This window comes from Schistocerca gregaria, chromosome 8 (assembly GCF_023897955.1).
Source record: "Schistocerca gregaria isolate iqSchGreg1 chromosome 8, iqSchGreg1.2, whole genome shotgun sequence".
Classification (NCBI taxonomy): Eukaryota; Metazoa; Arthropoda; class Insecta; order Orthoptera; family Acrididae; genus Schistocerca; species Schistocerca gregaria.
The window spans coordinates 448881502-449025680 of record NC_064927.1 but is presented as its reverse complement, the minus strand read 5'-3'; the positions used below and the strand labels follow the sequence as shown (position 1 = coordinate 449025680).

Below are 144179 nucleotides of genomic sequence, written 5' to 3'. Positions count from 1 at the left end.
TTGCTTTAATCTTGCCAGTATCATACGAGGTCTGCGTATAACAACGTTATCAGCCTGAAATCCACTTCTCCTTGTGGGAGACTTAGAACTACTTAAATCTAACTAACCCAAGAACATTACACACATCCATGCCCAAGGCAGGATTCGAACCTGCGACCGTAGCAGCAGCGCGGTTCTGGACTCAACCGCCTAGAAGCGCTCGGACGCAACGTCCGGCACTGTTAGGTACACTAGATGTTTCTACAGGCCCGAAGATGTTTGGTAGGGTTTGCTTTAATCTTGCCGGTATCGTACGTAGTCTGCGTATAACAACGTTATCAGCCTGAAATCCACTTCTCCTTGTGGGAGACTTAGAACTACTTAAATCTAACTAAAGCAAGAACATTACACACATCTATTCCCGAGGCAGGATTTGAAGCTGCGACAGTAGCAGCAGCGCGGTTCTGGACTCAAGCGCCTAGAAGCGCTCGGCCACAACGGCCGGCACTGTTAGGTACACTAGATGTTTCTACCGGCCCGACGATGTTTGGTAGGGTTTGCTTTAATCTTGCCGGTATCATACGAGGTCTGCGTATAACTATGTTATCAGCCTGAAATCCACTTCTCCTTGTGGGGGACTTAGAACTACTTAAATCTAACTAACCCAAGAACATTACACACATCCATGCCCAAGGCAGGATTCGAACCTGCGACCGTAGCAGCAGCGCGGTTCTGGACTCAAGCGCCTAGAAGCGCTCGGCCCCAACGTCCGGCACTGTTAGGTACACTAGATGTTTCTACTGGCCCGAAGATGTTCTGTAGGGTTTGCTTTAATCTTGCCGGTATCATACGAGGTCTGCGTATAATAATGTTATCAGCCTGAAATCCACTTCTCCTTGTGGGAGACTAAGAAATACTTAAATCTAACTAACCCAAGAACATTACACACATCCATGCCCAAGGAAGGATTCGAACCTGCGACCGTAGCAGCAACGCGGTTCTGGAATCAAGCGCCTAGAAGCGCTCGGCCACAACGGCCGGCACTGTTAGGTACACTAGATGTTTCTACCGGCCCGACGATGTTTGGTAGGGTTTGCTTTAATTTTGCCGGTATCATTAGAGGTCTGCGTATAATAATGTTATCAGCCTGAAATCCACTTCTCCTTGTGGGAGACTTAGAACTACTTATATCTAACTAACCCAAGAACATTACACACATCCATGCCCAAGGCACGATGCGAACCTGCGACCGTAGCAGCAGTGCGGTTCTGGACTCAAGCACCTAGAAGCGCTCGGCCACAACGGCCTGCACTGTTAGGTACACTAGATGTTTCTACCGGCCCGACGATGTTTGATAGGGTTTGCTTTAATCTTGCCGGTATCATACGAGGTCTGCGTATAATAATGTTATCAGCCTGAAATCCACTTCTCCTTTGGGAGACTTAGAACTACTTAAATCTAACTAACCCAAGAACATTACACACATCTATTCCAGAGGCAGGATTCGAACCTGCGACCGTAGCAGCAGCTCGGTTCTGGACTCAAGCGCCTAGAAGCGCTCGGCCACAACGGCCGGCACTGTTAGGTACACTAGATGTTTCTACCGGCCCGGCGATGTTTGGTAGGGTTTGCTTTAATCTTGCCGGTATCATACAAGGTCTGCGTATATTAATGTTATCAGCCTGAAATCCACTTCTCCTTGTGGGAGACTTAGAACTACTTAAATCTAAGTAACCCAAGAGCACTACACACATCTATTCCCGAGGCAGGATTCGAACCTGCGACCGTAGCAGCAGCGCGGTTCTGGACTCAAGCGCCTAGAAGCGCTCGGCCAAAACGGCCGGCACTGTTAGGTACACTAGATGTTTCTCCCGGCCCGACGACATTTGGTAGGGTTTGCTTTAATCTTGCCGGTATCAATAGAGGTCTGCGTATAATAATGTTATCAGCCTGAAATCCACTTCTCCTTGTGGGAGACTTAGAACTACTTATATCTAACTAACCCAAGAACATTACACACATCCATGCCCAAGTTAGGATGCGAACCTGCGACCGTAGCAGCAGCGCGGTTCTGGACTCAAGCGCCTAGAAGCGCTCGGCCACAACGGCCGGCACTGTTAGGTACACTAGATGTTTCTACCGGCCCGACGATCTTTGGTAGGGTTTGCTTTAATCTTGCCGGTATCAAACGAGGTCTGCGTATAACAACGTTATCAGCCTGAAATCCACTTCTCCTTGTGGGAGACTTAGAACTACTTAAATCTAACTAACCCAAGAACATTACACACATCCATGCCCAAGGCAGGATTCGAACCTGCGACCGTAGCAGCAGCGCGGTTCTGGACTCAAGCGCCTAGAAGCGCTCGGCCACAACGTCCGGCACTGTTAGGTACACTAGATGTTTCTACAGGCCCGAAGATGTTTGGTAGGGTTTGCTTTAATCTTGCCGGTATCGTACGCGGTCTGCGTATAACAACGTTATCAGCCTGAAATCCACTTCTCCTTGTGGGAGACTTAGAACTACTTAAATCTAACTAAAGCAAGAACATTACACACATCTATTCCCGAGGCAGGATTTGAACCTGCGACAGTAGCAGCAGCGCGGTTCTGGACTCAAGCGCCTAGAAGCGCTCGGCCACAACGGCCGGCACTGTTAGGTACACTAGATGTTTCTACCGGCCCGACGATGTTTGGTGGGGTTTGCTTTAATCTTGCTGGTATCATACGACGTCTGCATATAATAATGTTATCAGCCTGAAATCCACTTCTCCTTGTGGGAGACTTAGAACTACTTAAATCTAACTAACCCAAGAACATTGCACACATCTATTCCCGAGGCAGGATTTGAACCTGCGACCGTAGCAGCAGTGCGGTTCTGGACTCAAGCGCCTAGAAGCGCTCGGCCAAAACGGCCGGCACTTTTAGGTACACTAGATGTTTCTACCGGCCCGACGATGTTTGGTAGGGTTTGCTTTAATCTTGCCGGTATCATACGAGGTCTGCGTATAACAACGTTATCAGCCTGAAATCCACTTCTCCTTGTGGGAGACTTAGAACTACTTAAATCTAACTAACCCAAGAACATTACACACATCCATGCCCAAGGCAGGATTCGAACCTGCGACCGTAGCAGCAGCGCGGTTCTGGACTGAAGCGCCTAGAAGCGCTCGGCCCCAACGTCCGGCACTGTTAGGTACACTAGATGTTTCTACCGGCCCGAAGATGTTTGGTAGGGTTTGCTTTAATCTTGCCGGTATCGTACGTGGTCTTCGTATAACAACGTTATCAGCCTGAAATCCACTTCTCCTTGTGGGAGACTTAGAACTACTTAAATCTAACTAACCCAAGAACATTACACACATCTATTCCCGAGGCAGGTTTCGAATCTGCGACCGTAGCAGCAGTGCGGTTCTGGACTCAAGCACCTAGAAGCGCTCGGCCACAACGGCCGGCACTGTTAGGTACACTAGATGTTTCTACCGGCCCGACGATGTTTGGTAGGGTTTGCTTTAATCTTGCCGGTATCATACGAGGTCTGCGTATAACTATATTATCAGCCTGAAATCCACTTCTCCTTGTGGGAGACTTAGAACTACTTAAATCTAACTAACCCAAGAACATTACACACATCCATGCCCAAGGCAGGATTCGAAACTGCAACCGTAGCAGCAGCGCGGTTCTGGACTCAAGCGCCTAGAAGCGCTCGGCCCCAACGGCCGGCACTGTTAGGTACACTAGATGTTTCTACAGGCCCGAAGATGTTCTGTAGGGTTTGCTTTAATCTTGCCGGTATCATACGAGGTCTGCGTATAATAATGTTATCAGCCTTATATCCACTTCTCCTTGTGGGAGACTAAGAACTACTTAAATCTAACTAACCCAAGAACATTACACACATCCTTGCCCAAGGCAGGATTCGAACCGGCGACCGTAGCAGCAGCGCGGTTCTGGAATCAATCGCCTAGAAACGCTCGGCCACAACGGCCGGCACTGTTAGGTACACTAGATGTTTCTACAGGCCCGACGATGTTTGGTAGGGTTTGCTTTAATCTTGCCTGTATCATTAAAGGTCTGCGTATAATAATGTTATCAGCCTGAAATCCACTTCTCCTTGTGGGAGACTTAGAACTACTTATATCTAACTAACCCAAGAACATTACACACATCCATGCCCAAGTTAGGATGCGAACCTGCGACCGTAGCAGCAGCGCGGTTCTGGACTCAAGCGCCTAGAAGCGCTCGGCCACAACGGCCGGCACTGTTAGGTACACTAGATGTTTCTACCGGCCCGACGATCTTTGGTAGGGTTTGCTTTAATCTTGCCAGTATCATACGAGGTCTGCGTATAACAACGTTATCAGCCTGAAATCCACTTCTCCTTGTGGGAGACTTAGAACTACTTAAATCTAACTAACCCAAGAACATTACACACATCCATGCCCAAGGCAGGATTCGAACCTGCGACCGTAGCAGCAGCGCGGTTCTGGACTCAACCGCCTAGAAGCGCTCGGACGCAACGTCCGGCACTGTTAGGTACACTAGATGTTTCTACAGGCCCGAAGATGTTTGGTAGGGTTTGCTTTAATCTTGCCGGTATCGTACGTAGTCTGCGTATAACAACGTTATCAGCCTGAAATCCACTTCTCCTTGTGGGAGACTTAGAACTACTTAAATCTAACTAAAGCAAGAACATTACACACATCTATTCCCGAGGCAGGATTTGAAGCTGCGACAGTAGCAGCAGCGCGGTTCTGGACTCAAGCGCCTAGAAGCGCTCGGCCACAACGGCCGGCACTGTTAGGTACACTAGATGTTTCTACCGGCCCGACGATGTTTGGTAGGGTTTGCTTTAATCTTGCCGGTATCATACGAGGTCTGCGTATAACTATGTTATCAGCCTGAAATCCACTTCTCCTTGTGGGGGACTTAGAACTACTTAAATCTAACTAACCCAAGAACATTACACACATCCATGCCCAAGGCAGGATTCGAACCTGCGACCGTAGCAGCAGCGCGGTTCTGGACTCAAGCGCCTAGAAGCGCTCGGCCCCAACGTCCGGCACTGTTAGGTACACTAGATGTTTCTACTGGCCCGAAGATGTTCTGTAGGGTTTGCTTTAATCTTGCCGGTATCATACGAGGTCTGCGTATAATAATGTTATCAGCCTGAAATCCACTTCTCCTTGTGGGAGACTAAGAAATACTTAAATCTAACTAACCCAAGAACATTACACACATCCATGCCCAAGGAAGGATTCGAACCTGCGACCGTAGCAGCAACGCGGTTCTGGAATCAAGCGCCTAGAAGCGCTCGGCCACAACGGCCGGCACTGTTAGGTACACTAGATGTTTCTACCGGCCCGACGATGTTTGGTAGGGTTTGCTTTAATTTTGCCGGTATCATTAGAGGTCTGCGTATAATAATGTTATCAGCCTGAAATCCACTTCTCCTTGTGGGAGACTTAGAACTACTTATATCTAACTAACCCAAGAACATTACACACATCCATGCCCAAGGCACGATGCGAACCTGCGACCGTAGCAGCAGTGCGGTTCTGGACTCAAGCACCTAGAAGCGCTCGGCCACAACGGCCTGCACTGTTAGGTACACTAGATGTTTCTACCGGCCCGACGATGTTTGATAGGGTTTGCTTTAATCTTGCCGGTATCATACGAGGTCTGCGTATAATAATGTTATCAGCCTGAAATCCACTTCTCCTTTGGGAGACTTAGAACTACTTAAATCTAACTAACCCAAGAACATTACACACATCTATTCCAGAGGCAGGATTCGAACCTGCGACCGTAGCTGCAGCTCGGTTCTGGACTCAAGCGCCTAGAAGCGCTCGGCCACAACGGCCGGCACTGTTAGGTACACTAGATGTTTCTACCGGCCCGGCGATGTTTGGTAGGGTTTGCTTTAATCTTGCCGGTATCATACAAGGTCTGCGTATATTAATGTTATCAGCCTGAAATCCACTTCTCCTTGTGGGAGACTTAGAACTACTTAAATCTAAGTAACCCAAGAGCACTACACACATCTATTCCCGAGGCAGGATTCGAACCTGCGACCGTAGCAGCAGCGCGGTTCTGGACTCAAGCGCCTAGAAGCGCTCGGCCAAAACGGCCGGCACTGTTAGGTACACTAGATGTTTCTCCCGGCCCGACGACATTTGGTAGGGTTTGCTTTAATCTTGCCGGTATCAATAGAGGTCTGCGTATAATAATGTTATCAGCCTGAAATCCACTTCTCCTTGTGGGAGACTTAGAACTACTTATATCTAACTAACCCAAGAACATTACACACATCCATGCCCAAGTTAGGATGCGAACCTGCGACCGTAGCAGCAGCGCGGTTCTGGACTCAAGCGCCTAGAAGCGCTCGGCCACAACGGCCGGCACTGTTAGGTACACTAGATGTTTCTACCGGCCCGACGATCTTTGGTAGGGTTTGCTTTAATCTTGCCGGTATCAAACGAGGTCTGCGTATAACAACGTTATCAGCCTGAAATCCACTTCTCCTTGTGGGAGACTTAGAACTACTTAAATCTAACTAACCCAAGAACATTACACACATCCATGCCCAAGGCAGGATTCGAACCTGCGACCGTAGCAGCAGCGCGGTTCTGGACTCAAGCGCCTAGAAGCGCTCGGCCACAACGTCCGGCACTGTTAGGTACACTAGATGTTTCTACAGGCCCGAAGATGTTTGGTAGGGTTTGCTTTAATCTTGCCGGTATCGTACGCGGTCTGCGTATAACAACGTTATCAGCCTGAAATCCACTTCTCCTTGTGGGAGACTTAGAACTACTTAAATCTAACTAAAGCAAGAACATTACACACATCTATTCCCGAGGCAGGATTTGAACCTGCGACAGTAGCAGCAGCGCGGTTCTGGACTCAAGCGCCTAGAAGCGCTCGGCCACAACGGCCGGCACTGTTAGGTACACTAGATGTTTCTACCGGCCCGACGATGTTTGGTGGGGTTTGCTTTAATCTTGCTGGTATCATACGACGTCTGCATATAATAATGTTATCAGCCTGAAATCCACTTCTCCTTGTGGGAGACTTAGAACTACTTAAATCTAACTAACCCAAGAACATTGCACACATCTATTCCCGAGGCAGGATTTGAACCTGCGACCGTAGCAGCAGTGCGGTTCTGGACTCAAGCGCCTAGAAGCGCTCGGCCAAAACGGCCGGCACTTTTAGGTACACTAGATGTTTCTACCGGCCCGACGATGTTTGGTAGGGTTTGCTTTAATCTTGCCGGTATCATACGAGGTCTGCGTATAACAACGTTATCAGCCTGAAATCCACTTCTCCTTGTGGGAGACTTAGAACTACTTAAATCTAACTAACCCAAGAACATTACACACATCCATGCCCAAGGCAGGATTCGAACCTGCGACCGTAGCAGCAGCGCGGTTCTGGACTGAAGCGCCTAGAAGCGCTCGGCCCCAACGTCCGGCACTGTTAGGTACACTAGATGTTTCTACCGGCCCGAAGATGTTTGGTAGGGTTTGCTTTAATCTTGCCGGTATCGTACGTGGTCTTCGTATAACAACGTTATCAGCCTGAAATCCACTTCTCCTTGTGGGAGACTTAGAACTACTTAAATCTAACTAACCCAAGAACATTACACACATCTATTCCCGAGGCAGGTTTCGAATCTGCGACCGTAGCAGCAGTGCGGTTCTGGACTCAAGCACCTAGAAGCGCTCGGCCACAACGGCCGGCACTGTTAGGTACACTAGATGTTTCTACCGGCCCGACGATGTTTGGTAGGGTTTGCTTTAATCTTGCCGGTATCATACGAGGTCTGCGTATAACTATATTATCAGCCTGAAATCCACTTCTCCTTGTGGGAGACTTAGAACTACTTAAATCTAACTAACCCAAGAACATTACACACATCCATGCCCAAGGCAGGATTCGAAACTGCAACCGTAGCAGCAGCGCGGTTCTGGACTCAAGCGCCTAGAAGCGCTCGGCCCCAACGGCCGGCACTGTTAGGTACACTAGATGTTTCTACAGGCCCGAAGATGTTCTGTAGGGTTTGCTTTAATCTTGCCGGTATCATACGAGGTCTGCGTATAATAATGTTATCAGCCTTATATCCACTTCTCCTTGTGGGAGACTAAGAACTACTTAAATCTAACTAACCCAAGAACATTACACACATCCTTGCCCAAGGCAGGATTCGAACCGGCGACCGTAGCAGCAGCGCGGTTCTGGAATCAATCGCCTAGAAACGCTCGGCCACAACGGCCGGCACTGTTAGGTACACTAGATGTTTCTACAGGCCCGACGATGTTTGGTAGGGTTTGCTTTAATCTTGCCTGTATCATTAAAGGTCTGCGTATAATAATGTTATCAGCCTGAAATCCACTTCTCCTTGTGGGAGACTTAGAACTACTTATATCTAACTAACCCAAGAACATTACACACATCCATGCCCAAGTTAGGATGCGAACCTGCGACCGTAGCAGCAGCGCGGTTCTGGACTCAAGCGCCTAGAAGCGCTCGGCCACAACGGCCGGCACTGTTAGGTAAACTAGATGTTTCTACCGGCCCGACGATCTTTGGTAGGGTTTGCTTTAATCTTGCCAGTATCATACGAGGTCTGCGTATAACAACGTTATCAGCCTGAAATCCACTTCTCCTTGTGGGAGACTTAGAACTACTTAAATCTAACTAACCCAAGAACATTACACACATCCATGCCCAAGGCAGGATTCGAACCTGCGACCGTAGCAGCAGCGCGGTTCTGGACTCAACCGCCTAGAAGCGCTCGGACGCAACGTCCGGCACTGTTAGGTACACTAGATGTTTCTACAGGCCCGAAGATGTTTGGTAGGGTTTGCTTTAATCTTGCCGGTATCGTACGTGGTCTGCGTATAACAACGTTATCAGCCTGAAATCCACTTCTCCTTGTGGGAGACTTAGAACTACTTAAATCTAACTAAAGCAAGAACATTACACACATCTATTCCCGAGGCAGGATTTGAAGCTGCGACAGTAGCAGCAGTGCGGTTCTGGACTCAAGCGCCTAGAAGCGCTCGGCCACAACGGCCGGCACTGTTAGGTACACTAGATGTTTCTACCGGCCCGACGATGTTTGGTGGGGTTTGCTTTAATCTTGCCGGTATCATACGAGGTATGTGTATAATAATGTTATCAGCCTGAAATCCACTTCTCCTTGTGGGACACTTAGAACTACTTATATCTAACTAACCCAAGAACATTACACACATCCATGCCCAAGGCAGGATGCGAACCTGCGACCGTAGCAGCAGCTCGGTTCTGGACGCAAGCGCCTAGAAGCGCTCGGCCACAACGGCCGGCACTGTTAGGTACACTAGATGTTTCTACCGGCCCGACGATGTTTGGTAGGGTTTGCTTTAATCTTGCCGGTATCATACGAGGTCTGCGTATAATAATGTTATCAGCCTGAAATCCACTTCTCCTTGTGGGAGACTTAGAACTACTTAAATCTAACTAACCCAAGAACATTACACACATCTATTCCCGAGGCAGGATTTGAACCTGCGTCAGTAGCAGCAGCGCGGTTCTGGTCTCAAGCGCCTAGAAGCGCTCGGCCACAACCGCCGGCACTGTTAGGTACACTAGATGTTTCTACCGGCTCGACGATGTTTGGTAGGGTTTGCTTTAATCTTGCCGGTATCATACGAGGTCTTCGTATAATAATGTTATCAGCCTGAAATCCACTTCTCCTTGTGCGAGACGTAGAACTACTTAAATCTAACAAACCCAAGAACATTACACACATCTATTCCCGAGACAGGATTTGAACCTGCGACCGTAGCAGCAGCGCGGTTCTGGACTCAAGCGCCTAGAAGCGCTCGGCCACAACGGCCGGCACTGTTAGGTACACTAGATGTTTCTACCGGCCCGACGATGTTTGGTAGGGTTTGCTTTAATCTTGCCAGTATCATACGAGGTCTGCGTATAACAACGTTATCAGCCTGAAATCCACTTCTCCTTGTGGGAGACTTAGAGCTACTTAAATGTAACTAACCCAAGAACATTACACACATCCATGCCCCAGGCAGGATTCGAACCTGCGACTGTAGCAGCAGTGCGGTTCTCGACTCAAGCGCCTAGAAGCGCTCGGCCACAACCGCCGGCACTGTTAGGTACACTAGCGTTTCTACCGGCCCGATGATGTTTGGTAGGGTTTGCTTTAATCTTGCTGGTATCATACGAGGTCTTCGTATAATAATGTTATCAGCCTGAAATCCACTTCTCCTTGTGGGAGACTTAGAACTACTTAAATCTAACTAACCCAAGAACATTACACACATCTATTCCCGAGACAGGATTTGAACCTGCGACCGTAGCAGCAGCTCGGTTCTGGAATCAATCGCCTAGAAACGCTCGGCCACAACGGCCGGCACTGTTAGATACACTAGATGTTACTACCGGCCCGACGATGTTTGGTTGGGTTTGCTTTCATCTTGCCGGTATCATACGAGGTCTGCATATAATAATGTTATCAGCCTGAAATCCACTTCTTCTTGTGGGAGACTAAGAACTACTTAAATCTAACTAACCCTAGAACATTACCCACATCCTTGCCCAAGGCAGGATTTGAACCTGCGACCATAGCAGCAGCGCGGTTCTGGAATCAATCGCCTAGAAGCGCTCGGCCACAACGGCCGGCACTGTTAGGTACACTAGATGTTTCTACCGGCCCGACGACGTTTGGTAGGGTTTGGTTTAATCTTGCCGGTATCATTAGAGGTCTGCGTATAATACACTCCTGGAAATTGAAATAAGAACACCGTGAATTCATTGTCCCAGGAAGGGGAAACTTTATTGACACATTCCTGGGGTCAGATGCATCACATGATCACACTGACAGAACCACAGGCACATAGACGCAGGCAACAGAGCATGCACAGTGTCGGCACTAGTACAGTGTATATACACCTTTCGCAGCAATGCAGGCTGCTATTCTCCCATGGAGACGATCGTAGAGATGCTGGATGTAGTCCTGTGGAACGGCTTGCCATGCCATTTCCACCTGGCGCCTCAGTTGGACCAGCGTTCGTGCTGGACGTGCAGACCGCGTGAGACGACGCTTCATCCAGTCCCAAACATGCTCAATGGGGGACAGATCCGGAGATCTTGCTGGCTAGGGTAGTTGACTTACACCTTCTAGAGCACGTTGGGTGGCACGGGATACATGCGGACGAGCGTTGTCCTGTTGGGACAGCAAGTTCCCCTGCCGGTGTAGGAATGGTAGAACGATGGGTTCGATGACGGTTTGGATGTACCGAGCACTATTCAGTGTCCCCTCGACGATCACCAGAGGTGTACGGCCGGTGTAGGGGATCGCTCCCCACACCATGATGCCGGGTGTTGGCCCTGTGTGCCTCGGTCGTATGCAGTCCTGATTGTGGTGCTAACCTGCAACGCGCCAAACCCGCATACGACCATCTTTGGCACCAAGGCAGAAGCGACTCTCATCGCTGAAGACGACACGTCTCCATTCGTCCCTCCATTCACGCCTGTCGCGACACCACTGGAGGCGGGCTGCTCGATTTTGGGGCGTGAGCTTAAGACGGCCTAACGCTGTGCGGGACCGTAGCCCAGCTTCATGGAGACGGTTGCGAATGGTCCTCGCCGATACCCCAGGAGCAACAGTGTCCCTAATTTGCTGGGAAGTGGCGGTGCGGTCCCCTACGGCACTGCGTAGGATCCTACGGTCTTGGCGGGCATCCGTGCGTCGCTGCGGTCCGGTCCAAGGTCGACGGGCAAGTGCACCTTCCGCCGACCACTGGCGACAACATCGATGTACTGTGGAGACCTCACGCCCCACGTGTTGAGCAATTCGGCGGTACGTCCACCCAGCCTCCCGCATGCCCACTATACGCCCTCGCTCAAAGTCTGTCAGCTGCACATACGGTTGACGTCCACGCTGTCGCGGCATGCTACCAGTGTTAAAGACTGCGATGGAGCTCCGTATTCCACGGCATACTGGCTGACACTGACGGCGGCGGTGCACAAATGCTGCGCAGCTAGCGCCATTCGACGGCCAACACCGCGGTTCCTGGTGTGTCCGCTGTGCCGTGCGTGTGATCATTGCTTGTACAGGCATCTCGCAGTGTCCGGAGCAAGTATGGTGGGTCTGACACACCGGTGTCAATGTGTTCTTTTTTACATTTTCAGGAGTGTAATGTTATCAGCCTGAAATCCACTTCTCCTTGTGGGAGACTTAGAACTACTTAAATCTAACTAACCCAAGAACATTACACACATCCATGCCCCAGACAGGATTCGAACCTGCGACCGTAGCAGCAGCGCGGTTCTGGACACAAGCGCTTAGAAGCGCTCAACCACAACCGCCGGCACTGTTAGGTACACTAGATGTTTCTACCGGCCCTACGATGTTTGGTAGGGTTTGCTTTAATCTTGGCGGTATCATACGAGGTCTTCGTATAATAATGATATCAGCCTGAAATACACTTCTCCTTGTGGGAGACTTAGAACTACTTAAATCTAACTAACCCAAGCACATTACACACATCTATTCCCGAGGCAGGATTTGAACCTGCGACCGTAGCAGCAGCGCGGTTCTGGAATCAATCGCCTAGAAACGCTCGGCCACAACGGCCGGCACTGTTAGGTACACTAGATGTTTCTACCGGCCCGACGATGTTTGATAGGGTTTGCTTTAATCTTGCCGGTATCATACGAGGTCTGCGTATCATAATGTTATCAGCCTGAAATCCACTTCTCCTTGTGGGAGACTTAGAACTACTTTAATCTAACTAACCCGAGAACATTACACACATCTATTTCCGAGGAAGGATTTGAACCTGCGACCGTAGCAGCAGCGCGGTTCTGGAATCAATCGCCTAGAAGCGCTCGGCCACAACGGGCGGCACTTTTAGGTACACTAGATGTTTCTACCGGCCCGACGATGTTTGGTAATGTTTTCTTTAATCTTGGCGGTATCATACGAGGTCTGCGTATAATAATAATATCAGCCTGAAATCCACTTCTCCTTGTGGGAGACTTAGAACTACTTAAATCTAACTAACCCAAGAACATTACACACATCTATTCCCGAGGCAGGATTTGAACCTGCGACAGTAGCAGCAGCGTGGTTCCGGACTCAAGCGCCTAGAAGCGCTCGGCCACAACGGCCGGCACTTTTAGGTACACTAGATGTTTCTACCGGCGCGACGATGTTTGGTAGGTTTTGCTTTAATCTTGCCGGTATCATACGAGGTCTGCGTATAATAACGTTATCAGCCTGAAATCCACTTCTCCTTGTGGGAGACTTAGAACTAGTTAAATCTAACTAACCCAAGAACATTACACACTTCCATGCCCCAGACAGGATTCGAACCTGCGACCGTAGCAGCAGCGCGGTTCTGGACTCAAGCGCCTAGAAGCGCTCGGCCACAACCGCCGGCACTGTTAGGTACACTAGATGTTTCTACCGGCCCGACGATGTTTGGTAGGGTTTGCTTTAATCTTGCCGGTATCATACGAGGTCTGCGTATAATAATGTTATCAGCCTGAAATCCACTTCTTCTTGTGGGAGACTAAGAACTACTTAAATCTAACTAACCCAAGAACATTACACACATCCTTGCCCAAGACAGGACTCGAACCAGCGACCATAGCAGCAGGGCGGTACTGGAATCAACCGCCTAGAAGCGTTCGGCCACAACGGCCGGCACTGTTAGGTACACTAGATGTTTCTACCGGCCCGACGACATTTGGTAGGGTTTGCTTTAATCTTGCCGGTATCATACGAGGTCTGCGTATAATAATGTTATCAGCCTGAAATCCACTTCTCCTTGTGGGAGACATAGAACTACTTAAATCTAACTAACCCAAGAACATTACACACATCTATTCCCGAGGCAGGATTTGAACCTGCGACAGTAGCAGCAGCGCGGTTCTGGACTCAAGCGCCTAGAACCGCTCGGCCACAACGTCCGGCACTGTTAGGTACACTAGATGTTTCTACCGGCCCGACGACATTTGGTAGGGTTTGCTTTAATCTTGCCGGTATCATACGAGGTCTGCGTATAACAACGTTATCAGCCTGAAATCCACTTCTCCTTGTGGGAGACTTAGAACTACTTAAATCTAACTAACCCAAGAACATTACACACATCCATGCCCCAGACAGGATTCGAACCTGCGACCGTAGCAGCAGCGCGGTTCTGGACTCAAGCGCCTAGAAGCGCTCGGCCACAACCGCTGGCACTGTTAGGTACACTAGATGTTTCTACCGGCCCGACGATGTTTGGTAGGGTTTGCTTTAATCTTGGCGGTATCATACGAGGTCTCTGTATAATAATGATATCAGCCTGAAATCCACTTCTCCTTGTGGGAGTCTTAGAACTACTTAAATCTAACTAACCCAAGAACATTACACACATCTATTCCCGAGCCAGGATTTGAACCTGCGACCGTAGCAGCAGCGCGGTTCTGGAAACAATCGTTTAGAAACGCTCGGCCACAACGGCCGGCACTGTTAGGTACACTAGATGTTTCTACCGGCCCGACGACATTTGGTAGGGTTTGCTTTAATCTGGCCGGTATCATACGAGGTCTGCGTATAATAATGTTATCAGCCTGAAATCCACTTCTACTTGTGGGAGACTTAGAACTACTTAAATCTAACTAACCCAAGAACATTACACACATCTATTCCCGAGGCAGGATTTGAACCTGCGACCGTAGCAGCAGCTCGGTTCTGGACTCAAGCGCCTAGAAGCGCTCGGCCAAAACAGCCGGCACTTTTAGGTACACTAGATGTTACTACCGGCCCGACGATGTTTGGTAGGGTTTGCTTTAATCCTGCCGGTATCATACGAGGTCTGCGTATAATAATGTTATCAGCCTGAAATCCACTTCTCCTTGTGGGAGACTTAGAACTACTTATATCTAACTAACCCAAGAACATTACACACATCCATGCCCAAGGCATGATGCGAACCTGCGACCGTAGCAGCAGCGCGGTTCTGGAATCAATCGCCAAAAGCGCTCGGCCACAACGGGCGGCACTTTTATGTACACTAGATGTTACTACCGGCCCGACGATGTTTGGTAGGGTTTGCTTTAATCTTGCCGGTACCATACGAGGTCTGCGTATAATAATGTTATCAGCCTGAAATCCACTTCTTCTTGTGGGAGACTAAGAACTACTTAAATCTAACTAACCCAAGAACATTACACACATCCTTGCCCAAGACAGGACTCGAACCAGCGACCATAGCAGCAGGGCGGTACTGGAATCAACCGCCTAGAAGCGTTCGGCCACAACGGCCGGCACTGTTAGGTACACTAGATGTTTCTACCGGCCCGACGACATTTGGTAGGGTTTGCTTTAATCTTGCCGGTATCATACGAGGTCTGCGTATAATAATTTTATCAGCCTGAAATCCACTTCTCCTTGTGGGAGACATAGAACTACTTAAATCTAACTAACCCAAGAACATTACACACATCTATTCCCGAGGCAGGATTTGAACCTGCGACAGTAGCAGCAGCGCGGTTCTGGACTCAAGCGCCTAGAACCGCTCGGCCACAACGTCCGACACTGTTAGGTACACTAGATGTTTCTACCAGCCCGACGACATTTGGTAGGGTTTGCTTTAATCTCCGGTATCATACGAGGTCTGCGTATAACAACGTTATCAGCCTGAAATCCACTTCTCCTTGTGGGAGACTTAGAACTACTTAAATCTAACTAACCCAAGAACATTACACACATCTATTCCCGAGGCAGGATTTGAACCTGCGACCGTAGCAGCAGCGCGGTTCTGGACTCAAGCGCCTAGAAGCACACGGCCAAAATGGCCGGCACTTTTAGTTACACTAGATGTTAGTACCGGCCCGACGATGTGTGGTAGGGTTTGCTTTAATCCTGCCGGTATCATACGAGGTCTGCGTATAATAATGTTATCAGCCTGAAATCCACTTCTCCTTGTGGGAGACTTAGAAATACTTATATCTAACTAACCCAAGAACATTACACACATCCATGCCCAAGGCAGGATGCGAACCTGCGACCGTAGCAGCAGCGCGGTTCTGGAATCAATCGCCAAAAGCGCTCGGCCACAACGGGCGGCACTTTTAGGTACACTAGATGTTTCTACCGGCCCGACGATTTATGGTAGGGTTTGCTTTAATCTTGCCGGTATCATACGAGGTCTGCGTATAGTAATGTTATCAGACTGAAATCCACTTCTCCTTGTGGGAGACTTAGAATTACTTAAATTTAACTAACCCAAGGACATTACACACATCTATTCCCGAGGCAGGATTTGAACCTGCGACAGTAGCAGCAGCGCGGTTCTGGACTCAAGCGCCTAGAAGCGCTCGGCCACAACGGCCGGCACTGTTAGGTACACTAGATGTTTCTAGCGGCCCGACGACGTTTGGTAAGGTTTGCTTTAATCTTGCCGGTATCATTAGAGGTCTGCGTATAATAATGTTATCAGCCTGAAATCCACTTCTCCTTGTGGGAGACTTAGAACTACTTATATCTAACTAACCCAAGATCATTACACACATCCATGAACAAGGCAGGATTCGAACCTGCGACCGTAGCAGCAGCGCGGTTCTGGACTCAAGCGCCTAGAAGCGCTCGGCCACAACGGTCGGCACTGTTAGGTACACTAGATGTTTCTACCGGCCCGACGATGTTTGGTAGGGTTTTCTCTAATCTTGACGGTATCATACGAGGTCTGCGTATAATAATGTTATCAGCCTGAAATCCACTTCTCCTTGTGGGAGACTTAGAACTACTTAAATCTAACTAACCCAAGAACATTACACACATCTACTTCCGAGGCAGGATTTGAACCGGCGACCGTAGCAGCAGCGCGGTTCTGGAATAAATCGCCTAGAAGCGCTCGGCCACAACGGGCGGCACTTTTAGGTACACTAGATGTTTCTACCGGCCCGACGATGTTTGGTAGGGTTTGCTTTAATCTTGCCGGTATCATACGAGGTCTGCATATAATAATGTTATCAGCCTGAAATCCACTTCTCCTTGTGGGAGACTTAGAATAACATAAATCTAATTAACCCAAAAACATTACACACATCTATTCCCGAGGCAGGAATTGAACCTGCGACAGTGGCAGCAGCGCGGTTCTGGACTCAAGCGCCTAGAAGCGCTCGGCCACAACGGCCGGCACTGTTAGGTACACTATATGATTCTACCGGCCCGTCGCGTTTGGTAGGGTTTGCTTTAATCCTGCCGGTATCATACGATGTCTGCATATAATAATGTTATCAGCCTGAAATCCACTTCTCCTTGTGAGAGACTTAGAACTACTTAAATCTAACTAACCCAAGAACATTACACACATCTATTCCCGAAGAAGGATTCGAACCTGCGACCGTAGCAGCAGCGCGGTTCTGGACTCAAGCGCCTAGAAGCGCTCGGTCACAACGGCCAGCACTGTTGGGTAGTTTAGATGTTTCTACCGGCCCGACGATGTTTGGTAGGGTTTGCTTTAATCTTGCCGGTATCATACGAGGTCTGCATATAATAATGTTATCAGCCTGAAATCCACTTCTCCTTGTGGGAGACTTAGAACTACTTAAATCTAAGTAACCCAAGGACATTACACACATCTATTCCCGAGGTAGGATTCGAACCTGCGACCGTAGCAGCAGCGCAGTTCTGGACTCAAGCGCCTAGAAGCGCTCGGCCACAACGGCCGGCACTGTTAGGTACACTAGATGTTTCTACCGGCCCGACGACGTTTAGTAGGGTTTGCTTTAATCTTGCCGGTATCATACGAGGTATGCATATAATAATGTTACCACCCTAAAATCCACTTCTCCTTGTGGGAGACTTAGAACTACTTAAATTTAACTAACCCAAGATTATTACACACATCCATGCCCAAGGCAGGATTCGAACCTGCGACCGTAGCAGCAGCGCGGTTCTGGACTCAAGCGCCCAGAAGCGCTCGGCCACAACGGGCGGCACTGTTAGGTACACTAGATGTTTCTACCGGCCCGACGATGTTTGGTAGGGTTTGCTTTAATCTTGCCGGTATCATATGAAGTCTGCGAATAACAACGTTATCAACCTTAAATCCACTTCTCCTTGTGGGAGACTTTGAACTACTTTAATCTAACTAACCCAAGAACATTACACACATCTATTCCCGAGGCAGGATTTGAACCTGGAATCGTAGAAGCTGCGCGGTTCTGGACTCAAGCGCCTAGAAGCGCTCGGCCACAACGGCCGGCACTGTTAGGTACACTAGATGTTTCTACCGGCCCGACGACGTTTGGTAGGGTTTGCTTTAATCCTGCCGGTATCGTACGAGGTCTGCGTATAACAACGTTATCAGCCTGAAATCCACTTCTCCTTGTTTGAGACTTAGAACTACTTAAATCTAACTAACCCAGGAACATTACACACATCTATTCCCGAGGCAGGATTTGAACCTGCGACCGTAGCAGCAGTGCGGTTCTGGACTCAAGCGCATGAAGCGCTCGGCCACAACGGTCGGCACTCTTAGGTACACTAGATGTTTCTACCGGCCCGACGATGTTTGGTAGGGTTTGCTTTAATCTTGCCGGTATCATACGAGGTCTGCATATAATAATGTTATCAGCCTGAAATCCACTTCTCCTTGTGGGAGACTTAGAACTACTTAAATCCAACAAACCCAAGAACATTACACACATCCATCCCCAAGGCAGGATTCGAACCTGCGACCGTAGCAGCAGCACGGTTCTGGACTCAAGCGCCTAGACGAGCTCGGCCACAACGGCCGGCACTGTTAGGTACACTAGATGTTTCTACCGGCCCGACGATGTTTGGTAGGGTTTGCTTTAATCTTGCCGGTATCATACGAGGTCTGCATATAATAATGTTATCAGACTGAAATCCACTTTCCCTTGTGGGAGACTTAGAACTACTTAAATCTAACTAACCCAAGAACATTACACACAACCATGCCCAAGGCAGGATTTGAAACTGCGACCGTAGCAGCAGCGCGGTTCTGGACTCAAGCGCCTAGAAGCGCTCGGCAACAACGGTCGGCACTGTTAGGTACACTAGATGTTTCTACCGGCCCGACGATGTTTGGTAGGGTTTGCTTTAATCTTGCCGGTATCATACGAGGTCTGCATATAATAATGTTATCAGCCTGAAATCCACTTCACCTTGTGCGAGGCTTAGAACTACTTAAATCTAACTAACCCAAGAACATTACACACATCTATTCCCGAGGCAGGATTCGAAACTGCGACCGTAGCAGCAGCGCGGTTCTGGACTCAAGCGCCCAGAAGCGCTCGGCCACAACGGCCGGCACTGTTAGGTACACTAGATGTTTCTACCAGCCCGACGATGTTTGGTAGGGTTTGCTTTAATCTTGCCGGTATCATATGAGGTCTGCGTATAACAACGTTATCAACCTTAAATCCACTTCTCCTTGTGGGAGACTTTGAACTACTTTAATCTAACTAACCCAAGAACATTACACACATCTATTCCCGAGGCAGGATTTGAACCTGGAACCGTAGCAGCACCGCGGTTCTGGACTCAAGCGCCTAGAAGCGCTCGGCCACAACGGCTGGCACTGTTAGGTACACTAGATGTTTCTACCGGCCCGACGATGTTTGGTAGGGTTTGCTTTAATCCTGCCGGTATCATACGAAATCTGCGTATAATAATGTTATCAGCCTGAAATCCACTTCTTCTTGTGGGAGACTAAGAACTACTTAAATCTAACTAACCCAAGAACATTACACACATCCTTGCCACAGGCAGGATTCGAACCGGCGACCATAGCAGCTTCGCGGTTCTGGAATCAATCGCCTAGAAGCGCTCGGCCACAACGCCCGGCACTGTTAGGTACACTAGATGTTTCTATCGGCCCGACGACGTTTGGTAGGGTTTGCTTTAATCCTGCCGGTATCATACGAGGACTACGTATAATAATGTTATCAGCCTGAAATCCACTTCTCCTTGTGGGAGACTTAGAACTACTTAAATCTATCTAACCCAAGAACATTACACACATCCATGCCCAAGGCAGGATGCGAACCTGCGACCGTAGCAGCAGCGCTGTTCTGGACTCAAGCGCCTAGAAGCGCTCGGCCACAACGGCTGGCACTGTTAGGTACACTAGGTGCTTCTACCGGCCCAACGACGTTTGGTAGGGTTTGCTTTAATCTTGCCGGTATCATACGAGGTCTGCATATAATAATGTTACCAGCCTGAAATCCACTTCTCCTTGTGGGAGACTTAGAACTACTTAAATCTAACTAACCAAGAACATTACACACATCCATGCACAAGGCAGGATTCGAAACTGTGACCGTAGCAGCAGCGCGGTTCTGAACTCAAGCGCCTAGAAGCGCTCGGCCACAACGGCCGGCACTGTTAGGTACACTAGATGTTTCTACCGGCCCGACGATGTTTGGTAGGGTTTGCTTTAATCTTGCCGGTGTCATACGAGGTGTGCATATAATAATGTTATCAGCCTGAAATCCATTTCTTCTTGTGGGAGACTTAGAACTACTTAAATCTAACTAACCCAAGAACGTTACACACATCTATTCCCGAGGCAGGATTTGAACCTGCGACCGTAGCAGCAGCGCGGTTCTGGACTCAAGAGCCTAGAAGCGCTCGGACACAACGGCCGGCACTGTTAGCTACACTAGATGTTTCTACCGGCCCGACGACGTTTGGTAGGGTTTGCTTTAATCCTGCCGGTATCGTACGAGGTCTGCGTATAACAACGTTATCAGCCTGAAATCCACTTCTCCTTGTTTGAGACTTAGAACTACTTAAATCTAACTAACCCAGGAACATTACACACATCTATTCCCGAGGCAGGATTTGAACCTGCGACCGTAGCAGCAGTGCGGTTCTGGACTCAAGCGCATGAAGCGCTCGGCCACAACGGTCGGCACTCTTAGGTACACTAGATGTTTCTACCGGCCCGACGATGTTTGGTAGGGTTTGCTTTAATCTTGCCGGTATCATACGAGGTCTGCATATAATAATGTTATCAGCCTGAAATCCACTTCTCCTTGTGGGAGACTTAGAACTACTTAAATCCAACAAACCCAAGAACATTACACACATCCATCCCCAAGGCAGGATTCGAACCTGCGACCGTAGCAGCAGCACGGTTCTGGACTCAAGCGCCTAGACGAGCTCGGCCACAACGGCCGGCACTGTTAGGTACACTAGATGTTTCTACCGGCCCGACGATGTTTGGTAGGGTTTGCTTTAATCTTGCCGGTATCATACGAGGTCTGCATATAATAATGTTATCAGACTGAAATCCACTTTCCCTTGTGGGAGACTTAGAACTACTTAAATCTAACTAACCCAAGAACATTACACACAACCATGCCCAAGGCAGGATTTGAAACTGCGACCGTAGCAGCAGCGCGGTTCTGGACTCAAGCGCCTAGAAGCGCTCGGCAACAACGGTCGGCACTGTTAGGTACACTAGATGTTTCTACCGGCCCGACGATGTTTGGTAGGGTTTGCTTTAATCTTGCCGGTATCATACGAGGTCTGCATATAATAATGTTATCAGCCTGAAATCCACTTCACCTTGTGCGAGGCTTAGAACTACTTAAATCTAACTAACCCAAGAACATTACACACATCTATTCCCGAGGCAGGATTCGAAACTGCGACCGTAGCAGCAGCGCGGTTCTGGACTCAAGCGCCCAGAAGCGCTCGGCCACAACGGCCGGCACTGTTAGGTACACTAGATGTTTCTACCGGCCCGACGATGTTTGGTAGGGTTTGCTTTAATCTTGCCGGTATCATATGAGGTCTGCGTATAACAACGTTATCAACCTTAAATCCACTTCTCCTTGTGGGAGACTTTGAACTACTTTAATCTAACTAACCCAAGAACATTACACACATCTATTCCCGAGGCAGGATTTGAACCTGGAACCGTAGCAGCACCGCGGTTCTGGACTCAAGCGCCTAGAAGCGCTCGGCCACAACGGCTGGCACTGTTAGGTACACTAGATGTTTCTACCGGCCCGACGATGTTTGGTAGGGTTTGCTTTAATCCTGCCGGTATCATACGAAATCTGCGTATAATAATGTTATCAGCCTGAAATCCACTTCTTCTTGTGGGAGACTAAGAACTACTTAAATCTAACTAACCCAAGAACATTACACACATCCTTGCCACAGGCAGGATTCGAACCGGCGACCATAGCAGCTTCGCGGTTCTGGAATCAATCGCCTAGAAGCGCTCGGCCACAACGCCCGGCACTGTTAGGTACACTAGATGTTTCTATCGGCCCGACGACGTTTGGTAGGGTTTGCTTTAATCCTGCCGGTATCATACGAGGACTACGTATAATAATGTTATCAGCCTGAAATCCACTTCTCCTTGTGGGAGACTTAGAACTACTTAAATCTATCTAACCCAAGAACATTACACACATCCATGCCCAAGGCAGGATGCGAACCTGCGACCGTAGCAGCAGCGCTGTTCTGGACTCAAGCGCCTAGAAGCGCTCGGCCACAACGGCTGGCACTGTTAGGTACACTAGGTGCTTCTACCGGCCCAACGACGTTTGGTAGGGTTTGCTTTAATCTTGCCGGTATCATACGAGGTCTGCATATAATAATGTTACCAGCCTGAAATCCACTTCTCCTTGTGGGAGACTTAGAACTACTTAAATCTAACTAACCAAGAACATTACACACATCCATGCACAAGGCAGGATTCGAAACTGTGACCGTAGCAGCAGCGCGGTTCTGAACTCAAGCGCCTAGAAGCGCTCGGCCACAACGGCCGGCACTGTTAGGTACACTAGATGTTTCTACCGGCCCGACGATGTTTGGTAGGGTTTGCTTTAATCTTGCCGGTGTCATACGAGGTGTGCATATAATAATGTTATCAGCCTGAAATCCATTTCTTCTTGTGGGAGACTTAGAACTACTTAAATCTAACTAACCCAAGAACGTTACACACATCTATTCCCGAGGCAGGATTTGAACCTGCGACCGTAGCAGCAGCGCGGTTCTGGACTCAAGAGCCTAGAAGCGCTCGGACACAACGGCCGGCACTGTTAGCTACACTAGATGTTTCTACCGGCCCGACGACGTTTGGTAGGGTTTGCTTTAATCCTGCTGGTATCATACGAGGTCTGCGTATAATAATGTTATCAGCCTGAAATCCACTTCTCCTTGTGGGAGACTTAGAACTACTTAAATCTAACTAACACAAGAACTTTACACACATCTATTCCCGAGGCAGGATTTGAACCTGCGACCCTAGCAGCAGCGCGGTTCTGGACTCAAGCGCCTAGAAGCGCTCGGCCACAACGGCCGGCACTGTTAGGTACACTAGATGTTTCTACCGGGCCGACGATGTTTGGTAGGGTTTGCTTTAATCTTGCCGGTATCATACGAGGTCTACATATAATAATGTTATCAGCCTGAAATCCACTTCTCTTTGTGGGAGACTTAGAACTACTTAAATCTAACTAACCCAAGAACATTACACACATCCATGCCCAAGGCAGGATTCGAACCTGCGACCGTAGCAGCAGCGCGGTTCTGGACTCAAGCGCCTAGAAGCGCTCGGCCACAACGGCCAGCACTGTTGGGTACATTAGATGTTTCTACCAGCCCGACGATGTTTGGTAGGGTTTGCTTTAATCTTGCCGGTATCATACGAGGTCTGCATATAATAATGTTATCAGCCTGAAATCCACTTCTCCTTGTGGGAGACTTAGAACTACTTAAATCTAAGTAACCCAAGGACATTACACACATCTATTCCCGAGGTAGGATTCGAACCTGCTACCGTAGCAGCAGCGCTGTTCTGGACTAAAGCGCCTAGAAGCGCTCGGCCACAACGGCCGGCACTGTTAGGTACACTAGATGTTTCTACCGGCCCGACGACGTTTGGTAGGGTTTGCTTTAATCCTGCCGGTATCATACGAGGTCTGCGTATAATAATATTATCTGCCTGAAATCCACTTCTCCTTGTGGGAGACTTAGAACTACTTAAATCTAAGTAACCCAAGGACATTACACACATCTATTCCCGAGGTAGGATTCGAACCTGCTACCGTAGCAGCAGCGCTGTTCTGGACTCAAGCGCCTAGAAGCGCTCGGCCACAACGGCCGGACTGTTAGGTACACTAGATGTTTCTACCGGCCCGACGACGTTTGGTAGGGTTTGCTTTAATCCTGCCGGTATCATACGAGGTCTGCGTATAATAATGTTATCTGCCTGAAATCCACTTCTCCTTATGGGAGACTTAGAAATACTTAAATCTATCTAACCCAAGAACATTACACACATCCATGCCCAAGACAGGATTCGAACCTGCGACCGTAGAAGCAGCGCGGTTCTGGACTCAAGCGCCTAGAAGCGCTCGGCCACAACGGCCGGCACTGTTCGGTACACTAGGTGTTTCTACTGGCCCGATGACGTTTGGTAGGGTTTGCTTTAATCTTGCCGGTATCATACGTGGTCTGCGTATAATAATGTTATCAGCCTGAAATCCACTTCTCCTTGTGGGAGACTTAGAACTACTTAAATTTAACTAACCCAAGATTATTACACACATCCATGCCCAAGGCAGGATTCGAACCTGCGACCGTAGCAGCAGCGCGGTTCTGGACTCAAGCGCCCAGAAGCGCTCGGCCACAACGGGCGGCACTGTTAGGTACACTAGATGTTTCTACCGGCCCGACGATGTTTGGTAGGGTTTGCTTTAATCTTGCCGGTATCATATGAGGTCTGCGTATAACAACGTTATCAACCTTAAATCCACTTCTCCTTGTGGGAGACTTTGAACTACTTTAATCTAACTAACCCAAGAACATTACACACATCTATTCCCGAGGCAGGATTTGAACCTGGAACCGTAGCAGCAGCGCGGTTCTGGACTCAAGCGCCTAGAAGTGCTCGGCCACAACGGCTGGCACTGTTAGGTACACTAGATGTTTCTACCGGCCCGTCGAAGTTTGGTAGGGTTTGCTTTAATCTTGCCGGTGTCATACGAGGTGTGCATATAATAATGTTATCAGCCTGAAATCCATTTCTCCTTGTGGGAGACTTAGAACTACTTAAATCTTACTAACCCAAGAACATTACACACATCTATTCCCGAGGCAGGATTTGAACCTGCGACTGTAGCAGCAGCGCGGTTCTGGACTCAAGAGCCTAGAAGCGCTCGGACACATTGGCCGGCACTGTTAGGTACACTAGATGTTTCTACCGGCCCGACGACGTTTGGTAGGGTTTGCTTTAATCCTGCTGGTATCATACGAGGTCTGCGTATAATAATGTTATCAGCCTGAAATCCACTTCTCCTTGTGGGAGACTTAGAACTACTTAAATCTAACTAACACAAGAACATTACACACATCTATTCCCGAGGCAGGATTTGAACCTGCGACCGTAGCAGCAGCGCGGTTCTGGACTCAAGCGCCTAGAAGCGCTCGGCCACAACGGCCGGCACTGTTAGGTACACTAGATGTTTCTACCGGGCCGACGATGTTTGGTAGGGTTTGCTTTAATCTTGCCGGTATCATACGAGGTCTACATATAATAATGTTATCAGCCTGAAATCCACTTCTCTTTGTGGGAGACTTAGAACTACTTAAATCTAACTAACCCAAGAACATTACACACATCCATGCCCAAGGCAGGATTCGAACCTGCGACCGTAGCAGCAGCGCGGTTCTGGACTCAAACGCCTAGAAGCGCTCGGCCACAACGGCCAGCAATGTTGGGTACATTAGATGTTTCTACCAGCCCGACGATGTTTGGTAGGGTTTGCTTTAATCTTGCCGGTATCATACGAGGTCTGCATATAATAATGTTATCAGCCTGAAATCCACTTCTCCTTGTGGGAGACTTAGAACTACTTAAATCTAAGTAACCCAAGGACATTACACACATCTATTCCCGAGGTAGGATTCGAACCTGCGACCGTAGCAGCAGCGCTGTTCTAGACTCAAGCGCCTAGAAGCGCTCGGCCACAACGGCCGGCACTGTTAGGTACACTAGATGTTTCTACCGGCCCGACGACGTTTGGTAGGGTTTGCTTTAATCCTGCCGGTATCATACGAGGTCTGCGTATAATAATGTTATCTGCCTGAAATCCACTTCTCCTTGTGGGAGACTTAGAACTACTTAAATCTATCTAACCCTAGAACATTACACACATCCATGCCCAAGGCAGGATTCGAACCTGCGACCGTAGAAGCAGCGCGGTTCTGGACTCAAGCGCCTAGAAGCGCTCGGCCACAACGGCCGGCACTGTTCGGTACACTAGGTGTTTCTACTGGCCCGATGACGTTTGGTAGGGTTTGCTTTAATCTTGCCGGTATCATACGAGGTCTGCATATAATAACGTTACCAGCCTGAAATCCACTTCTCCTTGTGGGAGACTTAGAACTACTTAAATTTAACTAACCCAAGATTATTACACACATCCATGCCCAAGGCAGGATTCGAACCTGCGACCGTAGCAGCAGCGCGGTTCTGGACTCAAGCGCCCAGAAGCGCTCGGCCACAACGGCCGGCACTGTTAGGTACACTAGATGTTTCTACCGGCCCGACGATGTTTGGTAGGGTTTGCTTTAATCTTGACGGTATCATATGAGGTCTGCGTATAACAACGTTATCAACCTTAAATCCACTTCTCCTTGTGGGAGACTTTGAACTACTTTAATCTAACTAACCCAAGAACATTACACACATCTATTCACGAGGCAGGATTTGAACCTGGAACCGTAGCAGCAGCGCGGTTCTGGACTCAAGCGCCTAGAAGCGCTCGGCCACAACGGCCGGCACTGTTAGGTACACTAGATGTTTCTACCGGCCCGACGATGTTTGGTAGGGTTTGCTTTAATCCTGCCGGTATCATACGAGGTCTGCGTATAATAATGTTATCAGCCTGAAATCCACTTCTTCTTGTGGGAGACTAAGAACTACTTAAATCTAACTAACCCAAGAACATTACACACATCCTTGCCACAGGCAGGATTCGAACCGGCGACCATAGCAGCTGCGCGGTTCTGGAATCAATAGCCTAGAAGCGCTCGGCCACAACGGCCGGCACTGTTAGGTACACTAGATGTTTCTATCGGCCTGACGACGTTTGGTAGGGTTTGCTTTAATCCTGCCGGTATCATACGAGGACTACGTATAATAATGTTATCAGCCTGAAATCCACTTCTCCTTGTGGGAGACTTAGAACTACTTAAATCTATCTAACCCAAGAACATTACACACATCCATGCCCAAGGCAGGATGCGAACCTGCGACCGTAGCAGCAGCGCTGTTCTGGACTCAAGCGCCTAGAAGCGCTAGGCCACAACGGCTGGCACTGTTAGGTACACTAGGTGCTTCTACCGGCCCGACGACGTTTGGTAGGGTTTGCTTTAATCTTGCCGGTATCATACGAGGTCTGCATATAATAATGTTACCAGCCTGAAATCCACTTCTCCTTGTGGGAGACTTAGAACTACTTAAATTTAACTAACCCAAGGACATTACACACATCTATTCCCGAGGCAGGATTTGAACCTGCCACCGTAGCAGCAGCGCGGTTCTGGACTCAAGCGCCTAGAAGCGCTCGGCCACAACAGCCGGCACTGTTAGGTACACTACATGTTTCTACCGGCCCGACGACGTTTGGTAGGGTTTGCTTTAATCCTGCCGGTATCATACGAGGTCTGCGTATAATAATGTTATCAGCCTGAAATCCACTTCTTCTTGTGGGAGACTTAGAACTACTTAAATCTAACTAACCCAAGAACATTACACACATCTATTCCCGAGGCAGGATTTGAACCTGCGACCGTAGCAGCAGCGCGGTTCTGGACTCAAGAGCCTAGAAGCGCTCGGACACAACGGCCGGCACTGTTAGGTACACTAGATGTTTCTACCGGCCCGACGACGTTTGGTAGGGTTTGCTTTAATCTTGCCGGTATCATACGAGGTCTGCATATAATAATGTTATCAGCCTGAAATCCAATTCTCTTTGTGGGAGACTTAGAACTACTTAAATCTAACTAACCCAAGAACATTACACACATCCATGCCCAAGGCAGGATTCGAACCTGCGACCGTAGCAGCAGCGCGGATCTGGACTCAAGCGCCTAGAAGCGCTTGGCCACAACGGCCGGCACTGTTAGGTACACTAGATGTTTCTACCGGCCCGACGACGTTTGGTAGGGTTTGCTTTAATCCTGCCGGTATCATACGAGGACTACGTATAATAATGTTATCAGCCTGAAATCCACTTCTCCTTGTGTGAGACTTAGAACTACTTAAATCTATCTAACCCAAGAACATTACACACATCCATGCCCAAGGCAGGATGCGAACCTGCGACCGTAGCAGCGGCGCGGTTCTGGACTCAAGCGCCTAGAAGCGCTCGGCCACAACGGCTGGCACTGTTAGGTACACTAGATGTTTCTACCGGCCCGACGATGTTTGGTAGGGTTTGCTTTAATCTTGCCGGTATCATACGAGGTCTGAATATAATAATGTTATCAGCCTGAAATCCACTTCTCTTTGTGGGAGACTTAGAACTACTTAAATCTAACTAACCCAAGAACATTACACACATCCATGCCCAAGGCAGGATTCGAACCTGCGACCGTAGCAGCAGCGCGGTTCTGGACTCAAACGCCTAGAAGCGCTCGGCCACAACGGCCAGCACTGTTGGGTACATTAGATGTTTCTACCAGCCCGACGATGTTTGGTAGGGTTTGCTTTAATCTTGCCGGTATCATACGAGGTCTGCATATAATAATGTTATCAGCCTGAAATCCACTTCTCCTTGTGGGAGACTTAGAACTACTTAAATCTAAGTAACCCAAGGACATTACACACATCTATTCCCGAGGTAGGATTCGAACCTGCGACCGTAGCAGCAGCGCTGTTCTAGACTCAAGCGCCTAGAAGCGCTCGGCCACAACGGCCGGCACTGTTAGGTACACTAGATGTTTCTACCGGCCCGACGACGTTTGGTAGGGTTTGCTTTAATCCTGCCGGTATCATACGAGGTCTGCGTATAATAATGTTATCTGCCTGAAATCCACTTCTCCTTGTGGGAGACTTAGAACTACTTAAATCTATCTAACCCTAGAACATTACACACATCCATGCCCAAGGCAGGATTCGAACCTGCGACCGTAGAAGCAGCGCGGTTCTGGACTCAAGCGCCTAGAAGCGCTCGGCCACAACGGCCGGCACTGTTCGGTACACTAGGTGTTTCTACTGGCCCGATGACGTTTGGTAGGGTTTGCTTTAATCTTGCCGGTATCATACGAGGTCTGCATATAATAACGTTACCAGCCTGAAATCCACTTCTCCTTGTGGGAGACTTAGAACTACTTAAATTTAACTAACCCAAGATTATTACACACATCCATGCCCAAGGCAGGATTCGAACCTGCGACCGTAGCAGCAGCGCGGTTCTGGACTCAAGCGCCCAGAAGCGCTCGGCCACAACGGCCGGCACTGTTAGGTACACTAGATGTTTCTACCGGCCCGACGATGTTTGGTAGGGTTTGCTTTAATCTTGACGGTATCATATGAGGTCTGCGTATAACAACGTTATCAACCTTAAATCCACTTCTCCTTGTGGGAGACTTTGAACTACTTTAATCTAACTAACCCAAGAACATTACACACATCTATTCACGAGGCAGGATTTGAACCTGGAACCGTAGCAGCAGCGCGGTTCTGGACTCAAGCGCCTAGAAGCGCTCGGCCACAACGGCCGGCACTGTTAGGTACACTAGATGTTTCTACCGGCCCGACGATGTTTGGTAGGGTTTGCTTTAATCCTGCCGGTATCATACGAGGTCTGCGTATAATAATGTTATCAGCCTGAAATCCACTTCTTCTTGTGGGAGACTAAGAACTACTTAAATCTAACTAACCCAAGAACATTACACACATCCTTGCCACAGGCAGGATTCGAACCGGCGACCATAGCAGCTGCGCGGTTCTGGAATCAATAGCCTAGAAGCGCTCGGCCACAACGGCCGGCACTGTTAGGTACACTAGATGTTTCTATCGGCCCGACGACGTTTGGTAGGGTTTGCTTTAATCCTGCCGGTATCATACGAGGACTACGTATAATAATGTTATCAGCCTGAAATCCACTTCTCCTTGTGGGAGACTTAGAACTACTTAAATCTATCTAACCCAAGAACATTACACACATCCATGCCCAAGGCAGGATGCGAACCTGCGACCGTAGCAGCAGCGCTGTTCTGGACTCAAGCGCCTAGAAGCGCTAGGCCACAACGGCTGGCACTGTTAGGTACACTAGGTGCTTCTACCGGCCCGACGACGTTTGGTAGGGTTTGCTTTAATCTTGCCGGTATCATACGAGGTCTGCATATAATAATGTTACCAGCCTGAAATCCACTTCTCCTTGTGGGAGACTTAGAACTACTTAAATTTAACTAACCCAAGGACATTACACACATCTATTCCCGAGGCAGGATTTGAACCTGCCACCGTAGCAGCAGCGCGGTTCTGGACTCAAGCGCCTAGAAGCGCTCGGCCACAACAGCCGGCACTGTTAGGTACACTACATGTTTCTACCGGCCCGACGACGTTTGGTAGGGTTTGCTTTAATCCTGCCGGTATCATACGAGGTCTGCGTATAATAATGTTATCAGCCTGAAATCCACTTCTTCTTGTGGGAGACTTAGAACTACTTAAATCTAACTAACCCAAGAACATTACACACATCTATTCCCGAGGCAGGATTTGAACCTGCGACCGTAGCAGCAGCGCGGTTCTGGACTCAAGAGCCTAGAAGCGCTCGGACACAACGGCCGGCACTGTTAGGTACACTAGATGTTTCTACCGGCCCGACGACGTTTGGTAGGGTTTGCTTTAATCCTGCTGGTATCATACGAGGTCTGCGTATAATAATGTTATCAGCCTGAAATCCACTTCTCCTTGTGGGAGACTTAGAACTACTTAAATCTAACTAACCCAAGAACATTACACACATCTATTCCCGAGGCAGGATTTGAACCTGCGACCCTAGCAGCAGCGCGGTTCTGGACTCAAGCGCCTAGAAGCGCTCGGCCACAACGGCCGGCACTGTTAGGTACACTAGATGTTTCTACCGGGCCGACGATGTTTGGTAGGGTTTGCTTTAATCTTGCCGGTATCATACGAGGTCTGCATATAATAATGTTATCAGCCTGAAATCCAATTCTCTTTGTGGGAGACTTAGAACTACTTAAATCTAACTAACCCAAGAACATTACACACATCCATGCCCAAGGCAGGATTCGAACCTGCGACCGTAGCAGCAGCGCGGATCTGGACTCAAGCGCCTAGAAGCGCTTGGCCACAACGGCCGGCACTGTTAGGTACACTAGATGTTTCTACCGGCCATACGACGTTTGGTAGGGTTTGCTTTAATCCTGCCGGTATCATACGAGGACTACGTATAATAATGTTATCAGCCTGAAATCCACTTCTCCTTGTGTGAGACTTAGAACTACTTAAATCTATCTAACCCAAGAACATTACACACATCCATGCCCAAGGCAGGATGCGAACCTGCGACCGTAGCAGCGGCGCGGTTCTGGACTCAAGCGCCTAGAAGCGCTCGGCCACAACGGCTGGCACTGTTAGGTACACTAGATGTTTCTACCGGCCCGACGATGTTTGGTAGGGTTTGCTTTAATCTTGCCGGTATCATACGAGGTCTGAATATAATAATGTTATCAGCCTGAAATCCACTTCTCCTTGTGGGGGACTTAGAACTACTTAAATCTAACTCACCCAAGAACATTACACACATCTATTCCCGAGGTAGGATTCGAACCTGCGACCGTAGCAGCAGCGCTGTTCTAGACTCAAGCGCCTAGAAGCGCTCGGCCACAACGGCCGGCACTGTTAGGTACACTAGATGTTTCTACCGGCCCGACGACGTTTGGTAGGGTTTGCTTTAATCCTGCCGGTATCATACGAGGTCTGCGTATAATAATGTTATCTGCCTGAAATCCACTTCTCCTTGTGGGAGACTTAGAACTACTTAAATCTATCTAACCCTAGAACATTACACACATCCATGCCCAAGGCAGGATTCGAACCTGCGACCGTAGAAGCAGCGCGGTTCTGGACTCAAGCGCCTAGAAGCGCTCGGCCACAACGGCCGGCACTGTTCGGTACACTAGGTGTTTCTACTGGCCCGATGACGTTTGGTAGGGTTTGCTTTAATCTTGCCGGTATCATACGAGGTCTGCATATAATAACGTTACCAGCCTGAAATCCACTTCTCCTTGTGGGAGACTTAGAACTACTTAAATTTAACTAACCCAAGATTATTACACACATCCATGCCCAAGGCAGGATTCGAACCTGCGACCGTAGCAGCAGCGCGGTTCTGGACTCAAGCGCCCAGAAGCGCTCGGCCACAACGGCCGGCACTGTTAGGTACACTAGATGTTTCTACCGGCCCGACGATGTTTGGTAGGGTTTGCTTTAATCTTGACGGTATCATATGAGGTCTGCGTATAACAACGTTATCAACCTTAAATCCACTTCTCCTTGTGGGAGACTTTGAACTACTTTAATCTAACTAACCCAAGAACATTACACACATCTATTCACGAGGCAGGATTTGAACCTGGAACCGTAGCAGCAGCGCGGTTCTGGACTCAAGCGCCTAGAAGCGCTCGGCCACAACGGCCGGCACTGTTAGGTACACTAGATGTTTCTACCGGCCCGACGATGTTTGGTAGGGTTTGCTTTAATCCTGCCGGTATCATACGAGGTCTGCGTATAATAATGTTATCAGCCTGAAATCCACTTCTTCTTGTGGGAGACTAAGAACTACTTAAATCTAACTAACCCAAGAACATTACACACATCCTTGCCACAGGCAGGATTCGAACCGGCGACCATAGCAGCTGCGCGGTTCTGGAATCAATAGCCTAGAAGCGCTCGGCCACAACGGCCGGCACTGTTAGGTACACTAGATGTTTCTATCGGCCCGACGACGTTTGGTAGGGTTTGCTTTAATCCTGCCGGTATCATACGAGGACTACGTATAATAATGTTATCAGCCTGAAATCCACTTCTCCTTGTGGGAGACTTAGAACTACTTAAATCTATCTAACCCAAGAACATTACACACATCCATGCCCAAGGCAGGATGCGAACCTGCGACCGTAGCAGCAGCGCTGTTCTGGACTCAAGCGCCTAGAAGCGCTAGGCCACAACGGCTGGCACTGTTAGGTACACTAGGTGCTTCTACCGGCCCGACGACGTTTGGTAGGGTTTGCTTTAATCTTGCCGGTATCATACGAGGTCTGCATATAATAATGTTACCAGCCTGAAATCCACTTCTCCTTGTGGGAGACTTAGAACTACTTAAATTTAACTAACCCAAGGACATTACACACATCTATTCCCGAGGCAGGATTTGAACCTGCCACCGTAGCAGCAGCGCGGTTCTGGACTCAAGCGCCTAGAAGCGCTCGGCCACAACAGCCGGCACTGTTAGGTACACTACATGTTTCTACCGGCCCGACGACGTTTGGTAGGGTTTGCTTTAATCCTGCCGGTATCATACGAGGTCTGCGTATAATAATGTTATCAGCCTGAAATCCACTTCTTCTTGTGGGAGACTTAGAACTACTTAAATCTAACTAACCCAAGAACATTACACACATCTATTCCCGAGGCAGGATTTGAACCTGCGACCGTAGCAGCAGCGCGGTTCTGGACTCAAGAGCCTAGAAGCGCTCGGACACAACGGCCGGCACTGTTAGGTACACTAGATGTTTCTACCGGCCCGACGACGTTTGGTAGGGTTTGCTTTAATCCTGCTGGTATCATACGAGGTCTGCGTATAATAATGTTATCAGCCTGAAATCCACTTCTCCTTGTGGGAGACTTAGAACTACTTAAATCTAACTAACCCAAGAACATTACACACATCTATTCCCGAGGCAGGATTTGAACCTGCGACCCTAGCAGCAGCGCGGTTCTGGACTCAAGCGCCTAGAAGCGCTCGGCCACAACGGCCGGCACTGTTAGGTACACTAGATGTTTCTACCGGGCCGACGATGTTTGGTAGGGTTTGCTTTAATCTTGCCGGTATCATACGAGGTCTGCATATAATAATGTTATCAGCCTGAAATCCAATTCTCTTTGTGGGAGACTTAGAACTACTTAAATCTAACTAACCCAAGAACATTACACACATCCATGCCCAAGGCAGGATTCGAACCTGCGACCGTAGCAGCAGCGCGGATCTGGACTCAAGCGCCTAGAAGCGCTTGGCCACAACGGCCGGCACTGTTAGGTACACTAGATGTTTCTACCGGCCATACGACGTTTGGTAGGGTTTGCTTTAATCCTGCCGGTATCATACGAGGACTACGTATAATAATGTTATCAGCCTGAAATCCACTTCTCCTTGTGTGAGACTTAGAACTACTTAAATCTATCTAACCCAAGAACATTACACACATCCATGCCCAAGGCAGGATGCGAACCTGCGACCGTAGCAGCGGCGCGGTTCTGGACTCAAGCGCCTAGAAGCGCTCGGCCACAACGGCTGGCACTGTTAGGTACACTAGATGTTTCTACCGGCCCGACGATGTTTGGTAGGGTTTGCTTTAATCTTGCCGGTATCATACGAGGTCTGAATATAATAATGTTATCAGCCTGAAATCCACTTCTCTTTGTGGGAGACTTAGAACTACTTAAATCTAACTAACCCAAGAACATTACACACATCCATGCCCAAGGCAGGATTCGAACCTGCGACCGTAGCAGCAGCGCGGTTCTGGACTCAAACGCCTAGAAGCGCTCGGCCACAACGGCCAGCACTGTTGGGTACATTAGATGTTTCTACCAGCCCGACGATGTTTGGTAGGGTTTGCTTTAATCTTGCCGGTATCATACGAGGTCTGCATATAATAATGTTATCAGCCTGAAATCCACTTCTCCTTGTGGGAGACTTAGAACTACTTAAATCTAAGTAACCCAAGGACATTACACACATCTATTCCCGAGGTAGGATTCGAACCTGCGACCGTAGCAGCAGCGCTGTTCTAGACTCAAGCGCCTAGAAGCGCTCGGCCACAACGGCCGGCACTGTTAGGTACACTAGATGTTTCTACCGGCCCGACGACGTTTGGTAGGGTTTGCTTTAATCCTGCCGGTATCATACGAGGTCTGCGTATAATAATGTTATCTGCCTGAAATCCACTTCTCCTTGTGGGAGACTTAGAACTACTTAAATCTATCTAACCCTAGAACATTACACACATCCATGCCCAAGGCAGGATTCGAACCTGCGACCGTAGAAGCAGCGCGGTTCTGGACTCAAGCGCCTAGAAGCGCTCGGCCACAACGGCCGGCACTGTTCGGTACACTAGGTGTTTCTACTGGCCCGATGACGTTTGGTAGGGTTTGCTTTAATCTTGCCGGTATCATACGAGGTCTGCATATAATAACGTTACCAGCCTGAAATCCACTTCTCCTTGTGGGAGACTTAGAACTACTTAAATTTAACTAACCCAAGATTATTACACACATCCATGCCCAAGGCAGGATTCGAACCTGCGACCGTAGCAGCAGCGCGGTTCTGGACTCAAGCGCCCAGAAGCGCTCGGCCACAACGGCCGGCACTGTTAGGTACACTAGATGTTTCTACCGGCCCGACGATGTTTGGTAGGGTTTGCTTTAATCTTGACGGTATCATATGAGGTCTGCGTATAACAACGTTATCAACCTTAAATCCACTTCTCCTTGTGGGAGACTTTGAACTACTTTAATCTAACTAACCCAAGAACATTACACACATCTATTCACGAGGCAGGATTTGAACCTGGAACCGTAGCAGCAGCGCGGTTCTGGACTCAAGCGCCTAGAAGCGCTCGGCCACAACGGCCGGCACTGTTAGGTACACTAGATGTTTCTACCGGCCCGACGATGTTTGGTAGGGTTTGCTTTAATCCTGCCGGTATCATACGAGGTCTGCGTATAATAATGTTATCAGCCTGAAATCCACTTCTTCTTGTGGGAGACTAAGAACTACTTAAATCTAACTAACCCAAGAACATTACACACATCCTTGCCACAGGCAGGATTCGAACCGGCGACCATAGCAGCTGCGCGGTTCTGGAATCAATAGCCTAGAAGCGCTCGGCCACAACGGCCGGCACTGTTAGGTACACTAGATGTTTCTATCGGCCCGACGACGTTTGGTAGGGTTTGCTTTAATCCTGCCGGTATCATACGAGGACTACGTATAATAATGTTATCAGCCTGAAATCCACTTCTCCTTGTGGGAGACTTAGAACTACTTAAATCTATCTAACCCAAGAACATTACACACATCCATGCCCAAGGCAGGATGCGAACCTGCGACCGTAGCAGCAGCGCTGTTCTGGACTCAAGCGCCTAGAAGCGCTAGGCCACAACGGCTGGCACTGTTAGGTACACTAGGTGCTTCTACCGGCCCGACGACGTTTGGTAGGGTTTGCTTTAATCTTGCCGGTATCATACGAGGTCTGCATATAATAATGTTACCAGCCTGAAATCCACTTCTCCTTGTGGGAGACTTAGAACTACTTAAATTTAACTAACCCAAGGACATTACACACATCTATTCCCGAGGCAGGATTTGAACCTGCCACCGTAGCAGCAGCGCGGTTCTGGACTCAAGCGCCTAGAAGCGCTCGGCCACAACAGCCGGCACTGTTAGGTACACTACATGTTTCTACCGGCCCGACGACGTTTGGTAGGGTTTGCTTTAATCCTGCCGGTATCATACGAGGTCTGCGTATAATAATGTTATCAGCCTGAAATCCACTTCTTCTTGTGGGAGACTTAGAACTACTTAAATCTAACTAACCCAAGAACATTACACACATCTATTCCCGAGGCAGGATTTGAACCTGCGACCGTAGCAGCAGCGCGGTTCTGGACTCAAGAGCCTAGAAGCGCTCGGACACAACGGCCGGCACTGTTAGGTACACTAGATGTTTCTACCGGCCCGACGACGTTTGGTAGGGTTTGCTTTAATCCTGCTGGTATCATACGAGGTCTGCGTATAATAATGTTATCAGCCTGAAATCCACTTCTCCTTGTGGGAGACTTAGAACTACTTAAATCTAACTAACCCAAGAACATTACACACATCTATTCCCGAGGCAGGATTTGAACCTGCGACCCTAGCAGCAGCGCGGTTCTGGACTCAAGCGCCTAGAAGCGCTCGGCCACAACGGCCGGCACTGTTAGGTACACTAGATGTTTCTACCGGGCCGACGATGTTTGGTAGGGTTTGCTTTAATCTTGCCGGTATCATACGAGGTCTGCATATAATAATGTTATCAGCCTGAAATCCAATTCTCTTTGTGGGAGACTTAGAACTACTTAAATCTAACTAACCCAAGAACATTACACACATCCATGCCCAAGGCAGGATTCGAACCTGCGACCGTAGCAGCAGCGCGGATCTGGACTCAAGCGCCTAGAAGCGCTTGGCCACAACGGCCGGCACTGTTAGGTACACTAGATGTTTCTACCGGCCATACGACGTTTGGTAGGGTTTGCTTTAATCCTGCCGGTATCATACGAGGACTACGTATAATAATGTTATCAGCCTGAAATCCACTTCTCCTTGTGTGAGACTTAGAACTACTTAAATCTATCTAACCCAAGAACATTACACACATCCATGCCCAAGGCAGGATGCGAACCTGCGACCGTAGCAGCGGCGCGGTTCTGGACTCAAGCGCCTAGAAGCGCTCGGCCACAACGGCTGGCACTGTTAGGTACACTAGATGTTTCTACCGGCCCGACGATGTTTGGTAGGGTTTGCTTTAATCTTGCCGGTATCATACGAGGTCTGAATATAATAATGTTATCAGCCTGAAATCCACTTCTCCTTGTGGGGGACTTAGAACTACTTAAATCTAACTCACCCAAGAACATTACACACATCTATTCCCGAGGCAGGATTTGAACCTGCGACCGTAGCAGGAGCGCGGTTCTGGACTCAAGCGCCTAGAAGCGCTCGGCCACAACGGCCGGCACTGTTAGGTACACTAGATGTTTCTACCGGCCCGACGATGTTTGGTAGGGTTTGCTTTAATCTTGCCGGTATCATACGAGGTCTACATATAATAATGTTATCAGCCTGAAATCCACTTCTCTTTGTGGGAGACTTAGAACTACTTAAATCTAACTAACCCAAGAACATTACACACATCAATGCCCAAGGCAGGATACGAACCTGCGACCGCAGCAACAGCGCGGATCTGGACTCAAGCGCCTAGAAGCGCTCGGCCACAACCGCCGGCACTGTTCGGTACACTAGATGTTTCTACCGGCCCGACTATGTTTGGTAGGGTTTGCTTTAATCTAGTTGGTGTCATACGAGGTCTGCATATAATAATGTTATCAGCCTGAAATCCACTTCTCCTTGTATGAGACTTAGAACTACTTAAATCTAACTAACCCAAGGACATTACACACATCTATTCCCGAGGCAGGATTTGAACCTGCCACCGTAGCAGCAGCGCGGTTCTGGACTCAAGCGCCTAGAAGCGCTCGGCCACAACGGCCGGCACTGTTAGGTACACTAGATGTTTCTACCGGCCATACGACGTTTGGTAGGGTTTGCTTTAATCTTGCCGGTATCATACGAGGTCTGCATATAATAATGTTATCAGCCTGAAATCCACTTCTCTTTGTGGGAGACTTAGAACTACTTAAATCTAACTAACCCAAGAACATTACACACATCCATGCCCAAGGCAGGATTCGAACCTGCGACCGTAGCAGCAGCGCGGATCTGGACTCAAGCGCCTAGAAGCGCTCGGCCACAACGGCCGGCACTGTTAGGTACACTAGATGTTTCTACCGGCCCGACGACGTTTGGTAGGGTTTGCTTTAATCCTGCCGGTATCATACGAGGACTACGTATAATAATGTTATCAGCCTGAAATCCACTTCTCCTTGTGGGAGACTTAGAACTACTTAAATCTAACTAACCCAAGAACATTACACACATCTATTCCCGAGGCATGATTTGAACCTGCGACCGTAGCAGCAGCGCGGTTCTGGACTCAAGCGCCTAGAAGCGCTCGGCCACAACGGCCGGCACTGTTAGGTACACTAGATGTTTCTACCGGGCCGACGATGTTTGGTGGGGTTTGGTTTAATCTTGCCGGTATCATACGAGGTCTGCATATAATAATGTTATCAGCCTGAAATCCACTTCTCCTTGTGGGAGACTTAGAACTACTTAAATCTAACTAACCCAAGAACATTGCACACATCCTTGCCCAAGGCAGGATTTGAACCTGCGACCGTAGCAGCAGCGCGGTTCTGGACTCAAGCGCCTAGAAGCGCTCGGCCACAACGGCCGGCACTGTTAGGTACACTAGATGTTTCTACCGGCCCGACGACGTTTGGTAGGGTTTGCTTTAATCCTGCCGGTATCATACGAGGTCTGCGTATAATAATGTTATCAGCCTGAAATCCACTTCTCCTTGTGGGAGACTTAGAACTACTTAAATCTAACTAACCCAAGAACATTACACAAATCCATGCCCAAGGCAGGCTTCGAACCTGCGACCGTAGCAGCAGCGCGGTTCTGTACTCAAGCGCCTAGAAGCGCTCGGCCACAACGTTCGGCACTGTTAGGTACACTAGATGTTTCTACCGGCCCGACGATGTTTGGTAGGGTTTGCTTTAATCTTGCCGGTATCATACGAGGTCTGCATATAATTATGTTATCAGCCTGAAATCCACTTCTCCTTGTGGGAGACTTAGAACTACTTAAATCTAACTAACCCCAGAACATTACACACATCTATTCCCGAGGCAGGATTCGAACCTGCGACCGTAGCAGCAGCGCGGATCTGGACTCAAGCTCCTAGAAGCTTTCGGCCTCAACGGCCGGCACTTTTAGGTACACTAGATGTTTCTACCGGCCCGACGACGTTTGGTAGGGTTTGCTTTAATCCTGCCGGTATCATACGAGGTCTGCATATAACAACGTTATCAGCTTGAAATCCACTTCCCCTTGTGTTATCGGTTTCTTGGGATCGAGTACGATAAGTCAGTTATTTTTTTGTTTTTTGTTTTTTGCCGAAATGTAGGTGCCCGTATCACTGTTTCTGTCTGGCTATTCCCATAAACTCTTTCTTAACAAATGATCAGAAGCTCTTATAAAGTTTATGGTGGATACCATCTCCCTCCGGACTCCTGCATTTTGGCAAAATTTATTACATCTTCAGTTTCTTCCACAAATACTGATTCGGACAACATAGCTATAGTTTCGTTTGTTAGATGTGCCGTACAATTTTGTAGCAGCTGTTATGTTTTCAGAGCATCAGATCGTTTTGCTCTATACAATCTTTGGAAATATTCTTTGACTCCTTCTCTATAATATGCTGGTTCACATCTGCAGATAATATGCTACTTTTATATATCTCTGTTTGCACCCTTTTTGCTCACATGCCACGGATAAATACCCATTCTTATCTGGGACATGCCAGTAATACTCGCAGGTAATAATTTTCCCTTCTAGTTCGGAGTTTTAAATATTTCTTTTTGAATTTTTTTAAAATTACTTCTCGACCTCCCCCATTGTCTTCTTTTACTTGCTGTTTACGGGTGACAAGATGTGAAGTTCAGAGGAACGTGAAATCCCGAAGATTGGTTAAAATTTACAGACGTGCGAAATTTGGCACGGACTTCAATGCGAGATGCCTTTAATAGGATCGACAACGAAACATTGTCTCGAAATTTGGTAGAAAATCCGAAGAAATTCTGGTCGTATGTAAAGTACACAAGCGGCAAGACGCAGTCAATACCTTCGCTGCGCAGTGCCGATGGTACTGTTAACCGACGACTGTGCCACTAAAGCGGAGTTATTGAACGCAGTTTTCCGAAATTCCTTCACCAAGGACGACGAATGGAATATTCCAGAATTTGAAACACCAACTGCTGGTAGCATGGGTTTCTTAGAAGTAGATACCTTCGGGGTTGCGAAGGAGCTGAAATCGCTTGATACGGGCAAGTCTTCAGGTGCAGATTGTATACCGATTAGGTTCCTTTCAGATTACACTGATACAATAGCTCCCTACTTAGCAATCATATACAACCGCTCGCTCACCGATTGATCTGTTCCTACAGATTGGAAAATTGCGCAGGTCGCACCAGTGTTTAAGAAGGGTAGTAAGAGTAACCCATCTAACTACAGACCCATATCATTGACGTCGGATTGCAGTAGGGTTTTGGAGCATATACTGTATTCAGACATTATGAATCACCTCGAAGGAAACGATCTATTGATACGTAATCAGCATGGTTTCAGAAAACATCGCTCTTGTGCAACGCAGCTAGCTCTTTATTCGCACGAAGTAATGGCCACTATCGACAGGGATCTCAAGTTGATTCCGTATTTCTAGATTTCCGGAAAGCTTTTGGCACCGTTCCTCACAAGCGACTTCTAATCAAGCTGCGGGCCTATGGGGTATTGTCTCAGCTGTGCGACTGGATTCGTGATTTCCTGTCGGGAAGGTCGCAGTTCTTAGTAATAGACGGAAAATCATCGAGTAAAACTGAAGTGATATCAGATGTTCCCCAGGGAAGCGTCCTGGGACCTCTGCTGTCCCTGATCTATAAAAATGACCTGGGTGACAATCTGAGCAGTTCTCTTAGGTTGTTCGCAGATGATGCTGTAATTTACCATCTAGTAAGGTCATCCGAAGACCAGTATCAGTTGCAAAGCGCCTTCTGCTTCACGTCTGCTGTGCAGCAAGCTACCTTAATTTAAGTATTAACTGTATTTTTCTTACTTGTCACTTCTTCTTCGATGTGTTTTTGCTTTTATGAAGCTTTAATTTTCGAGTGCTAGTAATAGTGTTCCATAGATTTCGTGTTTGTTTTGAATACAGTCAGAGAGAGTCCCTTTAGTCAACCATAGTGCCAGTAGTGCTAGTGTTTGTTTTCAATACAGTCCAGAGACAGGTAGCGCTATTTCCATTGTTTTCTAGAAGAAGTGGATAGCAATCACAGTTTAGTCAATAATCAGCCGCCTTTAGTGAATTAGCAGTCTAGTTAAAAGTTAAGTCTCTTCAGTAAATTGATTCCTTAGGATGGATAGGATGTGTGACTGCTGTGTACGGACGCAGGAGGAGCTGGCCACTAATCGCGAACAGCTGAGCGTGTTGATGGCCGCAGTCAGCCGTCTTCAGGCTGCTGCCTCGGAGTGTAGCGGCAGTGGGAAGTCTGGTGCGTCGCAAGGTACACCCCAGGTGTTACATGCTTCACCCACTGTCCCTGCTGTCGAGACATCTTCGCGGGTACCGGGCGCGGTTGGGCCACCCTCTCCCCAAGGTGAGTGGCGGGTTCAGCGGCGTTCGCGGCGCACGAGGCGGAGGGTCAATGTGGAGGCTGGTGGTCACAAGCTGGTGTTCATTGCTGTGACTTGTTGATTTCTTTTTATAGTGAAGCTCGACAGTTGGCAGCACTTGTACATCAGATTTCCCCTGGGAAAAAATATTTCTGTTGCAACTAATGCACACAATTGTAATCAGTGAATCTGAAGGGATTAATGAAAATCTATAATATTCGCAAAAACTTCTTCAAATTGAAATATATTTCTAAATGGCCATGAGGGAAGCTTAATGCATAGGAAATACACATTTCTGCTGAATTACAGCTCTCTTCCGCCATTCGCCGCTGGCCATAAATACATCGAAAAAATACCAGTCTCTCCAAAAGCATATGTTTAATTTTGAGGAGTGTTTGCATAAGACGCTTTCTGAGTATACTTTAAGCATTGCTGACACTGAAGAGTGGCAAACAATTCTGCATGCTGTTTTGTAATTCAGAGACTGACAACGGGTCAAATTGGAATGAGGACGTTTATTGATGGTATGTAATCATATCTTTTCTTTATTAACTTTGTGACGGGCTCAGTAGTTTGTGAATGTTTCTGGTGCGCATGCTAATGTGCAACTTTTTGGATTTGAGCAGGAAATGCTGTGGCCAAACAGAACTAGCCGGGGGCAAACACAGGCGACCTGAGCGGTGGATTCTTAGACACTGAGACGGGATGGCCACCTCGGTGGAGGAGTGTGGAGGGGGGGGGGGGGGGGGCAGGGGGGCAGCAAGCTTTTATCCACCTCTACGAATGCACAGCCTAAAGTCCGTCTGGAGGACGGTGGGGCGCTGAGTGCACACTTTTCAGTGTTTTGCAGACCTCCTTTGAAGATAACCATCTCATCCACCGCTTGTACACTGAAGACCCAAAGAGATTGGTACACCTGCCCACTATCGTGTAGGGCTCCCAGGAGCACGCAGAAGTGTCGCAACACGACGTGACATGGACTCGACTAATGTATGAAGTAGTGCTGGAGGGAAATGACACCATGAATCCAGCAAGGCTGTCCATAGATACGTAAGAGTACGAGGGAGTTGAGATGTCTTCTGAACAGCACGTTGCAAGGCATCCCAGATATGCTCAATAATGGTCATGTCTGGGGAGTATGGTGCCCAGCGGAAGTGTTTAAATTCAGAAGAGTGTTCCTGAAGCCACTCTGTAGCAATTCTGGACGTGTGGAGTGTTGCATTGTCCTGCTAAAATTTACCAAGTCCGTCGGAATGCACAATGGACATGGATGGATGCAGGTGATCATACAGAATGCTTACGTATGTGTCACTTGCCAGAGCCTTATCTAAACGTATTAGGGGCCCCATATCACTCTAACTGTACACGCCCCACACCATTACAGAGCCTCCACCAGCTTGAACAGTCCCCTGCTGACATGCAGCGTTCATGTATTCATGAGGTTGTCTCCTTACCCGTACACATCCATCCGCTAGATACAATGTGAAATAAGACTCGTCCGGCCCGGCAACATGCTTCAAATCATCAACTTCGGTGATGACGGGCCCAGGCGAGGCCTAAAGGTTTTTGTCGTGCAGTCATCAACAGTACACGAGAGGGCCTTCCACTCTGAAAGCCCATATCGGTGATGTTTCATTCAATGGTTCGCACGCTGTGACTTGTTGTGAAACGTCCCCTTAGAAAAATTATACACGACTGTGCTTAAACTGACACACAATATTTTTAGCGCAACGCAATCTGACTTTCAATAATCCCTACAAAAGAATGCCACTGACTAACATTAACCTATACCTTTCACAAATCACTTACCTCACAAAAAATCTTCGTTACTCGAACTACTGCAATACAGCGAGCACCACTACTGCCAGCTAAATACACTCCTGGAAATGGAAAAAAGAACACATTGACACCGGTGTGTCAGACCCACCATACTTGCTCCGGACACTGCGAGAGGGCTGTACAAGCAATGATCACACGCACGGCACAGCGGACACACCAGGAACCGCGGTGTTGGCCGTCGAATGGCGCTAGCTGCGCAGCATTTGTGCACCGCCGCCGTCAGTGTCAGCCAGTTTGCCGTGGTATACGGAGCTCCATCGCAGTCTTTAACACTGGTAGCATGCCGCGACAGCGTGGACGTGAACCGTATGTGCAGTTGACGGACTTTGAGCGAGGGCGTATAGTGGGCATGCGGGAGGCCGGGTGGACGTACCGCCGAATTGCTCAACACGTGGGGCGTGAGGTCTCCACAGTACATCGATGTTGTCGCCAGTGGTCGGCGGAAGGTGCACGTGCCCGTCGACCTGGGACCGGACCGCAGCGACGCACGGATGCACGCCAAGACCGTAGGATCCTACGCAGTGCCGTAGGGGACCGCACCGCCACTTCCCAGCAAATTAGGGACACTGTTGCTCCTGGGGTATCGGCGAGGACCATTCGCAACCGTCTCCATGAAGCTGGGCTACGGTCCCGCACACCGTTAGGCCGTCTTCCGCTCACGCCCCAACATCGTGCAGCCCGCCTCCAGTGGTGTCGCGACAGGCGTGAATGGAGGGACGAATGGAGACGTGACGTCTTCAGCGATGAGAGTCGCTTCTGCCTTAGTGCAAATGATGGTCGTATGCGTGTTTGGCGCCGTGCAGGTGAGCGCCACAATCAGGACTGCATACGACCGAGGCACACAGGGCCAACACCCGGCATCGTGGTATCGGGAGCGATCTCCTACACTGGCCGTACACCTCTGGTGATCGTCGAGGGGACACTGAATAGTGCACGGTACATCCAAACCTTCATCGAACCCATCGTTCTACCATTCCTAGACCGGCAAGGGAACTTGCTGTTCCAACAGGACAATGCACGTCCGCATGTATCCCTTGCCACCCAACGTGCTCTAGAAGGTGTAAGTCAACTACCCTGGCCAGCAAGATCTCCGGATCTGTCCCCCATTGAGCATGTTTGGGACTGGATGAAGCGTCGTCTCACGCGGTCTGCACGTCCAGCACGAACGCTGGTCCAACTGAGGCGCCAGGTGGAAATGGCATGGCAAGCCGTTCCACAGGACTACATCCAGCATCTCTACGATCGTCTCCATGGGAGAATAGCAGCCTGCATTGCTGCGAAAGGTGGATATACACTGTACTCGTGCCGACATTGTGCATGCTCTGTTGCCTGTGTCTATGTGCCTGTGGTTCTGTCAGTGTGATCATGTGATGTATCTGACCCCAGGAATGTGTCAATAAAGTTTCCCCTTCCTGGGACAATGAATTCACGGTGTTCTTATTTCAATTTCCAGGAGTGTAAAAGATTCAAACTACGGAAGGCACTAACTACTGATAAGTATAGTTAGCAAATGAAAGATTTTAATAGAGAACAAACAGTGTATTTACCTTAATAGTCAAAATATATATATAAGTTCATGACACCAATTCTTACAAATTTCAAAACTCCGCCATCTCTCTCCCCACGTCCACAACTGCTGGCGGCTCACATCAGATTGCGCCACGCTACTCGCCGCTAACAGCCAGCTGCCGCTGCCCAACACTACAATGGCAGACAACAATGCAAATCAGCCACAGACTGCACACAGCACAGCCAGCGATTTTCATACAGAGCGCTACGTGGCGTTACCAATAAGAAAACCTAAACAGCCTACTTACAGTTGATGGCCCAGCATTGAAATCTGCAACAGTTTGCGGAAGGGCTGCGCTTCTGTGAAGTTGAACGATTCTCTTCCATCGTCGTTGGTCCCGTTCTTGCCGGATCTTTTTCTGGCCGCAGCGATGTCAGCGATTCGATGTTTTACCGGATCCCTGATATTCGCGGTACACTCGTGACATGATCGGAAGGAACTTGAGCGCTACCTCGGAGATGCTGTGTCCCATCTGTAGTGCACCGATTGTAACACCACGTTCAAACGCACTTAAATCTTGATAACATGCCGTTGTAGCAGCGCTAACTGATCTAACAACTGCGCCAGATACTTTTTGTCCTATATAGGTGTTGCCGACCGCACCGTCGTATTCTGCCTGTTTACTTTCATTCACTGGTGCCATGTCCCGCATTGACACAGGGTCGACATTGTTAGGGATGTATTTGGCAAGGTTAGTGGAAAGGGGTAGCTGGATGCCCTTCCTGCCGCTACCCCATACCCCCCAGGACGGAATTAATGTACCCCTGCTGTCTGCGTCGAGTATAAATAATGGAATAGAGCGAGCGTGTTCAGATGTCTGCGAGTCGTGTAACTGAGGTGGAACGTGGGGACCAGCCCGGTATTCACCTAGCGGGATGTGTAAAACCGCCTAAAAACCACATCCAGGCTGGCCGGCACACCGACCGACGACGGTAATCCGCAGGGCGGATTCGATCCGGGACCGGTGCGCCTACCCGAGTCCAGGAAGCAGCGGATTAGCGCTCTCGGCTAACATGGCGGGTGGTGTCATGCCTGTTTACATATCTCTTTATTTGAATAGGCACGCCTGTACCAGTTTCTTTGGCGCTTCGTGAAGAAAGTGTGGTTATAGGAAAGAAAGTCTAGCATCGTATCGGCTCTATGTTTCTGAAGATCTCAAAAAATGGCTCTGAGCACTATGGGACTTAACTATTGAGGTCATCATACCCTTAGAACTTAGAACTGCTTAAACCTAACTGACCTAAGGACATCACACACATCCATGCCCGAGGCAGGGCTCGAACCTGCGACCGTACCGGTCGCGCGGTTCCAGACTGTAGCGCCTAGAATCGCTCGGCCACCCTGGCAGGCTCTGAAGCTCTCAGTTGTAACACTAACAGCGTAGATGGGAGAACGTGCCATTGGCCTAGCGGTGTGTGACGTAAAGAGCATAGCACTGAAGTCAGAGTCTGTGGTAATGGGGGAGATTTTCATGTTGTGATTGGCGTCTCAAGATGGCACGCTACTTTTGAGGGATTCATTTGTTGGAGGCAAACATCTGAATTTTGCTATTGGCAACTGGTACTTTTTGGCAGGACTGAATTAGCAGGTCGTAAGTAGCGCCCCAAGAGAGGCATTTAGGGTTTGGTCACGAAGGTGCCTGCATCGAATTTTGGTTAGGACGCGGAGGTGTCCACATCGACTTTGGGTTTGGACCCGGATGAGTCCACATCGACTTGCCATTTTGTCACGGAGAGATCCATATTGAATCCTGGCACGGTGGCGACACAGGACGGTTCAACTTGACGTTGCGTAGCGGTTAAACCGACAACATCTTCGACTTGTGGCAGGCTGCTGACGACTACGTCTCCACAAAGGGCCCAGCACATCTGCAGCGTACATCTTGGTGCACCACAGACATATTTACAGTGAGCATAATTCGCAGCACCAGCAGAGAAGCTCAATTCAGTTTCACACTTGTAGAACCCAGGACCATCGCCTGTCTCAGAATCCTCTTTTACGTTTGGCCATTGTCTAAAACGTAAATCAAATCAACTTTTTACTAACAAATACCCTAAATACACTTTACACACTTTATTGTGTTCCGTCACTGTATCTGTTTGACTACTTACACTCCGCTGTTTGTTTTTATTCACTCACTCCACTACTTTTCCTGTTCCACCCTTCGTTACAGATAAGAACCCACGTCGGGTCTTGCTTTATATACCCCTACTAATGGGAAGCCCCCCCCCCCCCCCCACAATGCCGAATTTCTGAACATACCAAAAAGGCTTCGAATGGTCTACAATGTTCCAGAACGTTTCAAAATATTCAAGGTTGTTTTGGAATTTTCCATACTGAACTAGGATGTCCTGGGATGTTCCCGAACATTCTGGAAACTTCCCGAATTTTTCAGACTATTTTCGAACATTCCAGAACATTCCGGATCATTGTGGAACATTCTGGAACATCGTGGAATGCTCTCGAATACTCTCGATGTTCTGGAATGTTCTCGAATACTCTCGAATGTTCTGTAATATTCTACAAATTACTAGAGGGCGTAACTTTCCAGTTCTTAAAATTTCAAAAGCACGCCCTTCAGGTAGAAACAGGAACCTTCATCATGGATGGGGGATAGAGGGCTACCACACGATATAACTCACCTGATAGTACCGAGACTCGTTTCTGAGTTTTAGAGGCATGCACATTGTACACTTACTTTCATAAACTTGAGAATTTAACTAATCAGTATTCTGTTTGGTACCTTCAGTTACATTAAGTTGTATGCAGTCAGCCAGTGTGCAGGTCGATTCTTTGAACCACATTAATTCAAATGCAAATAATATTTGTTCAAGTCGGGTACCGTCAATCAGATTAATCTTTTATGCAAATTCTTCACCTTAAGACCTACGCCAAGGGCCATAATTTCGCATTATCCACACTATTTTGTGCGCAATTAAAATCTAGAGGGTAGAAAAAAAACATACTCTGCCCGCAATTAGTTTTGATGGATCGGGAATTTAACCACGAGGGGATTTCACAACATTGCGTTCACTGCACAGACTTTCTTTAGCGGCTCTAAAGTGATAGTGCAACGGGCTGTAGCGTCACTGGGACAATGGACAGAGCAGTTGGCAGTGTATCTGGCAGAGGGCCTAAATCTCTTTCCCATAATTTTCTCTTTAATGAAATATGGCTCAATTTGAGTTAAGATTATCTGATAACAAAGTTTCCTTTTACGAGCAGCATGCACTACCTGCCAAGAAACTGGAGCACCTAGAAGAGGTGAAGTAAATGAAATGAAACTCCACAGGTTGAGAGGGTAGGTGACGTTATTTTAGTGGTCTCAAATAGAGTCATATTTACAAAGAACTTGGTAGTATGAGCCTACTTATCAGTATGATATTGCACCCCTCCCCCCCCCCCCATCCTCTGTCTTGGATGCATGCTCTGATTCAGTTAGGAAGTTTGTCATAAAGCCGTTGCATCGTCTCCGGAGCCAAGCTGCCCCAATTGTTGTAACTCGTTCTTGATATCCTGGACACTGACAGTGGAATGGAGTTGACATGCTACCAGTCCCACTCATGTTTTGCTGGGGGCACATATGGGAGAGCTTCAAGTCGAAAAAATGTGCTAGCAGAGCGCCATCTGTGTCTACCCTTTAATAGGAAATGCTCACGGCTAGAAGGCTCAGTGTCGTGCAAACGTGTGAAGCAAGCAGGCAACTGTGCCACGTGTAAGCTCCCGTCTCCTTGGAGATTATATGGGTTAATTAATCATTATTATTTTACATTCCTATTGTTATAGTTGACCGTGTATATCGAGGCTTCGTTCATTGTTAAATGCAATGGTGTGGTACTAACTGATGGAGACGCATTAAGAACTTGTAAAGTTTAATAAATAGCCAAGTGAACAGAGTGATGAAGACCTACAAACGACGGGACAAGGAAGAGGAAGAGGCCTTCAGGTCGACTGTTTATCTTCCATTTATTTGGAATATTTCTTCACAGATAGACAGAATATTGAGAAAGTATCAAGTGAGAGTCATCTTTCGCCCTCCTCCCAAAATTTCATCACTGGTGGGATCCGTTAAAGACGACCTGGGCCTGCGTAAACCAGGTGTTTGCAAAATTCCGTGTGAATGCGGCAAATCATATATAGGGCAAACAACACGAACTGTGCAGGAATGCATTGTGGAACACCAACGGCATACTCGCCTTCTCCAACCCACCAAGTCCGTAATCGCCGAACATTGTATTTCCACAGACCATTCCATGAATTGCAACGACACAAAAATTTTGGCACATACATCAAACTTTTGGAGCTCGATTATCAATGAATCTCTGGAAATAAGATTGTCTGACAACGGGACTCTCATCAATCGAGATAGCAGTTATCAGCTAAACTCTGCTTGGAATCCTGTTATAGAGAAACTTCGTAGTCGACGTAGTTATCTGCATAAAGATGGAAATCGACCTGACACCGATACGGCAGGCTTTCACAGTGGAGGGCGCGAGGCGCAGCGCACGGAGCCGTTATGAAGGCGCACGCTGAGCAGCGCATGCGCAATGCCACGTCAGTACGGCTTTAAGGCGGGCCGCAAGATGAGACGCACACCCTGCGCGGGGGTCAGCGCCCCGTGGGTACCCAGCGCTCAGCACCGTCAGTCGAGCAGCCCCAGGTGGACTCTCCAAGCGAGTCAGCCACGCCTCCCCCTTCCAGCGACAGGGCCGTGCCGGCTGCCTCCATCGCTGACCTGGCCAACCTCGTCGCGCAGCTCACTGCCTTGGTGACCAGTGCTACGAAATTGATTGAAGCCCTGTCGCAGCAACTCACCACTGCAGTGCCGCTGGCCTCTCCGGCCCCGACCGCTGTCAACACTCACCAGCTGCACCATGGGCAGCGTTAGAAGGCTCACGGTCGTCGCGTGGAATGCCAACGGCGTCCGCACTCAAGCTGGTGAACTTCGCCAATTTCTTCGAGATGAAGCCGTCGACGTCTGCCTTATTAACGAAACCCACCTGAAGCCTGGGGTCGACGTCAGGGCGGCCAACTACTCCAGCTATCGCACCGATCGACTGACGGCGGGTGGCGGGACAGCCGTTTACGTCCGCAATGGCATTCGTCATCACGTGATATAACTTCCACCACTGGCAACCCTGGAGGCCACTGGTGTCGTCGTTCACACCTCGGCGGGCGCCATCACGTTCGTCGCTGCCTATTGGCCGCCGTCTCGTCCACTGGACCCTGCTGACATCGATGCTCTGCTCTCTTTGAGGGGGCAGGTCTTCGTCGCCGGGGACTTCAATAGTAAACATGTCTCCTGGAACTCCAGGATCACCAATGCCGCTAGCCACTGCCTGCTCCGGGTAGTAGAACGCCACCATGCACTTGTGGTGGGGCCATACGATCCGACAATCTTCCCTGCCCGTGGCCTCCCGGATATCATCGACATCGCAGTCGTCAAGGGCATCCCTCATCAGATCACCGCCACGACGAGGACGGCTCTGTCTTCTGATCATGTCCCAGTGGTTTTCGATATCGACTTAGACGCCCTGCAACAGCCCAGGCGAGGCATCTCACTTGCTGGCATCGACTGGGGCAGGTTTCAAACAGCCGTGACGGACTCACTCGCCGCCGCGCCGCCCCCTGCAGCAGCTGGTGCGGACGCAACACTTCTGCACTTCGCGGCAACCACGATCGACGCTGCCAACATAGCAACGCCGTCCCGACCTCGAACTCCGCCTGACTACTCCCGCCAGCTGCCGCCGGACATCCTTGCGGCCGTCACTGAGAAGAACCGGGTCTACCGGGAGTGGCAGCGGACAAGAAATGCCGACACCAAGCGCCTCCTCAACAGGATGCGGCGGGATATCCGGGTCGCCATTGACAACCATCGCAATCGCGACTGGAATAACAAGGTCGCCACCCTCTGTCTTGACGACGGCACGGCCTGGCAGACGACGAAGCGTTTCCTACGCCACACGCAACATATCCCTCCACTGCTGGTCAATGGTCAGGCTGTCTGCGAACCAGCTGCGAAGGCTGATGCCCTCGCAGACGTCTTTGAGGCTGCGTTTACGCCGATCGAAGACCCGACCGACGCTGTCCACGACGACCTGGTTGCTGACCGGCTCCCACGCTACTTGGAGGCACGCGACGACGATGACGTCATTGAAGAGACGACGGCGGAGGGGGTGTCGTCCATCCTGCGTGCCCTGAACCCCAGGAAAGCTGCGGGCCCAGACGAGGTTTCCAACGCCCTACTCCAGAAGTTGCCGCCGGTGGCTGTCACTCATCTCGCCGCCGTCTTTAATGTAATCCTCCGGTCCTGCAGTTTTCCACAGTCCTGGAAGCATGCAGAGATCGTGGCGATTCCGAAGATGGGGAAGGATCTGCGTCAGCCCGCGAACTACAGACCTATTAGTTTACTGCCGGCCGTCTCCAAGGTCTTTGAAAGGGTGTACATCAGGCGGCTGCAGTGCCACGTTGACGAGGAAGGCCTCCTGCCCGAAGAGCAGTTCGGCTTTCGCAGGGGCCACTCGGCAGTTCACCAACTCCTACGGCTAGTGGAAGATGCGTTCATCGCCCTCGAGCAGCGCGAGTTCTTCGGCGCGGTGTTTCTGGACGTGTCGCATGCTTTCGACAGTGTGTGGCACCGCGGCCTCTTGTTCAAACTTTTTGAACTTGGGGTCCCCACGTCGCACGTCCGTCTCATCCATTCCTATCTTGCCGATAGGACCTTCCATGTGCGGGCCGCGCATGGCTTGTCCTCCGTCCGCCGCATCAACGCCGGTGTGCCACAGGGCTCGGTCTTGGGACCACTCCTGTATTCGCTGTACACTTCTGATGCGCCGAAGATCGACCGTGTGCGGCTCGCCCTGTACGCGGATGACACGGCTCTATATACGAGGAGCCTCAATGCCGCCGTCATGCGCCGTCGTCTGCAGCTCGCCGTTGACACCCTGGCAGCCTGGGCCGTCAAGTGGCGTCTAAAATTCAATGGGGCCAAGACACAATTCCTGATTGTCACCAGGCGACTCGTTCCTTTGGGTCTGCAACCGCTCACCGTCGGTGGCAGCCCTGTCCCGTGGCGTCCCACGGCGCATTACCTCGGCGTCACCATCGACCGCCGGCTCACGTGGGTTCCGCAAATCCGCGAAGTGAAGGCCAAAGTGCGGAACCGGCTTCGCGTCCTGTACCCGGTGCTGAACCCCGGCTCCCGACTACCACCGCGTCTGGGCATCACTCTCTACAAGGCACTGCTCCGCCCTGTAATCCAATACGCCGCCGTCGTCTGGGGGAACGCCGCCGACACGAACCTGAAGAAGCTGGAGACACTGCAGAATCGCATCCTTCGGCTGGCCTTGCACCTGCCTTACGATTTCCCCACCGCTCATCTTCACGACATCGCGGAAGTACCTCTGCTCCGTGACCTCTTCCAGGCGGCCGCCCGCACCTTTTATGAACGTGCTGGCCGGTCACAGAACACCCAAATCCGGACGCTGGGCCGCAAACTGCCGCGCAGCGTCAACACCCGCTGGCCACACCTGCTCGCTGCATAGCTGTGCTGCAGAACTGTGCTGAGGAGACACCCAAGAAGACATTCTACATGTGACGACGCATTACATCGGCATGCATGGGAGGCAAAGCACTAACTGCTGCGAACTCCATCACACATCGGAGGAAAAGTTATCTCCGTGCAGATCCACGCGAGACCGAGACGCAGGCCCGAGAGGTGACGCAGGGGGGCTCACGCCAAATTCCTCACGGCATCGTGAGTCACGGCGACAATCATCACAAGTTGAATCGCAGTTTCAATACGCAGTTTGCTGAGGAACCATGGCTCCAGCAGAGCCAAATTCCTCACGGCAGCGTGAGTCACGGCGACAATCATCACAAGTTGAATCGCAGTTTCAATACGCAGTTTGCTGAGGAACTTTGGCTCTGGCAGAGATGGCGACTACTTCCGCTATGTTAATAGATATAAGTTCAGAACCGCATTCCGATTCTGAGTTTGAGTTTGAGTTCGAAAGGGTGTGTTACATCGCTTTGGTGAAACAAAAAGCAGAAAAAAGTGTGTACATGAGAAGAATCTAAGTCATGGGACATTCGCTTTAACTAAGGAATTTGATGAGGAAAAATTCACGAACTATTTTAGATTAAACCGTGATCAATTCCAAGAAGTGCATGGTCTCATCAAGAATGAAATTGACAGACAGAGATGCAATGCTACAAGGCCGATTGGAACCAAGGAGAAACTAGCTGTGTTTTTAAGGCAAGCTATTATGATTAACATATATCTCTATACATAAAAATATTCTGTTGGTTTGTGTATAGCCATTAACCTCCGAAAGCTCTTGACCGACTGCTTTGAAATTTTGACACAACGTTGCATTCCAATACAGGATGGTTTTTAGGTACCTATTTCATTAAGATATTATATATAACCTATATACATGTAATTTTTCACGATTTTTCGTAACAATGTTTCCCCGTTATGAAATTTGTATAAATTCATATATTACAGTTACATGGGCATAGTCCAGTGCAATGTTGTGTCCAAATTTCAAAGCATTGGAACTAGGGTTACCATATATCCAAATGAAGTAACCAAAGGTATTGCAGTCTTTATGTGAACTCAATGGCTTAATTTTTTTAAATATATGAATATAAAAGCATATTTCTCGCTTCCTCGAACTTTCTTAAGTAACTATTCCTTGGATTAATTGTTTTCATAGATTTGAGAACATGTGAGGTCTTTATATGGTATAAAAGGCACTGTCCTGATTGACTGAGTGAGCGACTCATAACGCCCAGTAGAACCATTGACGATAGTGTAGGATGTACACTCATTTCCCATCCATATTTAGCAACTGCGGAGGTATAGCCGGGTCCGCTAGTTGCCTACACTTCTGTATGAAATATAATATTGCCGTCACCACGCACGGCTTCAACTAGCTTTTCCTCCATTTCGAACTACCAATAGCCAGAAGCACCGTGAGCCTCTCAGTAAACTGCGTACAGGAGACGGCGGTCTGCAGGGTCACCGAGCGCAGGAACTGCGTCACGCCACGCTGCGCTCTAACGTGCGCAGGACCGTTCAGTTGTGTGGTTCGCAAAAACTCACCGTGAGTCACCCTGCGTCACCTCGCGGACCTGCGTCTCATATTGCGGCCAGCCTAAATAGCGCAGCTCTGCGCGTACTCGCCAATACTACTACAGTCGCAGTCACCTGAAGATGGCCTGAAGACTGCGCCGAAATATCGTGGCAGGACGTTACTGATATCCGGCAGTACTCCCGTGTTTTTATGAAACAAATTTAATTTATTTCTCTTATCGCACTGCACAAACATAAACACACTATTATTCAAACTGTGCGCCACTACTATTAAACACAGAGATAAATCCTTCACTAAGCAACCGCCTTTGGCTCACGCAGCCTACACCTTCCACAGCCTCTCAACAACTGCCTCTACTTGCGACTCTCAGCGCCACTGGGCATTGTCGCCCTCCAAAGAACAACCACCTACAGATACTACACACCAGTACCCTCACACACGGACACTCACTCGTGCTTCCTACAGCCAAAGGAGCGACTGTGAAACGGGTCAAATTGTCGCCTTCCAAGTGGCGGTATGGTCCTTTCACAGAATTGCCACTCAAGTTTGATGAGATCGTCAGTTGTGCAACGATGCTGGTGTGAGTTGTCACATGAACGTACTCACAATCTCTTGATGTCCACGCAGCACAGACCCCCCCTGCCCCCCCCCCCTCCCCCAGGATCGTCCTATTGTAAGGGCAGCAGTGGCAGATTCTAAAGTTACCACAGCACAAATAAAAGGGCTTGTGTGCTCAAAAGTGTCAACACGAACTGCCGCGAACCGGTTATTAGCATCTCTAGCCCTTCTTCCATCCAAGCCATAGCGTCGACATGCACAGCTCGAGTGATGCCATCAGACAATCCCTTGGAGAATGGAATGGCACGCTGTGATCTTCAGCGATGAAATCAGATTCTGCCTGCACGCAAGTGATGGTCATTTGCGCATACGATGTAGACCTGGTGGGCGCTGTCTTGTAGAGCGGATTCATCCACGACACATTCGCCGCACCCCTGGCCTCATGGTCTGTGGTGCGATGAGTTACAACTCTTGTTCACATTTGGTGTTTCTGGAGGGAATAGAACCAGCTCTTGGTACGTGCAGAATATTGTTAGACTCGTTCGTTTGCTGTTCTTGCAGCGGGAAGGTGATGTGTTGTTCCAACACGATAATGCTCGCCCGCACATTACCCGTGAAACTTAACGTGTCCTGCAGAACGTGCAGCAGATTCCCTGGGGAGCAGGACCTCTGAACTTGTCTCCAATTGAACACGTGTGGGATATGATGGGACTCATCAACCAACGACTCTTATAGAACTACGTGAACAGGTCGAGCAGACGTGGCATAACGTACTTCAGGGCAATATTCATCGTCTCTACGATCGACTGGATGGAAGAGTCAGCGCCTGCATAGCCGCCTATGGAGGCTCCACCACATACTAATATGGGTGTTTCACCTTGGGTCGATACCTGGTACCTCAGGACGGCTTTTGCTATTCATCTGGAAAAGTAATCTTTTCATGCACTCTATATGCATTGTTGCAACATTAAGTCTCGATTGAAATGGAAATCTCTGAAAGGGTGCAAAACTTCCATTAGAATTACTGGCGGCCTCGGGAGAGCCAGTCCTGACAAAACTCTACCACCTGGTGAGCAAGAGGTATGAGACAGGCAAAGTGCCCTCCGACTTCAAGAAGAATATAATAATTCCAATTCCAAAGAAAGCAGGTGTTGACAGATGTAAGAATTACCGAACTATCAGTTTAATAAGTCACAGCTGCAAAATACTAACGCGAATTCTTTACAGACCAATGGAAAAACTAGTGGAAGCCGACCTTGGGGAAGATCAGTTTGGATTCCGTAGAAATATTGGAACACGTGAGGCAATACTGACCCTACGGCTTATCTTAGAAGCTATATTAAGGAAAGGCAAACCTACGATTCTAGCATATGTAGACTTAGAAGAAGCTTTTGACAATGGTGACTGGAATACTCTCTTTCAAATTCTGATGTTGGCAGGGGTAAAATATAGGGATCGAAAGGCTATTTACAATTTGCATAGAAACCAAATGGCAGTTATAAGAGTTGAGGGGCATGAAAGGGACGCAGTGGTTGGGAAGGGAGTGAGACAGGGTTGTAGCCTCTCCCCTATGTTATTCAATCTGTATATTGAGCAAGCAGTGAAGGAAACAAAAGAAAAATTCGGAGTAGGTATTAAAATCCATGGAGATGAAACAAAAACTTTGAGGTTCACCGATGACATTGTAATTCTGTCAGAGACAGCAAAGGACCTGGAAGAGCAGCTGAACGCAATGGTCTTGAAAGGAGGATATAAGATGAACATCAACAAAAGCAAAACGAGGATAATGGAATGTAGTCGAATTAAGTCGGGTGATGCTGAGGGAATTACATTAGGAAATGAAACACTTAAAGTAGGGAAGGAGTTTTGCTATTTGGGGAGCAAAAAACTGATGATGGTCGAAGTAGAGAGGATATAAAATTTAGACTGGCAATGGGAAGGAAAGCGTTTCTGAAGAAGAGAAATTTGTTAACATCGAGTATAGATTTAAGTGTCAGGAAGTCGTTTCTGGAAGTATGTGTATGGAGTGAAGCCATGTATGGAAGTGAAACATGGACGATAAATAGTTTAGACAAGAAGAGAATAGAAGCTTTCGAAATGTGGTGCTACAGAAGAATGCTAAACATTAGATGGGTAGAAAACATAACTAATGAGGAGGTGTTGAATAGGATTGGGGAGAAGAGATGTTTGTGGCACAACTTCACTAGAAGAAGGGATCCGTTGGTAGGACATGTTCTGAGGCATCAAGGGATCACCAGTTTACTATTGAAGGGCAGCGTGGAGAGTAAAATCGTAGAGGGAGACCAAGAGATGAATACACTAAGCAGATTCAGAAGGATGTAGGTTGCAGTAGGTACTGGGAGATGAAGAAGCTTGCACAGGATAGAGTAGCAAGGAGAGCTGCATCAAACCAGTCTCAGGACTGAAGACCACAACAACAACAACAAAGCAAATGAAACCTACATACTGCCTATTAAACCCTGTATAGGTGCCTTGTAGTGTGGTTAAGAAAAATAATTGCGTTATCCGTTGCGTTCAAATTTTTACCGATTGGGTAAAACCTTCCGCTAGAAATTATTAATACCCGGGAATAGCTCGCAGGGACCAGTAATTTCGTGGAGCGCACAAATTTAAGAAACCATTTACTACAGACGGTAGCTTGCACGAGCGTAAGGACACGACAAGGTGAGAGTAATCTTCCTATTTAGGTAGAGTTTTACCAACACCAGTAATGGATGGCTACGTTGCAATACAGCCTCCTCGTGTCTCAGCCAGGGCCAGCTACCTGAGCACCGCGGATCGACGGTAGCGCTAGAGGCCGCGATCAACAAGCGGACTATTTTCCTAATGTGTCTGCCACTTCAGCTAACTACAGCTGGTGACGTGTGCGCCTCCCCCCTTCCAGTTGGCCTAACGCACGACGCAGCGGTACTGCTGATGGATGTGGGCTGGAGCGTGCGTCTATGCACGGTGTTCAAAAATGGCTCTGAGCACTATGGGACTTAACATCTGAGGTCATCAGTCCCCTAGAACTTAGAACTACTTAAACCTAACTAACCTAAGGACATCACACACATCCATGCCCGAGGCAGGATTCGAGCCTGCGGCCGCAGCGGTCGCGAGGTTCCAGACTGAAGCGCCTAGAACCGCTCAGCCACACTGGCCGGCTATACGTTATACAACGTGTACATTATGCAACAAATTTAATAATTTTTAACGTGGCTTATGTTCACTGATGTAAAAAAATGTTCCATTCCCTTCTTCACACTCTTACGGGTAAATGTGATTTTTTTATTATTTTTTATTTCTAAAGCAGACTGTGTTCACCCTTACGGTTCACGCTGTCTTCATACCAAATTTCATCGAAATCGGTTCAACAGATTAGTCATATAAACGTAACAGACGGGGCTACCTTCAGATGGACAATGACTGAATTTTATCCTTCAAAAGGAAAGCCAACTGAGAATATTCAGACGGGCTGACCGGTATGTTTGTCGTCGACATACATTGCCAACCAGGTCACGTGGCTTTGGGGTGCTAACCTATTGCAGTAACTGTTTCTCCTTTGAAATGTTTCCATTTGCATCCGTAGCAGCGACAGCTATTCACCATTGTTATTGCTAATAAATAAACTTGTAGTAATTGGGAAATGTAAGTTTCTGCCTTAGCGCAAAATGTAAATAAAGAACGTTAAATGATTTTATGTGACAATTCCTAGTAGTTATTGTAGTAACAGTAGTATTTTTATTCAGTCGCAGATCACTTTTACAAGGATACTGGACATGTCATGGTAGCGCAATTAAAGAAACATAAAGTAAAATGCTCCTTACGTACAAGCATTTGCTATATATACAGGTCTAGTTTGACAAGGGTGGGATAGGGTTTAATGTCGCTCACATGTGCGCTCTGTGATGTTCGTTAAGGTTGAGGGACAGTCTGCTCAGAGATCTAAAGCAGATGCGAGCAAGACAATCATAGTTAAACGAGTATTCTTCAAACAATGGAACAGCGGTAATCTGATTCCATTAGTAGTGGGATTTTGAATTATGAATAAGTCAACAGCGGTTAAGAGCCCATGTGCCCCGTCATTAATGCCAAGCTGCTGTGCCGTTCTCGTTACAGAAAGAGAAATTACAATTTAAGTTAAAGATAAAGAATCTTTTTCCGTAAAATACTTCTAGTTTGGAACTGCATGAATGTTTGCAGCTGGTGAATTTTACGGAAATGTCAGAAATGAAACTAAATTATTCTTCATTGTTCTATATGCGTCAAAACCGCATGATATATGTTCAGAGTTCATTTCCTCATTTTCCATCTTTTCGTGAAGTGGCGCAGAAGACCGATGAAGGCTTTGGATATTCATTTTTTGTCCGTGAACGAAATCTTGCGTAAATATTAGTGAGTCTTCCTCACTCATTATCGTGTTGTTAGTGTCCACTGAATATGGTGACCGTTTGGAAAATACACAAATAGCCGAAGCGCTGTGCCGTTTGTGAATCATATTTGCAACAAGCAGATGAATTCGAAAAAGCTTGTACAAAAGAAAAGGATTTCCCATTATTTACACAAGAAGTAAAGTAAAATCGTCGTCAACTGAAACAATGGCGCCTACTGAACGAAATACGAGTGCACGGAATATCAAACTAGCTGTGTGATTCGACCACAGAGTTTCTATCAAACAGAACACAGCATGTTATTCTTAATGTAGAGAAATCTTTACACGTAAAATTAACTATGGGCGTACTCCAGAGGAGTGCACGCTTCACAACATGACTTGTCCTATGGTATAACTTCGGACGCTCCATAAGGCTTTTCTCGGATGATGCTGTTGTGTACAGTGAAGTCTCAACGCTAGAAAACTCTGACGAAATGCATGATGACCTGCAGACGTTCGACACTTGGCGCAAAGGATTGCAGGCTGACTCTCAGCATAACAATGATGTATCGTATTGCTTTTAAATAGGCAGAAACGATTACAGAACTATTAACGAAAGCAGTGTTATCCACACAATATCTGGGAATGTATGTACGAAGAGATTTAAATTGAAGCGACTACATAAAACTAATCGCAGGTAAAGTAGATGCCAGACTGAGATTCATTGGCAGAATGTTCAGGAAATGTGGTCCACCCAAAAAGGAGGCACCTTACAAAACCATTGTTCGGTCAACACGTGAATGCTGCTCATCAGCATCTGACTCGTACCATTGGGGTTGGCAGAAGAAAAGCAGAAGCTCCAAAGAAGAACAGTGAGACGCTCTGCTAAACCCACAGGACAGAACAGGTAGTTTAAGCTTTGGAAAGGGGCCAAAAAAAGCGGCTATCAGTTGGACTCGAACATACAACCTTTTATTTTATCAAACATTACAAGAGCCAAGAACAAAATAAAAAAAAAAAGAAACACAGCTTTAGTTTTGGAACTTAATTAGCGGCTGAGTGCGCCGTACAGTCTCATGCCTTAAGGGGAAGAGTACTTTAATTTAAAAACGGCTGAAGGCCAGTACTTAACGCTTAACGAAAATCAGAAGTTCAAAAGGCAAAGCCTTATCTTAAAACAGTTCCTTAATTAAGCTGAAGGCCCAAAGAATCTGACACTTTAACAGCAAACAACTTAAATTCAAAAACGGCTGAAGGCCCAACACTTAAGACTCAATAACATTGATATTAAAAATGCCAAAGGATTTACGTAAAACAGTTCTTAAATTACGCTGAAGGCCCAAACCATCTAACAGCTTAAGAGCAGAACAACTTCAATTCAAAATCGGCTGAAGACCCAAAGAAACTGACACTTTAAGAGCAAAACAATTTAAATTCAAAATCGTCTGAAGGCAACACTTGAGACTCAATAAAATTAATTTTAAAAATTCCAACGGCTTTACGTAAATCAGTTCTTAAATTAGGCTGAAGACCCACAGAATCTGACGCCTTAAGGGCAAAACAACCTTAATGAAAAAATCGGCCAGACACCATACAAGTAAAAACAACAAGAACAAACAAGAAAAGGCAGTACACCCAAGGGCGCTCAGAAGTTCCGAGGGTCGGCCTGGAATTGAAACACTAACGCTCGATTGGGTGAGACAGGCAGTCAGCCCAACCATTGTCCATCCGACGACAACCCAACCGACAGACAGTCAACGGACCCACCGACAAGATAACCTCTGCTTCACCTGACCAGCACACTACACGGAGTTCAATGGAACAACATAAGAAGGTGTCGACGCTCACAACCAATTACACGTTGAGCTGTCAAACTCCACACAGTGCTGGACAGTGACAACACGATGAGGAAAATACCCTGCCTGAATCTACGCCAACGGCCGCGGCGAGTAACTGTAACGTTAACGGCCGCAAGGCAGAAGATTCCGCTGGTGCACTTCAGTTCAAATAACCATGTACAGTTAAACTCCACCGAAGAGTAGCTAAAATTTGCCAACTTGAAAACACAGGTCGTTGTTCGCGGGAATATCCCAACAGCCGACAAAACAACAAAATGTGAACAGTCGTGACTTGCTGGTAGATTAAGTCAAAACTCAACTTTCATGTCCAGGATCAGTGCGCCACGAACCTCGTAGCAATGGGAACAGCACCACACGCTCCGAAATCGCATAGAGACCGCCAGCGGGCTGGCCAAACTACGCGCCGTGGAGATTTCCTCGCTGCTCCACGCCAACCGAGCAACTGCCCAGGCCTAGAAATGGTGAAAGGACCAAGTATATGTCGGCCGATGAGACGACCAACCAACCAACGGTCGCCTCGCCCGACGCCGCCGCCGCCGCCGCCGCCACCGCAGTAGCCCTTGGGCGGCTTGAGGGTGGCATGTCATCGACATTCCTGCCTCTCTGTATCTCCTCTATGTCAGAATAACATCGCTTGGTTCACTCCGAGATGCCTGGACACTTGCCTTGTTGAGAGCCCTTCCTGTCACAAAGTAACAATGCGGGAGCGATCGAACCACGGTATTGACCGTCTAGGCATGGTTGAGCTACGACAACACGAGCCGTGTACCTCCTTCCTGGTGGAATAACTGGAAGTGATCGGCTAACGGCTGTCGCTCATGCATGATTGTTTACATCTTTGGGAGGGTTTAGTGACATCTCTAAACAGTCAAAGCCGGCCGGTGTGGCCGAGCGGTTCTAGGCGCTACAGTCTGGAACCGCGCGACCGCTACGGTCGCAGGTTCTAATCCTGCCTCGGGCATAGATGTGTGTGATGTCCTTATATTAGTTAGGTTTAAGTAGTTCTAAGTTCTAGGGGATTGATAACCTCCGAAGTTGAGTCCCACTGCGCTCAGAGCCATCTGAATAGTCATCGGAACTGTGTCTGTGATACAGTACCCACAGTCAACGTCTATCTTCAGGAGTTCTGCGAACCGGCGTGTGTATGGCTGAAAGGTGTTTGATTTGACATCCTCCAATTACCAATCAGTTCAGAAGACACCTGAAATGTGCACAAGCATTTGCAGCTGTGTCAAAATTTGGGAAACGTGCACTCTCTCAAACAACAGTTAGAACAAGTGTTTTCAATTTAATAAAGATAAAGTTTTTCCACAATTGTGAGCTAAACGCCGAACAACTTGCATGACAAGGCAGTAAACAAGAAACGGGATGCTTCCGCCCGTGTCGTCGTATTAAGAACACGTGGATCGTGCGATAGCTTAAGCCACAGAGCCAAGAAAGGATGACGGCTCCCATCAACACGCGCAGAAAGGGAGCAGAATTTATTTACCCTGTTTCACAGGTTACCAGGATTAAATAGTCCATATAGCCGAAACACAAGCGGTGAGCGCATTAGAGGATTCTGTTATAAACCACAAAAATTAAAAGGGAACAGTTCTTTAAAAAAACATAATTATTACATTAACAAGAAATATACTTCAACGGAGGCTGAACTGCACCATATGCAAATTTGGCGCCGGCCGCGGTGGTCTAGTGGTTCTAGGCGCTCAGTCCGGAACCGCGCGTCTGCTACGGTCGCAGGTTCGAATCCTGCCTCGGGCATGGATGTATCTGATGTCCTTAGGTTAGTTACGTTTAAGTAGTTCTAAAAGTCCCATAGTGCTCAGAGCCATTTGAACCATTTTTTGCAAATTTGGCACTCTAAAACATACTTGTCCGATCCCGTAAAACCAAAATTATACCAGAATAAATAACATTTCGGTTCAAACCACGGAAAGAGTATATATGTAGATGATTTGAACACAAAAGAGCTTTATTAAACACAGTCCTACTCAATGCCGTACGCCAATGGTTGAAAGAATTGGTCGCGCAGGAAACTCTGTTGCCCCAATGCCACAACATGCCACACAACAAACTTAACCGCAAGTGAAGTTCCAATATGTGCACACCCGTAACAAGTGTCTGACAAGTTGCTAGAGAACACAGGTTGACGCCTTCCCCCTGTGGTGGAAGCCGTTCGCTGCTAGCTGCTGCCCACAAGAACACTGTCAATGTGATGAACACCAGGCAGCTTGCTCCACTCAGCTGGTCCCACTTCCGTCTGTCCAAGTTGCCACGGCCACCATGTCGTGCGTGCTACAGGAAAGACTTTGGCGACGAACCACGGACCCAAACTGGCTCGAGTCAGAATAAAATTGTCACCCACTCCTGGCTGTGCTCCTTAGTGAACCTCGCTTTTCTAAGGCCGAACTTCAAGAGAGCGAGCCCCCTTACCGCTCATATCAGTTCACCAGCCACACTCTCTGACCAAAGATAATGCCCTTGAGACCCTAGTGCAACCTATCGCTTAGTGGCACGGCTCACGCTCCTTGCGGAGCATAGATGTGGATGGTTTGAACACCATAATGCTTCACCAAATACAGTAGTACTGGATGTGGAAAGCCAGTGATTGAAAGAATTGGTTACATAGTAATATTTTTTGCCCCAAGCCCGCGACGTGCACACAACAAACTCAACCACAGGGAAATTTCCACAACGTACTCACATTTAATAAGTGTCTGACAAATTGCTAAAGAACACAGGTTGACGTGGTTATAGGAGTCACCTTCCTATAACGGCAGATTTCATTCACTGCCAGCTGCTGCCCTGAAGAACACTGTTAAGCTGATGAACACCAGGCGGATTGCTCCACTAAGCAGACCCCGTTCTCGTAAGTTCAAGTCGCCAAGACCACCACGCCCTGTATGCAGCAGGGAAGACTTTGGCGATGCACCACGGACCCAGGCTACGAGGCCACTTGAGGCAACATGGAGCAAAGCTGTGACTCACTCCTAGCTCTGCTCCTTACCAAACCTCACTGCCCGGCAGCCGAAATTCAAGATAGCGAGCCCCATTACATCGTGGCATATCAGTTCACCAGGCATGAACTCTGGCCGAAAATGGATGCACTTGAGAACCTGGTGCGACCCTGGTGCCTTTCACGGCACAGCTCACCCTAATTTCGCAGTATAAATGCAGATGATTTGAACACAATAGTGGTTTACCAGACACGGTGCTACTGGACATAGTCTGCCCTCGATCTTTGAACTGAGCTATCCAGACAGTCATAGGGGGCGTAAAGTGTGACGTGGACTCGGAACCAAAGGCTGCCTTGTATTGACAGTACAATTAGAATCGCTACACATCCATTAACCAGACTGCCCAGACTGCCTGTCCGTCCTCTACTAGAGTGTTGTTGTGCAGTAGGGCATCTGCATCAGATAGGACAGACGGTGGGCATCGATATACACTCTTGCTCATAAATTAAGGATAATTGCAGAATTTGGTGCCACATAACGTGACACTACACAAAACTGGCGCTAACAAAGTAAGCACAAAGGGAACACACTCTACACAATCTGTAAGTCCACGGTATTGGTGATAAGTTGAGAAAACCGTCCCGAAACACATGTACTACAAAAGGCCACTGTTTCCTGCGCATGTACCCCGACATCAATGTGGGATATGATCACCATGAACACGTTCACAGGCCGCACAACAGGTTGGCAAACTCTGGATCAGGTGATCGAGCAGCTGCTGGGGTATAGCTTCCCACATTTGCACCAGAGCCTGTAGGAGCTCCTGACGTGTCCTAGTGATTTGAAGACGTGCAGCAATACGTCGACCGACAGCATTTCAGACGTGTTCGATGGGGTTTAGGTCTCTAGAACAGGCAGGCCACTCCATTCGCCTCATATCTTCTGTTTCAAGGTACTCCTCCACGATGGCAGCTCGGTGAGGCCGTGTGTTATCATCGATCATAATGAAGGTGAGACCCACTGACCCCTGAAAAGGCAGTCATACTGGTGCAAAATGACGTTCCGATACATCTGACCTGTTAACAGTTCCTCTGTCAAAGACATGCAGGGGTGTACGTGCACCAAACATAATCCTACCCCATACCATCAAGACACGACCTCCATACAGTTCCCTTTCAAGGACATTAAGGGGTTGGTATCTGGTTCCTGGTTCACGCTAGATGAAAATCTGGCGAGAATCACAGCTCAGACTATACCTGGACTCGTCCGTGAACATAGCCTGGAACCACTGTTCCAATGAGTATGTACTGTGTTCTTGACACCAGGCTTTACGGGCTCTCCTGTGACCAGGGGTCAGTGGAATGCACCTTGCAGGTCTCCGGGCGAGTAAACCACGTCTGTTCAGTCGTCTGTAGACTGTGTGTCTGGAGACAACTGTTCCAGTGGCTGCGGTACGGTCCCGAGCAAGGCTACCTGCAGTACTCCGTGGCAGTCTGCGGGCACTGATGGTGAGATGTCGGTCTTCTTGTGGTGTTTTACACTGTGAACGTCCCGTTCTGTAGCGCCTGGACACGGTTCCTGTCTGCTGGAATCGTTACCATAATCTTGAGATCACACTTTGTGGCACACGGAAGGCCTGTTCTACGACGTGCTGTGTTTGACCAGCCTCCAGTGGCTCTAGTATTCTGCCCCTCACGAGGTCATCAATATGTGCTCTTTGAGCCATTTACAACACACAGTCACCATTAGCAGTTCTGAAAACGTCTGCACACTTACTCACTGCACCGTACTCTGACATGCACAAACACACCTCTGCGTATGTGGACTGCTGCCAGCACCACCGTGTGACGACCGCAGGTCAAATGCACAGCATGGTCATACCCCGAAGTGATTTAAACCCGCAAACATCCCACCAGAGAGTTGTTTCACCATGTATCAGTATTATCCTTAATTTATGACCATGAGTGTAGTTCAAAGCAAAGCACCTTGTTTTGTATTATCGCAAAATCGGGGGAGAGAGTGTCACAGATAGGACATGCGAGTTGGGGTTGCAATCACTAAAACAAAGGCGTTATTTACTGCGGTGAGATCTTTTCACGAAATTTCAATCACCAACTTTCTCTTCCGAATGCAAAATATTTCTTGCCCCCCACCTACATAAGGAGAATTGTCATCGTAATTGACTTTGAAAGTAAATGTTCCTTTTTCCCATGCGCTGTTCGAGAGTGGAATGCTAGAAACATAGAATGAAAGTGGTTCGATGAACGTCTGCCGGGAAATTTAGTGTGAACTGCAGAGTAGTCATGCAGTTGTACATGCTGCAACTCAGAAGGGCCAAGTGATAGATAAAAATCCTAGGAGCCGCTTGGGGTTGAACCTGTGACTTTGGATTTGTAGTCCGCCACGTTACCACTGAATTCAATTACATCAATCTTTTGATGCTTTAGGAATGCACGCAAGCAGAAAACGAGTGAGCGACTGGCTGCCAAAATGTTTCGCATTTCTATTCATGTCTCGCTTTTGGAAATGAAGATCCACTAGTGTGAAGAACAGTTAGATTCCGTCTCCCTGAATGCCCGAAAAGCGTTCGACGCTGTTCAGACAATGGTTCAAATGGCTCTGAGCACTATGGGACTTAACATCTGTGGTCATCAGTCCCCTAGAACTTAAACCTAACTAACCTAAGGACATCACACACATCCATGCCCAAGGCAGGATTCGAACCTGCGACTGTAGCGGTCACGCGGTTCCAGGCTGAAGCGCCTAGAACCGCACGGCCACACCGGCCGGCTTCGACACTCTGTCACATCGTCGGCTCGTAATGGAGACAACAGCGTGTGGCTTACGGAGAGAGAATAGGGGTGGGAAAAACTGCCTGGTTAAAACAGACACCGGTAGTTAAGTTCTGAATAACCGGTATTTTTCGGTTTTTGTTTGGTCTCGTTTATAACAGGTGTTTGTTTCAATTTTTTACTAGTAACAGAGGAAAATACTCGGAATATCAATTCGCCATAGCAGTAGCACTAAAATTTTTCGTTTCTAAATAAACCTCTTTTTTTTAGAAAAAGGAGTAATTTTTATTCGTAAAGTTTGCATTGATTTTAAATACTGCATTATTATAGAAAATGGGGAAAAGGATCAGTGCTATTTTAATAACAGTCCTGGAAACGAGCAATAAACACATGGTATTAGAACTGGTGCAGTACTGCTGAGACAATAATGTCCCTGTTGCTGTTTGTCGTGGCTTAGGGTACATCTGCATGTGCAGTGTGCAATACTTGCCGCCACCTTTTCTATATGAGAGTTTCCCACTGTCGTTGCCGGACATCCAGTGTACTGTAGAGTGGTACGAGCACTAATCTGGAAATATTTTTACGAAATGATGCACCGTTGAGCTTCAATGTTTCATTTGCTTTGAAAGATTAAAGATTTGTCCGCTATTTCAATGAAATAGTAATGAGGAAGAAACTATAGTCACAGTAATAAATTAAAAACTTATCAGTTCGTTCACGGTATAGAACAAAAATAGAAAAGTGGCTGTTCTGCTGCCTGTGTCTACATAACACTCCTTTATCCGCTTGCAACACTTGAAAACGGCACGAGAAACAGAGTTCTTGAACCTTAGTTTTCATCCTTCAGCACTGACTACCCGTAATTCCCAAATAGTGGAATGATCCTCGATTACAACATGATTTTTGAGCAGAGTTTCAGTTAATTAGGATCGACAAGAGAATACTCGGAATTTTTTTGGTAGTATTCGACCACAGGCAAGTTTTCTTTATTTGCCTATTTAGTTTAATATTTTGCTTCTATGTATCTTGAAACTGAGAGAGTTTAAATGTTTCAATCTTTGTTCGATTTCAACGTTTATCAAGGAAATAACAGGAATAAAAAACAAAAAAATCGTTCATTATAGAAACCCGTTATTTTGAGTGGCCTTAACACCCAGGTTAAACAGACGTCATAACAATATAAACGAAAACCGGTTGTTTCCAGAATAACCGGCCCAGAACGTGGAGGGATTCGTAGCACATTGTGCCAGGATTCCCTCGACTGCGCGCCGTCCGCCTGTGACGTCACTGGCAGGTAGATAAGCACACGCCTGTGGACGTCAGTGGAGGGTTGAGTCAGCGCGTACCTTGAACTACTACAGAAGTGCGTAAGCACGAATTCCATGTGAGTGGTGTGCAGGCGTGGACTGGCTAGCCACTTGACGGCGGCCGCAGCCGGTAGACATTTTGTCGCACAACTGTTACGTCTGCCCCATAGTCTGTACAATGATTCGTACAGTAGCTCATGGAGCGACAGGACGACGACGAAACCTTTCAGTGGCTCTGCTGACCGACAGGTGCTGTCTGCGCTTGTCTCCACTCCCACAGTTCAGTACTACCCGTCCACATGGAATACAGTTTATTTGCAGAATCAGACCATATTTATATTTTAGCAGGTGATAGCAGGTCCCAGAAGTGTGTCTAACTCGTTAAATTGTATTATACTCTCCCAGAAGTGTGTGTAACTAGTCAAATTATATTACACTCGTGCAGAAATAACAGAAGAGTCTCACCGTGCCTCGGCAGCATGCCGCACCGGGCGTCGTTCGTTACATCTGCATCTATATCTGCATCTACACTCCAAAGCCACCTGACGGTGTGTGGCTGAGGGTACCTTGAGTACCTATATCGGTTCTCCCTTCTATTCCAGTCTCGTATTGTTTGTGGAAAGCAAGATTGTCGGTATGCCTCTGTGTGGGCTCTAATCCCTATGATTTTATTCTCTTCGAGAGATATACGTAGGAGGGAACAATATACTGCTTGACTCCTCGGTGAAGGTATGTTCTCGAAACTGCAACAAAAGCCCGTACCGAGCTACTGAGGGCCTCTCTTGCTGAGTCTTTCACTGGAGATTATCTATCATCTCCATAACGCTTTCCCGATTACTAAATGATCCTGTAACGAAACGCGCTGCTCTCAGTTGGATCTTCTCTATCTCTTCTATCAAACCTATCTGGTACGGATCCCACACCGGTGAGCAGCATTCAAGCAGTGGACGAACAAGTGTACTGTAACCTACTTCCTTTGTTTTCGGACTGCATTTCCGTAGGATTCTTCCAATGAATCTCAGTCTGGCATCTGCTTTACCGACGATTAATTTTATATGGTCATTCCATTTTAGATCACTCCTAATGCCTACACCCAGATAATTTATAGAATTAACTGCTTCCAGTTGCTGACCTGCTATATTGTAGCTAAATGATAAAGAATCTTTCTTTCTAGGTATTCGTAGCACATTACACTTGTCTACATTGAGATTCAGTTGCCATTACTTGCACCATGCGTCAATTCGTTGCAGACCCTCCTGCATTTCAGTACAATTTTCCATTGTTACAACCTCTCGATATACTACAGCATCGTCCGCAGAAAGCCTCAGTGAACTTCCGATGTTATCCACAAGGTCATTTATACACTCCTGGAAATGGAAAAAAGAACACATTGACACCGGTGTGTCAGACCCACCATACTTGCTCCGGATACTGCGAGAGGGCTGTACAAGCAATGATCACACGTATGGCACAGCGGACACACCAGGAACTGCGGTGTTGGCCGTCGAATGGCGCTAGCTGCGCAGCATTTGTGCACCGCCGCCGTCAGTGTCAGCCAGTTTGCCGCGGCATACGGAGCTCCATCGCAGTCTTTAACACTGGTAGCATGCCGCGACAGCGTGGACGTGAACCATATGTGCAGTTGACGGACTTTGAGCGAAGGCGTATAGTGGGCATGCGGGAGGCCGGGTGGACGTACCGCCGAATTGCTCAACACGTGGGGCGTGAAGTCTCCACAGTACATCCATGTTGTCGCCAGTGGTCGGCGGGAGGGGCACGTGCCCGTCGACCTGGGACCGGACCGCAGCGACGCACGGATGCACGCCAAGACCGTAGGACCCTACGCAGTGCCGTAGGGGACCGCACCGCCACTTCCCAGCAAATTAGGGACACTGTTGCTCCTGGGGTATCGGCGAGGACCATTCGCAATCGTTTCCATGAAGCTGGGCTACGGTCCCGCACACCGTTAGGCCGTCTTCCGCTCACGCCCCAACATCGTGCAGCCCGCCTCCAGTGGTGTCGCAACAGGCGTGAAGGGAGGGACGAATGGAGACGTGTCGTCTTCGGCGATGAGAGTCGCTTATGCCTTGGTGCCAATGATGGTCGTATGCGTGTTTGGCGCCGTGCAGGTGAGCGCCACAATCAGGACTGCATACGACCGAGGCACACAGGGCCAACACCCGGCATCATGCTGTGGGGAGCGATCTCCTACACTGGCCGTACACCTCTGGTGATCGTCGAGGGGACACTGCATAGTGCACGGTACATCCAAACCGTCATCGAACCCATCGTTCTACCATTCCTAGAGCGGCAAGGGAACTTGCTGTTCCAACAGGACAATGCACGTCCGCATGTATCCCGTGCCACCCAACGTGCTCTAGAAGGTGTAAGTCAACTACCCTGGCCAACAAGATCTCCGGATCTGTCCCCCATTGAGCATGTTTGGGACTGGATGAAGCGTCGTCTCACGCGGTCTGCACGTCCAGCACGAACGCTGGTCCAACTGAGGTGCCAGGTGGAAATGGCATTACAAGCCGTTCCACAGGACTACATCCAGAATCTCTATGATCGTCTCCATGGGAGAATAGCAGCCTGCATTGCTGCGAAAGGTCGATATACACTGTACTAGTGCCGGCATTGTGCATGCTCTGTTGGCTGTGTCTATGTGCCTGTGGTTCTGTCAGTGTGATCATGTGATGTATCTGACCCCAGGAATGTGTCAATAAAGTTTCCCCTTCCTGGGACAATGAATTAACGGTGTTCTTATTTCAATTTCCAGGAGTGTATATATTGTGAATAGCAACGGTCTTAAGACACTCCCCTGCGGCACACCTGAAATCACTCTTACTTCGGAAGACTTCTCTCCATTTAGATGACATGCTGCGTTCTTTTATTTAGGAACTCGTCAATCCAATCAGACAATTGGCTTGATAGTCCATGTGCTCTTACTTAGTTCATTAAACGACTGTGGAGAACTATATCGAACGCCTTGCGGAAGTCAAGAAACACGGCATCTACCCGGAAACCAGTGTCTATGGCTAAGTCTCATAGACGAATAGCGCGAGCTGGGGTTCACACGATCGTCTTTTTCGAAAGCCATGCTGATTCCTACAGAGTAAATTTCTAGTCTCCAGAAAAGTCACTATACTCGAACTTCGTTACTGGTTTTCTTTTCAGTTAGAGGAAAGTCATCTCCTGACTGTGTATAATTTAATAAATTAATTATGAATTTTTTGACGGGCCAAACCATTTGCGGTTGTTTAGCCGCCTAGTGTAACTCTTTTTATTTGACGCCACTTTGTCGACTTCCGCGTTGATGATGATGAAATGATGATGACAACACAATACCCAGTCGCCGAGCCGATAAAATCTACGACCCGGCCGGGATTGGAACCCGGGCCTGCCTGCCCTCTGCTCGGGCCACTCACCTAAAGAGCCGGACACGAGAAAGCATAGGATCTCCCACATTCTTATGTTTCATTCACCCTTACGGACAGATTTATTCCATCGCCCTGACGCTTAATAACGTCGTAGTTTAAATTAAAACTTCTTCTTCCGATGTGGCGTGCAATTCTCTTTCGAGGGTACCGTGCCTCAATCGGTAAAAACGGTACCCTTATAGGATCACTTCGTTGTCCATCTGCCTGTCTGTTTGTCTGCCCGAGGGTGTCAGGAAGCCTTTTTTCTCAGCAACGGACGCATCAAGTTGAAATTTATGTTACCTAGTGATGGCTGCTATCCCTTGGTGGTGTAAAAAATTTAAGCTTGCAAGTCAATGGAGCCAGAAGATGCGGCAATTTATGTAATATATTTTGATACTCGCTACCTCACTGATCAAAGCCATTAGTGTACTCACCGTTGACATAGTATCTTGAAATTCAGCAATAAGCAAGATTTTGCAGTATAAGTAAATGAAAAAATCCGAAAATTTTTAATTTGTGATTGTATGGCATGAAAAAAGTATTTGTTTGTCTTTGGTTATCCATCTGCCTGTCCGTCTGTTAAACCCCTTTTTCTCACGAATTACAACAGCAAAAGCGAAATTACACAAAAAAAGTACTTAAAAATTAAAACTGAAACATTCTCGAAAGTCGTTGAATACCAGGGGCCGATATCTTGTCATTATCGATTTTGATAAAAGATAAGAATAAAAAATTCGATTATCGGGATGGATGAACTATTTATATACATAACCCTCAGAAGGCGACTTCTATTCGCATTTGGCCAATGTTGTTCCCTTATTTCTTTTTTTTTAAAAAAAAAGATGTGGGTACTGTCTAGTTCGTAGGCATTTGAATTTCTGACTTCTACCAAGATTGTATCCAGTGGAAGGTGAGCAGATTTTTGCTCGTAATTTCTTCCTTCCGCTCTTGCTGGAAACGTCAATGACCCACATCACTCTTACGAACCAAGTGTGTCGACTAAAAGGAAGCGTAACAGGGTCCAACCGTGAACTCCTTCACTTTCTTCCCAGCTGGCTAAAATCCATTTTTCCCTGTGTTTTCATGTGCCGTTTACCGGCTGATTTTTACATACAAGCGGAGTTGCAAATGGTACCAACGAAACCAAAGTTACAGTTACAAGAGTCACCATACCGGTGACCGAATTTTCGATCCATTGGTACAACTTGCGACACATCTCAAGCTGTGAATGAATCTTTACTGCCGGCCGGGGTGGCCGAGCGGTTCTAGGCGCTTTAGTCTGGAACCGCTCTACCGCTACGGTCGCAGGTTCGAATCCTGCCTCGGGCACGGATGTGTGTGATGTCCTTAGGTTAGTTAGGTTTAAGTAGTTCTAAGTTCCAGGGCACTGATGAGCTCAGATGTTTAGTCCCACAGTGCTCAGAGCCAATTGAAACCATTTTTTTAATCATTACCTACCGTTTCAGTTAGAGGTGGGGCTCCGTCACCTCCGAAGGTCCGAGGCATTTTGCTCTGATTGTTGCCAGCATCATATTTAAAGTATCAGGGGAGCAGGTTGCTAGCCTTACTTCAATGAGGAAATCAAAGAAAAACTGGGAATGAACTCTATAGATGTAGCAGTCAGGGCGAACAGGCTTAGATGGTGGGGTCATGTTACACGCATGGGAGGAGCAAGGTTACCCAAGAGACTCATGGATTCAGCAGTAGAGGGTAGGAGGAGTCGGGGCAGACCAAGGAGAAGGTACCTGGATTCGGTTAAGAAAGATTTTGTAGTAATAGGTTTGACATCAGAAGAGGCACCAATGTTAGCACTGAATAGGGGATTATGGAGGAATTTTTTAAGGGGGCTATGCTCCAGACTGAAGGGTGAAAGGCATAATCAGTCTTAAATGATGATGATGATGATGACCTACCGTTTCAGTTACTTCTCTCCATGAAGCAAAGTCACTGACGTTTTTTGATACTCTACTTCGTGCTACACTAGTTAGACATCGGAAATATGCTGGAAACCCTGAATAATGTGTACTTTCCTCGAAGAAGAGAAGTTGCAGAAGAGAGCAGTTGACAGCAACCTTTATGTCACGATATGCGTCGATGTGTCCTTCATGCCACCGAAGGGCTGACACCTAATTGAATACTGTGTTACACAGGTTCCCATGTTTTCTTTATTGTCTTCGCCACAATTTCTTCTGCCTTGGAAGGATGCACTCTTTCAACATACCTCCCAAACCTCTTGTGGAGTTTATATCAGTGTTGACATACCGCACGCGCACCGAGTCAATTAAGATACCACAGTGCGTCACAAGTAAATGAGAGCGACAACGTTCGCGCATGCGCACTACATGAGTGGCGCAAGGTATATACGCTATCTCCAGCTGTTGTATAACACGGTGGTCAGACACCCGTTGAGCAGCGCGCGGGTTGTCAACAGTTGGCGGCGGTGCGGATACGCCTGTGTCATTCCTCGCTGTGCGCTGCCCGACATGATGGTCCACGAGCAGGTAACAGAGGCTGTCTGACTCACTGCTGCTTCACACTGACGGCCATCTGTCTTTCGCGAATAAAACAACAAAACACTGAAGAAACACAATTCGCCTCATTTCCAAGCTTACATCTGCCTCTACATACATAAGGAGCATAGTAGACTGAACCTTATATTGTTGTTGTTGTCGTCTTCAGTCCAGAGACTGGTTTGATGCAGCTCCCCATGCTACCCTATCCTGTGCAAGCTTCTTCATCTCCCAGTACCTACTGCAATCTACATCCTTCTGAATCTGTTTAGTGTATTCATCTCTTGGTCTCCCTCTACGATTTTTACCCTGCGCGCTGCCCAACAATACTAAATTGATGATCCCTCGATGCCTCAGAACATGTCCTACCAACCGATCCTTTCTTCTAGTGAAGTTGTGCCACTAGCTCCTCTCCAATTCTATTCAATACCTCCTCATTAGTTATGTGATGTACCCATCTAATCTTCAGCATTCTTCTGTAGCACCACATTTCGAAAGCTTCTATTGTCTTCTTGTCCAAACTATTTATCGTCCATGTTTCACTTATATACATGGCTACACTCCATACACATACTTTCAGAAACGACTTCCTGACACTTAAATCTCTACTCGATGTTAACAAATTTCTCTTCTTCGGAAACGTTTTCCTTCCCATTGCCAGTCTACATTTTATATCCTCTCTACTTCGACCATCATCAGTTATTTTGCTCCCTCATTTACTACTTTAAGCGTCTCATTTCCTAATTTAATTCCCTCAGCATCACCCGACTTAATTAGACTACATTCCATTATCCTCGTTTTGCTTTTGTTCATGTTCATCTTATATCCTCCTTTCAAGACCATTCGGTTCAGCTGCTCTCCCAGGTGCTTTCCTGTCTCTGACAGAATTACAATGTCATCGGCGAACCTCAAAGTTTTTATTTCTTCTCCATGGATTTTAATATCTACTCCGAATTTTTCTTTTGTTTCCTTCACTGCTTGCTCAGTATACAGATTGAATAACATCGGGGAGAGGCTACAACCCTGTCTCACTCCCTTCCCAACCACTGCTTCCCTTTCATGCCCCTCGACTCTTATATTTGCCATCTGGTTTCTGTACAAATTGTAAATAGCCTTTCGCTCAACTGTATTTTACCGCCTCCCACCTTCAGAATTTGAAAGAGAATATTCGAATCAACATTGTCAAAAGCTTTCTCTAAGTTCGCAAGCCGTGCGGTTCTAGGCGCTACAGTTTGGAACCGAGCGACCGCTGCAGTCGCAGGTTCGAATCCTGCCCCGGGCATGTATGTGTATGATGTCCTTAGGTTAGTTAGGTTTAATTAGTTCTAAGTTATAGGCGACTGATGACCTCAGACGTTAAGTCGCATAGTTCTCAGAGCCATTTGAACCATTTTTAAGTCTGCAAATGTTAGAAATGTAGGTTTGCCTTTCATTAATCAATTATCTAAGATGAGTCGTAGGGTCAGTATTGCCCCACGTGTTCCAACAGCTCTACGGAATCCAAACTGGTCTTCCCCTTATACCACTCTTAATCATGTTATTCATTCCCTTTCCTATTCTGCTCGCAGGTGGAGCTAGGGAAAACAACAGTCTATACGCTTCTATAGGAGCCCTGCTTCATCTAGTCTTCACGGTCTTTACGCGAGATGTACGTTGGTGGCAGCAGCACCAATCGGCGGTCTGTCGCAATTGCCGGTTCTCTAAACTTTCTCAGAAGTGTTTCGCTAAAGGAACGCCTTCTTCTTTCCACAGTTTTCCATTTGAGTCTACAGAACATTTACGTAACATTTAAGGAAAGATGTGACCGCCATCTGACTGTAGGATATGCTTTATTACAAGATTCATATTTCCGCTTTAGGGAATTTTCAAGTGTTACAACTGGAATAAGTGAATATGCATTAAAAGTACAAACAGCAGAAAAGTAGAATAAAAATCTAATTTATGAATAGATTACATGGTTTGTTTGCTTACTTACATGTCAAAAATCATCTGACACATCAGATGATCACACTGACAGAACCACAGGTTCATAGACACAGGCAATAGAGCATGCACAATGTCGGCACTAGTACAGTGTATATCCACCTTTCGCAGCAATGCAGGCTGCTATTCTCCCATGGAGACTATCGTAGAGATGCTGGATGTAGTCCTGTGGAACGGCTTGCCATGCCATTTCCATCTGGCGCCTCAGTTGGACCAGCGTTCGTGCTGGACGTGCAGACCGCGTGAGACGACGCTTCATCCAGTCCCAAACATGCTCAATGGGGCACAGATCCGGAGATCTTGTTGGCCAGGGTAGTTGACTTACACCTTCTAGAGCACGTTGGGTGGCACAGGATACATGCGGACGTGCATTGTCCTGTTGGAACAGCAAGTTCCCTTGCCGGTCTAGGAATGGTAGAACGATGGGTTCGATGACGGTTTGGATGTACCGTGCACTTTTCAGTGTCCCCTCGACGATCACCAGAGGTGTACGGCCAGTGTAGGAGATCGCTCCCCACACCATGATGCCGGGTGTTGGCCCTGTGTGCCTCGGTCGTATGCAGTCCTGATTGTGGCGCTCACCTGCACTGCGCCAAACACGCATACGACCATCATTGGCACCAAGGCAGAAGCGACTCTCATCGCTGAAGACGACACGTCTCCATTCGTCCCTCCATTCACGCCTGTCGCGACACCACTGGAGGCGGACTGCACGATGTTGGGGCGTGAGCGGAAGACGGCCTAACGGTGTGTGGGACCGTAGCCCAGCTTCATGGAGACGGTTGTGAATGGTCCTCGCCGATACCCCAGGAGCAACAGTGTCCCTAATTTGCTGGGAAGTGGCGGTGCGGTGCCCTACGGCACTGCGTAGGATCCTACGGTCTTGGCGTGCATCCGTGCGTCGCTGCGGTCCGGTCCCAGGACGACGGGTACGTGCACCTTCCGCCAACCACTGGCGACAACATCGATGTACTGTGGAGACCTCACGCCCCACGTGTTGAGCAATTCGGCGGTACGTCCACCCGGCCTCCCGCATGCCCACTATACGCCCTCGCTCAAAGTCCGTCAACTGCACATACGGTTCACGTCCACGCTGTCGCGGCATGCTACCAGTGTTAAAGACTGCGATGGATCTCCGTATGCCACGGCAAACTGGCTGACACTGACGGCGGCGGTGCACAAATGCTGCGCAGCTAGCGCCATTCGATGGCCAACACCGCGGTTCCTGGTGTGTCCGCTGTGCCGTGCGTGTGATCATTGCTTGTACAGCCCTCTCGCAGTGTCCGGAGCAAGTATGGTGGGTCTGACACACCGGTGTCAATGTGTTCTTTTTTCCATTTCCAGGAGTGTATATAAATGACCTGGGTGACAATCTGAGCAGTTCTCTAAGGTTGTTCGCAGATGATGCTGTAATTTACCGTCTAGTAAGGTCATCCGAAGACCAGTATCAGTTGCAAAGCGATTTAGAAAAGATTGCTGTATGGTGTGGCAGGTGGCAGTGGACGCTAAATAACGAAACGTGTGAGGTGGTGCACATGAGTTCCAAAAGAAATCCGTTGGAATTCGATTACTCGATAAATAGTACACTTCTCAAGGCTGTGAATTCAACTAAGTACCTGGGTGTTAAAATTACAAACAACTTCAGTTGGAAAGGCCACATAGATAATATTGTGGGGAAGGCGTGCCAAAGGTTGCGTTTCATTGATAGGACACTTAGAAGATGCAACAAGTCCACTAAAGAGACAGCTTACACTTCACTCGTTCGTCCTCTGCTAGAATATTACTGCGCAGTGTGGGATCCTTACCACGTGGGATTGACGGAGGGCATCGAAAGAGTGCAAAAAGGGGCAGCTCGTTTTGTATTATCACGCAATAGGAAAGAGAGTGTGGCAGATATGATACGCGAGTTGGGATGGAAGTCATTAAAGCAAAGACGTTTTTCGTCGCGGCGAGATCTATTTACGAAATTTCAGTCATTAACTTACTCTTCCGAATACGAAAATATTTTGTTGAGCCCAACCTACATAGGTAGGAATGATCATCAAAATAAAATAAGAGAAATCAGAGCTCGAACAGAAAGACCGAGCGAGGTGGCGCAGTGGTTAGCACACTGGACTCGCATTCGGGAGGACGACGGTTCAATCCTGTCTCCGGCCATCCTCATTTAGGTTTTCCGTGATTTCCCTAAATCGCTTCAGGCAAATGCCGGGATGGTTCCTTGGAAAGGGCACGGCCGATTTCCTTCCCCATCGTTCCCCCACCCGAGCTCGCGCTCCGTCTCTAATGACCTCGTCGTCGACGGGACGTCAAACACTAATCTCCTCCTCCTCCTCCACAGAAAGGTTTAGGTGTTCGTTTTTCCGCGCGGTGTTCGGGAGTGGAATGGTAGAGAGATAGTATGATTGTAGTTCGATGAACCCTCTGCCAAGCACTTAAATGTGAACTGCAGAGTAACCATGTAGATGTAGATGTAGCGTCAAATTGGATGTGTTTTGCATCCCTACTCTCCTCTTCCTCTCTGGCCCCCATAGTCACCTGGTTTTCCGCCATGTGATTTCTTCGTGTGGCCTTATGTCAAAGACTGTGTTACTGCATCCGCTGCCACTTCATCTGGAAGAGCAGCCAGCAGGTATCGTTAACGCAGTCGCCACTTCGCAAACTGGATCCATACACAGCTCCTGTAATGTGAGTTTAAAACTCTGGAGCAAGCTCTATCCACTGATACATGTCTGCTTCCTGTGCATCTGGTAGTCTTTCTGTGGAGAGTCGCCGAAGCCCTGAAGAAACTTGTGAATAAGCCCCTACTGCACTCCCACTGCTTTGTAAGCGAGCCATAGACAACGAGTGACGACCTGCGACGGAGGCCTCAGTGAGGATGTGACGGTGTTGCAGGTGGCGGCGCTGGTGTCGGTGGTGGTGTGGTGCTGCCTGCACGCAGTCCGCGGCGCCAACATCCTGGCCGTGTTGCCCTGGGAGGGCCGCAGCCACTGGATCATGCACCGGGAGCTCCTGGCTGAGCTCGCCCGCAGGGGCCACAACCTGACCGTGGTGACGCCATTCCACCAGCCGGGCGATCCCTGGGAAGTCATCCGGACCCACGCCCCATTCGTAGAGGGTGGCAGTGAGTTCCATCTTCCTTCACATGCCGTTCGGGGCTGCCCGAAATTCATTCTGCTGCCTCGCTAACGTCCTTGACTCCACAAGAAAGCTTGGTCGTTTAGTTCGAGCTTTTACGCACATCAAAAAAAGGTTTTGCATCACCCAGGTTCCCAGAACTCCTGAAGATAGACGTTGACTGTGGGTACTGTATCACAGACGCAATTCCTTCGACTGTTCACAGATGTCATCAAACCCGCCTAAAAATCTAAACAACCATGCGTAGGCGGCGTTTATTAGACAGAGGGGATCCGACAGCCGAACATTTCTGTCGGGAAGGAGGTACACAGATCGTCTGTGGTTCAACCATGCCTAGACGGTTAATACTGCGGTTCGATCGCGTCCATATTGTTACTTTGTACCAGGAAGGGCTCTCAACAACGGATGTGTCCAGGCATCCCGGAGTGAACCAAACCGATGTTGTACGGACGTGGAGAAGATACAGAGGGAGAGGAACTGTCGATGACATGCCTCGCTCAGGCCGCCCAAGGGCTGTTACTGCAGCAGATGGCTTCAACAGCCGGCCGGAGTGGCCGTGCAGTTCTAGGCGCTACAGACTGCAACCGCGCGACCGCTACGGTCGCAGGTTCGAAACCAGTCTCAGGCATGGATGTGTGTGTTATCCTTAGGCTAGTTAAGTTTAAGTACTTCTAAGTTCTAGGGGACTGATGGCCTCAGAAGTTGAGTCCCATAGTGCTCAGAGCCATTTAAACCATTTTTTGACCGCTATCTACACTCCTGGAAATGGAAAAAAGAACACATTGACACCGGTGTGTCAGACCCACCATACTTGCTCCGGACACTGCGAGAGGGCTGTACAAGCAATGATCACACGCACGGCACAGCGGACACACCAGGAACCGCAGTGTTGGGCGTCGAATGGCGCTAGCTGCGCAGCATTTGTGCACCGCCGCCGTCAGTGTCAGCCAGTTTGCCGTGGCATACGGAGCTCCATCGCAGTCTTTAACACTGGTAGCATGCCGCGACAGCGTGGACGTGAACCGTATGTGCAGTTGACGGACTTTGAGCGAGGGCGTATAGTGGGCCTGCAGGAGGCCAGGTGGACGTACCGCCGAATTGCTCAACACGTGGGGCGTGAGGTCTCCACAGTACATCGATGTTGTCGCCAGTGGTCGGCGGAAGGTGGACGTGCCCGTCGACCTGGGACCGGACCGCAGCGACGCACGGATGCATGCCAAGACCGTAGGATCCTACGCAGTGCCGTAGGGGACCGCACCGCCACTTCCCAGCAAATTAGGGACACTGTTGCTCCTGGGGTATCGGCGAGGACCATTCGCAACCGTCTCCATGAAGCTGGGCTACGGTCCCGCACACCGTTAGGCCGTCTTCCGCTCACGCCCCAACATCGTGCAGCCCGCCTCCAGTGGCGTCGCGACAGGCGTGAATGGAGGTACGAATGGAGACGTGTCGTCTTCAGCGATGAGAGTCGCTTCGGCCTTGGTGCCAATGATGGTCGCATGCGTGTTTGGCGCCGTGCAGGTGAGCGCCACAATCAGGACTGCATACGACCGAGGCACACAGGGCCAACACCCGGCATCATGGTGTGGGGAGCGATCTTCTACACTGGCCGTACACCTCTGGTGATCGTCGAGGGGACACTGAATAGTGCACGGTACATCCAAACCGTTATCGAACCCATCGTTCTACCATTCCTAGAGCGGCAAGGGAACTTGCTGTTCCAACAGGACAATGCACGTCCGCATGTATCCCGTGCCACCCAACGTGCTCTAGAAGGTGTAAGTCAACTACCCTGGCCAGCAAGATCTCCGCATCTGTCCCCCATTGAGCATGTTTGGGAGTGGATGAAGCGTCTTCTCACGCGGTCTGCACGTCCAGCACGAAAGCTGGTCCAACTGAGGCGCCAGGTGAAAATGGCATGGCAAGCCATTCCACAGGACTACATCCAGCATCTCTACGATAGTCTCCATGGGAGAATAGCAGCCTGCATTGCTGCGAAAGGTGGATATACACTGTACTAGTGCCGACATTGCGCATGCTCTGTTGCATGTGTCTATGTGCCTGTGGTTCTGTCAGTGTGATCATGTGATGTATCTGACCCCAGGAATGTATCAATAAAGTTTCCCCTTCCTGGGACAATGAATTCACGGTGTTCTTATTTTAATTTCCAGGAGTGTATGTACTATGGCTCCGAGGAACCCTAGCAGCAACGCTATGTGGAATAATGCTTTTGCTGCAGCCACAGCACGTCGTGTTATGACTCAAACTGTGCCCAAGAGGCTGCATGATGCGCAACTTCACTCCCGACGTCAATGGCGAGGTCCATCTTTGCAACCAAGACACCATCCACCGCGGTACAGATGGGCCCAACATCCGGAATGGACAGCTCAGATTAGCATCACGTTCTCTTCACCGATGAGTGTCGCATATGTCTTCAACCAGATAATTGTCGGAGACGTGTTTGGAGGCAACCCGGTCAGGCTGAACGCTTTAGACACACTATCCAGCGAGTGCAACAAGGTGGAGTTTCCCTGCTGTTTTGGGATGACATTACGTGGGACCGACGTACGACGCTGGTGGTCATGGAAGGCGCCGCAACGGCTGTGCTATGAGAGAGTGTCATCCTCCAACCGATAGTGCAACGATATCGGCAGCATATTGGCGAGGCATTCGTCTTCATGGACGACAATTCGCGGCCCCATCGTGCACATCTTGTGAATTACTTCCATCAGGATAACGACATCGCCGGACTACAGTGTCCAGCATGTTCTCCAGACATGAACCCTATCGAGAATGCCTGGTATAGATTGAAAAGAGATATGACCCACCAACCACTCTGAGGGATCTACGCCGAATCGCCGTTGAGGAGTGGGACAATCTGGACCAACAGTGCCTTAATGAACTTGTGGATAGTATGCCACGACGAGTACAGTTATGCACCAGTGCAAGAGGACGTGCTACTGGGTATTAGAGATACCGGTGTGTACAGCTATCTGGACCATCAACTCTGAGGGCCTCTCTGTATGGTGTTACAAATGCAATGCGTAGTTTTCGTGGGCAATAAAAAGGGCGGAAATGATTTTTATATCGGTCTCTATTCCAATTTTCTATACAGGTTCCGGAACTCTCGCAACCGAGTTGACGCAAAACTTTTTTTTGATGTGTGTAGATATGTCTGCAGCCGTTACAGTTTGCTCACAGTACTGTGTCCCTTCGGATTGGTAACATTTAAAATGGAATTTTTAGCGAACAGTTAAAAGAGTTCTGCAAGTTCTCAAACCCATTTTTCTCGTATTAAATGGATCAACAAAACTTCTCATTGCCATCAGAGCGTCGTTTGCTGTACAAGATTCTGTGACGCTTTTGTTTTGAAGCTTGATATTTTTTCGGTGTATGATAGAGTAAACATCTGTGAAATAACAGCTTGCGTATGCAAATTAGAGTTGAAAAAATCTTCGGAAAATTGCCAGCAACATCTGATTACTATGGAGCCCGAGACTTTCAGAACAGAGATTCCAGTCATTGAAAAAAATGTAAGATCCTAATTGAAGAAGGCTCCAAGATCAATCAAAGAGGTTCTCCTTCAAAGGAGAGTGCTTAAAAAACACTCATGTGTCTTATCTTCGAATATTTCTTAAGCAAAGGGAGCCATATCAAATTGGGGTAATAGGAGACACAAACCAACCTTAGAAGTGGCTTACCCAGTTTAACGTAGACTCCCCGCGCCAGTGCAACATTCCACTTTCCACGGTAAAAAATCGTTGCCAGAAAATACAGCACTCAAATGGAATTGAACCCCTGACCTCCAGAATAGCAGTCAAGTGTCTACCGACTGAGTTGCCGAACCCACTGTGCAATACTAGTTATACCCAGACATATAGCATTTTACTGGTGTATGCGCAACAGAATTCAAGGATCAGTTTTTGAAAGCCTCTAATTGTCTTCCATTGTGCAGTAAAAGCTTGAAATGTGGATCAAACGTGTCTACAAAGTTCCTCTATAATTTTTTTGTATGTCCATCCTTTTGACTGGATGTCTGGTGAGACTATGTCCATTCACTACTGTGAGAAAATGAAATGTGATGAAGATGATTCCATTGCGATGCAGAAGTTTGAAATTTCGCTCAAAGATCTATACAACCCTTCTCTGTACCTTCTGACTGGAAGTCTGTATTGTAAGAAAACGAAACACCTACAGCCGTCCTTATGACCTTCTTTATTGTGTAGCAACCAGATTCGGCGCTTGAGTGCACCACCTTCAGGCCTTAGTTGATGCTGAAGCGGTTATCACGATCCACATATACGATGCATCAGTGGCCAACATAACTGGATTACGCGAACTATCGGTAACTATCTGATGTGTCCCCAACCATCAACCCAAGTTATAGAGACGACATCACAGTTACAGTTGCGTAAAACAGTTATATTGGCCACTGATGCATCGTGATAACCCCCTCAGCATCAACTACGGCCTGAAGGTGGTGTATTGAAGCGGCGAAACTGGATGGTACACAATAAATGACATCGCAAGAACGGCTGTAGATGTTTCATTTTCTTACAATTCCTCTGTAACGGTGCAAAAAACGAGGCGCCTTGAGACGTCACCCTCGAGAACTCGACGACACTTCAAACAGCAAGGTGTCAATATACGCGATTTTTTTTTAAGTCATCAGTTTTCAGACTGGCTTGATGTGGCCTGCCAGGAATTCCTCTCATGTACTGCCAACCTCTCATCTCAGAGTTGCATTTGCACCCTACGTCCTCGATTATTTAATGAATGTATATAGATCTACAGTATATGCCTTCTACAACGCCCTCTAGTACCACAGAAGCTATTTCCTGGTTTCTTATGAGATGTACTGTCATCTTGTTCCTTCTTCTTGTCAGTGTTTTCCAGATATTCCTTTCCTCGCCGATTCTGCGGAGAATCTCCTCATTCCTTACCTTATCAATCCACCTAATTTTCAACAACCTTCTGTAGCACCTCATCTCGAGCACCTCGATTCTCTTCTTTTCCGGTTTTCTCAGACTCCGTGTTTAACTTACATGCGATGCTTTGCTCCAGAGATGCATTCTCTGAACTTTCCTCTTCAAATTAAGACCTATGTTTGATAATGTATGTTACCCATCTTTCACTATAGCTTACACTTAAATTCCTATGAATTTCGAACGTCTTGCATCATTTTACAATGCCGAACGCTTGTTCCAGGTCGACAGATTCTATCAATCAGTCTCGATTTTTCTAAGGTCTTGCTTCTATTACCAAGTGTAATGTCAAAATTGCCTCTTGGTCACTTTATCTTTCCTAAAGAGAACTAATCGTCGTCTAACACATCCTCAGTTTTCATTCCCGGATAGTAAGTCATATGCGCACTAAATTTGGTTCAAATTGCCTGAGTGCTCTCGTATGTGCTCTTCGCGCCACTTCTTCTTACATCCCCACCCTTGGTAGTTAAATGACCTCCAATTATCACCCTCTTCGCAGTCCCATTCCACCCTCAAAAAAGATAGTTCTTGTTTACCCACAGTGCATTTTTCCCTGCATAATAAACCGTGAACGTACCAGGTGTGGTTTAGACTGGTCCAGGCGTTAAACAGTTACACGACTTTCTCTCATCATCACAAATAAGGGCGCTAGCAATGAGAGGAAGTTGTCGTGGACCACTTCAAACCAGTCAGAAGACCGATTAAAAAAGAGATCTTCCCTATCCCCACAGTAACTGTCCCCTGGTATTAAGTCACGGTTATGACTAACTAGGTTAAAATTTGCTCAGGCACTCCATTGCTAGTTGGAACATACACATTAGCGTGTCTCTTCTTTGGAATTATTTTTTTATTATTTCTCTTGCACTAGTCCCCAGCCCCTTTTGCTTCCACTCGATGTAGAAATGAGCTGTGTAAATACTGGGCTCATAGAAAGGGACGTCAAGCTCATGGGAGATTATATTAAATTAATTACATACAACGAGACACAGAGGCGATATCTACTTCAGGCTGTATCCGGGTACAGATTGGGTTTTCAAGATACGGATAAGGGATTTTCTCAAAAGACAATAATTGTAACAGAACATCTGATTTCTCTTGCACTACTCCCCCTGCCCCTCCCCCCCCCCCCCTTCCCTCCATTTTGGTTCCACTCGATGCAGAAATAAGCTGTGTGAATATTGGGCTCACAGAAAGAGACGTAAATCACTTGGAGATTATAAGAAATTAATTACATACGAGACACAGAGAAGATATCTACTTCACGCTGTATCCGGGTAAAGATTGCGTTTTCAAGATACTGATATGAGACTTTACCAAAGAACAAGAATTTGTAACAGAAAATCTGATTTTCTTATCACGTTTACCTTACGAACACTAAGTAGTGCTGTTATAAAGGGTGCAAAAAAAAAGATCTGGAAAACTTTCGGGAAACATTCCTAACACCTAGAGGAATAAAATATGTTGTATGGACAACGATCTGGAAACGCTTTATTTCCATGTTAGGTCTCGGTTCTACAGCTGTTCAACACATTATTCACGGGGAACACCACCGAGCGAGTGAATAACACACCGGACTTGCATTCGGGAGGACGACGGTTCAAACCCGATTCCGGCCATTCTGATTAAGGTTTCTAGTGATTTCTCTAAATCGCTTCAGCCAAATGCCGGGGATCGTTCCTTTGAAAGGGCACGGCCGACTTCCTTCCTCGTTCTCCCAAAGCCCGATAGATGACCTCGCTGTTTTCTCCCCTCCCCAAAACCATCCAACAAACGGGAAACATACAGAAAAAGATCGTATCAACACAGTATGAAACAATTTTCCTAAATGAAATGTTCAAACTGCCCTCCGTTAGTAAGGATACATGCATAAACCCGCTGTCGAATTGAGTCCTTGATGCGCTGATGTATACCTGAAGAACTGCATTTGTTTTCACGGCCTTCCACACTATGGGCACGAAGGCTCTGCTAATCTTCTACCGCGGTTCTGTACAGCAGCGCTTTCGAATGCACTCGCCGATAAAAGTGTAGTGGGTTTATGTCCGCAGAGCGCGGAGAACAAGCAATTGGTCAACCTCTGTCCATCCACAGATCAATTAGTCTACTATTTAGCTGAGATGAAGAGAAGCTCCATCGTGTATGAAGTACATGTTTTGTCGCACATGCTCCAGTAGAAAAGGTACAGTATTCTCTAAGAAAGCATTGTAAGTTTCTCCCGTATAGCTTTGGTGGAAAAACAAGAGGCACTAAAAAATAGTCACCAACAATGCTGGCCCGAACGTTAGCAGAAAATCTTTGTTAATGGCGTTGTTGCACAATTTCGTGAACGTCCTAGATGGCCCATTGGTGCTGACTGTAAATTTACAGACTGATCACGTGAAAATGAAGCGTCATCTGTGACAGCATATTTACACTAAAGTGAGGATTGACACATTGTTGAATAAACCATTCGTAGAAGTGTACCACTGAAGAAAATTTTAGCCGCCGGAAGTAGCTGCACGCACTGCACATGGTACCTATAGCAACGTCTCGCACTGACACTGGGACTGTCGCCAACTTCACGAAGAAGTTCCTCCTCCAGATGAGGTGTCGCCGTCCTAGGTCTGCAAGAATGATGAGTAGTAGGCTGGAACGCCCCACGCTCCCTATGAGGAGAATCAGTTGCTTCAAACGCCATGTCGCTACACAGTCGTTCCGTAAACCACTCCCGACAGAACCGTTGAGCACCACGGCCATTACCATCTGCTAATTAGCACTTAAAAGGGCATCTGCAACTCTGCATTTGAGTACACTTCCATTGCAGTGTACTGAAAAGCAAGTCCGTGGGGAATACTATACAGCTGGTGCTACGTGCTTGATGCTAGTAGAGCAATGACGTCAGTCGGATGTAAGCAGTCCAGTGGTGCAATGAACACTCGCGTTGGACCTAACAATTACGACTTACTGTACATTCTAACCAAACGTAACTAGAGGGACTCTACAACATTTAATGTAAGGAAACGTTTCGTGTAATGCTGGTACGCTCTGTTTCTGTGTTTCTCTTGATTAATGTGATTACGAAAAGAGGTAAAAAATGAGCTCTAGTATGGAAATAAAGCGTTTCCGAATTCATGTGCATACAACACGTTTTATTCCTCCTAGTATCGAACGCGGCAATCTCTCACAATTGCTAAATATGTATGGGAATTGGATATACAGCCTAAATTCCTCCCCCCCCCCTCCCTCTTTCTCTGCCCATTTCGCCCTCCCCCTCTCATTGTCCATCTCTTCCTCCTGTGATCTCTCTCTCTGTGCATCATCTGCTACCATGTCCTTCTCCTCCCCCCGCTCTCTCTGTCTTCTTACCCCTCTCTCTGACCTTGAGCCTTGTTTATTGTCATTGCAAAGAAATCTTCATTGGTAATTTCAGTCACATAAAATGAATGGGTAAACCGCACAGCAGTTGCACAAAGTCAACCCTTCCATAATACTTTCAGCCGGCGATACTCTCGAAGTGCAGCTGCAGCAATACTGTTGTTTTGGGAATAGAGGTTCACCAAACTACATCTACGTGATTACTCTGCTATTCACAATAAAGTGCCTGGCAGAGGGTTCAATGAACCACCTTCAAACTGTCTCTCTGCCGTTCCACTATCGAACGCCTCGCGGGGAAATCGAGCACTTAAATTTTTCTGTGCGAGCCCTGATTTCTCTTATTTTATAGTGATGATCATTTCTCCCTATATAGGTTGTTGCCAATACAATGTTTTCGCAAACGGAGGAGAAAACTGGTGATTGAAATTTTATGAGAAGATCCCGTCGAAACGAAAAACGCCTTTGTGTTCATGATTGCCACTCCAACTGACGTACCATGTCTGTGGCACTATATCCCCTATTATGCGATAATACAAAGCGAGCTTCCCTTCTTTGAACTTTTTCGATGTCATCCGTCAGTCCCACCTGATGCGGATCCCACACCGCACGGCAGTACTCGAGGATAGGGAGTTAAGATTTTTGAAATTTTTTAAAATATAGAACTTACACGGGCGTCGAGGGTCGACGGAACTCATCTAGCAGTGTCCGTCCACCGCTCTGGAGTCTCAAGACGACTCTTTCATAGAGTGGAAACCGGTCACTCACTCAAATACATGAAGTGTTTTAACAACATTGCGATCAAGACTGCTTTAAATTTTAATTTTAAATAGGGCGTTAAACCGTGGTCTAAGCAGTCCCTTAACTAGAGCGTCAAAGCGTGGTCGAAGCAGTCCATTTACTAGGCCTATTGCACCTTCTAAGTCTTCTGCCAATGAATCGCAGACTTTGGTTTGCTCTTCCCACAACATTATCTATGTGTTCGTTGCAGTTTAGGTTTTTTGTAACTGTAATTCCTAAGCATTTAGTTGAATTTACAGCCTTCAGATTTGTGTGACTTATCGTGTAATCGAAATTTAGCGGATTTGTTTTAGTACTCATGTGAATAACTTCACACTTTTCTTTATTCAAGGCCAAATGCCACATTTCGCACCATACAGATGTCTTATCTAAATCATTCTGCAATTCGTTTTGGTTATCTAATGACTTTACAAGACGATAAATTACAGCATCATCTGCAAACAACCTAAGACGGCTACTCTGTTTGCTTCCTACGTCGTTAATATAGATCAAGAACAAGAGAGTGCCTATTAGACTTCCCTGGGAAACGCCGGATATTACTTCTGTTTTATTCGGTTGCTTTCCGTCTATTACTGCGAACTGTGACCTTCCTGACAGCAAATCACGAATCCAGTCGCACAGCTGAGGCGATACTCCATAGGCACCCAGTTGGTTAGGAGACGATTGTGAGGAAAGGTGTCGAAAGCATTCTGGAAATCTAAAAATATGTAATCAATTTGACATCTCCCGGCGATATCACTCATTACTTCATGAGTATAAAGAGCTAGTTGTGTTTCACAAGAACGATAGTTTCTGAATCCGTGCTGACTGTGTCAATAAATCGTTTCCTTCGAGATACTTCATAATGTTCGAACACAGTATATGTTCCAAAACACTACTGCAAATCGACGTTAGTGATATGGGCCTTTAATTCAGCAGATTATTCCTATTTCCCTTTTTGGGTATTGGTGTGACTTGAACAATTTTCCAGTCTTTAGGTACGGATATTGCTATGAGCAAGCGCTTGTATATAATTGCTAAATACGGAGCTATTGTATCAGCATACTCTGAAAGGAACCTGACTGCTATACAATCTAGACCGGAGGCCATGCCTTTATTAAGTGATTTAAGCTGCTTTGCTACACCAAGGATGTCTACTTCTAAGTTTCTCATCTTGGCAGTTGTTCTTGATTGGAATTTAGGAATATTACTTCGTCTTCTTTGGTGACGGAGTTTCGAAAAACATGTTTAATAATTCTGCTTTAGTGGCACTACCAGTGACAGTTGTTATCGCGCAGTGAAGGTATTGATTGCGTCTTGCCACTGGTGTGCGTTATGTATGACCAGAATCTCTTTGGGTTTTCTGCAAGATCCCGAGACAGAGTTTCGTAACGCCCTGCTCCTTTTGGCCAAACTCATATCGACACGTCAATAAGTTCACTGCGACTGGTCAGGTGTGTGAGACTGAGTACAGAATATGGTGGCCATAGTTGGAACTGGACGTTGGTGCTGCGATACATGGAAATCATGCACCCCATAGTCTGGACATTAATGCTACCAAGTTTGGTCCTCATATAGTTATTGGTTTCCATGGTACACTACAGGCCATTAAAACTGCTACATCAAGAAGAAATGCAGATGATAAACGGGTTTTCATTGGACAAATATATTATACTAGAACTGACTAGTGATTACATTTTCACGCAATTTGGGTTCGTAGATCCTGAGAAATCAGTATCCGGAACAACCACCTCTAGCCGTAATAATGGCCTCGATACGCCTGGACATTGAGTCAAACAGTGCTTGGATGGCATGTACAGGTACAGCTGCCCATGCAGCTTCGACACGATACCACAGTTCATCAAGAGTATCGACTGACGTATTGTGACGAGCCAGTTACTCAGCCAGCATTGACCAGACGTTTTCAATTGGTGAGAGATCTGAAGAACGTGCTGGCCAGGGCAACAGTGGAACATTTTCTGTATCCAGAAAGGCATGTACAGTACCTGCAACATGCGGTCGTGCATTAACCTGCTGAAATGTAGGGTTTCGCAGGTATCGAATGAAGGGTAGAGCCACGTGTCGTAAGACATCTGAAATGTAACGTCCACTGTTGAAAGTGCCGTCAATGCGAATAAGAGGTGAGCGAGACGTGTAACCAATGGCACCCCATACCATCACGCCAGGTGATACGCCAGTATGGCGATGACGAATACACGCTTCCAATCTGCGTTCACCGCGATGTCGCCAAACACGGATGCGACCATCATGATGCTGTAAACAGAATCTGGAATCATCCGAAAAAATGACGTTTGGCCATTCGTGCACCCAGGTTCGTCGTTGAGTACACCATCGCACGCGCTCCTGTCTGTGATGCAGCGGCAAAGGCAACCGCAGCCACGGTCTCCAAGCTGATAGTCCATGCTGGTGCAAACGTCGTCGAACTGTCCGTGCAGACGGTTGTTGTCTTGGAAACGTCCCCATCTGTTGACTCAGGGATCGAGACGTGGCTGCACGATCCGTTACAGCCATGCGAATAACATGCCTGTCATCTCGAGTAGTACTGATACGAGGCCGTTGGGATCCAGCACGGAGTTCCGTATTGCCCTCCTGAACCCACCGATTCCATATTCTGCTAACAGTCATTGGATCTCGACCAACGCGAGCAGCAATGTCGCGATACGATAAACTGCTATCACGATAGGCAACATTCCGACCCTTATCAAAGTTGGAAACGTGATGGTACTCATACCTCCTCCTTACACGGGGCATCACAACAACGTTTCACCAGGTAACGCCGGCCAACTACTGTTTGTGTATGAGAAATCGGTTGGAAACTTTCCTCATGTCAGTACGTTGTAGGTGTCGCCACCGGCGCCAACCTTGTGCGAATGCTATGAAAAGCTAATCATTTGCATATCACAGCATCTTCTTCATGTCGGTTAAATTTCGCGTCTGTAGCACGGCATCTTCGTCGTGTAGCAATTTTAATGGCCGGTAGTTCATGAAAAATGGAGCTGAAAGTCAATATATGCTGAGGTTACATGGGATAGCGACATGCACACACACGGGTGGCGGTAGTATCGCAAACAGAAAAGGGCAGCGCATTGTACGAAATGCCTTTTGTACTCAGGTGATTCTTGTGGAAAGGTCTCCGACGTGATATATGGGCGCAAAACTGGAATTAAGAGGCGATGAATGAGGAATGATAGTAGGAGCTAGATGCACGCTACATTCCATTTCGTGCTGTAGCAATTCTAATGGCCAGTACTGTATAACGTTTAAATAGGGAAGGTTTAATTGTAACCACGCCGGTGCAGCGACGGTGTTTTTCTCTTGCTGGCAGAGTTTGACTTCCTGGAGTACGGCACGCTTTCGCCATTCACGCAGCAGACGGTGGTGTCAGGTCTCGGCACGGACCTGTGCCGGCGCCTGATGGACGACCCGGGAGTCCGCGACCTCATAGCCTCCCGGCAGCGGGTGTACGACCTGCTCATCATGGAGGGCTTCTTTCACGACTGCTTCCTCGCCTTCTCGCACAAGTACCGGGCGCCGACCGTGCTCACGTGCACCTTCGGCGGCGGCGGCAGCTGGAACAACCATCCGATGGGCAACCCGTACCCGCTAGCGTACTTGCCCGAGGCCGGCTTGGCCTACAGCAGCAGCATGAGCCTCTTCCAGAAGACCTACAACGTCCTGCTCTCGCTCGCGATCAACCTGCACCGAGTCCTCGTCTACTTCCCAGCCATGGACAAGATGGTGCGCGAGCACTTCGGGGATCCCAGTATGCCCCCCCTGGCGGAACTGGAGCGCAACGCGTCCCTGCTGCTGGTCAACAGCCACTTCAGCTTCGACTACCCGAGGCCACTGCTGCCGAACACCGTGCAGATTGCTGGGATGCACATCAGGCCCCCGAAGGCACTCCCGAAGGTAAGGACTGCGAGTACCGAGCAGTGTTGCCAGGTATTTCTTACCCTGCAAGGCACTGAACCATCAGTTAGGGTGGTTCGCAAATAATTCAACTACACACTTTATTCCAAAACGCTATCGTGGAAGTAGGGGCCAGGAGGTGCTGGTCAAATAACACACACTGCTAAAGGTACCTGCTGGCCGGAGTGGCCGAGCGGTTCTAGGCGCCACAGTCTGGAACCGCGCGACCGCTACGTCGCAGGTTCGAATCCTACCTCGGGCATGGATGTGTGTGTTGTCCTTAGGTTAGTTAGATTAAAGTAGTTCTAAATTAAGTCCCATAGTGCTCAGAGCCATTTGAACCATTTTTGTAAAGATACCTTTTTATTTTAAAGACTTTCTCAATAATAAATTTTTAAGTCTGGCATTAAAAAAAAAATTCCAATAGCTGACAAATTTCCTTTATGAAAAGGAGATTGCAAGATATGACGTTAACAACTTCCCAATAATAAGATTTTAAACTTGACTTATATAAGACAACAATTTTTTTAAAAACTCTTAAATAACTGGCAAATTTTCTCTATGTAAAGATTTTGCAAGGTATTGCGTTAACAAATTCCCAATAATAAGATTTTAAACTTTAACTTACCAAACGAAAGCGTTGGTATGTTGATACAGACAATGAAAACAATAAAAAACACACAAACACACACACACACACACACACACACAAAATGGTTCAAATGGCTCTGAGCACTATGGGACTCGACTGCTGGGGTCATTAGTCCCCTAGAACGTAGAACTACTTAAACCTAACTAACCTAAGGACATCACACACATCCATGCCCGAGGCAGGATTCGAACCTGCGACCGTAGCAGTCGCACGGTTCCGGACTGCACGCCTAGAACCGCGAGACCACCGCGGCCGGCTACACACACACAAATTTCAAGCTATCACAACCCAAGGTTGCTTCATCGGGAAAGAGGGAAGGAGATGGAAAGACGAAAGGATGTGGGTTTTAAGGGAGAGGGTAAGGAGTCATTCCAATCCCGGGAGCGAAAAGACTCCTTACCTTCTCCCTTAAAAGCCACATCCTTTCGACTTTCCCTCTCCTTCCCTCTTTCCTGATGAAACAACCTTGGGTTGCGAAAGCTTGAAATTTGTGTGTGTGTTTTTTATTGTTTTCATTGTCTCTATCAACATACCAACCCTTTCGTTTGCTAAGTTACAGCTTCTTTGTATTTAGATATATTTTTCCCACGTGGAATGTTGAACAATTCCTTTAAAAAAACCTTTAAGTAGCTAGTTTGTACCAAATTTAAAATAGTTGTCTCTTTTGCCAATTAAATAGGTTATATGACGCCTGTCAGTTGTTACTAGATAAATGTGAATAAGTCAGCACACAAACCTTCACATTAAAGGCAGTTAGCAAAAAAAAAAAAATAAATAAATAATCCTTACCTCGGTGAGGGAGTGACACGTCTAAAGGGGCCCAGATCACAATAGTCGGAATAGTTATTGGTGGTCTACAGGGCCACAGCAGATCAGCCCCAAAACTTGCATTACAAGCCACCACCTCCTCGAGTTACCCAAAACCAGAAGATGTAGCAAGGGCGGTGCCTGCACAGACTCTGAACCACAGAGATACACGACACCGACCCTAAATCACCCAATCAAGGTGTGAATGACACGGCCCGACCAAGAAGCAATTACCACATTCCCGCGGACAGGCAAACGAAGACTATGGTGGTAAGACCCCAACAAAACCACTGATTAAGAAAGTCATACACTCCACTAGAACTTGAAAAACTCTGTTACACAAAAGCAGTACTCAACTCCCCACACCCCACCACAGCGCCGGGAACACGTTGCACTTCCTCATGCTCGTCAGAGCCAACCGCTGCCAGTGGTTTCAACGGTCGATAAGAAGACATACTGTCCCAGTCGCTGATCTCCTGCACCACGGCTTCTAACCTTCATAAGCCACGTACATGCGGGTAAGGCAGACTTAGCCCCTAACAGCCAAGAGGTCGGGCAAAGCACGTGGCGATCAGTTGACGACCCCCAACAACAGGGCCACGCTCGCGCCACCACCTCTCTCGGTCACCACCCAGTACCTACTCCTCGATCGTCACGCGACCGTACACTTGCTCCACCTCCCGCCAGAGGGCGGTAGCGATCCAAACAGCGCGCCAAACCGAAAGCGCCGCCGCAAACACTAGACGCGAAGCGAAAGCACTCCGCCTGGCGCGCTTTTGGAAGAGCCGGACACAACTACGGCTCAGGGACAAATGTGTACCTGGACAAAAAAACGGGATTTCATTTTTTTTTTTACTCGAGGCTAATGAAAAACAAAATTATTTTTTTTGTGAAAAGCGTAGTTGCTACCCACCATATAGCGGAGATGCTGAGTCCCAGAAAGACACAACAAAAAGACTGTCACACAATTAGCTTTCAGCATACGAGGCCTTTATCAAAATTAGACAATATACACACACGCAAACGCAACTCGCACACACGTGACCCCAGTCTCTGGCAATTGGAGTGTATGTGCGTGTGTGTATGTTGTCCAATTTTGACAAAGGCCCTGTTGGCCGAAAGCTAATTGTGTGACTTGTCTTTTGTTGTGCCTTTCTGCGACTCAGCGTCACCGTCATATTGTGAGTAGGGACTATCCTTTCCGTTATATTGTTACATTCCATCCTGAATTTTCCATTGTTTTTTATTTTTTTAATTTATTGTTGTTGGTTGTATTTTAACGGAGAATGTGTAAGTTTATCATGCTATTGTTTGATTTTGCATCTTAAAAAAAAATCAGTTATAATCATAGTTGCTGATCTGCTATTTTGTAGCTAAATGATAAGGGATCTATCTTTCTATATATTCATAGCACATTACACTTGTCTACATTGAGATTCAATTGACATTCGCTGCACCATGCGTCAGTTCGCTGCAGATCCTCCTGCATTTCAGTACAATTTTCCATTGTTACAACCTCTTGATATACCACAGCATCATCCCCAAAATTATTATTTTTTGTGATTTGTTGTTGTTGGTTGTATTTTAACGGAGAATGTGTAAGTTTATCATGCTGTTATTTGATTTTGCATGTTTAAAAAAATGCAGTTATAATCATAGTTTAAAATTGTCTTTAATTAACTTTTCATCAAATTCTGGGTACATGTATTTCGTATATCAGTCCATTTTAATGCCATCTGCGAAAAACCCCTTTCTACGAAGCAGACGGAACTTATGCGATACTAAAGGTGAACGATAAGGCGTTAAAAATATTAAGGATTTGCTTCTTCGAAAAGCGTTCCACGACTTTCTTCCATTGCTCAGTCGCATACTTATTTTTGTCGTCAAGAGTATTCCATGTGCAGGCTTCTTTTAATTATTTGAAACTGTTCGTATAAGGCGTCCATGATCAGGAGATAGATCTTGATAAGTTCCGCAGTTTTTTGAAAATGGTCGTACTTTACTGGTGATTTGAAGTTCAAAAACAGCATCTTGGAAAGGATACTGTTTTCTGAGAAATTATATCGTCGTAACAAATATCTTACAAAATTGATGTAGAACTGTAGACAATCGCTCAGAACAAATCATTCAACATTAGTGCTTAATTCACCCATTATTTCTCTTCTACATCTACATCTACATCCATACTCCGCAAGCCACCTGACGGTGCGTGGCGGAGGGTACTTTGAGTACTTCTATCGGTTGTCCCTTCTATTATAGTCTCGTATTGTTCGTGGAAAGAAAGATTGTCGGTATGCCTCTGTGTAGGCTCTAATATATCTGATTTTATCCTCTTCGCGAGATATACGTAGGAGGGAGCAATATATTGCTTGACTCCTCGGTGAAGGCGTGTTCTCGAAACTTTAACAAAAGCCTGCACCGAGCTACTGAGCATCTTTCTTGCAGAGTCTTCCACTGGAGTTTATCTATCATCTTCGTAACGCTTTCACGACTACTAAATGATCCTGTAACGAAGCGCGCTGCTGTCTGTTGGATCTTCTCTATCTCTTCTGTCAACCCTATCTGGAGCGGATCCCACACTGCTGAGCAGTATTCAAGCAGTGGGCGAACAAGCGTACTGTAACCTACTTCCTTTGTTTTCGGATTGCATTTCCTTAAAATTCTTCCAATGAATCTCAGCCTGGCATCTGCTTTACCGACGATCAACTTTATATGATCATTACATTTTAAATCACTCCTAATGCTTACTCCCAGATAATTTTTGAAATTAACTGCTTCCAGTTACCGACCTGCTATACTGTAGGTAATGATCAAGGAGCTTTCTTTCTGTTTATTCGTAGCACATCAGACTTTTCTACATTGTGATTCAATTGTCATTCCTTGCACCATGCGTCAACTCGTTGCAGACCCCCCTGCATTTCAGTACACTTTTCCATTGTTACAAACTCTAGATATAATACAGCATCATTTGAAAAAAGCCTCAGTGAACTTCCGATGTTATCCACAAGGTCATTTATATTTATTGTGAACAGCAACGGTCCTACGACACTCCCCTGCGGCACAGCTGAAATCACACTTACTTCGGAAGACTTCTCTCCATTGAGATGACATGCTGGGTATTGAGATGACATGCTGGGTTCTGTTATCTAGGAACTCTTCAATCCATCACACAATTAATCTGACAGTCCACATGCTCTTACTTTGTTCATTAAACGACTGTGGGGAACTATATCGAACGCCTTGCGGAACTCAAGAAACCCGGCATCTACCTGGGAACCCGTGTCCATGGCCCTCTGAGTCTCATGGACGAATAGCGCAAGCTGGGTTTCACACAATCGTCTTTTACGAAACCCATGCCGAATCCCACAGTGTCTTACTTCCGAAAATGTTGTCTTATATTTTTTTGCTCCATCTTTTCGCGAATCATGTGCCGTTCAGCATGCATCTCAACAACTGACAGAGAATTTGATTCAATCTTCTTCATTGTTGTTTCTGCTGAAAACATTACTCTATGCAGAAATACGAAAACGCCGAAGTTTTTTTTTGTCTTCTTCTTCACATATGATTATCTTTTCTAGGAGACAAGGACATTCACTGCGGAGTTCCAGAAAATGAGCTTTTAGTGCAGGGCATTTTTAATACTCCTTCGACAGCAGGACCAAGAGAGAAAAATCTCGTGGCCACATGTTTTATTTTTCTTCCCATTACACCTCATTCGATTCCAATTGGAGTTGAAAGTCCGCTCTTCGTTTCCCAGAGCTACTCTAGTGACTGTATATTTGCAGTATCAAACTTTCTACATACACTTCCAGTTTATCAGTACTGTATTTTGCAGCATTGTAGAGAATGTGGACGGGGAAACCAACTCTGACAATTATATCATATTCAGCTTAAAGAAGCGTATAAATGGAATGGTTTCTGCCGACGTTTACATTAGCGTGCAAGAGGCGAATGCCGAAGCGCTATTTAAAGACAATTCATTCTTCTCCCATGTGTTTGTTAAAAACTTCGAAACTTGATATACACGTTCATCGTTACATTTTACAAATACCAGTTGACCATATACAATCCCAGAGCCATAATCAAAGACGCGTAAACAAACGGGAAACATTTTTCAATTCTTTTATTACTTGTATCTGCCGCTGTAGAAAAGATTTTTTTTAATGGTCCATAAATTATTTTGAATAAATTCTTTGGCCAATACTTCGCATGCAACAGCTTCAACTTTTGTTCTTTCACTGCTAAAACTTTGGCCGATTTTTGAATGACTCCAGATGTATGGTAATAATTTGTGTGAACAATCTACACCCTTGTAGCTAAGAGAATGCTTTACAGTGTGATAAACGGACGCGTGTTTTCCAGCAGTAATCTTGTCCCTCTCCGAGGCGGATGGTTTAGGCTTCTAGAAATATTAGGATAAGGTGCTTGATGTTCTGTTACTAACGAACAGTCTTATGAGTCTTAGTAGATGCCTATTATTGCACATCAGCAACGCTTTCATGAGCACACGAGGAATCTTTATTGCACTGGCGACAGTACGCCTTGTGTGAGGTTTCTTTTCTATTTTCCTTGTTCGGATTAAACTTACCAGGAAAGTACTTGGGCTCGAACAAACACAAATACACCAAAATCGTGAGAGAAATAATGTAAAGGTCTCTTATTGCACTTGCTAAAGCGGAGTTATTGAACTCAGTTTTCCGAAATTCCTTCACCAGGGAAGACCAATGGAATATTCCAGAATTCGAAACACGAACAGCTGCTAGCATGAGTTTCTTAGTAGTAGACACCTTAGGGGTTGCGAAGCAACTGAAATCGCTTGATACGGGCAAGTCTTCAGGTCCAGATTGTATACCGATTAGGTTCCTTCCAGATTACGCTCCCTACTTAGCAAACATATGCAACCGCTCGCTCACCGATAGATCTGTACCTACAGATTGGGAAATTGCGCAGGTCGCACCAGTGTTTAAGAAGAGTAGTAGGAGTAATCCATCGAACTACAGACCTATATCATTGACGTCGGTTGCATCTCATTGACAGGACACTTAGAATATGCAACAGGTCCACTAAAGAGACAGCTTACACTACACTCGTTCGTCCTCTGTTAGAATATTGCTGGGTGGTGTGGGATCCTTACCAGGTGGGATTGACGGAGGACATCGAAAGGGTGTAAAAAAGGGCAGCTCGTTTTGCATTATCACGTAATAGGGAAGAGAGTGTGGCAGATATGATACGCGAGTTGGGATGCACGTCATTAAAGCAAAGACGTTTTTCGTCGCGGCGAGATCTATTTACGAAATTTCAGTCACCAACTTCCTCTTCTGAATGCGAAAATATTTTGTTGAGCCCAGCCTATATAGGTAGGAATGATCATCAAAATAAAGTAAGAGAAATCAGAGCTCGAACAGAAAGGTTTAGGTGTTCGTTTTTCCCGCGCGCTGTTCGGGAATGGAATGGTAGGGAGATAGTATGATTGTGGTTCGATGAACCCTCTGCCAAGCACTTAAATGTGAATTGCAGAGGAATGATGTAGATGTAGTGATACTCCTACATCTGCAAACCTCTGCAGACGTCCGTTAGAGGCCTCTGCGTATGCCATGCCGCATTGCACACTGACGTGCCGGTACGCCAGTCGGGACCAGTAGGGACGGTGCAGTGTACCTCTGAATTTGCGTTTTGTGACTTTATTTGTGTATTAAAGCGTCAAATGGCTCGACGATTGGTAATCAATCCTGCTAATGTATTGCGAATGGTTGAGATGAAGTTATGAAGAACCCTTCTTCGTGAAAATGGTATTGGTGGAGAAGACGAATCATTCGCATGTTTTCTGGTATCTGTTATAGTGCAGAAATATGAGCATAAGTTAGAAACAGATACTGTTGTAACACTAATACATAAAGATGATGATTGGGATGATAATGACGAACAACTCATTGCAAACGGTAGTGCTACGGTAAGTGCGGGAAGAGACGATGGAAGCAGTGACAGTGAATACCAATTGTCTCCCAAGAAGAAGGTTAAAGTTGCAAGTATCATCACGGCGTTTGATGACAACACACTGGAGAACATGTACGATGATTATTACGTAAGAGGTTTCGACACATACGACAAGCCTCTGAAAAGATACCCTAAACTGAAGTCTAAAAGCAATATTAAAAACATACTGGATTACGTGGCAAAGGAAAGAGAAGGAAATACAGTTTTCAAAGGAAATCGTACACTGCTGTTCAAGACCATCAAGGAGCGTGTAATGGCGAAATTCGATGAAGCGCGAGAATGCGGTTCCGCCGTTCGTTATTGGCATTTACAACCTTGGGCATTGGACGTGGCCAGAAATCTCGGGTGTACAAACTTTACAGCTTCACTAGGATTTATTACTAATTTGAAAAAGGAGTTTAGGATAACATAACGCCGTATCACTATGCTCCAAGCACCAAAAGATAAGGATGACGAAGAAGAGCTGATTGAAAGAGCTCAAACGTTTGTTGCTGACGTCAATGAGCATATCACGAGAGAGAACATCGATATTAGTTATGTATGGAACTGTGATCAGAGTCAGTTCAACTACGAACTTTCTTGTGACAGAACACAATCCATCAAAGGGGAGCCCGCATCTCGTGGTCGTGCGGTAGCGTTCTCGCTGCCCACGCCCGGGTTCCCGGGTTCGATTCCCGGCGGGGTCATGGATTTTTTCTGCCTCGTGATGGCTGGGTGTTGTGTGATGTCCTTAGGTTAGTTACGTTTAAGTAGTTCTAAGTTCTAGGGGACTGATGACCATAGATGTTAAGTCCCATAGTGCACAGAGCCATCTGAACCATTTGAAAGGAGAGAGAAACACTGTCGCGATGTTGCAATCAGTTAACTGTGCAACGCATAGTTACACGATCGATGTTGCTATATCAATGGCCGGACGATTGGCAGACAAACTCTATATTTGCTTTCAAGAATCCAGTGGAAAGTTTGGACCCCGCGTGTCAACGGAAATAGAAACGCGTTGCCCTGCAAATGTCGTCGTCGATGCAAGTGTGAGTGGGAAGATGACGAAACAACATCTGAAGACGTTTTTTCTGTCAGTTTTGAATGCACATTTGTCCAGAAAGTCATTAGTACTTTGTGACTCCTGCTCAGACATAAGGATGAACGAGTACTACTGGAAGCATCTGGCGGAAAACCTGTAGATTTAAAAATCATTCTTCCTAAAACTACAAAATATGCACTTCTGGATGTGTATTTCTTCAGGCAATATAAAATATATGCCAAGAGAATAACAGACTTCATTAAACTACGTTCCAGTAATATGCAGCCGAAATTGCACGACAGGTTCTTTATCATGAATATGCATCCTGTCATTTACAATCAGTTATCTGCGGGAGTATACAGACCATTGCTTCGGTTCGCGTGGCAGAAGGCTGGCTACAATATTGGTGAACCAGTGAACAACTTCAAAAGTTTTATCGACGTGGCGTTCAACACTGATATTATAGAATGTGCAAATACGCCATGCGATCAACTTGCATTTCTTCACTGGGCGTTTTGCAGTCATTCGTATAGCTTGGAGCATTTTATTGGCATTCCGCATTTACATTTATAGTTAAGATTGCTGCATTACGTATGGCGTCTACAATTACATCTACAGTGATATCTAGAGCATGACTGCAGAGTTTTGCAGAAAAGCGACACCCACCAGCACATTCAGAGGTACATAATGGTCCTGTAACCAACGTTCCTACAGATCTGTTTGTTCGAGCCCAAGTACTTTCCTTGTTAGTAAGCCTTTTGGCTTTCGTAGTAGGTATTCCACCACTTCTAGACGAATTATCTAAGCCACTGTCACTTAAATCACTCATTTTGTCTACAGCTTTAGAAATACACTCCTGGAAATGGAAAAAGGAACACATTGACACCGGTGTGTCAGACCCACCATACTTGCTCCGGACACTGCGAGAGGGCTGTACAAGCAATAATCACACGCACGGCACAGCGGACACACCAGGAACCGCAGTGTTGGCCGTCGAATGGCGCTAGCTGCGCAGCATTTGTGCACCGCCGCCGTCAGTGTCAGCCAGTTTGCCGTGACATACGGAACTCCATCGCAGTCTTTAACACTGGTAGCATGCCGCGACAGCGTGGACGTGAACCGTATGTGCAGTTAACGGACTTTGAGCGAGGGCGTATAGTGGGCATGCGGGAGGCCGGGTGGACGTACCGCCGAATTACTCAACACGTGGGGCGTGAGGTCTCCACAGTACATCGATGTTGTCGCCAGTGGTCGGCGGAAGGTGCACGTGCCCGTCGACCTGGGACCGGACCGCAGCGACGCACGGATGCACGCCAAGACCGTAGGATCCTACGCAGTGCCGTAGGGGACCGCACCGCCACTTCCCAGCAAATTAGGGACACTGTTGCTCCTGGGGTATCGGCGAGGACCATTCGCAACCGTCTCCATGAAGCTGGGCTACGGTCCCGCACACCGTTACGCCGTCTTCCGCTCACGCCCCAACATCGTGCAGCCCGCCTCCAGTGGTGTCGCGACAGGCGTGAATGGAGGGACGAATGGAGACGTGTCGTCTTCAGCGATGAGAGTCGCTTCTGCCTTGGTGCCAATGATGGTCGTATGCGTGTTTGGGGCCGTGCAGGTGAGCGCCACAATCAGGACTGCATACGACCGAGGCACACAGGGCCAACACCCGGCATCATGGTGCGGGGAGCGATCTCCTACACTGGCCGTACACCTCTGGTGATTGTCGAGGGGACACTGAATAGTGCACGGTACATCCAAACCGTCATCGAACCCATCGTTCTACCATTCCTAGACCGGCAAGGGAACTTGCTGTTCCAACAGGACAATGGACGTCCGCATGTATCCCGTGCCACCCAACGTGCTCTAGAAGGTGTAAGTCAACTACCCTGGCCAGCAAGATCTCCGGATCTGTCCCCCATTGAGCATGTTTGGGACTGGATGAAGCGTCGTCTCACGCGGTCTGCACGTCCAGCACGAACGCTGGTCCAACTGAGGCGCCAGGTGGAAATGGCATGGCAAGCCGTTCCACAGGACTACATCCAGCATCTCTACGATCGTCCCCATGGGAGAATAGCAGCCTGCATTGCTGCGAAAGGTGGATATACACTGTACTAGTGCCGACATTGTGCATGCTCTGTTGCCTGTGTCTATGTGCCTGTGGTTCTGTCAGTGTGATCATGTGATGTATCTGACCCCATGAATGTGTCAATAAAGTTTCCCCTTCCTGGGACAATGAATTCACGGTGTTCTTATTTCAATTTCCAGGAGTGTAATTCACAAGCGTAACACGTTCAACGCTCGGCAGTTCTCGAAAAACAATGAACGATGGAAATTTAGCGCGGACATCAAAGCGAGAGGCGTATAGTAGTTTCCACAACGAAACTTTGTCACGAAACCTAGAAGAAAATCTAAAGAGATTCTGTCCGTATGTGAAGTAGGCTAGTTGCAAGACACGAGTTCTACCTTCTCTGCGAGATAGCAATGGAAATACTATCGACGACGGTGCTGCCAAAGCAGAGTTACTATACACAACCTTTCGAATTTTTTCACAAATAAGACGAAGGAAATATTCCATAATTCGAATCTAGAAGAGCTGCCAACATGAGTAACTTAGAAGCTGATATCCTCGGAGTAGTAAAGCAACTTAAATCACTTAATAAAAGCAAGTATTCTGTTCCAGACTGTATTCCAATTAGGTTCCTTTCAGAGCACGCTGATGCAATAGCTCCATACTCAACCATCATATACGATCGCTCTCCCGACGAAACATCATACCCAAGGACTGGAAAGTTACACAGGTCACACCAATATTCGAGAAAGGTAATGGGAGTAATTATAGGCCCATATCATTAACGTCGATATGCAGCAGGATTTTGGAACATATATTGTGTCCGAACATTACGAGTTACCTCGAGAATTCTTGAGGAACACAACTAGCTCTTTCCACACTCTAAGTGTTGAGAGCTGTTGACAAGGGAGTTCAAACTGACTCCGTATTTGTAGATTTCCAAAAGGTTTGTGATACTGTACCACACAAGCGGCTTGTAATCAAACTGTGTGCTTATGGAATATCAGTTATGTGACTGGACCCGTGATTTCTTCTGAGAGAGGTCATAATTCATAATAATTGATGGAAAGTCATCGACTAAAACAGAAGTGATTTCTAGATCCCGAAAGTAGTGTAAATGGGCCTCTGTTCTTCCTTATCTGCATAAACGATTTAGGAGACAATCTGAGTAGACGTCTTAGTTCGTTTGCAGATGATGCTGTCATTTATCGTCCTGTAAACGCACGAGAAAATCAAAATAAATTCCATAAGATTTAGAAAAGATATCTGAATGATGCGAAATTTGGTAACTGACCCTAAATAATAAAAAGTATGAGGTCATCCACATGAAGGCTAAAAGGAATCCATTGAACTTCGGTTACACGATAAATCAGTCAAATCTAAAGGGCGTAAATTCAACTAAATACCTAGGAATTACAATTACGAGCAGTTTAAATTGGAAAGAACACATTAAAAAATGTTGTGGAGAAAGAAAACATAAGACTGCGTTTTATTGGCAGAAAACTTAGAAAATGTCAGAGATCTACTAAAACTAAAGAGACTGCCTACACTACGCTTGTCCGTCCTCTTTCGGAATACTGCTGCGCCGTCTGGGATCCTTACCAGTTAGGATTAACGAAGTACATCAAGAAAGTTCAACAAAGAGCAGCACGTTTTGCATTATCGCGAAGTATGGGAGTGAGTGTAACTGACATGATACCGGATTTGTGATGGGCACCATTAAAACAAAGACGTTTTTCCATTGCGTCAGACTATTATCACGAAATTTCAACCATCAACTTTCTCCTCTGAATGCGAAAATATTTTGTTGGTCCCGACCTACATAGAGAGAAACGATTATCATAACAAAATAAGGGAAATAAGAGCTCACACGGAAAGATATACGTGTTCGTTTTTTTCGCGCCAACTTAGTCGTATCTTCGTGTGGTACGCGTGTAGATAATAGGTACTTGTCAGCTGTACAGCGAAAGATTTGAAATAAATAGCAAACAAGGTTGAAATACGGGACGCAGCTTTTCCTGGCGGGACGTTTAAAATCATGCCGGAAATACGGGACGTCCCGCGAAATAAAGCAATGCCAGTACCGATGCACGGTGTTAAGAAAACTGAAGTACTTTACAATACAATCTGTATTGCCAATGTGTGGCTGCTATTTATAAACAAAATCTTACTCTCCCTAGAACACACATCGACAAAAGTGCTGCATCACTCTGATGTGTCGTGCAGGTGCGTTGCTATTTTGATTGTCCCTGTACCGATCGGAAGTTACTGAACGCACAGTTTTACTGGGACCCTCAGCGAAGGATACTGGGAGCGGAAGCTTGTAATCGGCTCTTAGCGCATTGGCTGCTGAGATAAGGCCAGCCTCCTGCTCCCAGAGCAGGCTGTTTATAGTGTATAAAGAAAACGAACGTGTAATGGATTAATGCGTCGCAGAGGTGACACGAAAGTTGATGGCGAGTTTATTTGTTAATTTACACGTCAAGTTCCTTAGGACCAAGTTCAGGAGCAAATCTCCAAGGTCATGGAACGTGTCGATACATGTAATTACAACATAAAAGTAATAATAGATAAAAATAAAATGTTTATGAGCCCGAAAAAAGTAAACGCAATCAACAATAAAACAAGAATCAGCTTGATTTTTCAAGCAAATCCTTGACCGAATAAGAGGAGTGACCCATGAGGAAACTCTTCAATTTCGATTTGGAAGCGTGTGGATTACTGCTAAGATTTTTGAATTCGAGTGGTGGATTATTGAAAATGGATACATAAGTGTACTGCACACCTTTCTGCACAAGACTTAAGGTAGTCCGATCCAAAGGCAGGTTTGATTTCCGCCGAGTATTAACTGAGTCAAAGCTGCTTATTCTTGGGAATAAGCTAATATTGTTAACATGAAATGACATTAAGGAATATATATATATATACTTATTGCCCGAACCGCCCGTTTCTGAGCCAAAAATATCTTTTTAGAAAGGGAAGAGTTACCCCAAAATATAATACTATACGACACAGCGAATGAAGATAAGCAAAATAGACTAATTTTCGTGTCGAACGATCACTCACTTCAGATACCATTCGAATAGCAAAAATGGCAGCATTAATTCTTGAACAAGATCCTGAATGTGGGCTTTCCACGACGACTTTATTATCTATCTGAAAACCTAGATATTTGGACTGTTCAATGTCATTAATCACATGCCCATTCTGTGAAATTAAAACGTCAGTTTTTGTTGAATTATGTGTTAGAAACTGTAAAAACTTAATCTTACTGTGATTTAGAGTTAGTTTATTTTCTACGAACCATGAGCTCAGTTCATGAACTGCACTATTTGAAATCCTGCCGATGTTGTACACAACATCCTTTATTACCTAGCTAGTGTCATCACCAAACAGAAATATTTTAGAGTTACCCATAATATTAGAGGGAATATTATTTATATAAATAAGGAACATGAGTAGCCCCATCACTGATCCCTGGGGCATCCCCCACTTGACCATACCCCACTCAGACTCCACATCACAGCCATTCTCAACATCATGTATAATGATGTGTTGCTGTCTGTTGCTAAAGTGACAGGTGAACCCATTGTGAGCTATTCACCGTATTCCATAATGGTCCAACTTCTGGGACAATATTTTGTGATCAACACAATGCAATGCCTTCGTTAAATCAATAAATATGCCCACCATTCGAAACCTTTTGTTTAACCCATACAGTACCTCATAGAGAAAAGAGAATATAGCATCTTCAGTTGTTAAACGAGTTTTAAAGCCGAACTGTTCATGTGATAGCAAACCGTTTGATATAAAATGATCAATTATCCCTACAGACACAGCATTTTCAATAACTTTAGCAAACACTGATGGCACAGAAATAGGTCCAGAATTATCTACATTATCCCTTTCTCCCTTTGTATAGAGCGGCTTTACTACTGAGTACTTAAATCGTTCAGGAAACAGGCCATTCCTAAAGGAAAAATTACAATTATGACTAAATACATGGCTAACATGTCCAGCACAGTACTTTAATATTCTGCTAGGCACTCCATCATAAACATGAGAGTCCTTATTCAGTGATTTAATTATTAAATCAATCTCCCCCTTGTCACTATCACAGAGGGCTATTTCAGACATCAATCTCGAAATGGCATTTGCCCAGAGAGTTATATGATTCCCTGTGGAAACTAAATTTTTATTTAATTCGCCAGCAATCCTAAGAAAATTATTGTTAGAAACTGTACACATATCTGATTTATCAGTAACAGAAATATTTTTACTACAAATTGAACTTTATATCTTGGACCTTGTGCTGCTGACCAGACACTTCCTTCACAACTGACCATATGGTTTTAATTTTATACTTTGAATTAGCTGTTCTATTTGCATACCACATACTCTTTGCCTTCCTAATAACATTTTAAGCACCTTACAATACTGTTTGTGATGGGCTACTCTAGCTTGATTGTGACTACTTCTATCATTTTGATATAATTCCCACTTTGTTCTGCATGATATCCTCATCGCACTATTCAGCCACCTGGACTGCCTATTACTGCTAGTACCCCATTTAGAACATTCTAATGGACAGCAACTCTTAAAGAGCGTCAGAAATGTGTTAAGGGAAGCATTAAATTTATCATCTATGTTATCAGCACTATGAGCATCCTGCCACTCTTGTTCCGTGACAAGGTTTAAAAACTCTCTGTTGCTGTTGGATGAAGTTTCCTACATAGTTTGTAATTATATGTGACATTTGTATGAGAACAACAGCCGTTTAGGGCTAAAATTTGTGCATCATGGTCTGAAAGGCCATTCACCCTTTTACTAACAGAACTCCCATCTAGTAATGGAGAATGAATAAAAATATTGTCTATGGCTGTGCTACTGTTCCCTGCACTCTAGTTGGAAGAAACAGTCTGCATCAGATCATATGTATTTAGGAGATCTACCAACATCCTTTTTCTTGCACCATCATATACAAAATTTCTACTGAAGTCACCACATATGACTGATTTCTGGTACTTCCTACAAAGTGTTTCAAGAACCTTCTCTAGCTTGAGTAGAAATGCTCTGAAGTCAGAGTTAGGGGACGTATAAACGACAACAATTAGAAGTTTAGTTTCACTAAATTCAACTGCCCCTGCGCGACATTCAAATATCTGTTCAGTGCAGTGCCATCATATGTCTATGGACTCAAATGGAATACTGTTTTTTACATACATAGCCACTCCCCCACACCACAAGGAACTCCTTGAAAAACAGCCAGCTAATCTGTATCCTGGTAAAGGGAGCCTCCGAATTGCCAAATTATTTAAATTGTGCCCCAACATATCAATAATTTCAGAGTCAACATCATAAGCAGTTCACTAACTTTATTTGTAATACCTCTTATATTTTGAAGAAATATGCTAATTCCTCCTCTACTTGGAAACATTGTCTGAATGTGAGCCCTTAGTTAGAGGGACTTCCTTTAAGCAGGTATTCCTATCAGCTGACTTCAATCTTAAAAATGTGTAGCTCTAACACTAACTACTACAGGAATTTTTTCCATCAATGATCGCACCACCACCCACTACACTGTCACCTATAAGCTTCGCCAGCCTCCCCTTCCCATACCTATTGAGGTGCAGGCCATACCTAGTGAAACCCGATCAACTGGTGGACCCAACCGGCACCACTGAAATGTGAGCCACACCCTCTGCCATCAACGCCTGCCCCAGCCCCATGTTAATGCGCCTAACAGCCACATTAAGATGAGGCCGACCAAGGTGCTCAAACAGTTGCTAAAAGTGCACATTAGTGCCACCAGTTTGAGTAGCTATCTTTACAGTCTCACCACCTACATCATATTCCCCATCCCTGTCAATACTGATCCCTGCTCCACCCACTTTCACTACGTGATCCTCCTTCGTAAAATTCCTACATAACTCCCGTATGCTGTCAGTCACCTGGCCCAATCCTGCACTTGGCTTCACAGTGTGGGTGCCCTTGTACTCGCTAAGCGAATCAGAGACAGCCTCTTAACCAGTGATGGCTCATAAGTAAACATTCTGGATGTTCACAAACTTTTGAACTCAGATAAATATGACAGTGTGAAATTAATAGCATCTGCTGTATAATGGTTATGGTTATCAATATTTTCATACAACTTCAGCCACTGTCAATAATAATAATAATAGGTATAATAATGATAATAATAATAATAATAATAATAATAATAATAATAATAATAATAATATGAATAACTTGTCTGAAAAAAGAAACAATTGCTTTTGTGCAGTTTTGCTGTTTTGTACATAATTAACTATAGTTTATGGCAAGAGCGAAATAATGTTTATGCTTTCACTACTCTCCATTCAGTGTTTTGTGCAAGTGGGAGTTTTCATGCTTTTTTAACTCTTTTGGACAAATGCACAAGATTCCTAATACGAGGGTCGTTCGCGCGTATAGTCCCGTAGTTCGCGCGGACGCCGCAAGAAGCCACCGCGCCACTTGCCGGCATCCTTCCCGTTCACACTGATGCAAGTTGCAGCTCTGTAGCTGACGTGTACGCATCGCTGTGCTACTTTATAATGTTTACGATTACTGAATCGCCCGCCGCTTGTGAGATACGGTCAGTGATACGTTTTTTTGACCGCGAGAAGCCTATCAGCTGCAGAAATTCACGTCAGTTAACAGAAGTTCATGGCTTGAATGCAATGAGTGAAGGTAAAGTGCGTCAATGGGTTAGAGAGTTTAAAAATGGCGGTCAAAACGTCCATGACGAAGAACGCTCAGGCCGGCCTTCTGTGATCACTGATGATTTGGTGGCTGCAGTCGAAACAAAGATTCGTGAGGACAGAAGATTCACAATTTCCACTCCTTCTTTGGAATTTCCACAAGTTTCAAGATCGGTTTTGTACAAAATTGTGTGTCTGAGAACCTAAACTTTAAGAAACTGTGTTCTCGATGGGTACCCAGACTCCTCACAGAGGACCACAAAGGGAAGACATTTGCCACTTCATTGGACTTTTTGAATCGTTATGAGGAAGAAGGGGATGACATGTTGAATCAAATTGTCACTGGAGATGAAACATGGGTATCCCATATCACTCTCGAAAGCGAGCGACAATCGATGGAATGGTGACACACAACCTCACCCGTCATGGTCATAGCCAAACAGACGCTGTCAAAGTGCAAGACTACGACAACTGTGTTCTGGGACCGGCGCGGTGTTTTGCTAGTGGACTTTATGCCACGAGGAACGACAATCAACTCAGATGCCTACTGTGCAGCTCTAAAGAAGCTCCGCAGAGCAATTCAAAACAAAAGGCGCGGCATGCTGACAAAAGGAGTTTTGCTCCTGCTAGATAACGCTAGGCCTCACACCTCTCAAAAGACTCGGGATTTGATTGATTCTTTTGGCTGGGAAGTTTTGGACCATGCACCATACAGCCCCGACCTTGCTTCTAGCGATTTTCACCTTTTCCGGTACCTGAAACACCATCTTGGCGGGCAGCGCATCAATGACGATGATGAAGTGAAAGCAGCCGTGAACTCTTGGCTGTCGGAGCAGGCGGCCGAATTCTTTGAAGAGGGAATTAAAAACTTAGTTGTACGGTATGACAAGTGCTTAAAGAAACAAGGCAACTATGTAGAAAAATAGGTAAAAGTGTGTAGAATCAGAAAATAAAAGTTTTTTTACAAAAGTATTTGTATCTTTTCTTATAAATAAAAAAGGCCCTTACTTAAAAAACAACCCTCGTACATCTAATTAAGGGAGGATAAGTTACTCTCTCACCTATGTTTCGTATATGGAAAATTGTTAAAGATTTTGTTACAACCTGATGCAACTTGTGCGAGACTAGAAAGTTAACGGCCTGAGCAGATGTTGATGGAGCCTGGTAGGGCGCTTAAAGCATGAGGTATTCTTATGGGTCTTAGCTCATAGAAACGGCATGTTTTGAGTTGAAAGCAATTGGTGGCGAGCTCATCCCTCAGTAAATCTTGATGGACAGGTCCACAGCTGTACAGGGCAGAAGAACAGCCCCTCGTTGAGACAAGTCTCCAGCAGTGATACCTGCATTGGTGCCAGCCGAAGGCTGGGCTGGGGGCGACAACCTAAAGGGACGTATCTATACAGTGGAGGCTGAGCCCTGCGTGGCTCATGTTCCCATCATCATATATCTTACACCCTGTTTTTAATGTACTTCCACCTCACTACGTTAATTTAAATTACTGGTGTCACTGAGTTGCTGTTTTGCCTGACCATTTCCACCACGCATCATTTGAGCCAGGCCACGCAATTGGAGGATCGTCGGTCGGTCGTCGCGTTTTGGCTAACCGATCTTTCATGAGTTGGCTGTGTGTGTGTGTGTGTGTGTGTGTGTGTGTGTGTGTGTGTGTGTGTATGCGCGCGCGCGCACGCATCGGCTCCCGATTTGTCTTCTTGCATGCTTAGTTAATGTTGGGTATCATTCAGGTCTTCATGCACTTGTTTGTCAGGTTGTGTATGTAGTTGGCGTTATTTCCACTGACGACTATTTTAGATGTTGTGGACATTCTGAGGACAGTCGGATGGTTCGTGCGGACCAGGGAGGATATTTTCATGTGGTGCAGTTGGCTGGATCCACTGGCGGTCCCTGCACAGTGTTGGAGTGTGTGTGGAGCTGCCTGATCGCTACGAGCTTCGTGGCTCACTGACCCAGGACGTCAAAGTTGAGTGGTGTGTTAAGTACCCAAGCCACGTCCGTTCATGTTGTGTCGTTCGTTTCTGTGGTTCGCTGTTGGGGAGCTTTTCCTGTGAGCAACACCAAGTGTTTGTAGTGGTGAAATCGCGTCGCCATGCGGTGGAATTAACTTTATTGGTTCACTACAATTCAGGTGCACCAGCGGAATTTTCTGCCTTGTGGCCGTTAGTGTTCTGGCTACCTGCCCTGGCCACTGACGTAAATTTAGGCAGTGTTCCTTTTTGGTGAAGTTAACTATATTACCTTATTTCAAATTCAAGTGTGCCAGCGGAATTTTCTGCCTTGTGGCCGTTAGTGTTCTGGTTACCTGCCCTGGCCACTAACGTAATTTCAGGAAGCGTCCTTTCCTCACCTGTTGTAGCTGTCCAACATGTGTAGTTTTGACAGCTTAATACATATTTCATTGTGGATAATCACGTCCGTAACAGTTTGGTCTTCGAGTTTTTATGTGCCAATTCGTGGCTAGCAAGTCGTTTGGTTGTTCGGTCCGTGACTGTCTCTTGGTTGGGTTACTGATGGATCAAGTGTAATTGGGCCACCACCTGTCTCACCTAAGTTGAGGTGTCTGAGTGCCGTTGTCTATACTGTCCTTTTCATGAATGTTTAATGGTCTGTTGGTAATCTATTATAGCCAATGCTTTAAAGGAAAAAAAATTTCATGGTGTTTTATGAAAATCAATTAAAGTAAATCAATTGTGGTCCTTCAGCCGCTTAAAAACTTATTCTTAAATTTAGTTATTGCCGTTGCGTTGCTTTTTCATTTAGTGTGTGTTCGGCCTTTGAAAACTTAAAGGTTAAGGTATTTTTGAATTTTTGGAAAATCTACTGTGAGCCTTCAGCCGCTTAAAGCCTGATTCTCAAAATTTCCACTAAAGCGAAAATATTGTGGTCTGCTGCCTTAAAAGATTATGGTGATATGTTTTAAAATTTTGAAATTTAATTGTGGTCTTCAGCCATTTGTATTGCCACTTTTGCCCTGAGGCCTTACACCTAGCTGTGATATATTTTAACTTCATGTCTCCAGTGACTTGAAATTAATCTTGTTGCGTTTTAAGATTTCTTGTTTGGAAGCCTTCAGCCATGAAAGAATTGAATTTTGAAACTCGTAGTTGTAAAGGTTTGGCTATGAGCCATTTTGGTTTAAGGGTGTTATTAAATTACAAGAAATTACAATTTTGGAGTGAAACTGACCGACACCTTATTTGGCCCTTTCCACAATCCTAATCATCTCAGAGTCGTAAACCAGGCATTGTGTGCAGAGCCATGCGTAATAAAAATTCACAAGTTTTCGTGTTCGCCGATACTGCAAATAGGGCTGTGACCCACTTCCAGTTGTATAAGAAACTCTGGCGTTACAGAAAAGTTAAGAGATAGAATCCTTATTACACCTCACAGCTAGGACTAACAAGCTCCAAGGCACAGGTGATTTAGATAAAGATCTTTAAGATTGTATCTGTTCGCTTGTTGGTGTGGGAAGTGACATGACGTCGGAGAAAAGCATCTTCCCCCTCTGCAAAAACTTAAAAAAAACCATTAACTGGCGGTTTCTTTTTCTCCAGAGATGCCGGTTTAACTCTTGTCCTGGTTCGACAGAGCTTTTGCTGCCATGTGGTAGGCGACATTTAGCACCTCCAGAGCCCTATGATTGGCTCAAGACAGCGTGAAGGCGGTGTCGTTCGTGCACTTCGTGGGAAAACGGATTTTTTTTCTGACGATATGCAAGGTACGCGGATGCTGGAGTTTGGTCTGGGAGAGGACTTCTGGTCGATGCGCTGGAATGTGTGGTTTGTGCTTGGGTCCTGTCCTGAGACTGACATCACTTGCGAGTGGCAAGACTGGAGAGCTTGTGGTGAAGTTCTCACTGTACCGACAGCGTGACTTCAAATGTCTCGGACTACTCATTTGGCGAGGGCACACTTATTCGTTTTTGGTTTACCAGTCTTGACGTTTGGTATCCTGGTGCTCTCCATTGTATATGCGAGCCAAATTGGTCTTGGTACGAACAGTGAACGGCTGTGTCATTCACTGAAATCTACTGTTATTTCAGGGCTCTGGTGGAGAGTAAACTGTGATCCGTCTGCCTGATCGCTAGACCGTCAGATTTTGCATTTCTGTTTAGCATAATGTATGTCTGTCTATGTTTCGACAAAATAAATGTTGTTAGTAAACTAAATTTTGAATACATTCTCAATCATTTTATATAGTCCCCATGGAGTCAACTTTCATATTAGTTAACAAATTAACTTTTGGGCTGAAAATCAGAGATTCTTACGTTGCACTCACATGACAACTTACGCTTATTTACACACTTCTATGTTAAATGTTCGCTTGTAGTCACACTTATTTCATTTTGCCACTTCCTCAGACACCGTATCTGCTCTGGGATGCCCCAGTTACTTTGCAGCTAACTTTTCCTTGTCATTTTCTTTTATGTTAGCACTTAATCGTACCCGGGTTCGATTCCCGGCGGGGTCAGGGATTTTCTCTGCCTCGTGATGGCTGGGTGTTGTGTGATGTCCTTAGGTTAGTTAGATTTAAGTAGTTCTAAGTTCTAGGGGACTGATGACCTAAGATGTTAAGTCCCACAGTGCTCAGAGCCATTTGAACTTAATCGTACTCAGCAGAGTTCATACTGACATTGCGCAGGATTTCCGATTCCTGTACAAAAAACAACCAACTTCAAACACAAACTGAAATCTGCGGAAACGATTAAATTCAAGTAGTACTCTGTACCAACATGGTCACTTGACTAGAATTCAAATGAGGCCCTGGGACCCATTAATGCCCAAAAGTACACCTTCTTTCATGACACACTCAAGTGAATCTTAGAGACACCAGTGAGATAGTTTTTCATGAATGTTCATATATATGTACAATGTGGGCGTACAGTAAAGACAAACCTGACCAACCGTAAGATCAACAATTGTTAGAAGCATGAATAAATGCTCCAGTCTCGCAATCGACAGTGATGTACTTTATGGTTCTCAGCGCCTCTTTGATAAAGTCCAAAACTTAATACAGTGTAGCTCATTCAAAATCCCAAAAAATAGGTTTTTCTAACAGTATATATATAACATAAAATGATGTCCAATCTAATTTTACCATACAATAAGTGAATTTGCATATCTAAGGAGTATGCTACTGTGTAGCAGGAATTATGTCAAGCAAATGGTGATAAAAGTCTGCTGCAGTGTGCTTCCACCTGGTGGCACTAATGTAAACTTGGAGCTGAGTGGTCAGAGCTAGCTGAGCATCCCATGAACCGCGCACATTATGCATCAAATCCTATGTATTTGGCCCATAAGTGAGGCCCACGAAAAAGAAAGGCCATGCCACATACGTCACAAAGGTAGGCCGAACCCGCTCAACTCAGCAGACAAACTGTGTTTCTACACCTGTTTACTCGTAACTAGGTGTGTTTGTACAAACAAGACTTGCATCTTTTACTAGAAGCCACTATTATGGAGCGTTATTGTTATTAGTCCTACAATCATAGGAAGTTCACAAGCCTACCAGTATTTTATTACAGTTATACTGGGGTATAAAAATTTAGAATCATTCCCAAATGATTATCTGTTTCATAAGGCCACAAATCTTGTATGACATGTGGACTGTTAACCAGAAGAGACTAAATGCTACAAGCAAGCTGTTATACCATTTGTGTCAAGAACTGATCTTAAACTTTGTTGTATGACTAGTAATCAGTAAGACCTCATAATAGAAAATTCCAGTAGAAGATGCAATTCTCGTTAGTACATACACACCCAGTTGCGAATTGAAAGGTTCAGAAATGCATTTTGCCTACTGAGTGTGTAAGGTGTAAGGTGGCAGAATAAATGATCAGATTCGCACCTTACATGAGACCTTTATACATCATAACCAGAAGGTGAAGATACCTGACGTAATTCGGTGGTTCTGAGAGCATTTGACTATCAGTATGGAATGCCAATAGGCAACGGCCTTGCCACTGTGGATGCACCAGTTCCCATCAGATCACCGAAGTTAAGCGCTGTCGGGCGTGGCCGGCACTTGGATGGGTGACCATCTGGGCCGCCATGTGCTGTTGCCATTTTTCGGGGTGCACTCAGCCTCGTGATGCCAATTGAGGAGCTACTCGACCGAATAGTAGCCGCTCCGGACAAAGAAAACCATCTTAACGACAGGGAGAGCGGTGCGCTGACCACACGCCCCTCCTATCCGCATCCTCATCTGAGGATGACACGGTGGTCGGATGGTCCCGATGGGCCACTTGTGGCCTGAAGACGGAGTGCGCATGGAATGCTAAAAGGGATGACAGCCAATTGACAGTAATTAATACACCATTCCTATATGATGTATGTGTCTGAGTGGAAGGTGGAACACGCAACGCAAGTCGCTTTTAGTATTGAAAAGCTAGCCATACAACGGCGTAGAAAAGGCGTGTTACGAAGGAAACCACTTAAAGGAGTGGCAGGAGGAAGGTCAGCGACCCCAGGCCAGGTGATTCAGGCCGGAGGAATACATGTAGCGGCTCATCTGCACAAGGGACAGAGAAAAAGCTTTAGAAAGCTGCGTTTCAGAATTCCAACGGGATACGAACAACAGTCAGTGACGCATTTCGTCCAGCGAATGCGACACACAGAAAGGTCAATGTACTTTAGCCGTCTAGAACGGGAACAAAACGTCCGATTGGCGGAAACGCACTAGGAAGGAGATAAATACTGAAGTTTCGACACAGTTTAATAGAAGGGACATTGCGATTGGGAGAGAGAGCTTCTACAAAGTAAGAGGAATGCTCCTATTGGTCAAAACAAGGCTGTCACGTGAAGAAGGAACCCAAGTGGAGGGAGGCAGTTCTGCCATGAGTAGGACAAGGGAGAAATTTTTTGGGTGACTCTTCTCTGATGTGGCATCAAGTGCAGAACGTAGCACTTGACGATCCGTACGACACAGAGAAGAAATTTGTGTGGAGACTGCGTTCACAGCGACTGCACTCCAGCTAGAAATTAGCTGTAGCAATTTTTAGCTCCAGCAGTGGAGAAACATACCAGCCAAATTAGTTAATTGTTGTTCTGAGAACTGAGAGGGCACTATAATATGCATGCTGCTCCAACCATGCGCATGTACCTACAAAGACTGGGGATGAGCCGGCTGAGTGGCCGTGCGGTTCTAGGCGCTGCAGTCTGGAACCGCGAGACCACTGCGGGCATGGATGTGTGTGACGTCCTTAGGTTAGTTAGATGTAACTAGTTCTAAGTTCTAGGGGACTAATGACTTCAGAAATTGAGTCCCATAGTACTCAGAGCCATTTGAACCATTTTGAACTAGGGACGATTACATGTGTTCTCGCATAACGAGAAACTTAGGGAAAGTTTCTGCTGGAAGGTTCAGCAAAGGGTTTTATAGGAATTTCAGCGGAAGAAGGGGCAGAGAGCGGCCTTGCAGACAGCAGTACTTCACAGCTTAAGGTAAATACCGCATACAGAGGCGTAAACTCTGTTGGTTCACCAGCTTGCATCCACTGTAAACTCGAGCGACTTTGGGTAATCTTGGCCTCAAATTGGTATATAACTAACCATTCACTGTAGGCTTGATTGTCATCCTAAATAGTACCGGACTTTGACCTGGAATCGGGCGATTTTCGTAGTACTGACCAACGTCATAACGTACGTGTAGGAACAATTTTCTAAAGAAAATTCCAATTAAACTTTCATAATATTGTGTTTAGGATTAATGTTCTTTGAGAGAGTTAATATTTCACATTGTTGTGTATAAAATTATTTCATTTTTTGACGTTGGCAAGATGCATTATCCATTGCGCTGTTTTTATATTGTCAAGTTGAAAACTGTGTAAAATCGTGTAATTTTGTGAGAAAAATTGCGTCATTAAACTTGTCATTTCACCTTACACAGTTGTTCTCAATTCTGGAATAAGCAAAACCACACCTTACAAGTGGAGCGAGCGAGCAAGCGAGCGAGCTTCATGACGAACGCGCCGCGGCCTATCTTTCTTGTGGGCCTCGACCATAAGGTATATATGTCACGACAGTTGCACATGCAAAAAGCTCCTTAAAATGTGCGCAACTTATGGTGTAGGTTGGTAGGTTTCTGGCAGTATGTGGATGCCGTCACACAGATCACACAATTCAAGTAAATTAGAGGTTAGCGATTCGAGGGCGCGGACAGCATCAGCCAGCATTCCACATGTATCCCACTGGGTTCAGACCAGAGAGGTTTGGCCAGACGTCAACGTGTATTCATTATCATGCCCCTCCAAACCACTGTAGCATGATTCTGGTCTTATGAGACAGACAGTTACTGCTGGGTCAACATGGCAGCACGCGGGGAACATTTTGACTTTTTCTGTGGAGCCCACGTTCAACTGTGCATTCTGTGCGATGTACTCTGAGACACAGCACTCTACTCTGTCGCCATATCTGTCACAGATGTCTACCCATGATCCTTTACAGAGCGGACAAGCCTCCATATTCCATGTTGTGTGACGAAGCGTGAACACCAAACACATCGTCACCTACTGGTAGTACCACCGTCCTTCAAACCACGTTATGTAGATGCTCGTGACAGTAGCACGTGAACAGCTGACCGACGTCGCCGTTTCCGACATACTCGTTCCCAGGCGCTGGGCCGTAAAAATCGGCCCTTTGTCACAGTCTCTCATGTCAGCATATTTCCCCATTTGCGGCCAGTGTAGCCGCTGAAGGATATGCCATTCCTCTCAGCTCCGCTTATAACTTTCCTTACCACATCACACAGCTGCGACACCAGTAGGCGGTCTTAAACCTCGTGGTGAGCAGTGGTCGTAATATTCTGGCTCATCAGTGTACAGCGAGGTGATAAAAGTCATGGGATACCTCCTAATATCAGGCCGGACCTCCTTTTACCCGGCGTAGTTCAATAGCTCGACGTGGCAAGGACTCAACAAGTCGTTGGAAGTCCCCTGCAGAAATATTGAGCCATGCTGTCTCTATAGCCATCCAGCATTGCGAAATTGTTGGCAGTGGAAGATTTTGTGCACGAACGGACCTCTCGATTATGTTCCATAAATGTTCGATGGGATTCATGTCGGGTGATCTGTGCGGCCAAACTATTCGCTCGAATTGTGCAGAATGTTCTTCAGGCATGTCGCCAACAGTTGCTGCACGCTGATGAGGCATAATTATCCATAAAAAATTCCACCGTTGTTTGAGAACATGAAGACCACGAAAGGCCGCAAATGGCCAAGTAAAAGAACACAGGCAGGATCGAGTCCATTCAGTGTAAACACAGCCCACACCATTATGGAGCCACCAGCAGCTTGCACAGTCCCTTGTTGACAGGTTCGGTCCATGGTTTCTTGGGGTCTGCGCCACACTCAAACACTACCATCAGCTCTTACCAACTCAGAACGGAACTCATCTCACCAGGCCGCGGTTTCCCAGTCGTCTAGCATCCAACCGAAATAGTCACGGGCCCAGGAGAGGTGCTGCAGGCAATGCCGTGCTGTTCGCAAAGACACTCGCTTCGGTTGTCTGCTGCGATGGCCCATTAACGCCAAATTTCGCCGCACTCTCCTAACGAAGACGTTCGTTCTACGTTCCACATTGATTTTTACGGTTAACTCACGAAGTGTCGATTGTCTGTTAGCATTAACAATACTATGCACATGGCGCAGCTCTCGGTCGTTAAGTGAAGGCCTCCAGCAACTGTTTCGTCCGAGGTGAGATGTAGTGCTTTAAATATGGTATATTCGGCACACTATTGATACTGTGGATCTCGGAATATTGAATTCCGTAAAGATTTCCGCTGCCCTTTTGTGTTTGCGATACTATCGCCACCCGTGTGTGTGCATGTCGCTATCCCATGTAACCTCAGCACATATTGACTTTCAGCTCCATTTTTCATGCACTACTGGCCATTAAAATTGCTACACCACGAAGATGCCGTACTACAGACGCGAAATTTAACCGACAGGAAGAAGATGCTGTGATATGCAAATGATTAGCTTTTCAGAGCTTCCACACAAGGGTGGCGCCGGTGGCGACACCTACAACGTGTTGACAAGAGGAAAGTTTCCAACCGATTTCTCATACATAAACAGCAGTTGACTGGCGTTGCCTGGTGAAACGTTGTTGTGATGCCTCGTGTAATGAGGAGAAATGCCTAATATCACGTCTCCGACTTTGATAAAAGTCAACAGATGGGGACGTTTGCAAGACAACAACCTTCTGCACGAACAGTTCGACGACGTTTGCAGCAGCATGGACTATCAGCTGGGAGACCACGGTTGCGGTTACCCTTGACGCTGCATCACACACAGGAGCGCCTGCGATGGTGTACTCAATGACGAACCTGGTTCACGAATGGCAAAACGTAAATTTTTCGGATGAATCCAGGTTCTGTTTACAGCATCATCATGGTCGCATCCGTGTTTGGTGACATCGCGGTGAACTCCCATTGGAAGCGTGTATTCGTCATCGTCATACTGGCGTATCACCCAGCGTGATGGTATGGGGTGCCACTGTTTACACGTCTCGGTCACCTCTTGTTCACAATGACGGACCTTTGAGCAGATGATGTTACATTTCAGATGTGTTACGACCTGTGGCTCTACCCTTCATACGATACCTGCGAAACCCTACATTTCAGCAGGATAATGCACGACCGCATGTTACAGGTCCAGTGCGGGACTTTCTGGATAGAGCAAATGTTCGACTGCTGCCCTGACCAGCACATTCTCCAGATCTCATACCAACTGAAAACGTCTGGTCAATGGTGGCCGAGCAACTGGCTCGTCACAATACGCCAGTCACTACTCTTGATGAACTGTGGTATCGTGTTGGAGCTGCATGGGCACCTGTACCTGTACACGCCATCCAAGCACTGTTTGACTCAATGTCCAGGCGTATCAAGGCCGTTATTACGGCCAGAGGTGGTTGTTCTGAGTACTGATTTCTCACGATCTATGCACCCAAATTGCGTGAAAATGTAATCACACGTCAGTTCTAGTATAATATATTTGTCCAATGACTAACTGTTTATCATCTGCATTTCTTCTTGGTGTAACAATTTTAATGGCCAGTAGTGTATATGTGTATCAAACCCCAAGAAAAATAGTCATAGTTCGAACTAGAAAAGACTCAATGGTGAGCTGGGTTTCTCGTGCGCAGGACCTGCAGGAGTTCATGGACGCTGCCACTGAGGGCGTGATCTACTTCAGCATGGGCAGCAACGTGAAGAGCACGGACCTGTCGCAGGAGCTGCGCGCCGTCTTCCTGAAGACGTTCTCACGGCTGAGGCAGAAGGTGCTCTGGAAGCTGGAGGGCGGCTCGCTGCCGAACCAGCCGGCCAACCTCAGGGTCAGCAGTTGGTTTCCTCAGAGCGATCTGCTCGGTAAGTTGGTTGGTTAAAAAAGGCAAATAAATTGTTTTTCATAATTCAGAACATAATTGCCATCGAGCACAATATTTTCTGACGGCAGCTTCCCTCAGAAAATAACTTCTTTTTTTTTATTATCGCGAATCTCACCCCCAACGGACAGTCCCAAACGATTGCAAAAAAGCGCAGGTGACTCCTGTGTATGAGAAGGGTAAAAGAACGGACCTGCAAAATTACAGACCAGTATCCTTAACATCAGTTTGCTACAGAATTTTAGAATATACTCTGACTTCGAATACAAAAAATTTCCTTTAGACAGAAAAGCTTCTGTCCACGCATCAGCACGGTTCTAGAGCGCATCGCTCGTCCGAAACTTAGTTTGCACTTTTCTCACTTGACATACTCCGAACTATAGATGGATGGCAACAGGTGGGTTCCATATTCCTACAGTGTCCCATTGCAGATTGTTAACGAAGGTACGAGCACATGGAATAGGTTCCTAGATATGTGAGTGCCTCTAAGACCTCTGTCATTGTTTTGAATACCTATCACGATGCCCAGAAATGAGGAACGTCCTACCCACAATCCGGTGTTCCACTGCCTACCCAATTTACCCAATATCTTGGTCCATCCAGCTCCTGACCCTCTGTAGAGTGGCTGATACCCTGTGGAAGTCCGAGGTGCAAAACCTGTGCAATGCTCCACCTACTTTCACATCCTGCTCTAGCCTGCCACAGGCTTACCTTACCCTAAAACCCACATGACACGGAGTATGATTCCCCGTGAGCTGGTTTTCGCTATGGAGCGGCATAGTCGACTGTTTGATTGCTTCCCTGCAGGGAGCTTCACACGTTTTCACGTGATAGCGCCAGAGCTATTTCCCTTGTAGGGTTCAGTGCATCACACCTACGCTGACCAGTCAGGAGTGCCAATGTCAAAAAAATTCACCAACAGCCCTGTTCTTTTAGATATTGTTTTATTTTATTGTGAAGGCTATCAGTTTCAGCACTTCATTATGCCGTCTTCTGATCTCATACGCATCTATCCACATAAACGAACTCGTCGTATAGCTCCATCAATCACTGGAAATCGTGATCCAGTGATTGGTGGCACTAAACGACAAGCTCGTTTATTTCAATACAAGCGAATGGGTCCTGAAGATGACATAATAAAATGCTGAAACTGGTAGCCTTCACAATAAAATAAAATACACTCCTGGAAATGGAAAAAAGAACACATTGACACCGGTGTGTCAGACCCACCATACTTGCTCCGGACACTGCGAGAGGGCTGTACAAGCAATGATCACACGCACGGCACACCAGGAACCGTGGTGTTGGCCGTCGAATGGCGCTAGCTGCGCAGCATTTGTGCACCGCCGCCGTCAGTGTCAGCCAGTTTGCCGTGGCATACGGAGCTCCATCGCAGTCTTTAACACTGGTAGCATGCCACGACAGCGTGGACGTGAACCGTATGTGCAGTTGACAGACTTTGAGCGAGGGCGTATAGTGGGCCTGCAGGAGGCCAGGTGGACGTACCGCCGAATTGCTCAACACGTGGGGCGTGAGGTCTCCACAGTACATCGATGTTGTCGCCAGTGGTCGGCGGAAGGTGCACGTGCCCGTCGACCTGGGACCGGACCGCAGCGACGCACGGATGCACGCCAAGACCGTAGGATCCTACGCAGTGCCGTAGGGGACCGCACCGCCACTTCCCAGCAAATTAGGGACACTGTTGCTCCTGGGGTATCGGCGAGGACCATTCGCAACCGTCTCCATGAAGCTGGGCTACGGTCCCGCACACCGTTAGGCCGTCTTCCGATCACGCCCCAACATCGTGCAGCCCGCCTCCAGTGGTGTCGTGACAGGCGTGAATGGAGGGACGAATGGAGACGTGTCTTCTTCAGCGATGAGAGTCGCTTCTGCCTTGGTGCCAATGATGGTCGTATGCGTGTTTGGCGCCGTGCAGGTGAGCGCCACAATCAGGACTGCATACGACCGAGGCACACAGGGCCAACACCCGGCATCATGGTGTGGGGAGCGATCTCCTAAACTGGCCGTACACCTCTGGTGATCGTCGAGGGGACACTGAATAGTGCGCGGTACATCCAAACCGTCATCGAACCCATCGTTCTACCATTCCTAGACCGGCAAGGGAACTTGCTGTTCCAACAGAACAATGCACGTACGCATGTATCCCGTGCCACCCAACGTGCTCTAGAAGGTGTAAGTCAACTACCCTGGCCAGCAAGATCTCCGGATCTGTCCCCCATTGAGCATGTTTGGGACTGGATGAAGCGTCGTCTCACGCGGTCAGCACGTCCAGCACGAACGCTGGTCCAACTGAGGCGCCAGGTGGAAATGGCATGGCAAGCCATTCCACAGGACTACATCCAGCATCTCTACGATCGTCTCCATAGGAGAATAGCAGCCTGCATTGCTGCGAAAGGTGGATATACACTGTACTAGTGCCGACATTGTGCATGCTCTGTTGCCTGTACTATGTGCCTGTGGTTCTGTCAGTGTGATCATGTGATGTATCTGACCCCAGGAATGTGTCAATAAAGTTTCCCCTTCCTGGGACAATGAATTCACGGTGTTCTTATTTCAATTTCCAGGAGTGTATTATCTTAAAGTACACCGATATTGGTGAATTTTATTGACATTGACATTAACCAGCCGACGCCCCCTGGCCATGATGGACCAACAGAGAAGTCAGGAATGCTGTCAGCATTTGTCATCACAACCTGGAAGCCGGGGTCTCGGCGCAACCGTCGCCATAATATGGACGCACTCGGCTGCAACATGATGGATCAACGACTCACTGTATCAGACAAGTATCCTAGTATCCGAATAACCATTAACTGACCTGCCAGATCACCTGACCTAACTCCTTTAGATTTCTGTTTATGGGGCTGGTTAAAGGGGGATGAGTACGCTACGAAGGTGGATACACGTGAAAAACTTGTAGCTCGCATCACTGACACTGTAGCCGGCATTAAAGCACGCCATGATGATGTTCGATGGGCAACACAACAAATCCATATGTCGCCAAGGAAAACCGAATAAAGCGTTATTGCATTCAGTTATTCATATAGGAAAGAGTTGTTGTTAAATGCTGAAACGCTGAGAGGAAACTCCCAGTTATTGTAACAAACATCCGTACTAGAAGCGGACATTTTACCACAGTGCTTCGCAGAGAACGATCTCTTGACGTGTAGTCAACACGCTTTTAGAAAACGTCGTTTTTTTCTGAAACACGATTGGCTCTTACTCACATGAAGTGCTGAGTGCTATCGGCAAGGGCCTTCAAATTGATTTCTTGATTTCCAGAAGGTTTTTGACACCGTATCTCACAAGTGGATATCGTCTCAGTTATGCGAATGGATTCGTTATTTGACGGCCGCTGTGGAGGAGCGGTTCTAGGCGATTCAGTCTGGAACCGCGCTGCTGCTATGGTCACAGGTTCGAATCCTGATTCGGGCATTGATGTTTGTGCTGTCCTTAGGGTAGTTAGGTTTAAGTAGTTCTAAGTCTAGGGGACTGATGACTTCAGGTGTTGTCCCATAGTGTTTAGAGCCATTTGAACCATTTGATTCGTTATTCCCTGTCAGAAAGGCCACAGTTCGCAGTAATTGACGGAAAGTAATCGAGTTAGACAGAAGTGATTTCTGGCATTCTCCAAGATAGTGTTATAGAGACAATTTGAGCAGTCGTCTTAGGTTGTTTGCAAATGATTCTGTCGTTTATCGTCTAGTAAAGTCATCAGAAGATCAAAACCAATTAATAAACCATTTATATGGTGCAAAAAATGGCAATTGATCTGAATAATGAAAAGTGTGAGGTCATCCACGCTCCTTTTAAGGAATCCGTTAAATTTCCGTTACACCATACATCAATAAAATCTGAAGGCCGTAAGGTCCACTAAATACCTGAGTTACAATAGCGAACAACTGAAACTAAAAGGGACACATAGAAAATGTTGTGGAGAAGGCAAACCAAAGACTGCGAACCGTTCTTGAAAATGTACCTCCACGATGCTCTTTGGAGCATCGATGTGAACAATGAGTGTTATTGACACCGTCAAGAGTTGAAGTCGTTTCATCAGTAAACAGTAACAAAATTCCAATCGCCTACCTTCACCTCTCATCCTCCATACTTCATCTCGCCGTGTTTTCGTTACGACATAGTATTTGTGGTTGGTATGAATTGTTATTCACTGTCTTTAGCCGAGCGGTCTGGGGCGCCTTGTCATGGTCCGCGCGGCTCCCCCCCCCCCCCCCCCCCCCTTCGGAGGTTCGAGTCCTCCTTCGCGCATGGTTGTGTGCGTTGTCCTTAGTGCAAGCTAGTTTTACATTAAGTAGTGAGTAAGCTTAGGGACCGATGACCTAAGCAGCTTGGTCCCTTAAGACCTTACCACAAGTTTCCAATGTTTCTATTGCTTTGCTACTTGCCCTTTGTTATCTTTTGTAATTTGTTGTAGATTGAAAACTGTTGAGGACAGCTACGCAAGTTGAGATCACGTGACTTGACTTGACGTGAAGAGACGAGCGGGACTGTGTGATACAGTCTGATGGGATGACGTCATGACCTGACAGTGTTAACTGGCCTTAAACGTTCTTGAATGTGACGTTCTGCTGCTAGGAATTTGTCACTGCATTCTCTAATCGTAGCAACAGCGGTGCTACTACTACAAAACCCGTACACAAACACCATATCGACATACTCAGCATCTATACTCATGCTCATAAATTAAGGATAATTGCAGAAAGTGGTACGACAAAACGTAAGACTACACAAAACTGCATAGGTACATAGGGAACACAAGCGACACAGACCAGTAAGTCCACGGTATTGGTGATAAGTTGAGGAAACCGTCCCGAAACACATGTGCTACAAAACGCCACTGTTTCCTGCGCATGTACCCTGACATCAGTATGGGATTATGTAACACCCCACCCGTTGCTTGTCCGATTTTTCGTGTGACAAACAACTTACAGAGAAATTGTGAGTGGAACTGTACGCAAAAATGGATAACGCTAGATTTAAATTTGACCCTGTCACCCCTAATTAATCTGAGGTGGTAGTGTTGACGATAAATCACACATTTTTTTCCTTCTATACATGAACGATCACGAATACTTAGGGTGTTCAATGACATCGAACACATACACAAAAATAAAAAGTAACCTTAAGGTTAAATTCAGGGTCAACAACTGAAAGTAAACACTCTGGTGACTCACAATAATTTTATTATAACCTTCAGATCAACGTTGAAAAAAACACACTAAACAATTTACAAATTACCTTCCCTCACTGGCTGTGAACTGTGGCAAAATCGGTACCAGACGCGATCTCTTACAAATTTGGTGACCCACTAACATCGACACAAACGTAAAATACGAAGAACCACTAAACCCCAAAGTATCATGAAACCTCTATGGACACAGCAATTGCAATTGATCCAACTATTTAACGTTGCTTCTAACACAGGCCGAAGCGTGAGCGATCTCACCGTAATATTCCTGTTGTAGCGGCGGTCTCGGACGGCGACGGCGCGGCCGTGCGGTTGGCGTGTGGCGTCTCGGAAAGTACAATCATACAGTATTCGGACAACAGACTTCTGTCCGTAAACTTCTGTAATTGCGACAATGTTTCCGTCGGCAATGAGCTGGCGCTGCTAACGCCCTCTCAGAACTAAAGACCGAGAGGGGAGACGACTTGGCTAACGTCCTCTCACTACGGGAGCCCAGAACGGAAGACCTCTACCGAGAGTCGAGCAAGATCGCTCTTCACCTCTGTTTTCCCACCTCCACTTTTACCGAGCGAATCATAACACTAGAAGCTCTCAAAATACCCAGTTTGCCAGTGCCGACCAACGTACGGCCTGGGAATAGAACTCTTTTCTACAATTCTTCCCTTTCTACAAAATTTCACTAGTTCAAAAATGGTTCAAATGGCTTTGAGCACTATGCGACTTAACTTCTGAGGTCATCAGTCGCCTACAACTTAGAACTAATTAAACCTAACTAACCTAAGGATATCACACACATCCATGCCCGAGGCAGGATTCGAACCTGCGGCCGTAGCGGTCACGGGGTTCCAGACTGAAGCGCCTAGAACCGCACGGCCACACCGGCCGGCAAAATTTCGCTAGTAAACCCCGCCCACGCCGGCTGGGAAGAACCACAGCTGTGGGCAATAACATGTTTACTGGAATTTTTCTCCTAAGGGACCACTCGAGAATTTCCTGGCAAGATTTCCCGTCGCAGAGAACACAGACCCTTGCATTGGAAGTTTTTGTTATTCGGAACTCCTGGCCTGCCCCACTTGAGTTACTCGAAGGCGTAAAATTAGTAGGACATAGGCGAGAGCACGCACAGGACAGCCCGTCCAGCTATCCACTGCTCTGTTTTGGTAAACACTTGAACACCTGCAGCCACGCGTCCCTCAGAGGTTGGCGGCCGCTGTGGCCTCTCTAAACGGATTACAGAATTTCCCCAGTACCCCAGCCTTCAGTGGCTAGCCCGGGGAGGTGGCCGAGCTCTGTCTCGCTTGAAAAATCTTATAATTACAAAATCGCGGAATTCTCGCTCTATTACCTAACCAGAGTACCGATGCGTTTCCACATAGATTTCCTACACTGTAATTTAATTACTCCATGAAAACCTAAAGTGTCACGTTAAATGGACTCATGTAAGGTGCAAGGCCGTTGTCACCTTACAATATGATCAGCATGAACACATACACAGGCCGCACAACGGGTTGGCAAGCCCTGGATCAAGTGGTCGAACAGCTGCTGGGGTATAGCCTCCCATTCTTGCACCAGTACCTGTCGGAGCTCCTGAAGTGTCGTAGGAGTTTGAAGACGTGCATCGATAAGTCGACCGAGAGCATCCCAGAAGTGCTCGATGGGGTTTAGGTCTGGAGAACAAGCAGGCCACTCGATTCGCCTGATATCTTCTGTTAAAACGTACTCCTCCATGATGACAGCTCGCTGGGGCCGTGCGTTACCATCCATCAGGAGGAAGGTGGAACCCACTGCACCCCTGAAAAAGCGGACATACTGGTGCAAGATGACTTCCCGATACAGCTGACCTGTTACAGTTTCTCTGTCAAAGAAATGTAGTGGTGCAAGTGCACCAATCATAATCCCACCCCACACCATCAAGCCACGACCTCCATACAGGTCCCTTTCAAGGACATTAAGGGGTTTGTATCTGGTTCCTAGTTCACGCCAGATGAAAACCCGGCGAGAATCACTGTTCAGACTACACTTGGACTCGTCTGTGAACACAACCTGCGACCACTGTTCCAATTACCATATACTGTGTTCTTGACATTAGGCTTTACGGGCTCTCCAGTGACCAGGGGTCAGTGGAATGCACCTTGCAGGTCTCCAGGCGAATAAACCATGTCTATTCAGTCTTCTGTAGACTGTGTGTCTGGAGAAAACTGTTCCAGTGGCTGCAGTAAGATACTGAGCAAGGCTACCTACAGTACCCCGTGGCCGTCTGTGGGCACTGATGATGAGATATCGGTCTCCTTGTGGTGTTGTACACTGTGGACATCCCGTACTGTAGCGCCTGGACACGTTTCCTGTCTCCTGAAATCGTTGCCATAATCTTGAGGTCACACTTTGTGGCACATGGGGGGCCCGTGCTACGACCTGCTGTGTTTGACCAGCCTCCAGTCGCTCTAGTATTCTACGCCTCATAACGTAATCAATATGTGTTCTTTGGGCCAATTTCAACATACAGTCACCATTAGCACGTCTCAAAACTTCTGCACATTTACTCGCTGCACCGCACTCTGACATGCACCAACACACCTCTGCATATGTGGACTGCTGCCAGCGCCTCTGTGCGACGATCGCAGGTCAATTGCACCGCATGGTATACCCCGAGGTGATTTAAACCCGCAAACCCCCCATCAGAGCGTTGTTTCACCATGTGCCAGCATTATCCTTAATTTATGAGCATGAGTGTATAAATATAAGCAGCATGTATAAACGATGCAGTACCATTTGTCAACAAATCACAATCGCAGTGACATTTGAAAAATTCAGATATGCGAGGTGTGACATTAAAGTAATGAGACTGATGTGAAAAAATGTTGCTTACCATTTTAGTCAAGTTTAGTGTTGTCTCCTTCAATGTAGTTCCCTTCTGATTGCGCATACTTTTTCCAGCGCTTCTGCCATTGATGGTAACATTTCTGGAACTCGTCTTCTGTAATACCCTTCAAGACTCTCGTCACAGCTTTTTGGACATCTTGTGTTGTTTGAAAATGGTGTCCCTTGAACGCCGTTTTGCTCTTGGAAATAGAAAAAAGTCGCACGAAGCGATATTTGGTAAATAAGGTGGCTGTGGTAGTACTAAAATTTGTTTTGAGGTTAAAAAATGCTGTACTGACAGAGCAATATAGGATGGCGCATTATCATTATGCAGAATCCAATTATCAGCAATGTTGGCATGGACACGAAGAACTCTTTTACGAAGCCTTTCTAAAATTTCTTTGTAGTAATATTGGTTAACTGTTTGTCCAGGAGGCACCCACTCTTTATGAACAGTTCCCTTGGAGTCAAAGAAGCACACAAGCATCCATTTCACTTTTGACTTTGACATGCGAGCTTTTTTTGGTCTGGGTGATCCCTTTGAGCACCATTGCGAACTTTGGCGTTTTGTCTCTGGATTGTACTGAAAAAAAAACTTTCATCACCAGTGATAACACGGCTTATCAATTCTGGACTGATTTCCGTTTCCTCTAACAGATCGGCTCCCACATTTTTCCGTGTTTCTCCTGTTGTGGTGTGAGATATTTGGGGACCGTTTTTGCACAACTCTTTCTCATACCAAGATCTTCAGTTATTATTAGACGAACCATTTCTAGATTGATGTTCAGTTCTTCTGCAATCATTTTCACAGATAATCTTCGATCAGATCGTCCGAGTTCTCGCACCCTGGCCAAGTTGACATCCGTCTGTGAGGTTGATGGTCGTCCACTGCGGTCCTCACCTTCAACATTGGTTCTGCCTTTAGCAAACATTTTATGTCAACGAAAAACTTGAGCTCTTGACATAACCTCCTCTCCAAAAACATTCTGAAGCTTACCGTAAGTTGTCGTCACCTTTTCAGTCAATTTAACACAAGAAGAAATGGCATACCGTTGCGCAATATTGTGCAGTTCCATTTCCGTGACGAGAGACACACGTGTCAACTTATTACAGCACAACTCACGACTCAGCAGTTGCATCGATGTGCCGCTTGGACTAGAAGCAGCTTATAGACCAAGCTCAAATATATTGTGCCTACGCAAGCTTGCAGGGCTGCCACATCTTGCAAAGAAAATCGGTCTCATTACTTTATTGTCGCACCTCATGTAACTTCAAGCACAACTTCACTACTTGACTTTCAAAACAAAAATGATAATCGATAACTGAACCAATGGTAATTTGTGTACCAACATGCGAAATGAAACTTTACTCTGTGAAGGGCTGTATCTGTGTAAGCAATAAAACTTTGACATATGTTATATCGAATATATTTATTCGAATCAGTGTGTACTACCACCTCCTAAAATATTTATTATTTCCGACATCCATGGATAGCGGTGTAAGAGTAGCCAAAACCTGTTCTAAATAGGATCCACTGCACAACTGGCATGTATGATGTCATTCAGAACAAACTGCTGTGGATGTCTGGAGATTATGGCCAAATAATATGGTTGAACTGCCTGGGAATACTCCATGTTTTAAGCCTGTGAGCAGATTGGTAATTCTGATGTCTTATGGAATAACAGTAGGATACTTGAGAATCCTCCAAATCCCATACATTGGTAGACATGAGTGAAAATCAGTAGTGATATTAGTGTTTCAGCACTAATATCATTTCCCGAATGTCTACAGTCACATACATGACTACATAAAAAAAAAAGGTTCAGATGGCTCTAAGCTCTATGGGACTTAACATCTGAGGACAGCAGTCCCCTAGACTTAGAACTACTTTAACCTAATTAACCTAAGGACATCACACACATCCATGCCCGTGGCAGGATTCGAAGCAGTGTCCGTAGCAGCAGCGTGGTTCCGGACTGAAGCGCCTAGAACCGCTCGGCTACAACGGCCGACTGACTACATCAGTGCCAAGGTTTAATTAAAATAAACATGTTAAGCAATTGATATTTCGCCAGAGTATTATGTAGTATTGTCATAAAATATTGTTATCTTTATTGTCATGGTCATCATCTAGGGATTTACTGAGAAGTCCAAGGTTGTATTTTTAAAACAGCATAAATGAAACATTCTCTTGTAGCACTGGTTCCATAATACCGAAAAATACGTTCACATCAGCTTTTCACAGTTTATTGGTTCCAGTTTCTCTATTATTGCTACAACAATAACTACTTTCTATCACGCAAATGCACTGACTTGAGTTTGCCTTGTACTGGCCCTTTCATAACACTGAAATAATACACTCATTTAGTGTACAATATGAGAATACATAGTTGTTGTTGTTGTCTTCAGTCCTGAGACTGGTTTGATGCAGCTCTCCATTCTACTCTATCCTGTGCAAGCTGCTTCATCCCCCAGTACCTACTGCAACCTACATCCTTTTGAATCTGCTTAGTGTACTCATCTCTCGGTCTCCCTCTACGATTTTTACCCTCCAACGCTAAATTTGTGATCCCTTGATGCCTCAAAACATGTCCTACCAACCGATCCCTTCTTCTAGTCAAGTTGTGCCACAAACTTCTCTTCTCCCCAATCCTATTCAATACCTCCTCATTAGTTACGTGATCTATCCACCTTATATTCAGTATTCTTCTGTAGCACCACATTTCGAAAGCTTCTATTCTCTTCTTGTCCAAACTAGTAATCGCCCATGTTTCACTTCCATACATGGCTACACTCCAAACAAATACTTTCCGAAACGACTTCCTGATACATAAATCTATATTCGATGTTAACAAATTTCTCTTCTTCAGAAACGCTTTCCTTGCCATTGCCAGTCTACATTTTATATCCTCTCTACTTCGACCATCATCAGTTATTTTACTTCCTAAATAGCAAAACTCCTTTACTACTTTAAGTGTCTCATTTCCTAATCTAATTCCCTCAGCATCACCCGATTTAATTTGACTACATTCCATTATCCTCGTTTTGCTTTTGTTGATGTTCATCTTATATCCTCCTTTCAAGACACTGTCCATTCCGTTCAACTGCTCTTCCAAGTCCTTTGCCCTCTCTGACAGAATTACAATGTCATCGGCGAACCTCAAAGTTTTTACTTCGTCTCCATGAATTTTAATACCTACTCCAAATTTTTCTTTTGTTTCCTTTACTGCTTGCTCAATATACAGATTGAATAACATCGGGGAGAGGCTACAACCCTGTCTCACTCCTTTCCCAACCACTGCTTCCCTTTCATGCCCCTCGACTTTTATGACTGCCATCTGGTTTCTGTACAAACTGTAAATAGCCTTTCGCTCCCTGTATTTTACCCCTGCCACCTTCAGAATTTGAAAAAGAGTATTCCAGTCAACATTGTCAAAAGCTTTCTCTAAGTCTACAAATGCTAGAAACGTAGGTTTGCCTTTTCTTAATCTTTCTTCTAAGATAAGTCGTAAGGTCAGTATTGCCTCACGTGTTCCAACATTTCGACGGAATCCTAACTGATCCTCCCCGAGGTCCGCATCTACTAGTTTTTCCATTCGTCTGTAAAGAATTCGCGTTAGTATTTTGCAGCTGTGACTTATTAAACTGATAGTTCGGTAATTTTCACATCTGTCAGCACCTGCTTTCTTTGGGATTGGAATTATTATATTCTTCTTGAAGTCTGAGGGTATTTCGCCTGTCTCATACATCTTGCTCACCAGCTGGTAGAGTTTTGTCATGACTGGCTCTCCCAAGGCCGTCAGTAGTTCTAATGGAATGTGGTCTACTCCGGGGGCCTTGTTTCGACTCAGGTCTATCAGTGCTCTGTCAAACTCTTCACGCAGTATCGTATCTCCCATTTCGTCTTCATCTACATCCTCTTCCATTTCCATAATATTGTCCTCAAGTACATGACCCTTGTATAAACCTTCTATATACTCCTTCCACCTTTCTGCCTTCCCTTCTTTGCTTAGAACTGGGTTGCCATCTGAGCTCTTGATATTCATACACGTGGTTCTCTTCTCTCCAAAGGTCTCTTTAATTTTCCTGTAGGCAGTATCTATCTTACCCCTAGTGAGATAAGCTTCTACATCCTTACATTTGTCCTCTAGCCATCCCTGTTTAGCCATTTTGCACTTCCTGTCGATCTCATTTTTGAGACGTCTGTATTCCTTTCTGCCTGCTTCATTTACTGCATTTTTATATTTTCTCCTTTCATCAATTAAATTCAATATTTCTTCTGTTACCCAAGGATTTCTAGCAGCCCTCGTCTTTTTATCTACTTTATCCTCTGCTGCCTTCACTACTTCATCCCTCAGAGCTACCCATTCTTCTTCTACTGTATTTCTTTCCCCTATTCCTGTCAATTGTCCCCTTATGCTCTCCCTGAAACTCTGTACAACCTCTGGTTCTTTCAGTTTATCCAGGTCCCATCTCCTTAATTTCCCACATTTTTGCAGTTTCTTCAGTTTTAATCTACAGGTCATAACCAATAGATTGTGGTCCGAGTCCACATCTGCCCCTGGAAATGTCTTACAACTTAAAACCTGGTTCCTAAATCTCTGTCTTACCATTATATATTCTATTTGATACCTTTTAGTATCTCCAGGGTTCTTCCACGTATACAACCTTCTTTCATGATTCTGAAACCAAGTGTTAGCTATGATTAAGTTGTGCTCCGTGCAAAATTCTACTAGGCGGCTTCCTCTTTCATTTCTTAGCCCCAATCCATATTCACCTACTATGTTTCCTTCTCTCCCTTTTCCTACACTCGAATTCCAGTCACACATTACTATTAAATTTTCGTCTCCCTTCACTATCTGAAGAATTTCTTTTATTTCATCGTACTTTTCTTCAATTTCTTCATCATCTGCAGAGCTAGTTGGCATATAAACTTGTACTACTGTAGTAGGTGTGGGCTTCGTATCTATCTTGGCCACAATAATGCGTTCACTATGCTGTTTGTAGTAGCTTACCCGCATTCCTATTTTCCTGTTCATTATTAAACCTACTCCTGCATTACCCCTATTTGATTTTGTGTTTATAACCCTGTAGTCACCTGACCAGAAGTCTTGTTCCTCCTGCCACCGAACTTCACTAATTCCCACCATATCTAACTTTAACCTATCCATTTCCCTTTTTAAATTTTCTAACCTACCTGCCCGATTAAGGGATCTGACATTCCACGCTCCGATCCGTAGAACGCCAGTTTTCTTTCTCCTGATAACGACATCCTCCTGAGTAGTCCCCGCCCGGAGATCCGAATGGGGGACTATTTTACCTCCGGAATATTTTACCCAAGAGGATGCCATCATCATTTAATCATACAGTAAAGCTGCATGTCCTCGGGAAAAATTACGGCTGTAGTTTCCCCTTGCTTTCAGCCGTTCGCAGTACCAGCACAGCAAGGCCGTTTTGGTTAATGTTGCAAGGCCAGATCAGTCAATCATCCAGACTGTTGCCCCTGCAACTACTGAGTTACAAAGTTATGATTGTAAGTTGTGTTTTTCCAAAAGTTCACGTCTGTCAATAACTGTTTCAGTGAAGACTTACCGAATCAACATTATGTATTTCGACGAACTAGTTCCGCTCATACAAATTTCATGAAATGTGATTTTCAACAATTACTTTTTTAAAAGATGGTAATTTCTGCTAAATTATGTCGTTATTTTTATTACCAACATTTACGTATGTACCAACTCTAAATTTCATTACTAATTACTCTTTGCTTACCCATGTTGATTTTCTAGTACTTTCAAAGAGATAATTTCAAGCAAAAAGCAGCATTTTAAAATTTGTGTAGTTAATCTTTTTAATTTGACCATCTTGTTTTAACTGAATATAAACTCACAAGTCATCGTTTCTATATATTGCAAATCACGGTTTTGTTTGTGAGGGCAACACAAACTCTCTCTCTAACGCGAGACAGCCATTGATCTCTTCAGTGCAGATGCACACCACACCCTCGAATTCTTACGGGAATCGGCGAAATGCAGCGATTACTAAGAATAATTGACAACTGGCACTGCATTAGCAGCGTCTGGATAATTTGAGAGCTTGGGTCAGACTGGAGGCGTGCTGGGGTAGTCCATGCAAGTGCAATGACCACTGTGTCCAGAGGGCTCAGCAGTTAGACCATCTGCCTAGTAAGCACCAGACACGGGTTCCAGTCTGCGTCTAGCACAAATTTTCAGCTTTCCCCATTGATTTCAGTCAGTGCCCGCTCGCAACCAAAATATGTAATTCCTTTGTGCCTTATCACACGATTGACCGCATTACAAAGATAATATGCACTTCTCCCAAAAACCACTAAATAACGAATGAATACATCTGAAAGAAATTAGTACTGAAGTAATTATTTGATAACATGCTTCTCACGATACGTATCAGGTAATAAACTAAGAGCTGTGTATCGTACACTCATATACTAAGTTCAGGGTTGTTACGTATTGGTACGTCACACTACTGAGCAGACGTGACTGTTGCAGCTCACAGGAACACGCGTCTCTTCATCACGCACGGCGGCATGATGAGCGTGCAGGAGGCTCTGTACGCTGGCGTACCACTGCTGGGCTTCCCCATATTTGGCGACCAGGTGTCGAACCTCCTCAGGGCCCGTGACTTGGGCTATGGTCTGCTGCTACAACTCCGCAACATCACGCAGGAGTCGTTCGACTGGGCCGTCAATGAGCTGCTGACTGACCCGAGGTAATGCTAGCACACGGAATTGGGTTATCTTACAGTTTTATTGCCTTACCAGCGCTAAGACTGTGATGGGTTATCGCAATCGATCCAGTCCTTCATGCATCCACCCACTTATCCATTCACTCATTCATTCATTCATCTCCCGTCAGTAAGGAGAACGTTCAGGGATGTGGAACGAGTCAAGGTATACGTCAACACGAGTAAAAATATTCATAGAAACTTCACCTGGTCAAGCTATAAACAACAAACCATTTTACTACTAAATGCTATTCATATTTACAACAAAATTAAATCGAGTACATGACTAATATAGCTGCTACTTTGAAAAACGTGCTCCCATCTTAATTTTACTGTATAGGAGCCGTTTATCTGTTATTAGCAGATTAATATTAACTTGCTTACAATGGTATACTACTGGCCATTGAAACTGCTACATCAAGAAGACATGCAGATGATAAACGGGTATTCATTGGACAAATACATTATGCTACAACTGACGTGTGATTACATTTTCACGCAATTTGGGTGCATAGATCCTGAGAAATCAGTACCCAGAAAACCATCTCTGGCCGTAATAACGGCCTTGATACGCCCGGGCATTGAGTCAAACAGAGCTTGAATGGCGTGTACAGGTACAGCTGCCCATGCAGCTTCGACACGGTACCACAGTTCATGAACTGCTATTTACATTATGACTTTTGAACACTATTGAGGTAAATACATTGTTTGTTCTCTATCAAAATCTTTCATTTGCTAACTATGCCTTCCAGTAGTTAGTACCTTCAGTAGTATGAATCTTTCATTTAGCTGGCAGTAGTGGCGCTCGCTGTTTTGCAGTAGCTTGAGTAACGAAGATTTTTGTGAGGTAAGTGATTTGTGAAATGTATAGGTTAATGTTAATCTGGGCCATTCTTTTGTATGGATTATTGAAAGTCAGATTGCGTTGCGCTAAAAAATATTGTGTGTCAGTTTAAGCACACTCATGTATAATTGTTCAAAGGGGACGTTTCAACTGTTCGTGTAGATGTTTCTTGTCTGCAAACGTCCCCATCTGTTGACTCAGGGATCGAGACGTGGCTGCACGATCCGTTACAGCCATGCGCATAAGATCCCTGTCATCTCGACTGCTAGTGATACGAGGCCGTTGGGATCCAGCACGGCGTTCCGTATTACCTTCCTGAACCCACCAATTCCATATTCTGCTAACAGCCATTGGCTCGCGTCCAACGCGAGCAGGAATGTCGCGATACGACAAACCGTTTTGGCGATAGGCTACAATCCGACTTTTATCAAAGTCGGAAACGTGATATTACGCATTTCTTGTCCTTACACGAGGCATCACAATAACGTTTCACCAGGCAACGCTGGTCAACTGCTGTTTGTGTATGAGAAATCGGTTGGAACATTTCCTCATGTCAGCACCTTGTAGGTGTCGCCACCGGCGCCAACCTTGTATGAATGCTCTGAAAAGCTAATCATTTGCATATCACAGCATCTTCTTCATGTTGCACGTCATCTTCGCGGTGTAGCAATTTTAATGGCCAGTAGTGTAGTTTTAAGGAGGATTGGTTTGATATTAGTGACTCTGCATGTCCATGAAGGTCTTCGGAATTTGATGAATATCGTTTAAACGCATTAATCCATAATGATCCACGTCAGTGTATTCGAGAGCTGGCATATGTAATGAACTGTGGTTATTTCAGCATCGTGCGACATTTGCATGCAATGGCGAGGTTCAAAAATCGGGTGTATGGGTACCGCATGCTGTAAGATAAAATCACAAAAATCTGTCGGTGAACATATGTGCATCGCGGCTCTCTTGTCACCAGTTGGCCTGTGAGCAAAACCCACCTTTCCTATCCTGTATTGTTATTGGTGACGAGAAATTTTGTCTTCTTTATGTTTACAAAAGAAAAAGAGAGAAATGCTTGAGCCCAAACGAAGCAGAACGTGCGCACGTACACAAAAGATAATGTCATGCATCTGGTGAAATAGCAACGGTGTGATGTACTCCGAACTGCTTCCCCAAGGTGTGACCATGTCTGCTGACATTTGTTGTCATCAACTGAGACATCGTACAGACGCAGTCCAATAACAACAACCAGAAAGACTGTGTGAATTGATGCTACCCCATGATAAGGCCCACCTGCTAGAATGATAAAAAACCCTATACACGAGTTGCGTTGCAAAGTCATTATGCAACCACCTTATTCATATGATTTTGCTCCCTCAGATTTCATCCTTTTCCGTTCTCTCTCGAACAATCTTCAAGGAACTTCCTTTCCGGATGAAAATGCGCTCCGAACGTGCCTCGACGAACCCTTCGCCCCAAAATCAGTCGATTTCTACAGACGCGGATTCGAGAAGTTGCACCGGCGTTGGCAGACTGTTGTAAATACTGAAGGGTAATGTATTAGTAATGACTGAAGACTTTATGCTGTGTTTGTGTTGTGTTTATTAAACTTACGGAAAATGCTACGAACTATTGCACCAGTTCAATAATAAAGCTGTATGATAAGTACACCGCTGGCCATTAAAATTGCTACACCACGAAGATGATGTGCTACAGACGCGAAGTTTAACCGACAGGCAGAAGATGCTGTGATATGCAAATGATTAGCTGCTCGTAGCATTCACACAAGGTTGGCCCCGGTGGCGACACCTACAACGTGCTGGCATGAGGAAAGTTTCCAATCGATTTCTCATACACAAACAGCAATTGACCGGTGTTACCTGGTGAAACGTTGTTGTGATGCCTCGTGTAAGGACAAATGCGTACCATCACGTTTCCGACTTTGATAAAGCTCGGATTGTAGTCTATCGCGATTACGGTTTATCGTATCGCGACATTCCTGCTCGCGTTGGTCGAGATCCAATGACTGTTAGCAGAATATGGATTCGGTGGGTTCAGGAGGGTAATACGGAACGCCGTGCTGGATCCCAATGGCCTCGTATCACTAGCAGTCGAGATGACAGGCATCTTATCAGCATGGCTGTAACGGATCCTGCAGGCACGTCTCGATCCCTGAGTCAACAGATGGGGATGTTTCCAAGACAACAAATATCTGCACGAACAGTTCGACGACGTTTGCAGCAGCATGGACTATCAGCTCGGAGACCGTGGCTGCGGTTACCCTTGACGCTGTATCTAAGACAGGAGCGCCTGCGATGGTGTGCTCATCGACGAACCTGGGTGCACGAATGAATCCAGGTTCTGCTTACAGCGTCATGATGGAAGCGTGTATTCGTCATCGCCATACTGACGTATCACCCGGCTTGATGGTATTGGGTGCCATTGGCTACACGTCTCGGTCACCTCAGCTGTCCTGTACACGCCATGCAAACTCTGTTTGACTCAATACCCAGGTGTATCATGGCCATTATTACGGCCAGAGGTGGTTGTTCTGGGCACTGATTTCTCAGGATGTATGCACCCAAATTGCGTGAAAATGTAATCACATGTCAGCTTGTAACCTCCCACTCACTTACCGACCTTAATGACAGTGAAAACTTAAACCGCGTGTACCTAATGGAAATTTGGGAAAAGCAATCGTCACCGAAGTTAATCTGTCGGTAAAGAGGGAGGAAAGGGTTGCATCCAAATGAAAGGATAAATGCAAATGAAATTGGTGGAAATTAATTTTGAGAAAAGGGTAAAATTAATAAAGAAAGTAAATGAGCGGTCGTTACGTTAACAATTAATTGGCGTTAATTAGATATTGAGGTTTGGGGAAAATTACGGTCGCCAGTCCTATGGACAAGTACTACACTCCTGGAAATTGAAATAAGAACACCGTGAATTCATTGTCCCAGGAAGGGGAAACTTTATTGACACATTCCTGGGGTCAGATACATCACATGATCACACTGACAGAACCACAGGCACATAGACACAGGCAACAGAGCATGCACAATGTCGGCACTAGTACAGTGTATATCCACCTTTCGCAGCAATGCAAGCTGCTATTCTCCCATGGAGACGATCGTAGAGATGCTGGATGTAGTCCTGTGGAACGGCTTGCCATGCCATTTCCACCTGGCGCCTCAGTTGGATCAGCGTTCGTGCTGGACGTGCAGACCGCGTGAGACGACGCTTCATCCAGTCCCAAACATTCTCAATGGGGGACAGATCCGGAGATCTTGCTGGCCAGGGTAGTTGACTTACACCTTCTAGAGCACGTTGGGTGGCACGGGATAAATGCGGACGTGCATTGTCCTGTTGGAACAGCAAGTTCCCTTGCCGGTCTAGGAATGGTAGAACGATGGGTTTGATGACGGTTTGGATGTACCGTGCACTATTCAGTGTCCCCGCGACGATCACCAGAGGTGTACGGCCAGTGTAGGAGATCGCTCCCCACACCATGATGCCGGGTGTTGGCCCTGTGTGCCTCGGTCGTATGCAGTCCTGATTGTGGCACTCACCTGCACAGCGCCAAACACGCATACGACCATCGTTGGCACCAAGGCAGAAGCGACTCTCATCGCTGAAGACGACACGACTCCATTCGTCCCTCCATTCACGCCTGTCGCGACACCACTGGAGGCGGGCTGCACGATGTTGGGGCGTGAGCGGAAGACGGCCTAACGGTGAGCGGGACCGTAGCCCAGCCTTCTGGAGACGGTTGCGAATGGTCCTCGCCGATACCCCAGGAGCAACAGTGTCCCTAATTTGCTGGGAAGTGGCGGTGCGGTTCCCTACGGCACTGCCTAGGATCCTACGGTCTTGGCGTGCATCCGTGCGTCGCTGCGGTCCGGTCCCAGGTCGACGGGCACGTGCACCTTCCGCCGACCACTGGCGACAACATCGATGTACTGTGGAGACCTCACGCCCCACGTGTTGAGCAATTCGGCGGTACGTCCACCCGGCCTCCCGCATGCCCACTATACGCCCTCGCTCAAAGTCCGTCAACTGCACATACGCTTCACGTCCACGCTGTCGCGGCATGCTACCAGTGTTAAAGACTGCGATGGAGCTCCGTATGCCACGGCAAACTGGCTGACACTGACGGCGGCGGTGCACAAATGCTGCGCAGCTAGCGCCATTCGACGGCCAAAACCGCGGTTCCTGGTGTGTCCGCTGTACCGTGCGTGTGATCATTGCTTGTACAGCCCTCTCGCAGTGTCCGGAGCAAGTATGATGGGTCTGACACACCGGTGTCAATGTGTTCTTTTTTCCAAGTCCAGGAGTGTATAATTACTGAAAATGAAAGATTAATGCACAGATAATTAGCACTGAAGGCGTGGCAACTGAAGGTTGACACGTGTTGTGTGAAAACTGATTGTTTGTTAGAAGTAATAAATTTCGCTACACTCTGACTTAATTTAGCAAAATAATTAATAAAACCGGAAAATTGAAAGTTAATTCAGTGACTGAAATTAATAGTGAACTTTGCTTCTGAAGCACTACGAAATTCAATAAAATAAGGTTAGTCTTGGGCTATCTCAGCAATCATTTCAAAAGCTACTTGAATCTATGCAATTTAGAAATAAGAGATTTAACTTTGAACTTGAATTAAATGATTCTGAACAATTAACAATAGTAAAATTGAGTACGTACCACACTGAGCTGCAGTCACAGGTAAGCTAAAATATGGTAACAAAACTCGCACTCTTAATTTGTGCTTGTGTAATCTAAATACTGTAGCCAGCTATGAATACTTTAACTGAACTTTGAAATTAAAGCAGTGAAATGGAATAATATTACTTTAATGCTGGCGTTTGAATTTCAACGACACTCAGGTTCTTTCCGGAGAAGGAAGGGACCCTGCTTGGTAATGCAATTGGGACAATGAGCAACAAATGTTCATGCTAAGCTGCTGTAATTACAGTTACGAAAATGGAACAGTTTGAAAAGCTGAGGTCTGCCATACTGTTGTAAAACTTTACGTTATCCAGTCTTCCTTGTTGGTTGATTGAAGGTTTGAAGCCGTCGATCGAGGAGGTGGCGACAGTCACTCATTGTCGGCCATCGCTGTTGCAGAAGCTGGATGTTGGCGCGCCTTCTTCTCCACACGGTCACCAGGCGAAACGGGCTCCTGATGTGCGCCTTCTAATGCTTCCCGTCTGGGACACCGTGTCAGAAACTATCATAGCAAGTGGAGCGCAATTACATGCTGCCAAACCCCGAAAGCGCGGCAACTCGCGGGAGCGTCACTCAACACACCTGCTCCACCGCCCTACTCCAGCTAGACTCTCTCTCTCTGCCCGCGCTCCATGCGGCAGAGTTAACACTACCAAAGATCCTAAACACTTTGGTTCTCCACTCGCCCTATCGATGTATTCGCTCGATAGCATAGTTTTCCCTAGGCCAGACCCAGCGTATAAATACAAATAATATTCACAAAACAAACCAATTATACATCGACATATATATATATATATATATATATATATATATATATATATATATATATACAAATAGTAAAACAATTACAGTATACAAAGAGAAAGAAACGTCATATATTCAGGTAATAAAATAAGGAAAAAAAATTTATAGTACAATAGATGGAAATAGGAGGATATGCATTTCCGGCGTTACAAGTTCTAGTATATTTGTCCAATGAATATCCGTTCATCATCTGCATTTCTTCTTGGTGTAGCAATTGTAATGGCCAGTAGTGTAATTCGTTAGTCCCGGTATCGGTCGTTTCAATATAGGGAACCCCGTTCTGCCGCGCTAGTGTCCACGGTGTCAATCTTGCAGGTACGCGGAGAACGTGCGGAAGTTCTCGCGGCTGTTCCACGACCGTCCGGAGCCGCCGCTGGAGACGGCGGTGCGCTCTGTGGAGTACGTGCTGAGGCACGGGGGCGCGCGCCATATGCGCTCCGCGGCTCTCGACCTCGCCTGGCACCAATACCTGCTGCTCGACGTCGCTGCCTTCGTCCTGGTCTCCGCGCTGGGCGCCGCCGCCGTCGCAGTGCTCGCCGTCAGGTTCCTCGTCGGAACACTTTTCAGAAAATCCGCTGTACCGGCTTCGTCAAAAAAGAAGACTGCGAAGAAAGACTGAGGATGTGGCACTCTCATCGAAACGGATATTAGCAAAATGTAGAATGAAATTTTCACTCTACAGCGGAGTGTGCGCTGATATGAAACTTCCTGGCAGATTAAAACTGTGTGCGGAACCGAGACTCGAACTCGGGACCTTTGCCTTTCGCGGGCAAGGGTTCTGCCGACTGAGCTACCCAAGCACGACTCACGCCCCCTCCTCACAGCTTTAATTCCGGCAGTACTTCGCCTCCTTTGTTTCAGGAGTGCTAGTTCTGCAAGGTTCGCAGGAGAGCTTCTGTAAAGTTTGGAAGGTAGGAGACGAGGTACTGGCGGAATTAAAGCTGTGAGGATGGTGCGTGAGTCGTGCTTCGGTTGCTCAGTCGGTAGAGCACTTGCCCGCAAAACGCAAAGGTCCCGTGTTCGAGTTTCGGTCCGGCACGCAGTTTTAATCTGCCAGGAAGTTTCATATCAGCGCACACTCCGCTGTAGAGTGAAAATTTCATTCTAGAAACAACCCCCAGGCTGTGGCTGAGCCATGTCTCCGCTATATCCTTTCTTTCAGGAGTGCTAGTTCTGCAAGGTTCACAGGAGAGCTTCTGTAAAGTTTGGAAGGTAGGAAACGAGGTACTGGCGGAATTAAAGCTGTGAGGATGGTGCGTGAGTCGTGCTTCGGTTGCTCAGTCGGTAGAGCACTTGCCCGCAAAACGCAAAGGTCCCGTGTTCGAGTTTCGGTCCGGCACGCAGTTTTAATCTGCCAGGAAGTTTACTTACCAAAATGGTTGACTGAATAATCGTGGTCTTGAAAGTAGTATCCACGAGACAAGACAAGAGCCGCAGCT

At 46.7% G+C, this 144179-nt stretch overlaps 1 protein-coding gene and 1 pseudogene across 1 annotated transcript; both read left to right on the top strand.

Annotated features, from left to right (window-relative positions):
- Nucleotides 1-74622: 74622 nt before the first annotated feature.
- LOC126284962 (UDP-glucosyltransferase 2-like) lies at nucleotides 74623-143451 on the top strand. The gene is made up of 6 exons (XM_049984236.1): nucleotides 74623-74692; nucleotides 79577-79805; nucleotides 92279-92862; nucleotides 121286-121508; nucleotides 136136-136355; nucleotides 143056-143451. Exons 1-6 carry the CDS (start codon nucleotides 74675-74677, stop codon nucleotides 143357-143359), a joined length of 1578 nt encoding a protein of 525 aa, XP_049840193.1. The 5' UTR covers nucleotides 74623-74674; the 3' UTR covers nucleotides 143360-143451.
- Nucleotides 116091-116208, top strand: LOC126285484 (5S ribosomal RNA; annotated as a pseudogene).
- Nucleotides 143452-144179: the final 728 nt, after the last annotated feature.

What these genes read in the sequence shown, in the direction of transcription:
- LOC126284962 (XM_049984236.1), top strand. An exon ending in CCCCGAAGGCACTCCCGAAG is followed by an intron (nt 92,863 to 121,285) that starts GTAAGGACTGCG and finishes TCTCGTGCGCAG; the next exon opens with GACCTGCAGGAGTTCATGGA. An exon ending in TCCTCAGAGCGATCTGCTCG is followed by an intron (nt 121,509 to 136,135) that starts GTAAGTTGGTTG and finishes TGACTGTTGCAG; the next exon opens with CTCACAGGAACACGCGTCTC.